Below are 122,292 nucleotides of genomic sequence, written 5' to 3'. Positions count from 1 at the left end.
CTGCCTTTTTAGTTTTGCTGAAATAAGAGGTACCTTTGAACCTCTGGAGCTCTTTGCAGAGGAATCTGTTTAATATCTGACAGGTTTCAGAGTAGCAGCCGTGTTAGTCTGTATTCACAAAAAGAAAAGGAGGACTTGTGGCACCTTAGAGACTAACCAATTTATTTGAGCATGAGCTTTCGTGAGCTACAGCTCACTTCATCCGATGCATTCAGTGAAGTGAGCTGTAGCTCACAAAAGCTTATGCTCAAATAAATTTGTTCGTCTCTGAGGTGCCACAAGTCCTTCTGTTCTTTTTAATATCTGAGTTATAATTAGAAGATGACAATGGAATGACTCACTATCACAGGTGCTGCGGCTGCTAAGTGTGATGGGGAAGCTAAAATCTTTATAGTCAAAGTGGGAATAATGACAGGTTTCAGAGTAGCAGCCGTCTGTATCCGCAAAAAGAAAAGGAGGACTTGTGGCACCTTAGAGACTAACAAATTTATTTGAGCATAAAATTTGTTAGTCTCTAAGGTGCCACAAGTCCTCCTTTTCTTTTTGGGAATAATTACAGTTAGTTATATTATTTCTATCATATGAAATGATCAGTCCTTTAATCTGTGAGATTTAATAGCCTGCAGGCTGTGATCTTATTAACTCTTACAAAGCTACGAAGGGGGATACTGCTAAGGAAAACCCAGGGTATGGCAGAAAGTGGTGTTGGCAGTCAAATAGCTGGCATGCTTTCCTCTGAGTCAGTCAGGATTCAATACCCCAATATGGTGACAAAGGGGATTTTTTGGACAAAACTTAAAACAGAAGTCCTGATCGCTCTGTCATTAAATATCTCCTGACAACACTTTTTACAAGAATTAAGGGTGTCAAATCATTCTGCTCCCCTAAAATTCCTCTTGAGATTAGTTGGACTCAGGATTCTCCTTCACTTTCTGGCCTAATCTGGTGTGTTTGTGCACTTTTACACCCCTTTTATGCTCCAACCCAGAGATGGTTTCTCCATATTGGGACCTCACTTTGATAAGCTTGGACCATACTTTGGGATCCTTTCGGATCAAAGGAACTGTAACAAGATCTACACTGATTACATTCCAAAGCTTTGTTATGTTAGAAGCATAGAAGAAAAAATATAGAAAGAACAGAGGACACGCCTAGCTAAGTGCTCCAGGTGAAAACTCACAGTTCCAACCCAGCCCCCAAAATCCCCAATCTTAGAGGAGCATTCCTTTCCAACATGACTGATCGTTTATGGAGTGATTCCTTCTTTATCAGGGAAACAGGTGAGTGAAGTATGAAGTAGAGTAAAAAAGGGTATCTTGTGGATCATTTACTAACAACAAAAGAGGGTTTTTTTAATCCCTTTTCCCCCAATCCCCTGAGGGCATGTAAGAAAATAATAGTGAAGAGGAGGTTCTCAGAAAAGAATGAGAATGTCATGCAACTCCCTGATCTTATGTACATCCTTTTACCATGCACTTTGCACTAGATGCTGTGTAAACAGGAAGAGAAGTCATCATCATACTGAAAGAAACTGGTGCACCCAAAGTTAATACACCTTTAGGAAAAATATTAAAACTGATGTGACCATGAGACCTGAGGCAGAATTAGTCAGCTATAATAGATCCAAGTGTAGTCACTCATACTGGCCTAGTAGTATTATTAATATTTATTTATAACAGCAGCCAAAGGCCCCAATCAGGGTTGAGGCCCCACTTCAGGAGCTGAAGTAATTCTGTTATGAAGTGGGACATCTGAGTTTAGGTGACAGTTTTGAGGGCTACCAGGAGTTGAGAGAATTATAGAGGCATTAGGCTTTGCCATTATGTGGAGAGAATGAAATTAAATGTCTCATCTGAATTAGAAGTAGTAGGGAGGAAACTAGACTATGTGCAAGTCTGCATCTTGTGGTTGTAGTTATCTTTGTAAGGCACTCAGGTATTGCAGTAATGCACGTGACATACATGTACAGACGGATAAAGTAGAACACTGAATTCTGCCCACAGGAAACTGTATTGACAAGCTCTGAAAGGAGCGATGCTCCAGCCCTCCTCCATCAAAGGGAAGATTGCTGATGAGGTTTAGGAGGAAAAGGAGAAGAGGAATATTAAAAAGGGTACATCTGTGAGATCCCTCTTCAAACTCCAAGAGGGGCTGACAGGGCTACAGCTATCCTAAGGAAAACAATTAAACAAATATAGAAACTGATTTTGCTCTCATGATTTAAGTCTAGTCCAAGGGACAGAATTTGCATGTGATACTATAGACAGGCGAGCATGTTTGCAAAAATTTCAGCATCCTGGACTAGAACACAAAGCATTTCATAAATGAGGTATTATTCATACACCTAAATACAGTGTGTCCGTTGTCATATATTTACCATCAATTTCCAGATGTGGCACTTTATCACTGGGATGATAGGCAGGTATGGCTATCTTCCAGGTATGATGGACCTAACCTGGGAATAACACTGTTTGGCTACTGACATCTCTGTGTATTGTAATACAGTGTCTGTGAAGGTGATTTTACTGACTCTCCTGGATTTGGGAAGTGCATAAAGTAGCCATGTCTTGGTAAGCTTTTATCCTTTCACTTCTTAGTCACTAGCTCAAAAGCAGGTAAGGCCAGTTACTACTTCTGAAATGGAAAAGGGATCACACATACACTGCTCTCCTTGCCTGCCTACACCCTTCCATCCTCTGGAAAAACATCCGCTGTGATCTGAAGGGAGGAGGTTGATGCTCAGGTGCACAAAGGGTAGAATATGGAGTGCCTTTAATAATGTTTAATGATGGCGGTAATGATTTTAAACTGTTGTGGTGTTGATTGCTGCAGGATTTGGGGCAGAGGGAAATTAAGGGCTGGCTTACTCAGGTCAAAACGTTCCCCTCAACCCTCAGCTATATTCAGCCAGAGGGAACACAAACCTAGTCCTTTAGGGCCAGATTTCAAAAGTATTTAGCTGTCTAAAGACACTGGCAGGCACCTGATGATTCAAAAGCACCTAAGCATGTTAAGCACCTGCATCATTGATGTTAGGTGCCTAACCTACTTAGGTCCTTCTGTAAATCCCAGTAAGTGCCTATCTCCCTATTTAGGCTTTTTAAATATCTTTGAAAATCTGGCTCATAATCCTTACTCATGGCCATAATTACTTGGTTGAGTAAGAACCTACTCCCATGAGTCAGGGCTGCAGGACTGGGCCTCACATGGCCTTTGTGAGTGATTTGAATTCTTTCATTCTCTCCTTTGTCATCTTACATTATTTCTCAAAGACAATATTCCTTGTGAGCGAGAAATGATTAATAGTCTCATGGGTGAAATTCATCCCTTTACAGAAGGCCACCACAAAAGAAGGCACTATAGTCTAGTGGACAGGGCATTTGACTAGGACTTGGGAGACTCCTAGTCAATTCTTGGCTTGGCCACTGGCCTGCTAGGTAACCTTGGGCAAGTCACTTCCCTCCCTATGCCTGTTTCTCCAGGTGTAAAATGGGGATAATGATACTTACCTCCTTTGTCAAGCACTTTGAAATCTAAAAATGAAAAGTGCTATATCAGAGCTAGGTGGTGTTACCATTATTAAATCCTATTTACACCCTATTTTCAGGACATAAGGGAAATTCTAACTGAAACATAGGCCTTGTATTGCCCCTCTGCACAAAGGTGAATTTAATCTCTTATGAACAAGTGATTTTTGACCTACTTTGCTGTTTATATCACTGGCTTTTAGAAAAATGAAACAGAATTCATTCACAACTTTTTGGAGCTAATGGAAGATGTGTTATTAGCAAACGAATCGCAAAAGAAAGAAGAAGAAAAGGAAAGAGGAGAAAAAGAAACAGACTTCTAGCTGCAAATTTCACTTTTTCCTCTGGTGAATAAGATGAGCCAATTCAGTCAAACAAAACCAGCTTTTTATTTTAATTAATAATTTGAGAACAGATCATTTATTATAAAAAACCATCCACATTTGCAAACTACAACAAATAAGTACAGGTTTTGTACACAAAGCATCACTGCATGATTGAAGCCCAAACATTGAATCTCTTGTGGATCTGAAAAGGAAAACAAACCACCCCATTGCTCTAGAGTTTTGTGGTGAGGCTCTCATCATTTAGGGTTCTAATCCAGAGCACTTGCAAAAAAGAATTTTCTCTCCCACTCCCAGGATTTGTGGAATCATAGCAAATGTCAGTTGGGACCATTTTGACTTGGGACACTGAAGGAAGCTAAGGCATGATGTAGAGGCTTGTTTCCACCCAAGGCAAGCACTGTCAACTTGGGGTTGGGGGTGGGGAAGAAACATTCCACAAACTGGGAGTGGAAACTTTTCACCCAGGATCCACAGTGAGGGCACTGACAGAAACTTGAAACAGCAGCCCTGAGCCAAGTGCTTTCTATTCCAGAGCTGAGTGCTTTCTGTTTGTCCAGAGGTGGACAAAAGCTGTAAATACAGCCCCAGGTTTAAAGGTTTGAACAGGAGTAAAAAGTATTCAGTTCAGCCCTGGCTGCTCTGGGTAGAAAGAAGGCATGAAGCCTGCATTCACTGTCCTGCTTGCAGAGAAAATGGGGTCACTGAAAATGATCTAAGTGTTTTCTAGGTTAAGCCAGTGAAGGAAAACAAACAAAGCACCAAGAAAACCGTGTGAGAAAATAATGCCAATGGCTCCAATTAAACCAACAAATGCAAGAAAATTCAGCTGAAACTCTATCCTTAACCCAACTTGCTTGTGCTCTGGTATGTATGGAAGTTGGAACCTACTACTAAACTGGTGTCCTGGAGAGAGATTCTAAGGGGAGCAGCACAGAATTCACAACCCAGGGGGAAGTGAAGCTAAGATGGCTTAAAGTGAACTTCGCACCATCCTGGTCCTGAGCTGCTCTGAGGGCTGGAGGGGCCCCCCCAAACATAATTTAGCCCTAGAGGCCTGTCTAACTTTTGGCACCCTCCCATGTCTGCAATCTGTACTCCCAATACACCTCTCCTGCCCCCAAACCCACTCCACTATGCTCCCTATGCCAGGACTTACAAGAGGGCCACCCGTGGGCAGCCTTACGACTGTCTGTCTCAGTTTCTGCACCAGACAAATTCTTCCTAGACAGAACCAGGGCTTTTAGGTCCCCTTTACAACACACTGGCCCTTTACTTGGTATAAAGGAACCAGAGCTAGAACCAGGCTCTCATTTATGGTGTATAGAGAGTGAATAAACAATAGATCAATTTTATCAAGTTGTTATTCCATGGTCCATTATTTCAGCATGAACTCTGAACATGCCTGGTATTGTAATCTTATTTTACCTTAGACCCTTAAAGCTACACAGGGCAGGGGAGCTTAGTTCCTTCTTTACGGCAGCGTTAGCGATAGATGAACCGAGTAAGGAAGAAATTAGATGCCTCATTCCATCCCCAGTTCATACACACCTGTCCAGTTCCACAACTAAGCTCAATGTGAACTATTTTTTTCAGAATCTGCTTAAATCTCTTCACTTAAAGCTAAGCAAATGTTTACATACCTTCCTGAATCAAGGCCTAAACGAGATCAGAATTTGGCCTTTTTACTGGAAGAAATAATACATTTTATTTTGAGCAATCCAAAAGAAACAAACTGCTAAAATACGTACAAAAATATATATGGTTTTTAACTTCACAATTCTATCTTAAAATTGCTAAAACATTATTTTCCTCTCAAAAGCTTGTGGGGGAATAAGCAGAACTTCTAATTGTCTCTGGATTTCTTTTCAGCAAGTTTCTGTCCAGAACAAATTTTTATGGTTGAGCTAGAAATAGGGATTAGTGAACATTATGGAGGGTAGTTTTGTGAAATTTTTAAACAGTTGTACTGAGCTTTACAAGGTACTCAAAACCTATTTTAATTCACAAGTCTTATTTCCCTGAAAGTTAAAATACATGCTGTTTTCCAGAGATGCTGCAATTATTTGAAACTATTTGTTTCCTAGGTAGAGGAAAGCCTGTGCTATGTATAAGGAATAGAGGAACTTTCCAAAAATATAGTCTGGTACAATGAGCTTCCTATATATGACATTAAAACTATGTCTACTTTTTATGAGAATTTTTTTTCATTCCCCTCTTCGTTCATTATGTCAGTCTCTCTGCCTTTGGTTTTCATTCTGCTCTCTCGTCAATTTTTCACTTTCATTTTATCATTGGATTTTCTTCTCTGTTCATTTTTTCCTAAGCAGAACTCAGTGATTTTTAAGTCAAACTTTCAAACCTCCATATTCCAGTGGGTTCAAAATTAGATAAAAGGGATTCACTTGTCCACAGAATATTTGAAAAGAGGGGAAAAGGTTAGAATATAAAATGGTGACTTCCCTTTAAGCAGTGCAAATACCACTGGTTAGACATTCTCCAGGTCACCATGGAACACACGCTGACTGTAAGGGCAAAAGTAGAACTTCATTGACTTCAGTTGCCCTTCCCCTTGAAAAAACAATCAGCATTCTTGAGGACAGAAGGCCACCTCTGACTGAGGACACTTTTGATAAAAAGCAACTTTTTATCATCACTACTTTCCAAAAATCGCAGTACCGGAAAATATTCAATATTCACAGCTGACTTGAAAGCGAGCAATGTACCTGCATACAAAAGTGGATTTTCATTCCATGTTAACTGGTAAAATCCATAATTCCTCCATGAAAAGGGAAAAACCAACAACCACAAACCTGCTTAGCCTGCGTAATCTTTAAAAACATAATAATAGGTGCCAATAGGACAGTTCCAGAAGCCTCGTGTTAAGCACTGGGAAAGTACATCTTTAACAATAGCTTTAAATAGAGATAATGAAGACAAAAGTATAATCTGAACCATATTTAACGGGCATCATTGTTCCTCTTTGCCAAATTCACACTCTGGTTTTCTTTACTTTCAGTAGGGAAAGCAGTTCTTAACAGCAGACATGTGCACTGGGTATGTACTACTTGCCACCTGCCATAGTAATAACTAGATGAGCTGTGAGTGGGAGAGATCTCACATTCAGCTTACAAACAGTGGGAGGAAAGCTCATTGGGAAAGATCAGTTCAGGTTTTTTTGCCTAGAATTACAACATGTTCAAATGTCAGATGCTAAGTACCAGTTCTGGGGAAGGGACTTTCCTAGTGAGTAACACAGAGATTTCACTCTCACTGCACCCCTTCTCTTAACTCTCTCACAAACTTCTTGCTGCCTAAAGCATTCTCTCTCCCATCCTCATCATGTTAAGCTCTGTTCCCCAAAACACCTTACTCCATTAAAGTGAATGGGAGACTTGTCACTGACTTCAATGGAGGCATGATTTCACCCTGGGCAACTTCAGGTTTCAACATCTTCTTCCCTACATCAGAAAGCTAATCAATATCCAGATCTATCTCCTGTGTCTATATTTAGATAAATATAAAGTATCAAATCTAATTCAATCTAATCGCCTTCAACTAGAGTAGTAGGAGCGATGAGTAGCTTACTAAGATGAAGTAAAAGCTTTTGGCTGCAATATTGAATAACTTCCTCCAAGAAGCCAATCTAAATCAAAATAGTCCCCACAACCGCTGGCTCAATTAAGTTCTTTGAGGCTGTCTACACTATGGGGGAAAGACGATCTAAGCTACGCAATTTGAGTTATGTTAGTAGAGTAACTCAAGTCGACAAAGCTTTAGATACCGCTGGGTCCACACTACACTATGTCGACGGGAGAGCATCCCCTTACTCTTCTTCTTCCAATGGAGTACTGGCATCAATGGGAGAACGATCTGTGGTTGATTTAACAGGTCTTCACTATGAACACCACAGCATTGATCCCCGGTAAGTGTAGACAAGTCCTAAGTCTCCTGGGTCCAACAGCTAATTCTGAGAGGGAAATAGGTACTTTCCTGGAGCCATAGAAAGGATAATTAGGCACTCCCCTAACCAAGGGGCAAGACTCTGTCTTGCACAGCTCCATTACTCTCTAGTAATCAGGTCCCTGGTAATGATCTCCTTGGAAGTCTCCATCAGCATGCTAAATCCTTCCAAACTACTTAATACAGGGGTAGGTTCGTGTTACTGTCAAATTACACACACAGAACATCCCTGAGATGCCAGAAAAAAAACATAGAAATATCATACTGGAATTCCAATTCCCACTGACTTTGTGGAAAATATTAAAACACTCTCTTGCCATAAAGCTTTTTAACATAATGTAACCCTTCTCACTTCTCTGCTTCAATAAACCATTCTTTATAAATCATCCAGAAAACAGGGGTGAAGTCATTGATCAGAAAGAGAGAGATTACAGCCACGTCTCACTCTTAATACACTTGGTGCTTTAGATATTTCCATGTAACTTCAAGTATTGGCTATATTTCTTATTTTCAGCATTGTCTGAGGTAATTTAACACCATATGCTACTTACAAGGCTGCCCTACCTTTGCTTTTTCTGAGTTAAACCTGTCCCACTGGAAAATTAAGTAGAGCCAGCAAAAAATATCAGGTCCATGCACACACCAAATCTGTCTAAGTTAGTGGAATTTCACTGGTGAGACAAAGATGTAAGGGCTTGATTCCATTAGGTGCTGAGCCCCCTCAATTGCCACTGACTTCAATGGGAGGTCAGTATCTTACAGGATTCAGCTCTAGGTGAGATGAGAATTAGACTCATCATCCAATTTCTAGAGAAGCCAAACCACCCATTTCAAACTGCCAAGCTGACTTTTTTCGCCCAGACGAATGAATGCTTGGAAACCGCACACACAATGTTAGTAAAGCATTCAAGAGTACAGGGAGTTTCTGCTGGGTGTAGCCTAGTGTTTACAACCAGGTAAATAGATCTGTGGCTCATTGGGACAAAACAAAAAACAAAAAAAACCCCTAGCTAATAATAATACCAGTCTTATCTTTTCCCTTAATTTAGAATTAAATTTATTTTTGGAAGCTCAATTTACAATTTACTTTTCCCCCCAGGTTTCTGGTTACAATTTAGAGATGATTCTTTCTTCCTTCTAATTAATCTGTTAATAAATATACAAATATACCAAGGGTGCTCTGTAATAAACAAAGTCCCCAAACAATAAAACCCCACCTCAGTACAAACGATTGTTATATGCATGAAACTATAATGCAAATTAATTACACATGTGGCACATGGCATCTAATATAGAATCACTTTTGCAGATATAAAATAATGGCACGGCTTCTGTAGGAGAGATTGCATGCCACCCTATCAAAAAACAAAAACAAAACCAAAAACCCCTCCAAAGAAGTCAAGTCATGATATCCTTGCCATACTAGATACTGAAATTGAGTAATCTGGGAAGGAGATGGCAGATTTCCCCATTAAATATCTGAATAGGTATACTCCTGTTTAGAGTAAGAATTCTAATGTGTAACATGCCAAAGCCTGTACTTAAAGAGGTCTTTTCAGAGACCCTATGTTCAGCTAGGACTCAAGAGGTGAAGAGGCCTTGTTCTGAACCTCTGCTTTGATCAAATTTTATGCACAGTGCCCATTTCAATGCATCCTTCAAGAGACCAACCATTCTGATTTACAATGGAAAACATTGTCAAAAACTACTTCAGGAATGAAAAATGCCTGAAGGAAACAGATCTCCCACAGCATAACTGAGTTATGTATGTTCATGACAGGATGAGAATGTTGACATTGGACCATATTTACTGATGATGTAAACAGGTATAACTCCATTGACTTCAAAGCATATGATCATATTCAGCCCACGAACGTGTGACTTTCTATGTGTGAAACATCCCTGTTCAGTGGGCCAGCACATATGCCACTTAAGCAGTCAAAATAAGTCACATATGCCACTTAAGCAGTCAAAATAAGTCATGCTTTGCTGGCCCTCTTGCACAAGGGTGAATTTCATCAATGTCAATCTGCCTGAGAAAACTTACCATGTTACAGTATGTCATTAAAACAAACATTTATGGTGAGCTGCTAAAGATCTACATTGAGAAACACAACCTCAGCAATCTCATGCATAGTGGTATGAATAAAGCAAAATATTAGACAATTCTAGCTGAAATTTTAACTGCTGAAGTTTCTTTAAAAATGAATTAAAATAAATGACTTTAGCGGGCTCGTCTCAGTTCATTAAGGATCTATGGTCAGTGAATGGGACTATTTTGCTTAACTGACTAACCATTTAACAATTCCCATCCCCTGGTGCATAGGGTCCTCATTGATCATAATTACATAATGAATTGTTTTTACTTAGATTTTTCCTTAAAGTGAAGTTGGATAGACTATTGCTGGTAATTCAATTTCTTGCTGATAATATGTACAATCAATTCAGTGTACCTTACTGCACGCCATCTTAGTTTACACAGATACTTTACATAAATGGGGTGTACAAAGGGGAGGGAAACATGAGGCAATGCAGCTGCAGCTATTTTATGTTGTTTGAATAGTTTTCTTTGATCTTTATATAGTTTTCCAACTTCTTGTTTCAACAAGTGAACAACATTTCTCTTGGCATTTTTAAGAAGCAGAGATTAAACAAAAAGATGGATGAAATGGAATCCAAAAGAGAACATCACATAATTTTAATTTGACTGTTAAAATATCAGCAAGATAATGTAACATGCAACAAGTATGGGGAAAAACAGGTTGTGCTAAGCTCAACATCTTATGATAATATCTGAGAGCAGGGATAGATAGAGCCCTATTCTGTAAGAAACAAAATATTGCCATCTTGTTTGATCATTTCCTACTGCTAGGTTTTGAAATATGTGTTTGAGTTGTGGTCACTGCATTTATTTGTCAACTTAACTAACAAGGTTCACTAGGGAACTTACTCAAAATATGATTGATCGGGGAACAGCAACAGACAGTTTTGAAACTGAAGGATAACTGCACAGATTAAGATAATAAAGAACAGACATTTATTATGTATCAGCTCAAGTTTTTGTGTCTTTTCCCACTCACTCCAATAAAAATTATTGGCATTATATATCCATGGGCATTTAAAAAAACAGAGATAAATAGTTTTGTCCTTTTGGGGTTTCTCATTGTAACCCTAGTTGTAATCATTCTAAAATGTCACAGTTTGCCTATACCTGCAGATCCTGAATGCACCTGACAAACTCCTCAGGGCTGGAAGGGGATTTTAAAAGATTCTGGTGTAATACAGACTCTACCAAAGCCCTTTTTTTCTTTAACTCTATTTTTCTCTAGACATTTATTACCATAAATGCCTTTGAGATGCAGTGACTAGATATTTCTGTATTTTCACTTAGTGAAGGTGCTGCAACTGGGGAAAATATGATTTCAACTAGCATCCCTCCTTACATATAAGTGTCTTCCAGGTAGGAAATGGGAACTGCCAAATTTATGCAAGTCTCAGGCACTTATATCAGAAAGCAATGTCAATTTTTAAAAATCTGGACCTGACTTTTAAAAATATTAAAAAGAAGAATAAAATGTACGCTTAATTATGCTCAAAAGACATCAGTAGCACATTGCATCTGTGAGTTCCAGGCCCAGTTCCATGTGATTTTGATTTCCCCAACTCTCGATCTACAAGATGGCCCAACACTACTACATCCCAGTCTTCATGTTAGCTTCTTGCTGATTTTGCGTTTCATCTGTGGTTAGGAATTCATCACATGGTCCTGTTCGATTATCTGGCTGTTCTTTATGTACCAAGTGCACCATTTCTTGAGATTTGCTGGCTTCTCCATTCAGTCCACCCATCTTCTTGTCTGACACTGACCCTTTGCCATTGTTAATCACTAGCTTTTTCTTCTGCCCACATCTAGAAAAAATAAGCAACACAAATGGAGATTATGGAACTGGGAAGCACAACATACAGAGTAGATTTTCTAGAAAGGGGGCAAAGGAAATAAAACTTGAGTCTGTCAATGGAGAAAAGCTAAAATATAATACATAAAGCTTTTGTCTTTAATGGATATATTAAGTTTTTCAGGTGGGATATCCAAAAGTATCCACCACTGCTCTTATTCTACTCCCATTGACTTAAGTGGGAACACAGTTCTTTTGACAATCCCTTCCTTCATATATTGCTCAATTATTTTTAGAACTAGGTCTGAAGGTTCAATGTTTGGAACTAGTAATATTTCAATCCAGGGTTCCAACCTATCTACAGTTATCTCAGAGGATCATTTTTTCTCTTCTGTTCTCTTTTTCATGTGTCTGGACTAGAACCATGCTGACCATGCTATGGAAGGGGTCACAATGCTATCATCAACAGTTTAGCTTGTTAAAGGCTATATTGAGGATGGAAAATAAAGACTGGGCTTAGAGATTATGCCTCAGATTCTTAGCTGCATCCTGGATGCAGCTACGGGTGAGGTCACAAGTAAGTCATCTGAGGCTTTCTGATCCTGGGACTGGTTCTATGCTGACCAATCCCTCATGTAGTTCTGAGCAGCCTTAGTACAGCTACAAACTATACCTGCAGACTATGGCCCCAAGGGGTTGATATGTCAGCTGACATTCATTATAATGCATCAGAACTCTGGAAAAAGGGGGTGGGAACAGTCACTGCTTCCCCCTAACACACCCCTGTGTTATGCTGTAGGAGGAGTGGCATAGAAGCGAGCTGTGCTGGTTCTATACCATTCAGGGATATCTCATGGAGCTGGTTAAACTGGCTTTCTGGTTATGATGCACAGTTAAGTATAAGATGTGCACAGCTAAATATAATTAATTAAAGACATACACACGCAGCACTATTCTTTGAAAACAACTACAATGTTTCTGCAAACATCTTTTAAAATGCTTCCTGCTTTGGCTAAGTGAATTCCATTTGAACTACTAATTTGGCAGTTAAATTATTTCTCCATCTTTAGTTTGAATCAAGTATATATATATATTTTTGCCAGACAGACATACGACAGCTGTTTTAGCCAAGGTGACAGAGAGCAGATCCGCCTTGTCTCAGTTTCACTATGTTTACTTTATGCAACACATGTGAGCAAATTCAGCCCTGAATTACACCCACACAACACCAATACAGAAAATAGTACACAGTAATGGGATTCCATGGGATGTAAGGCAGAGCATAATTTCTTTCCAAAATGATATCTAAACTGTGCTGCATCCCATCATGGATTGTGGAGGGAAGGACCCTCCACAATCCATGAATATTGTGGAGGGGTTATTCGGACTAGAAAGGTGGATTCTTTACATAAAATATTCATTCATTTTGTTGGGGCTCCACAAGCCATGCTGGGCCTTGGGTCACACTGTTTCAAAATATAACCCAGGTAGGAATTGTGAAAAAAGGAAAATTTAAATAAGATCAAGCTATTCCCTATTCGCCAAAATGATCTACTTCTTTGGTTAGAATTTCTAAGACATTCTGTGTCACATAAACCTCCCAACTAGAGAGGCTCAGTCTCTTGAGCAATGAATCAAACATTTCGGTGCTTTAGGCAAGTCAAAGATTTCTTGTGAAAATTGGATTCTGAAGCATTACAATATATACTTCCTGGGCCCATCCTGACCAGTGTGTATGAGGAGGAGACTGAAAATATATGTGATTGGTTGGTTAAAAGTTCAATTAAGTATTGGAAACACATCATAATTTAGCTGGTCATTTAAAAATATATGTGTGAAAGCCTTCCAAATTCTACTTTCTAACTCTCTAACAACCCACTCATGAAACCCTCAGTTTACTTCATCCTGCTTTTCAGCAAAGATCTCACAACAAAGTTGCTATTGTGAGATCATAAATTACTATTTTCATATTTCTAAGACTTATAATTTTTGGAAAATAGTCTACAGTATACTTATCAGGTAGTATAAATGACTAAGTAATTAAAACTAATTTACACTTGTCAAATAGATGAGCAAAAAGTTACTCATGGTTTTTTTTTTGTTTTTTTCTTTTTTAAAACCCTGTATTTATTAACGTAAGGCCTGATCCAGTGTCCCTTAAAGTCAATGGAAAGATTCCCCTTCACTTCAATGTGTGTTGGAGCAGACCCCTACTTTCTATTTCACAAAATTTTCCTCCCAGTCAGTACAAATTAGCAGGGGGCTGTGTGTGTGTGTACCCACCTAGTGTTATGCTGTACAGATCATTTAAGTCCCTGAATTTCATAGTTAAAAATATGTTTTTAATAAAAAAAAGTAGTTCATAATTTATAGCTTTCTGATAGAATCTGTCCAGAAATGAAACAAACAATCTGTATTTGATCATGGATGGACCTGTCTGTTTCTATGGTGATTTGCGGGGGGGGGGTGGGGGGTGGAGGGGAGAAGGCAGTCTCAGCTTTGTAGACATAGCAGAGTGACACAAATCAATAAACCATAACATTCACACTATAATTTCTAGATCAACGAACAAGAGGGAGGTTGTAGATTCTTGTGTGTTTTACCATGTGACATAGTCTAGAGAAATTGCTACTCTAAACTATTCAAGGAGCACATTTAATGTGGATATAGTCATAGGACCATAACCTCAACTGATGTAAATCGGCACCACCTCTGTTGACTTGAACAGAACTATATCATTTTACACCAGCTGAGGACCTGACCCTCAGATCACAATCTGAGTTCACCCAATTTGTACTTCCCTGCCTCACATAAGCCTGCTTTAGTCTGGTGCAGGATCTAACCAAAGGTTCCCTCCCTCCAGCTTTAATTTACACTATGGTATACTGCTAGTGGAGACCACATTTCAATGGCCAATCTGGCTATATCTCCTCCCTATTAAGCATCACTCACTTTCTTGGGCATACAGGCCCCAGAGGCGAGGTAATCAGTGCTTTCGAGGAGGGCCAGTGTAAACCAGGAACTAATTTAGCTCACTGTGTACTATGACAAAAGTGTATGGGAATATTTGCACTGATGAAAAGTTCAGGTTTAAAATAAAAGTCGCAATTTGTTACTAACAAATATTAGTAACTGTTCTGTGGTTTACTAAGATAAGAAAGACAGTCTTGTGTTTAGGACTTAGAATAGGGAGACCTGGTTTCCACAGACTTCCTGGTTAAACTTGGGTAAGTCATGTCACCTTTCTGTGCCCCAGTTTCCCCATCTGTAAAATGGGGGCAAATAGCATTTATCTATCTCACAGTGGTGTTGTGAGGATATTTTCACTAATGTTTGTAAAAGCATTCTGAGATCCTCATATGGAAGGTGCTGTAGAAATGACAGTATAAGCTAAAAGAACAAGGAAGAAAAGTAGTGAACTTGACACTGCCAAGGAATATTCTGAATACTTAAAAGATTTCTCCTAAATTATTAGACCCTTTGCTTACTACAGGGTTTCCCTCAACCACTCCTAAAACAAAGGTCAAAACCGTGGCTCATGTCAGCCAAGATCCAAAGGACCTCCTTCTCCCTCCTCCCATTCAATTCTTCTCCCAGTTCCAGCTTTCTAACTAAAGAACCTTTCCTTCAGCACCAGCTTCAAATTCCCCACAGCAGAACCCCTTTATAGTCTGCTGGAGGGCCTAGGGAATTGATTCTCTGCAGCTGATCCAGCCAGGCTCACGGCAAACTCCTGCAATCAGGATTGGCAGCTGTGACCCTTCCTTTAGCTAGTGGGAGCAGGTGAATCCTGTCTCTACAGTCCTCTGGATGGGGTGTATACAGCTTATCACACAGAGTAACTGTACTCTTGTGGCCTATACAATGCACATCATCAGCTTATATTTAGTTAACCTGGGGACCAGCTTGTTATTTACTGTACATGCTTCTGTTCACATCCATCTAGCATATTATTAACTTTCATTAACTTCAGAAGAAGCAGGATCAGGCCATTAGTATGTAAGACACAGAGAGAAATTATTCCCTTACTCTGCCATGCATAAGTTCAGTTTTTGTCACTGTGAAAATGAACAATAATGACCCACTGATTTCAATAGGGCTCCACCTAAGTGCAAGGGTTCACTTCACAGTGCTCAGCACAGGACCAGAGCCTCAAACTTCAGCAATGTCTAATAACTACTGTTTATTACAAAAGAAGAGGTGTGCTGTTCACAGAGATTGCCATTTTGGCAGAAACTCTTCTCTGTACTTTTCCAAAGCTACCAGAAGCTTCACAGATGTCCCAACAATAAAGACAGCAAGGCAGCATGCTCTCCAACAATGACCTCCTCTAACCAAAGCTAGAAATGGGCTTCCTTACCTTCTCCGACTGTTGACAGCAATGCAGACTGCCAGAATCAATGTCAGTGCCAGAAGAGAAGCCACTATGATCAACCATTCTGTGGGTAGAATTGGGAAATAATTTATCTTCTATTCTAATTTGCAATTTGACACAATAGCAGGAACTTGGACACTTTTGCATTCGTTTACAATACACCTCTCCTGTTATTGTCAGGGTTTTTTCTAATATGCAAGGATGTAAATATAATACGGTACTAACACAAGAGTGTAAGTAATACTGTGCTAAGATATTACCGATAGTTACCGAGCATGTGAATGAGAAATACATTTAATGATGCGCATGTCAAATTAAATGAAACTGTCGCTGACTGTTAACATCTGGAAACTCTATACTGTGAGACAGTGATTGGGCCTATAGCGAAGGAAAGGATTTACATTAGTTGTTTGCTTCTTCAGTGGGAGAGAGGGGCCTGGTTTTGAGATATCTGAAACAATATGCAGAGATGACTTAAAAGCAGAGTGGAGGGTCTACACTTTTCTTCATTTTGCCATTTAAAGTGAGATCCTAAACTTTGCCCTCCGTTTTTGGTTTCAGAAAAAATGGATCATACCAGCAGCAATATGGAAATATGGAAACAGCATATTTTGGCTTTTTTTGTTTGTTTGTTTGTTTCCAGTAAATAAATTCCCCTACACTGTTTACAATCCAAACATTGCATCATAGAGCTAGTACATGAGAACCTGACATTGACTGTAAATTCTGAGCCTTATTCTGAATCCATTTACCCCAGTGTAAATTGAGAATAAATCCACTCCATCAATGGAGATGTAAGTGAGATCAAAATTAGGCCCAGCAGTGAAGCTACTTTTATGGGATCACTTCCATTGATATTGTGTTAGGCATGATACAATGGGAGTAGAATCTGGTATGATATCTTTCTAACACATAATCATACACATTGTAGACAATACATTAGAAAAAGCATCTGTGGCATATGCAGAACCTCCCAGTGCTCTAGATCTCTATTTTCACCTTTCCAGCTGTCCTGAATATTTTGCTTCAGAGCTGACGAACTGAATGCATTGACAGGAGTGTGGATTAGCTATGATCTCCCGTAATAACCTCTTCATTTCCATTTCTTTAATTCTGTGATCAGCCTGCCAAAGGCAATCGCTTCAGATACCAACCTGGTATTTGGGCTGATCTCGGCTGTGAAGCTATTTTTGGTGATGTGACCTGTCCAGATGGATTTGCTCTTCTGCCACCGTGTTTGTTAGTTATAGAACCTAGACAACAAAAACATCCATTATGACCAACAAGCCTAGAGGATACTTAACAGGAAGCTATACACTACAGACTTGCCCTTTCACAATTAAAAGGATGATATGACTACAAAGTTCACCTTGAGTCCAGAAACAAAGAGTTTACCCTGCAAAATCTCAGACTAAAGTAGCATAGAAAAACATTGCACAGCCCACAGCTCATCAAAATACGTTCATAATCAGTATAACTAGGGCTGGCCTCATTATCTTGAATAATATGATTCATTTTTCTCAACAATAGCATGTTGTTGTTTTTGGGCGGTTTTCACTTTTCATTTTGCTACTGTTTCATGGGTTAAAATATGAAGCTGGTCAGGAAATTTCCATGGAAAAAATGCTGTTTCATTGACATAAAAATGTTTTGCAGAAATGTATTGATTTTGATGAAATTTCTGACAGTAAGGTTTCTGAGGTCCAGGAAGGACTGTCTGGTCAATTCGAGAGAGAGAGAGACAGAGACAGAGACAGAGAGAAATTGAAATCCTGACCTTTTTGATCCAAAAATGGAGGTTTCAACACAAATCTGTTCCATGAAAACTTTCTAAAGGTTTTGTTTTCATTCCAATATGCAACAAAAACACATTTGAAAACCTCAAATGTTCATGAAACAGAATTGTCATTTACTGGCCAGCTCTAAATCTGATAGCTACTATCATGAAGAGGTCTCAAACATCAGAATGTTGTTTCTAATGAAAGGATTGTCTTCTGCCACGTGCAGATAGATCCCTTTGTCTTTTTATCACCATCATGCAGCTACAACTATTTTCTGGCCTTATATTGGATGGGTCTCTGCCCTTAAACAACCAGTTGATATGCTGTTGGACAAGGTGTTAGGTACTCTCTCCAATCAGGCCAAGCACGCGGTCCTCTCAGCATTCTCAAAGCCTTCTGTCTGGGGAGCAAAAGAAGAACTGGATGTACTTGGACCCAAGTGATTCCATGATTTCATGAATCAAGTAGAGTCAGCCACACAGCAATTTACTGACCAGAATAAGTTTATAATCCATGCTACATGTGGATTTTACATTGGTATGGGTTAGCCAAATCAATCTGTAAGGTCACAAACATTGCTATATTGACATCAACTGATCACACTATAGAGATAGGTCCAGTGGGCTAAGCTTGGAGCAGGTATCTCTTTCGTGCTGAACCACGACATCACCGTGTTGGTTGGTGTTGGTTTTATGAATGGTCCTTCTAGACCCTAGGGACTCTGTTTAGGTATCAATATGGATACAGTTCTCAGAATTTTCATGTTCCAGAAGTGAAGCCCTCTGGAAGACAAGTTGTCTTGACATTGAGTTGTGAAGTTGGATTAGGTCTGCAATTCAACCATATACCCTCACTCTGACCTATTTCTCATAAAAAAACATTTGCTGGGCCATGCACCGATCAACTTAATTCTTGAGTATGGTAACATCTTGGCCATCTCTATCCCCACGTTGGTGCCAATTTCCAGTCAAGCCACCCCGCCACATACACCTATAAACCCTTTGAATGCCTCATAGATTCTCCCTTGTCCTGTTTAAACTTTCCCTCACCTTCAAGGCACTTCACGACTCCTCTCTGACCAGAATCTCTGACCTCATTAATAATAGCTGGCAAACACAGAGCTAAGAAGCACATTTTTTTCTTGCTGTTAACAGGCTCTTCGTGAAACATCCAGATGTTTTTACTTATGTCTGATGGGCTACTTCATGCTATCTCATGGGAAATTCATAGCTCAGCACCAAGAACTGAGCACTGAATTTAGCAACTGGGAGAGCTGACCTGATCTCCAAGAAAACAGACAAAGATGGTTAGACTATTATGGTGGATTGTGTACCCACAGACTTCAAGAGACATAGTTACCTGATCAGGGGCCCTAGCATGATACTCCAACCCCTTTGAACTAAACAGCTAACTTTTGTTTAGCAATAAAGCCCAGTTAGTAACTAAAGATTTTAGCTGTCTAGAACTATATTATCAACACCACAGAAATATTCACAATATCTAGGATTCAACTATGCAACTTAACATCACAGGCCCAGATTATCCACTCCATAGGAGACACTTGCAGTAAGTAGACAGACAGGGGCTCTAGGGACCTCTGTGAGGTTCAACTTATGACTTCTTAACCACATTCTTTCTTTGTGAAGAATCAAATATGTAGTTGGATTTCTTCAGTGCATGGTTTCACTATCCCACTGTGGCTTTTGGGCAAAAGATCAGTCATATGTATGATGTCAGACCACAGCTGAACATGACTATAGAGGGAAAGCAAGTCAAAACATGAGGCATAGCAGACTGAACAAAGAATTTCTTCAGAATGAGCCTTTAAATATGTTCTATTAACACGTGAAGTGAACTTTCTTTGTCATCCCATTCATGCTTCGCAGGGCCCATCTTATGAAAAAAGGACCTTCCTTCCCTCCCTCAATGTGTGCACACATTTTCCACTGTGGTAGAGTTGTGACCTAGCATTCGCTCTGCTTTGCTATGATGCCACAGCACTAAAAGAAACAGACACACAGCATGCCATGCCGGAAAAATGTTGGGAAAATTTGGGTCTCATGAACTCCGTTGCTCCGTTAACGTCACATCTTTGATTCTGCTAAGAATCTAAGCAGATGATCCCAGAAAGTCACCTCAGCACCAGCTCTGTCAGATTTTACATATTCAAAAAAGGAAAGGAACCAAACCCTTCTACACAGCGTCGAATGTACACACAGTAAATTACGGAGACGGCCTAATAAAATGGGGGACTGGAAGTCAGGACACATGAGTTCTCCTTTGCAAGTTACACATTTAAATATTACAAATAGAAAAATAAAATAGCAGTTTTCAAAATATATTTGTTAAATTTATAATACTTGAGGCATCTAGACTCTACAAAATTTGGCTTCTAAAGGCAGTTTTTTGATCTGGTTTATTTTGCTGAGTTTGTATCATGTTGTTCATTAAGATCTGAAAAGATGAGGGCTGGGTTCTGATCTCACTTAAACCAATGTAAATAACACTGCCTCCACCAAAGCCAATGGAATTATGCCAGTGTAAAACTGGTGTGAGATGAGAGTAACATCCAGAACCTTTAATATAACCCAGCTAGAGTCCAGAAACTATAGAAACCAAATCAGTGTGTCTCCGCTATAGAACCAACTCATTTTTCATATTCAAAGCTCCTTTCAAAATCAAATTAAAGAGTTCATTTGATGCAAATTCTAACTCTTTTAAACTATTAATGTTTCATGACTCTCTTCTAAAATACTTTGATGACAGATGTGGTATTAATACAAGTTCATATTCTTGGTTGTGTGCAACAAATGGCTGTAGATTGTTGGACAGAGTCTCTGCTGGCATGTCTGTATTGACTTCTATGGAGTTATACCAGCAGGTAATTTGATACAGCATGAATAAGAAGGTGTACCATTTAGGAAAACCTTAGCCTCTGGGTTGATAATTTAAATGAAAAGTACATTTGGGCACAAGGAAAGCCTCTTAATTTTCAAAAATAATTACTTGCATGTTGCAACATGGAACAACAAAATTCACACTGTGATCAGTGCATGTTATTTCTTTATGCAAACTAGCTCTATCAGAAACAAGCTTTTAAAACTGAAGCAGCTGAGAAATGAAAAGCCTGTTGCTTCCTAGCACCCGTAGATGTCAATAATCACTGATGGATTACTTAACAGCAAAAATTACTGGGGAGGGTAGAAGCCATACTGGAAATTATCTTCCATGGTACATGTCCATAATATCAGGAGGGTGGGGTGAGGGCTGGCTGGACTAAGTGTTACTTTGCTAGCATTCAAAATAACTGCCATTGGATGACAGAGAATAAAATAAATAAAATGATCAGGAAGATGGAACAAAATGTTCTGTGGTTTGAGTCTTTAGTATAGAAAATACTATCTCCACAGCTTGACAATGGAACACTAGCAATTGCAATCAGATGTTTTCTTATGCATTTATTTCTCTGATGTTCTAGAGAGGTTCCCCAGAGTTGGTGAAAAGAAGAAATGCTACTCATCTTCTCTGAGAAGAAAGATTGCTGGAAACAGTTGAGTTAAATCATCCCACTCCACATAGTTAATTAAATTAAAACACTTAAATTAAAACAATTAAAACACTTTCTCTTTCATGCACATTGGTAGGAGGCTATTTTCTAGCTTTCAAAACTCCAATTAAAAGAAAAAACTTTTGGATCATAACATGTCCCCCAATACTTTACAAATTTACCTTTATATCCAGAGACATTAAAAAAGGGGTGAAGGATAAGATACAATTATTGTAATTCATTGTTCTTACTGGTGGCTGTAGAAGCTGGTCCTCTGCCATGTCCACTTTCAATGTCAGAAAAAACTCCAGGTATCAAATTATCAATGGGATTGTTTGTGGGATATTTGTCTTCATTATCCCCTCCAGGTTGAATGCTCGGTGCCAGTGGATCTTTAGTTGAGTCTTCATGTTTGATACCATCATTGGAGACCACTGCTGTTATAATGATGCTTGAATCAATTTTAAACTTAATATTTGTAGAACCACCACCATTATTTTCCTCTACAACAGGCCTTGATCTTTTACATTTTTATTGTGTTTAGAGCATAAGAAGAGCATAAGAAGAGAAGGTATTCTGCTTTCTTTCACATTGTCACTGGTTTATCAACTTTTTAACTGACACCCTCTTGCTGTTCCTCAGGGTTATGATTTAATTTAGAAGAGTCTCAGTGACAATGGACACAGAAGCAAGACCACCAAAAAAATACAACCCAAAAAAAAAACAAACCCAAGAGCAAGAAGCAGCCAGGAGTGATCGGGAGTGATTACAGATGCTGAGCACTGGAACTATGTCCAATAAATATGGCAATTATTTTTTCTTTAGAAATTTCACTAATTTCTTTTATGTTCTTGTCCTTAAGTGATACTGCTTAGAACAGGCTTCAGTGACATAAAAGACGCATGCAACATAAGAAGGTCTGATGGAATGGCATGGAGCATTTATGATATTGCAATTATTTTGTAAAATCCTGTCCCTGATCCTCTAGACAGTGCTCTTCTATAAAGAGGTTACTGGTGAGCCACAGGAGCAAGCCAACAGAAAATCTCACCAAAAACATCACCACCGCACCAGATTTATATCCCACAATTACAAGCGCACCAGAATATAAACTCAGAGATGATAATCTAAAGGTTAACAGGAATGCAAGATCAAAAATGAGAGCGCTTGGCATAACCAAGCTGTACAACTTGCAAAATGATAGAGTGCTAAGAAGAATGATTATTAGAACACCTAGCATTACCTAAGGAGACAAGAATAGCCCTCATGTAAGCTCATTATGTACCAATCCAACAACACAAAGAGGAAACTCTTAACACAAAAAGAAACAAGTCAAGAATAAACTAAAACAAAAAATAATTTCACAGTATTACAGAAATTTTTGATTAACTGATTTCCTGTAATCAGGTACAACAACATGCCACAACTTATTAAGAGTTATCAATAGACTTTTAGCATATTATAAATGGTGAAATAACAATTAAAACGATCTCATCCAAAAAAGAAGTAACAAGACTATAATTTATTATTCTTACTGGTACCTGTATGAGAAGATTCATTTTTATGTTCAGTTTCACTTAGAGGAATGATTCCAGGTAGCACATCATCCCTAGAGGTAGCTGTGAGATACTTGTCTTCATTGCCCCAGCCAGGATGAACACTGTGCAACAATGGATCTTGGGTTGAGCCTTCATGTGTGGCACCATCATTGGAGACCACAGCTGTTGTAACGATGGTGAAGCAATTGGGAACTTAATATTTGCAAAAGCACTAGCCACGTTAGTCTCATCTTCAGTGTTTGCCTCTATGCCTGGCCTTGCTCTAAAATTTCTGCTGTATTTAGAGTAGCAGAGGAGAGACGCACAGAATGCTTTTGATCCACATTTCTCACCTTTTCAACCAATACTGTTGGATTACTGTGGTTTAACAGAACCCTAATGACAATGGACATGGAAGCCTGAGCAGGGAAAGCAGAAGTATCTACTTGTCTCTGGAACTCAGGTCTGATCTCAGCCAATGGGAGAAGCAGTCAGATAAGCTCACAAATACAGCAGCACCTCACCAAATTTATCTCCGTAAATCAGAATGTCGTTAAAGCACAACGAGACAGAAAATATTTAGGCTGCTGGTAGTATAAGATTAAAAAAATGGGATTTTGGAATTACCAGGCTCTATGTTCAACATATGTCTAGCAACCTGACCTGCCAAGACATTTAGGGATTTCCCCGGTTTAGGTGAATCCCTAGTCATCACAGAATAAGGAGAAAGCAAAATATATGATCAAATTCAATTCAAGTCTCAGATTCACAAATACATTTTTGAATCTTATTTTCACTATTCAATATGGTCTAGTCAGCACACAGAAAAAGCTAGAGGAAAGTTCAATATACAGACCCAGAAAAAAACAGAGAGAAGAACATTTAAAAAATAAAAATTTTTGTTCACCTGTTTCCATGCAATAAGGTCAAAAAGATATACCAATGCACCTCTTTGCTGAGAATTTAGATTTCCAACAAAGTATGAGAGTGAATAAATCGTATGCAGAAGAAATAATGTCTCATTACACACAAGGTGGTAAAATGAATATAATTCATTATTCTTACTGGTTCCTGTATAAGACTCATTTTCATTTTCAGGTATGACATAATCCCTGGAGGTATTTATAGGATATTTGTCCTCACTGCCCAATCCTGGTTGATTATCTGGAGGCAGGATTCAGTTTTATATTTCTACTGTATTAAGTTTGTAGGAGAAGGAAAGCAGAGACCTTCTATTTTGCTCCACATTATCATTGGTTTTCTCAACTTTTAACCAACACCATCTTGCTGTTTGGGCACTATGATGTGGCTGAACTTATCCATGCTGATAACACAGATAGATGTCATGGCAAGAAAAGATATAGCAGCCGCTATATCTTGGACTTTGTAATCCAAGTCTTAGCTCAGTTACTGAATTTGAGGACTGACCATTAATATGACAGTGACCAATAATTTTCTCATTTGGGATTTCGCGTTTACCTATAAGTTATGTGTGAATCTTATTTTTCATTATTCAGCAAGCTTTAATCAGCATAGTCAGAAAAAACCCCAATCCATCACCTCAGAAAAATGCAAACAAGAAATCACAACCTAGGAAATTTCAGACAGCTGATTCTATGCTAATGATTATCACAGTACCACTCTAAACCAAATTTTATCAATAGACTTTCAATAGAGTATCATAATGAAATTACACAGATGTAGAAGTAGTGTTATTCCTTCCAAATAGGGAGTAAATGGACTATAGGGTGGGATTTTGAAAAGAATTCAGCATTGGTCAAACTCTTCTCTTGTCAAATAGTAAAATAGTAAACTCTTCTCTAGTCAAATAGTAAAACTCCTACTTATTTCAATGAGAGCAGATTTAGGTCAATGCAGAGTGCTTTTGAAATTCTCATGCATAATTAATTATTCTTTTTGGTACCTGTATGAGAAGATTCCTTTTCCTGATCATTTTCACTTGGAGGAATAATTCCATGCAGCACATCATCCCTAGTGACATTCGTGGGATACTTGTCTGCATTGCCCCAACCAGGATGAACAGTACGCAGTAGTGGATCTTGGGTTGAGTCTTCATGTTTGGTCCCGCCATTGGAGACCACAGCTATTACGATGATGGTGAAGCAATTGTGAAATTAATACACACAGAACCACACTATATTATTCTCCTCTTCAGTTCTTCTCTGTAAAACAGGCCTCGTCCTTTTATATATCTACTACACTTAGTAGTAAAGAAGGAGTATAAAGGTTTTGCTCCTCTTTATTATCTCAGTTCAGAAAACTGTCCCACTGACATCAACAGGACTTAAATTCACACTTAAATGCTCTTCTGACTCAAGATACATCAATAGTTTTCTAAACCTTTTTACCAGCACCATGCTAATTTTCAAGACTGTGTCCTGGCTGACCATACACGCAGTGGAAATGGGCACAGAAGCAAGAACAACAAAGAAGAAGTAGCTCCAAGAATTTGGTCCCATAATTCAGGTTTGATCAGACACTCAGAATGAGGACTATGTCTCATTAACAACAACTATTAATTTTCTCTTTCAAGATTTCACTGTTTTATTTAGTTACACTCCCTCCAGACAAGTAGAGTCTGACCACGGGTGGGAGAAAACCTGCTTCTGTAACATAAAGGGCACATAACAACATGTAAGAAAATGATGGAACGAAATGGCCAATATTTAATTTGATATTCCTGCTGTATTTAGGTGGTGTTGCAGCAAACATGTCATCATGTGCTTATTTGACTTCAGTGAGAGACTACTCACATATTCAAAGTTAAGAATTTTCTTAAGTGTTTGCTGAATGGGGCTTTAGAGCATAAGAACAGAAAAGCAGAGAGGACTTTTTATTTTTGATAACATTATCACCATCCCTGGCCATGCTCCTGTTCAGGGGCAATGTTTTCAACAGAAATCCTCTGACAACAGAGGTAAAAGCAACAGCGAGAAGAGAAGAAATAGCAGCATCAGCTTGCCTTTGTAACTCAGGTTTGAGCTCAGTTACATGGCATGAAGACTGAATCACAAATATGGCAGGGAAGAATAATTTTTCTTTTTTGGGGATTTCAGTGCTTTATATATATTACAGTGCTTGTCTCCAGACAGGCAGATTCTGACAATTGAGACAAGCCATTTCATTTCAATTTTCTCAAATAAATACATCCGATGAAGTGAGCTGTAGCTCACTTCAGCTTATGCTCAAATAAATGTGTTAGTCTCTAAGGTGCCACAAGTACTCCTTTTCTTTTTGCAAATATAGACTAACACAACTGCTACTCTGAAACCTGTCAAATATATGAGTTATTTTAAGTATTAATTGAATTGTTTGAACTAATCCTATTCTGATTACAGTTTGTCTCGTTGATATGCTCAGGGTTTAACTGATCACCATATTTGGAGTCAGGAAGAAATTTCCCCCCAGATCAGTTTGGCAGAGACTCTGAGGGTTTTTCACCTTCCTCTGCAGCATGGGGCACGGGTCACTTTTGGTTTAAACTAGAGTAAACAGTGTATTCTCTATAACTTTAAGTCTTTAAATCATGATCTGAGGACTTCAATAATTTAGCCAGAGGTTATGGGTCTATTACAGGATTGGGTGAGTGAGGTTCTGTGGCTTGAGATATCCAGGAGGTCAGACAAGATGATCATGATGGTCTTTTCTGGCCTTAAAGTCTATGAATCTATGAAATGTTTGTGAATATCAAACCACATGACACAAAAAATAGTCAATAATCAATGGCTATAAGTCACATGGTGTTCTTTCTGTTTCCAGGGTGGATCACAGAAACTTTCAAATGGTGGGTCAAATGAATAGCAAATAATAAATGTCCTGTGGGAATTTTCAGGTGAATAATTATTTTTGCTAACATTTGTTAATCCTGGTTTATTCTATTCAGCAAGCACGGAGAAGCCAAAGAAAATACCAACACCTTCAAAAACCCAAAAGAAAACACAACAAAATAATAAACTGAATAATCAAAATAAGCCAAAAAACTGGAAGTTTTGACCTGATGATTCCATGCAACCAGGTCATATTGACATGCTAAACTGAGCTTTATCAATAGATTTTAAACTAGGTATTCTAGTACTTATAGGGCCAATCTCTGGAGGGATTGGGGGCTCTAAGTGCTACAACAATACAAGTAACAAGCTTTAAGTCTGCTGGAGATTGTCCCAATGAAAGTTGGCAACAGCAGAAAAGGTCAGAGTTGCAGCAGTGGCAGAACAAGTAACAACAACAACTTGTACCTCTCTCACTCATCTTTGATAGATGCCAATTAATATGCAGAGTCTGTGGCTTCTGGATTCATATAAGTGGAAATTATTTTTTTTAGATAGTATCTCATAGACTCCAAGGCCAGAAGGAACCATCATGATGCCCTCCTGCACATCATAGCCAACAGGACCTCACCCACCCGTAATAGGCCCATAAACTCTGGTTGAGTTACTGAAGTCCTCAAATCTTGGTTTAAAGACTTCAAGTTACAGAGAATCCACCATTAACTCTACTTCTCTGAATAATTATAGATTTGGCTCCAGTTGCCTTTGTTTGTGAGAATGGTATAGGATACTATGGTTGGATATTTGGAGTACTTGTGTATATACATTTGAAGTTGAAAATATATTCGTATTGGTATTCTGTGCTGTATTAAAATGTCAGCTGACACAGTAAATGAATTGTCTTGTTCGCTATTCAAGGTGCTGTTGTTTAGACATAGGAGATGCAGTCAGAAATGTCTTGAAACACCGCCACCACACCAGATTTACCCTTCAAAGTTAAAAGCCTTTCAGAAAACACACTGGCAAACATGATGTATGTAAGATTAGGATGATTTAGAACACAGTCTAAGAATATTGCCTTCGATATCGGTGCATTCCATGAGTGAAACGCTCATGGTTAAATAAGGGCCCATATCCAGAGGATGAAAAAATTATAGACAACCCTTTGCAATAAGCAATGACCATCAGCACAAAGCGACAGCAAGAGCAAAGTACACCAACTAAACCCAAGAAAGTGTGGATTTTATTTATTTATTTAGAGAAGGTGGCATTTATTCTTTCAATTCTTAAACAAGCTCCACATTGCAAGCAATACAATGCTCATAGAGAAGGCCGTTTTACACTTACACAACCTGCACTGACTAATGCTCTAGTTTACCCTGATATTATGGGATTGATGCAGGAATTACTGAGCTAAATTCTATGTCCTCTGTTATGCCAAAGGAAGGAGAAGATGCTCATAACAGTCTTTTCTGGCCTTAAAATCTAAGAATAAAACAGCTTTAAAATATTTACAAAATAAACCTTGACACACTAATCCTCACTGAAACGTTTATTGTTCTAGTAGTTGTCCGACCTGATGCCACTCACATAATACTTCACTTCCAGAAAAAAGCAACTTTACTATCTCACAACCAAAAAGGAAGCTATCAGGATGTTAGACTCATCTCATGTACATCTAAACGGATGGTGCAGCAGGCACAGTCTCTCTGTATGCCACTTTGTATGAGTTACAATTAATCCCCAAACTTCCAGTAGGGAAGCTGGGGGAAGAGAGAGAAGGAGATGGCTCTCCACAAGCCCCATAAAAAAGTACTGCTTATCTGGTATCATCTGTCCCTAAAACAGACAATAAATAGAAACAGAAAGTTGGTTCTGGATCCAGACTTTGTGGATTTGGGTGTCTCTCTTTAATGGAAAGAAATGGAACAATGTATCTGAAATATTCCAAACTCTACAGTTCAGACCCAGCTGTACTTTAAACCTAATTATAACTCAGACCTGTTTAATCACCATGCAGCGACACCTGAACAATGCTTCCTGTTCACGCAGAAGTATCCACACCTAATAAACTTATTGGCCTTTAGCCTCTGAGTTCAGAAAGCAAAAATAATGTTCAATGCCAAAGAAAAACTCTCAAGTTCTCACTTAATTACTGATACCTGTAGTTGAATGTTCACTTCCACGTGAAGGAATAACTCCAGGTAGTACATCATCCCTAGTAGCATTTGTGGAATACTTGACTTTATCACTCCATCCAGAATGAGCCCCATTCAGCAGTGGATCTTGGGTCAGGTCTTCATTTTTGGCACCTTCATTGGAAACCACAACTGCTAAAAAAATGGTTGAATCAATTTTGAACTTAATATCTGCAGAACCACTTACACCATTACCATTACTTTCAGTTCTTGTCTCCTTAATGCACCTTTTAGGAGTAAAGCCCTATTTATTGCTCTGCCACATCACCGCCATCTCAATCATCCATTTCCAGGACCCTGATAAGGATTGGTAAAAGTGGATGTGCCAACAACTTTTTGATTTTTTGTTGTATCGGTTTCACTATCGTACAGCTGCTCATATTTGTGCTACGCAGAGAGGTTATTTTGCTGAGGCATTGTGGGAAAAGAGGGAAGATTTGAAAATCTACATCATAGTTTTATTCATAGTTGATGATATAGACAAATAAACCAATCATTGAGGCAATATAGAAAGTGTCCTACCCCTTATTAAACATACCACAGAGAAAAGCAGCCAGAAAAGTCCATGAGTACCACCACCATGTCAAAAGTATAAACCACCAACCATTTCACCAGAAAACACGATTGCAAGGGCAAGTTAAATGTGATTGCAGAGTAAAGGGAGAAGGCACTTTACAAAGCCATTTTGTAAATCATTTCCACTGAAAAATAAAAGTCCACTGCACCGGATGCAGTTAGGTACCCACGCAGCAGCAGAAAGAAATAAGCAGGAAAATCACACCAGAGAAATTCAGACAACAAAAGATCCCACCAAACATAACCTTGAGTCAAGAAAGCAGCACACAAACAAATCACACAGTAAAGTGTGTATTTTTGGTTATTTTAGATTTTTTTTCTCCCTTCACTCTCTAAGCCGGCACAATGTTGTCAGCAATCATGACACCATAGAGGAGGCATTTTCCAAACACACAACCTTCACTAAAAAAATAACTGTAATAATACAGTAAAAATATATCACACAACTCCATATTTAAAGTATTATCAAATGCACTGTTTCACTTGATGCCATCCATATGATGCCGGCCATTTCACAGCCTAGAACAACCTATCAGATGACAGACATTTCATGTATAATTAGCCAAAGAAACTGTTTCTGAGGAAGAGGAAAATGTGGATAGATGCAGAAAGTCCTCCTTTTTGCTGATCTTTGAGATTCATTTGGTTACTGCTTCCAAGCTAACAGTAGCGGTGATAGAATAAGGGACTAGGTATACGCTCACAACATAGGACCTTGTGGTTACTTTTCTATTCAGACTGCAACTGGGATTTTGATTCTGAATTATCTTGAGAATTAGCTTTTTGAAATTCATCAATCAAATTTTTCAAAAAGTGTACAAAAGCCACAAATAGGTTCAGTTGTATCTAAGAACACCGAACGTGGAGTTTTTTCAGACTCTCAGGTAGTAACATTTCCCTCTACTCTCCTTTCTGAACACCTGTAAGAATGCTCAGATTCTGAAGTTTCTGTTACTGAAAGACATATGCCAAGGGTTGGCATAGCACCATCACTAACACCAAATAGGCCAATTCAGAATACGATTCTAGAGGTCGTAACTCTACAAATGAAATCTGAGTACTTCCCTGTCATAAATATAAAGGGAAGGGTAAACCCCTTTGAAGTCCCTCCTGGCCAGGGGAAAGCTCCTCTCACCTGTAAAGGGTTAAGAAGCTAAAGGTAACCTCGCTGGCACCTGACCAAAATGACCAATGAGGAGACAAGATACTTTCAAAAGCTGGGAGGAGGGAGAGAAACAAAGGGTCTGTGTCTGTCTGTAGTCGTCTTGGCCAGGGACAGAACAGGAATGGAGTCTTAGAACTTTTAGTAAGTAATCTAGCTAGGTATGTGTTAGATTATGATTTCTTTAAATGGCTGAGAAAAGAATTGTGCTGAATAGAATAACTATTTCTGTCTGTGTATCTTTTTTGTAACTTAAGGTTTTGCCTAGAGGGGTTCTCTATGTTTTTGAATCTAATTACCCTGTAAGATATCTACCATCCTGATTTTACAGGGGGGATTTCTTTATTTCTATTTACTTCTATTTTTTATTAAAAGTCTTCTTGTAAAACACTGAATGCTTTTTCATTGTTCTCAGATCCAAGGGTTTGGGTCTGTGGTCACCTATGCAAATTGGTGAGGCTTTTTATCCAACATTTTCCAGGAAAGCGGGGGTGCAAGTGTTGGGAGGATTGTTCATTATTCTTAAGATCCAAGGGTCTGGGTCTGTAGTCACCTAGGCAAATTGGTGAGGCTTTTTACCAAACCTTGTCCAGGAAGTGGGGTGCAAGGTTTTGGGAAGTATTTTGGGGGGAAGGACGCGTCCAAACAGCTCTTCCCCAGTAACCAGTATTAGTTTGGTGGTGGTAGCGGCCAGTCCAAGGATAACGGGGGTAATATTTTGTACCTTGGGGAAGTTTTGACCTAAGCTGGTAAAGATAAGCTTAGGAGGTTTTTCATGCAGGTCCCCACATCTGTACCCTAGAGTTCAGAGTGGGGGAGGAACCGTGACATTCCCTCACCCAAATATAGCAATAAGCTTTAAATAACATCTTATAGCATAATGACTTGGATGTGAAAGTAACAGGATCTCTGCTACTACTGGACGAAAGTCCTAAAGTCTTTATTCTGTTGATAGTCAGTCCTTAGTCTGGCAAAAGTCTCTTTCACAAAAAAGTTCACTTTGCAATAATGGATATTAGAGACTAGACCCTCAACTGGTGTAAACTTGCATAACTCTGTCATGGTCAATGAAGCTATGCCAAATAGCACAGAGAGAGAATCTGGGCCAAGAGTTTGGACTACAAGGAGATAAAATGATTACAGTTCATTATTCTGACTGATACCTGTAGGAGTATATGTGTTGCGTCCTATTTCATTATTCACCGTCACACTTGAAGAAGAATGATCTCTTTCCTTTGCAGGGAAAAGTTCAGGCTTCACACTATCCAGAGTAGTGTTTGTGGCATATTTGTCCTCATCTTTGTCCCCTCCAAGATAAACATTATGCAAGAAAGGATCTTCGGTTGCATCTTCATTTTTGGCACCTTCATTGGAAACCACAACTGCTATAAAAATGGTTGAATCAATTTTGAATTTAATATCTGCAGAACCACTTACACTGTTATCTTTACTTTCAGTTCTTGTCTCTTTAATGTACCTCATAGAGTAAACCCCTATTTATAGTTCTACCATATCACAATCATCTCAATCATCCATTTACTGGACCCTGATATGGATCCATAAAAGTGGATGCGGCCAACAACTTTCTGATTTTTTGTTGTACCGGTTTAACTATTGTACAGGTGCTCATATTTGTGCTACACACAGAGATTACTTTCCTGAGGCATTGTGGGAAAAGAGGGAAGACTTGAAAATCTACATCATAGTTTTATTCGTAGTTAATGATACAGACAAATAAACCAATCCTTGAGGCAATACAGAATGTATCCTACACGTTATTAAACATGCCATTCTTGAACTACAGAGAAAAGTAGCCAGAAAAGTCCATGAGTACCACCACCATATCAACTTCATCCTCCAAAAGTATAAACCACCAACCATTTCACCAGAAAACACGATTGCAAGGGCAAGTTAAATGTGATTGCAGAGTAAAGGGAGAAGGCACTTTACAAAGCCATTTTGTAAATCATTTCCACTGAAAAATAAATGTCCGCTGCACCGGATGCAGTTAGGTAGAAAGCAGCACGCAGCAGCAGAAAGAAATAAGCAGAAAATCACACCAAAGAAATTCAGACAACAAAAGATCCCACCAAGCATAACCTTGAGTCAAGAAAGCAGCACACAAACTAATCACACAGTAAAGTGTGTATTTTTGGTTATTTTAGATTTTTTTTCTCCCTTCACTCTCTAAGCCGGCACAATGTTGTCAGCAATCAAGACACCACAGAGGAGGCATTTTCCAAACACACAACCTTCACTAATTAAAATTAACGGTAATAATAAAGTAAAAATATTTCATACAACTCCATATTTAAACTACTTTCAAATGCACACTGTTTCACTTGATGCCATCCATATGATGCTGCCTTTTCACAACCTAGAACAAACTATCAGATGACAGGCATTTCATGTATAATTAGCCAAAGAAACTGTTTCTAAGGAACAGGAACATGTGGATAGATGCAGGAAGTGCCTCCATTTTGCTGATCTTTGAGATTCATTTGGTTATTGCTTCCAAGCTAATAGTAGTGGTGATAGAATAAGGGACTAGGTATACGCTCACAACATTGGACCTGGTGGATACTTTTCTGTTCAGAGTGCAGCTGGGATTTTGAGAATGAATGATCTTGAGAATTAGCTTTTTGAAATTCATCTATCAAATTTTTGAAAAAGTGTACAAAAGCCACAACCCAAATAGGTTCAGTTGTATCTAAGAACACAGAACGTGGAGTTTTTTCAGACTCTCAGGTAGTAACATTTCCCTCTACTCTCCTTTCTGAACACCTGTAAGAATGCTCAGATTCTGAAGTTACTCTTACTGAAAGACATATGCCAAAGGTTGGCATAGCACCATCACTAACACCAAATAGACCAATTCAAAATATGATTCCAGAGGCCGAAACTCTGCATATAAAATCTGAGTACTTCCTTCACCCAAATTTAGTAATAAACTTTAATTAACATCTTGTAGTATAATGACTTGGATGTGAAAAAACAGGATCTCTGCTACTACTGGACGAGAGTCCTAAAGTCTTTATTCTGTTGATAGTCAGTCCTTAGTCTGGCAAAAGTCTCTTTCACAAAAAAGTCCACTTTGCAATTATGGACATTAGGGACTAGACCCTCAACTGGTTTAAACCTGCATGACTTCATCATGGTCAATGAAGCTATCCCAAATAGCACAGACTGAGAATCTGGGCCAAGAGTTTGGACTACAAGGAGATAAAATGATTACAGTTCATTATTCTGACTGATACCTGTAGGAGTATATGTGTTGCGTTCTATTTCATTATTCACTGTCTCACTTGAAGAAGAATGATCTCTTTCCTTTGCAGGTAAAAGTTCAGACTTCACACTATCCTCAGTAGTGTTTGTGGGATACTTGTCCTCATCTTTGTCCACTCCAAGATAATCATTATGCAAGAAAGGATCTTGGGTTGCATCTTCATTTTTGGCACCTTCATTGGAGACCACAGCTGCTATAAAAATGGTTGAATCAATTTTGAATTTAATATCTGCAGAACCACTTACACTGTTATTTTTACTTTCAGTTCTTGTCTCTTTAATGCACCTTATAGGAGTAAAGCGCTATTTATTGTTCTACCATATCACCGTCATCTCAATCATCCATTTCCAGGACTCTGATACGTTGTTGGATGTGGCCAACAACTTTCTGATTTTTCGTTGTACTGGTTTCACTATCGTACAAGTGCTCATATTTGTGCTACGCAGAGAGGTTATTTTGATGAGGCATTGTGGGAAAAGGGGGAAGATTTGAAAATCTACATCATAGCTTTATTCGTAGTTGATGATACAGACAAATAAACCAATCATTGAGGTAATATAGAAAGTGTCCTACACCTTATTAAACATACCACAGAGAAAAGCAGCCAGAAAAGTTTCATGAGTACCACCACCATATTAAAAGTATAAACCACCAACCATTTCACCAGAAAACACGATTACTAGGGCAAGTTAAATGTGATTGCAGAGTAAAGGGAGAAGGCACTTTACAAAGCCATTTTGTAAATCATTTCCTCTGAAAAATAAAAGTCCGCTGCACCGGATGTAGTTAGGTACCCACACAGCAGCAGAAATAAATAAGCAGGAAAATCACACCAGAGAAATTCAGACCACAAAAGATCCCACCAAACATAACCTTGAGTCAAGAAAGCAGCACACAAACTAATCACACAGTAAAGTGTGTATTTTGGTTATTTTAGATTTTTTTTCTCCCTTCACTCTCTAAGCCGGCACAATTTGCCTCCTTTTTGCTGATCTTTGAGATTCATTTGGTTATTGCTTCCAAACTAATAGCAGTGGTGATAGAATAAGGGACTAGGTATACGCTCACAACATATGACCTGGTGGTTACTTTTCTATTCAGACTGCAGCTGGGATTTTGACACTGAATGATCTTGATAATTAGCTTTTTAAAATTCATCAATCAAATTTTTGAAAAAAATGTACAAAAGCCACAACCCAAATAGGTTCAGTCATATCTAAGAACACAGAATGCAGAGATGTTTCAGACTCTCAAGTAGTAACATTTCCCTCAACTCTCCTTTCTGAACACCTGTAAGAATGCTCAGATTCTGAAAGGTTTCAGAGTAACAGCCGTGTTAGTCTGTATTCGCAAAAAGAAAAGGAGGACTTGTGGCACCTTAGAGACTAACCAATTTATTAGAGCATAAGCTTTCGTGAGCTACAGCTCACTTCCTCAGATGCATATCGTGGAAACTGCAGCAGGCTTTATATATACACAGAGAATATGAAACAATACCTTTTCCCACCCCACTGTCCTGCTGGTAATAGCTTATCTAAAGTGATTTCCAGCACAAATCCAGGTTTTCTCACCCTCCACCCCCCCAGATTCTGAAGTTACTGTTACTGAAAGACATATGCCAAGGGTTGGCATAGCACCATCACTAACATCAACTAGGCCAATTCAAATGTGATTCTAGAGGCCAAAACTCCGCAAATGAAATCTGAGTACTTCCCTCACCCAAATTTAGGAATAAACTTTAAATACCATCGTACAGTATAATGATTTGGATGTGAAAGTAACAGTATCTCTGCTACTACTGGACGAAAGTCGTAGGTCTTTATTCTGTTGATAGTCAGTCCTTACTCTGGCAAAAATCTCTTTCACAAAAAAGTCCACTTTGCAGTAATGGACATTCGGGACTAGACCAGAGGTGGGAAACTACGGCCCGTGGGCCACATCCAGACCGTGGAATCCTCCTTCCCTGCCCCTGAGCTCCTGGCCCAGGAGGCTCACTCCTGGCCTCTCTCCCGCTGTCCCCCTACCCCCACAACCCCCACGCACTGATCCGCCGGCACAATTTTATGGGTGGCCGGGCAGCGCAGTTGCAGAGCCGTGGTCTGACCCAGTGCTCTGGGCGGCGTGGCTGTAGTACCGCCAGCCACTGATGCTCCCGGTAAAGCGGTAAGGGGGCAGGGAGCATAGGGGATGGATAGAGGGCAGAGGAGTTGGAGAGGGGGTTGGTCAGGGGGCGGGGGTGTGAATAGGGGTTGGGGCGGTCAGAGAGCAGGGAACAGGGGGGTTGGATGGGGACAGGGAGTAGGGGTGGTTGGATGGGGTAGCAGTACCAGGGGGCCATAAGCGGAAAGGGGAGTATTGGATGGGGCAGGAGTCCCGGAGGAGCTGTCAGGGGGCAAGAAGCAGGGGAGGTCAGATAGGAGGCGGGAGCTGGGCCACACCTGAAAATCTGGGGAAACACTGCCTCCCCTAGTCGGCCGTCCATACAATTTTGGAAACCCAATGGGGCCCTCAGGCCAAAAAGTTTTCCCGCCTATAGACTAGACCCTCAACTGGTGTAAACTTGCATAACTCCATCATGGTCAATGAAGCTACGCCAATTAGCACAGGCTGAGAAGCTGGGCCAAGAGTTTGACCTACAAGGAGATAAAATGATTACAGTTCATTATTCTGACTGATACCTGTAGGAGTATATGTGTTGCGTCCTATTTCATTGTTCACTGTCACACTTGAAGAAGAATGATCTCTTTCCTTTGCAGGGAAAAGTTCAGGCTGCACACTATCCACAGAAGTGTTTGTGGCATATTTGTCCTCATCTTTGTCCCCTCCAAGATAAACATTATGCAAGAAAGGATCTTCGGTTGCATCTTCATTTTTGGCACCTTCATTGGAGACCACAACTGCTGTAAAAATGGTTGAATCAATTTTGAATTTAATATCTGCAGAACCACTTACACCATTACCATTACTTTCAGTTCTTGTCTCCTTAATGCACCTTTTAGGAGTAAAGCCCTATTTATTGCTCTGCCACATCACCGCCATCTCAATCATCCATTTCCAGGACCCTGATAAGGATTGGTAAAAGTGGATGTGCCAACAACTTTTTGATTTTTTGTTGTATCGGTTTCACTATCGTACAGCTGCTCATATTTGTGCTACGCAGAGAGGTTATTTTGCTGAGGCATTGTGGGAAAAGAGGGAAGATTTGAAAATCTACATCATAGTTTTATTCATAGTTGATGATATAGACAAATAAACCAATCATTGAGGCAATATAGAAAGTGTCCTACCCCTTATTAAACATACCACAGAGAAAAGCAGCCAGAAAAGTCCATGAGTACCACCACCATGTCAAAAGTATAAACCACCAACCATTTCACCAGAAAACACGATTGCAAGGGCAAGTTAAATGTGATTGCAGAGTAAAGGGAGAAGGCACTTTACAAAGCCATTTTGTAAATCATTTCCACTGAAAAATAAAAGTCCACTGCACCGGATGCAGTTAGGTACCCACGCAGCAGCAGAAAGAAATAAGCAGGAAAATCACACCAGAGAAATTCAGACAACAAAAGATCCCACCAAACATAACCTTGAGTCAAGAAAGCAGCACACAAACAAATCACACAGTAAAGTGTGTATTTTTGGTTATTTTAGATTTTTTTTCTCCCTTCACTCTCTAAGCCGGCACAATGTTGTCAGCAATCATGACACCATAGAGGAGGCATTTTCCAAACACACAACCTTCACTAAAAGAAAGTAACTGTAATAATACAGTAAAAATATATCACACAACTTCATATTTAAAGTATTATCAAATGCACACTGTTTCCACTTGATGCCATCCATATGATGCCGACCATCTCACAGCCTAGAACAACCTATCAGATGACAGACATTTCATGTATAATTAGCCAAAGAAACTGTTTCTGAGGAAGAGGAACATGTGGATAGATGCAGAAAGTCCTCCTTTTTGCTGATCTTTGAGATTCATTTGGTTACTGCTTCCAAGCTAATAGTAGTGGTGATAGAATAAGGGACTAGGTATACGCTCACAACATAGGACCTTGTGGTTACTTTTCTATTCAGAGTGCAGCTGGGATTTTGATAATGAATGATCTTGAGAATTAGCTTTTTGAAATTCATCAATCAAATTTTTCAAAAAGTGTACAAAAGCCACAACCCAAATAGGTTCAGTTGTATCTAAGAACACAGAACGTGGAGTTTTTTCAGACTCTCAGGTAGTAACATTTCCCTCTACTCTCCTTTCTGAACACCTGTAAGAATGCTCAGATTCTGAAGTTACTCTTACTGAAAGACATATGCCAAAGGTTGGCATAGCACCATCACTAACACCAAATAGGCCAATTCAAAATACAATTCTAGAGGCCGAAACTCTGCAAATGAAATCTGAGTACTTCCCTCACCCAAATTTAGTAATAAACTTAATTAACATCTTGTAGTATAATGACTTGGATGTGAAAGTAACAGGATCTCTGCTACTACTGGACGAGAGTCCTAAAGTCTTTATTCTGTTGATAGTCAGTCCTTAGTCTGGCAAAAGTCTCTTTCACAAAAAAGTCCACTTTGCAATTATGGACATTAGGGACTAGACCCTCAACTGGTTTAAACTTGCATAACTCCATCATGGTCAATGAAGCTATGCCAATTAGCACCAGCTGAGAATCTGGGCCCAGAGTTTGGCCTACAAGGAGATAAAATGATTACAGTTCATTATTCTGACTGATACCTGTAGGAGTAGATGTGTTGAGTCCTATTTCATTATTCACCATCTCACTTGAAGAGGAATGATCTCTTTCCTTTGTAGGGAAAAGTTCAGGCTTCACATTATCCACAGTAGTGTTTGTGGGATACTTGTCCTCATCTTTGTCCCCTCCATGATAAACATTATGCAACAAAGGCTCTTGGGTTGATTCTATACGCTTGGGATCACCATGGGAATCCACATCTGTTTAGGGTATGTTTGAAATAGATTGTGAACTTAAAATTTGCTGAGCTGCCACTCACATTATTCTCAACTCCTGTCCCAGTTATTTCTGCAAGAAGCTGTGTAGTTATATATGTGTAATGTGCAATGGATAGGAGAAAAGAGTAAAAGGTGCCCTCTGGTTTAATCCTAACCAACAAGATCTTCTTTTGTTCAGGAAGTATGATTTGGCTGAGAAGAATATCAATGGTAATGGACAACCCAAATTTGTTTGGATAATTGCAAATATTTTGTTTTCTGAGCCACCAACCACATTTGCTCACCATTTGTTTATATTGATCTTATAACAGACATTTAATAATGGAAATGTACGAGGATTTTTTTCAATAGGGTAGCTGGAGGTTTCCAGGACTGCAGCATGTCAGGAATCCACAGGTGCTAGGACAATGGATGTCTCAAAGGGGATATGTATATTTGCTGAGCCACCACCCACACTCAATTAGCCATTTGCTTTTCTTTCCTATGCATCAGTAATATATTATTAATATACATAGTGTAGAAGAAGAGCATTGAAGATGGATGCATAGTTTTTACTGTAGTATCACTAGTTTTCTCATCCATCCATTTGCATCACACCACTGTTCAGGAGCTGTTTTCTTTCTATGAAGTTTCCCAGTGATATTGGGAAAAACAATAGCAACAGAAGAATAAACTACAGCAGAAACAGTGACAAAACTAATGCAGTTGTTGTAACAACTTGCCCCTCTAACTCAACTTTGAAGGATAATGCTGCAACAAATAACATGAAGGATTTGGATTTGAATAATGCATCCTTGCCAAGTGCTAATACTGAGCTCAGAGATTAGTGTGAAACGTTCTGTTGTTGAGCCAGAGAGCTATGCAGTCAACAAAAAGTCCGTAAGTAACATTCCACCACCAACTTTAGCCAAAAGAGTTAAAATCTACCAATAGCTCAATACCAAAATTAGGAGGAATCTGAGCACAAGATAAGGACAGAGACCTCTGGCATTAATGCAGTTTATAAATGGTCAATGCAAGGTGATCAGAGACTAAATACAGCTCTTAGTTGCAATGGGACACAATTTTTCAACCATCACTGAAATCACAGAAGGCAGAAGGCGTAGTAAGGATATAATAAATAGTCAGCACAGAGAGAGATGAAGCAAAAAATAAATAAATAAATAACACCAGAAACTCCCAAAACTCAGGCCAATGAAGACAACAAAAATCCCAAAGCAAACTGAGTTTTTCATTAGGCATTCTTTATTGAATTCCTAATGAAATCCCCTGCTGAAAAAAGAACCCACTGAAAGTCTCTCCACACACCTAAACCAAGTTCAGAAACACAAATATTGATAAGATCTTTAAAATAAACAACAAAACTCTTTACTGATAACCATAACTGAGCTTTTTATTTTCAACACCTATACTTTCCTGTCTTCTCCCAGTAAAATATAAGCTTCATCTCCTAGTTCATGGCATAAAGTACGGACAGTACAGGAGAACTAATTATGTGATAGATGATCATTACACTGTTTTAAATATTGCACAGTAGATAACTGAATACACAGATTTACAGCAGGGATGTTTCATCCCTTTATTCCATAAACACTGATAGACTATAGCTGCATTTCTGGTGGCACCTGACAGATTTCTGAGCTGTCTGGTCTATGTGACATATTAGCTTACTTGTGCAAATGGCACCAGATGCCACTCTTTACTGAGGTATGTCATTTTGCTTTAAATATAGTAAGTTAGATAAAACTATTAGAATTCATTACCCTTATTGGTAACTGGAGGGTGCTGTTCCGTGTCATCATTTGTGTCCCATCCAGAGTGTAATGGATCTTGCAGTGAATCTTCATCATCTGTTTCATTTTCTTGTGAATCCTCATCTGTTGCAATGATGTTAAACCACCTGTAAACTTTTCATTTGCTGACCCACCACCATCATCACTCAAATAATTCTCATCTTTATTCTTTCTTGCCTTTATAATAGGCTGTGCTTTTTTAGAGATTTATTTAGCAAAGAAGAAAGAATGTGATAGAGGTGCATTCTTTGTAGAAGAAAATCTGTTGCTGTTTGTGATGATGATTATTATTATTGTTTATCTTATTTATAGCATTTATGATTAAGCACCCCAAAATGTGCCAAAAACTCATAAAGCAATTAGAGACATGCTCCCTTCCCTGAAGAACCCACAATGTAATTCTGACATGACACAATAAGTGAAAGTCATCTCACCCTCAGCCAGCTCTGGGTTTTCAGGTCATTATGACATCTGTTGACATCATGATTCTATTTAGCAGGCATGAGATTTCTGTAATTTTTTCCATCTATAACGGACCAAGGGGCCATTAAGGCAAAAAATATTGTGTGCTGCTAACAATGGGGGTCAAAATAAAAAGGAGCATAGAATCAGGGTTAACTGAACACATAAACCTTGCAGAGTTTCTGGGAGTGAACAAGTGATGTGCCAAAGAGAGATTTCTAAATCAAGAGCACGGGAATAGCAGTGGGTATGTGCCTCATCAGGAAGGGTCTACTCAGGTGTTCTCATTGGGGAGTGTCACTTCACTTTTTCCCAGTGTGGACTTGTGCATTCCAGACACAGTCCTGCTCTAAGAGAGTAGACTCTGAAGGAAAATATATTATTCTCCCTTATGGAGCATTAAGAAGGCTGTTTAACAGCCACCAGACATCAATAGGTCATTATTTGAATTGTAAAGTGGCTTATTACTTAATTTATTGGATGATCTTAATCAAACACTAGTAGTTAAAAAGACATATGATTTACCCTTAGTTGCTGTGGTTGGATGCTGCTCCTTGTGATCTGTATTGGACCACCACCAAATGTCAGGGGACGGATTCCCCTCATGTTGGCTGGAGGTTTCCTCATGTGCACCATGATCCGGGTTCACAGCTGTTAGGACAATGGTTCAATCATTTGTGATTTTTTTACTGGCTCAGCCACTAACCTAAATATATTCAGCTTCTGTTCTTCTCTTTTCTATATCCAATATATCTCTTTTACAAATATACAGATTGCAAGGAAACTGGAGCAGAGTCAAGTGGGAACTCTGGTTTGTTGACAGGTTAATCAATTTTCTAATCCACTTCTTCCACATCATCCTGGTATTGGAAGGTAGGTTCTTGCTACAGAATACCACAGTCTTCATGGCAAAGCAGCAGCAGTAACTGAACAGGCAGAAGCAACAACTTGCACTTTTAATTGAGGTTTGACTGTAGCCAGTGAACTTACAGAATTTTCTTACACTGATCCATCTAACTGTAGGTGGGGACATTAATTTAATTTTGTAATTGTATCCTTTTTTTGCTATATTAGAGAATTAGGTAGTTAGCCAATTCAGGAACATAGAGAGGGAAAATGTAATTTGATCTCATTCCAGTGCTTAGTAAAATACTTTGTAAGTATGGCACATCCCACGTTTCCTGTTAAAGGTGCAGTTATTGAACCACAAAGAGATAATGCTCAAAAAATCCAACTAGTAACAGCACCAAAACCATACCACAAAGCTGAAAGCTTTGAAACACCTTCACCTGAAAGTAGAATCATGCCAATAATAACATGAATGTGTGTGCAGAATTGGCATCAATTCATGTGTAAAGACTAGTACAAGAAAACAAAATAGTCTGTCCAGAAAAAGACATCATGACCTAAATTTTCAAAAGTGTCTAGTGAGTTTGGGTATCAATTTACAGGGGTCTGATCTGCATGGGCAAGTGCTCAGCACTTTCTAAAAATCAGGTTGCTTTAAGGTATCTGAAATCGGGCACCGAAAAATGGAGAAACCTCCCATCACCAGTCACTTTTGAAATTTAAGGCCAAAATGCTCAATTCCAATAGCCCAGATTACTTACATGCCTGTGAAATCACCACAGAACACCAAAGAAGTCCACACAAATTGCATGGGTAAGAGCAGAGTTGGCCAAGCATGTGGAATGTACACTAAACATGGGAACAGAGAGATATGAAGCAAAAGGAAATTCCAGACCTTAAGGAAAGAAAAATCCCAAAGGAAACTGAGTTTGTGTTAGTTTAGAATTTTTCCCTTCATGGGACAGAAGTTCACCATACTAAACTTCAAGAGGGTGACTACTCCCATTGAATTCCATGGGACTTAAGCACATATTAAAAGTTAAGCATGTGCATATAAATGCTTTGCTGATTTGTGGTCTAAATTCGTGATATTATTTCATTATCCTTACTGCTACTTGGAGGGTGCTGTTCCTTGTCATCACTGTTGTCCCCTCCGAGGGAAATTACTGGTATTAACGGATCCTGTGTTGAGTCTTCACCATCTGCACCATCATCATGTGAGCTGAGATCTGTTATAATGATGTTAAATGTACTATGAAGTTTCCATTTGCTGAGCAACCATCCACATCATTTTCAAATTTATTTTTTCCTGTCTTTACTAATGTCAGCTCTTTCATCTTAAAGAAATGTAGCAAAGGGGACAGGGTTTTCTTTCTCATGCACAAAACATCCATTTTTCAATCTGGCAAACTGCTCAGTAACATCAGACTTTCCCTTAGCAGCTACAATGTTCTGAATGTAGATTATTACCCCCTACAATTGGCCAAACAGCCACAACAGCAGAAGGAAATGTGTTCTACAAGAAATGGGATTATGGGAGTAAAAACTAATCAAGAGCATTTAAATGCTCCCCTAAAATCAGGGATAATTGATGACATAAAACCAACACAACCAGTTGTTTCTGGAGCTATGAACAAATATTCCAAGATGTCAATAAAAGTTAAAGGGATGTATATAGTCTTGTTTTTAGGAAGGCCTAATTCTCTTGGGTTACAGTGGAGGTGATAGGACAAAAGAGTTTTATCTTGAATAACAAAGGGTCGCAGAAAAGTACAGTTTCAAGTTCATTTAGTTTAGTATAAATGCTCTCTTCTTTCCAAATCATCTTCACGGTGAAAGTCGACATATAAAAACAGATTAAATCCTTTACTGCAATGTACATTTTAAAAAAGACTATTTCTGTTTCTTTGTTCATGCAATGAACAAAATATTTATCCTGTCAGCTAGAAATAAGCTAAAAAAAATCATCACAGGCATGTCACAAACAATGAAAAGAAGAGAACTTCTGAAGTCCAAATATCACTTTAATTTATACAGAATTTCTTCTTTTTAAGATATGACTACTTCATAGCCAAGACCAAGTCTTCCAGGGTCATCTGGGTAATATTACAGGTTATAGGCAAGGGTGGGGTGTATATTTTCCCATTCAAAATACAATTTAAGATTAAAGATGGAACTCATATGGCATCAGAAATACAAATTCATGGTGACTGGATATTTTTGTGGAGCTGGTATTTCTGTGCTGCTATTTATTCAGACTGTAGACAAAGTACATGATTTAATATTTAAAATCTTTACCCCCTGTTGCCTGAGTAGGCTGCTGTTCCTTGTGGTCAGGATGGGACCACCACCACCACGAGTCAGCAAATTGATTCCAGTGAGGTTGGGTAGAGGTTTCCTCATAAATGGGCTTCACAGCTGCTAAGACTATGGTTAAATCACTGGTGATCTTTTTTATGTGCTGAGCCACCTTTTCCTTGCAAAGTTAAAATCCATCAACACTTTCACCCATAAATATGCTCATGCCAATAAGCTGAATATGAGTGCACGTTAAAGACATAAAACTCTGGTATCAGTGCGTTTGCTAACTGATTAGTTGCAAGAAAAAACAATAGTCCCAGTCCCAACAATATACACAGTGCTCAGCTACAGTGGCCCAGATCAATTACATGTCCTTGCAAACACCACAGAAGTCCATGTAGTCTGCATTGGGCTGCATAAGTGTGACTAAAAGCACAGTTGGAACCAGCACCCAAACACCGGCACAAGAACAGATGAAGCAACAGAGACAAAAACAAAAAAACCCAACCAACCAACCAAGCAAACAAAAAACCATCCAGATAAGAGAAAGGGAAAAAATGTCCCACAAGAAAACTGAGTGTTAATTTAGCTTTTTTGTCCATGGAGATCCTGATTAAGCTGATGTTACCAAAGACCAGGCCTATAGCAAGAGCCACGTTGCACACAAACAAGCACCAGCAAAATCCACTTCAGAAACAAACGCTTTTTAGTAAAAGTTATTGAACTTTTCCTCTGGCTGATGCAATGCATAAAATGTTGTCCTCCAATAGCAAGACATAAACTATTATTATTCCATACAGATCTCATGAACATTTTAAAAAGGAAATACGTTTTCAAACAGAGCATCATGTAAATTACTGGAACTCACTCCTCTCCCATTTGATCTATAATGCCAGTCAAGTATGCACATCTGTAGAAATCATATAATTCTACAGTAACTGTGCAGACTTCAGGACCTTTTCAGAATATTTGTACTTCTCTGGACACAGTATTATTTTTATGAAATCCATATGTAGAATGCAGATGTTCCATCTTGTTCCCAATTCCGAGCAACGATGGCTACTATTCATTCTACAGATAGTCATTTGTCCTGAATATGCAGCACTAGAAATTCTTTTCAGGTGGATTCCTTCCAAAGGACAACTTTCCAGAGTTGGATTCTACTGAAAACATTACCACTCTTTCTTCAATATAGCTATAAAGAATAGGGCACATAGAGCAAAACAGATATATATTTCAGTTTCCTTACTAGTACTTGTAGGATACTCGTTCTTGACATCATTTATGTCCCATCCAGGAAGTACCATTGGTTTTAAAGTCTCTTCAGTTGAATCTTCATCATCTGCACCACCGTCATGTGAGTTCACATCTGTTGTGATGATGTTAAATGTACTGTGAACTTTTCATCTGCCAAACTACTACCCATTATCAGTTTCATTTGTATTTCTCCTGCCATTTACAATGGTCTCATTTTTAATGGTACATGTCTAATAAGAGGAGAAGAAAAGTTGGGGACCTTTCTTTTTATGCACAGAAATAGCTTCTGCACACATAACTTTTTTATAAAACATCCATTAACATCACAGTTTTGTTCACCAGGCATAAAATCACTACAAACTCCTCCACCAATAAACCACAATAAGAGAAAGCATCCTGCTAACAGTGGAAGTCAACGTAGGTAGAAGCCTATCACTCTAAGAGATGGCTGATGTCATTCAACCATAAAAGTTTCTCTATCAGTATACACTCTCGGGTGTCACTGAGAGCCCTACTTGTTCTGCGTGTGGCCCTTTGTTAACAAAGCCTAATAGATCTTGGCTTATGCTAAAAACTAGTTGTGATTGATCAAGGATTTTTTCTTCGTAAAACCCATATATTCTTCCTTGAATTTAATCCTGCTCTGACTTTGATGTAACAAGTATAGGATTATGGTGACTTCAGTGTAGGATCAAGCCAATGGAGAATCCAGGCTTAGAGGAAGAATACCGTCATTTAAAAAATTAACTTAGGAAACCAAGGAAAATAATGGCCAAGTACATTTAATATATATATTCTCTATTTCAATGTGACAGTTCCAATTAAGAAATCTTAAGAAATCCCTTTCACATAATTTGTAGTTGTAAACATAATCATATTTGTTATTCTATTCCTGTGATGCTACCAACAAAATATATTCTTTCTCAGTAAGAAACAAGGGTTTATGTTGCTACAGATATGCCACATATGCATTTAAAATAAGTTACGTTCTAAAGCCAAGATATTTATTATTATGCACATTTTAAATGTTTTTATCACTCCAGCAGCTAGCTATCTAGTATGCACATTTTCACTTGTGTTTTTCCAATAAACTTTGCCCTTTGCACATGCTATATAAAAGTGCACTAGATTAGGACCTCAAGACGCAACAGATTAGTTCCAGTGAATACATAGTGAATATAAAAGAATGAGTTATTCTTATTGGAAACAGAAACAGGAAAAACACATAAGAAGCCAACACAGTATCAGAAAGGCTGTTTGGCTGCCACTTCATATATACTTCCATGCTGCCTTCTACTCAGCTTTATCAACAGACTTTAAGCAAAGCTGCTTAGGTGAAATTATATAAATTCTTTGCCGTTACTGGCAGTTGTCAGGTGCTGTTCCTTGGAACTTACAGAATGCCACCATGGGGAAAAAAAAGGTTTTGCGTGGGTGGTGGTTTCATGATGTGTGTAATGGTGGCGATCCACAGCTGTTAGGACAATAGTGAAATCAATGTAGAGCACTTCACTGATGAGTCTTAACTTACATGATTCCCATTCGTTGTTGTTCTCTACACCTGGGCTTTGTTTTTTACTCATGTATATAGTGGAGAAAGAAGAGGTAAATAGAGATGACCCTCTGCTTTGTTCAGCTGTATCACTGGTTTTCCCATCCATCCACTTCTGGTATCAGGAAATGTGAATTTTCTGGAATTTCTTCCAGTAATACAGAGCAAAGTAGCAAGAACAAAGGAAGTTACAGAAGCAGCAGTGGCAGACCACATAGCAGCAACCTTTCTGTTATTTGATTGTTCCTCTAACTCATCTTTTGTTAATGACACTGAAACTGTATTGCTTTCAAAAACTAAATCGCTATAAGTCACAGTGGTATTTCACTTATTGTTTTGTAATTACAACTAACCAATTCTAACAAGCAGACAGAAGAGTGTTTATTCTGCAATGCAAAAAAATTCAAAAGATTCAAAAAACCATATTTTTTCCAGCTAGTTTGTCACCTAATGAAATGAAAACCTTCCAAGGATAGCAGAAACACTGCACCATCACTACTGGATGACAGAGATATGCTTATCAGGAAGAAGTACAAAAGTACTACCAATATATCAGCCTTACATATAGAAGCTAAAAATTTGTGCACACTTCCATCAAAAAACAAAGGGTTTAATCCTGCTCCCTTTGAAATCAATAGAAATCAATACAAGTTCAGCCACTGAATTAAATGGTAAGAGGAACTGGCCAATAAATATGACAATATTGAAATGAATATGAGTACAAGATACAGGTTGGAGCATCTGGCATCAATGCATGTTGTAAAAGATTAGTGCAAGGAAACCCAGAGAATATACAGTATGTGCGAAGAGTGCTGTACGCAAACCCATCAGCTCAAAGATAGATGAAGACACAAAGATTCCCACCACAAAACAGCAAGAAACCAAGAAAAAAACCCCAAAGTTACACTTTAAAGCCAAATACTGCAGTCTTTATGTAAGCGAGATGCCCCTGACTTTGGTAAGGACTGCAAGATCTGGCCTTTAGTTCTTTTAGATAATTTTCTCCCTTCAAGTTATGTTGTCAAAGACCAGACTGCAAAATTGGACACCCACATCTCCATACACATAACTCTATGCCAGTAAAATCAAACTCAGTATTTTAAAAACAATTTTAAAAAAAGTTTGAACAGCATCTGACTTTAAACATTACAGATTTTTTTATGCATTCCATCCCACTCATAACATGAAGCAGTGGACTCATGGCATTCCCACCTCTGCTATGTAAACCTGACCTATATCATGTGACTGAGGCCAGCAAATAAAACCAGTCTCTTACGAAGATACTTGTGTGCTAGACACTTATTACACCCTTCATCTGCTATTGCCCCTCTCACAGCTAGAAATGAGTTAAACACAGTGTCACGGACTTTCTCAGCAACACTCAGCAAAAGACATAGCTTCTGAAGCAGGGCGTGTCACTGATTTCAGTCGAGAGACGCACCTTCCTCATACACCATTTAATTACAGTTGAGATTTATACCACTAAGCTAAAAATATGGCACTAATAAAGATCAACTGTTAAGATAAATACCTCCGGCATCTGTGGAGATGTGGCAAATTTAACTCTCTTCTACAGAATTACTCTCTCAAAAATGGTGACAATGTTTTACACAAAAAATCATTTTATAGTTCCATCTTTAAAATGTTACAAATGGTGCATGTCGGAGATGGACGAAACAAGTTCAGAAAAGCTATGGAACTCTGAACACAGGGCTTTTAAAATGTCAACCCAGGTAAAAAGCAGAGAAGTTTACTCCCTGCTTGCCAATATAAATAACCCTAATTGTCACTGTGTTGCCATTGATACTTCTGGACTAAGCACAGCACAAAGTCATCTCTCTAGGAATGACACTTCTGCACCAGAAGTACTTTGCAAGAGGCCTTTGACATCTTGTCAAGGGTGGGGACTTATAAAATCAGTCAATTTTTGCCCAAGTAAGGTCTGAGAAAAAATAGACTAAGATCCTTCGGATTTAGTCCTATGCTTATTATAGACAAATGTGGTGCTTAGTGCTATTTTTATGAGTTTAAAGCTGATTTGGTCCATAAGAGTTATATAAAATCAATTAACCAAGTGGATTATAATTCAATATCCTTACAGGTGCTTGTGGGATGTCCTTCCTTCGCCTCATTGTTGTCTCCTTCAGGAAGAGAGCCATGGTTTAGGGGACTTTGCCTAGAATCTTCACCACGTGTAATATTCTTCTGTGAGTCCTCATCTGCTGTGATGATGTTAAACCTGATATGAACTTTTGGATAATGAGCCAGCACGCAGACAATTATATCTTCATCTCTTCTTGTTTTTACAACAGATTTTACGCTTTTACTGGAAGAAATTGTGATTTGCTGGAAATTATCCCTGAATAATGGTGAAGCATTCACAGTAACAGAAATTACTGTATTCTACTAGCAAAGAAAGTCAAAATAATGCCTCCTTCTCTGAAATAAAGATGAATTTGTGGCATAATTATGATTTTTATGTCAAGAGATAGTCATGACAGTTGTCATATGTACAGGATTATGAAGATTTAATTGTAGGATCAAGAAGGAGGAGAGAATAGCTTGGAAGGGACAAATACATGACTAAAATATCTTCAATGACAGAGAATTAAAAAAAAAACCCCACTGTGCAGACCAAGTACAAATTTTCCTCTCTTTTTGTCTGTATGATTCAGCAGGATAAATATAATAAATACCTTACTATAACTTACAATTTTTTAAAATGACTAAATCTGTTCACTTATTCAAGTCATCCACTAACAAAATATTTCTTCACTCATCCAGAAACAAACTAATAAAGAAAATTGCTTATGGTACCGAGATACCACTTTTGTCTATGAGTCATCCCCTTTTGAGTAATCCCTTTAATGATGAATTTACCATATTAATTCGAATGGGTGATAGCATAAAATTATAGATAAAGTTTGCGTTGCTTGTACTCGGCTAAATCCTGAGAGACGCTGAGGACCTACATTAAGGAGTTACAAGTGTTCAGCATCCTCTCAGGATCTGGCCATAGAATATAGAATCACACAATCATAAAAATATAGGGTTGGAAGGGACCTCAAGAGGTCATCTAGTCCAGTGCTTCTCAAGCTATCTGATGTGGTGGACCGGCAATTTTTTTTTCCAATGTGCACGCAGACCGGCAGCCGATGGCTTGTGGACAGGCACCGATCCGTGGACCACCACTTTGAGTAGCACTGATCTAGTCCATCCCTATGTGCTTAGGCAAGACTAAGTACATCTAGCCCATCCCTGACAGGTGTTTGTCTAGGCTGTTCTTAAAAACTTCCAACAAGAGGGGATTCCATATAGAGTTAGTAATAAATAAAAAACACAAATAGGATGAGAAAAGCTGATTAATTGCCATTTGCCATCAAGGAGTTTGCCGTTTGGAGTTCCTCTTTTGCTCAGGTTTCTCAACAGGCAGTAGATGGAGCACATAAGATAACATTATTATAATGGATTACCCTGGCCAGCAGTGGAGGTGTAGAGATGCTCTCCCTTGTGATCTGCAGAGTGCTGCCGTGAAGGAATAAATCCAGGCATCTGTTGGCCTTGAGTAGAGTTTCCATTATGAGAGTCCTCGTATGCTGCGATGTTGGATGAATCAATCATTGAACATCTTATTTACTGACCCACCACCTCCAATAGTTTTTTCACCTTTTGATCTTCTTATACATCTTTGTCTTTTCCCTTTCTATATAGTAGAGAAAGAGGATGACAGCCAGAAGCACCTTCTGTTCTGTTCATTTTTTTTCTCATCAATTCAGTCACATCATCCTGAGATCAGGAGGAGTGAGATTGATGGAGCACAACCCAGCACTAATGGGCAAAGCAGCTGCAGCAACAGAAAAGGAAGTCGATGCAGCAAAAGGACTAGCAGTAATAATGGAAGATCAAGTAGCAAGAGTAACATGCCATATCTATGAGAGCAGGATGAAGACATGAGCTAGGGTACAATGGACTACCAGTGCAAGGAAAACAAAAGTCCCTGCCCAGAGAATATATACCATGCTGAACTAGAGTATAGGCAATGGGCATAAAGCCATCTGCTAGAACTGAAGTTTAGCCAGAGAAAATATCACCACAAACACCAATAAATTCAAGAAAACAAAAATATCGGAAATACCCTAATGTATTTAAAATATATTTTCCATCTTCTAATCCTAAACATTTGTGTTGCCAGAGATCTGTACACAGAGCGAGAGTTTACAGTTTCCACAAAACCCTACCTCAGCAAAAGCCACATTGTTAATGTATTAACATAACAATAAAGAAAAATCACGTTTGCCTTACCTGATATGTTACTGAGTTTTTGCTCCAAGAGTATATTGCTCCTCTCAGAGCAGAAAATCTAATATGGTATCATAGTCTGTTCATGGATATTGAGTCAAAATGTGCTTGATTTCAGATCTGACCTCCAGTAAAGTCTGGGGAAGTTTGGAACACAGCTTCTGGGTAAGCTGATGATACAGATAAAAGTCAGCCATGAAGCTCAGATTTAAAACCCACTCTGAAATCAAATTTCACCAAACAGAGGTGTTCAGATTTGAGGGTTTGGATGGTTCCCACCTCTCTTAACTACATTAGTCATGAAATCAAGTGGTCATAAACTCAGAGATAAAGGAAATGCCTGCTGTGTCTGTAGAAGTCTAGTGAACACCCTGTCTCCCACTTCAGGTCACACTAAGGAACCACAATGAGGTTTTATGAGAAATATTTTTGAGAGTTTCTTTAAAATGTCGTTAATGGTGCACCAGTAAAGCTAGATGCTGCAAGTTCTGAAAACTTTTGGAACTCTGAATACAGGGTTTTTCCAAAATGAAAACCCTACAGTAGAGCAGAGAAATCTCTTCCCTGTTCCCTATTCCGAGCAACCATATAGGTTATCATGCTGCTTAATCCATTTCTGGAATCAATGGCAAACATAATCACCTGATCCAGAATGACAAACCATCAGTTGAAAGGCTGACCAGCTGGCATACGTCATCCTTCCAAGGATAGTGTCGTAATTCCAGTGTGGCTCTTTACTTAGCTATATCTATAGACTTAAAATAAAACTCATTATATAGAAGGATTATCCATTATTATCCTTACTACTATGAGGCGGTTGCTGTTCCTTATCATCTAGTTCTCCCCTGCAGGAAAAAATCCAGGTTTTAATAAATCGTGCACTGAGTCTTCACCAGCTGCACCATCTTTGTGTGACTCTATATCTGTCACAGTGAAGTTAAATACACTAAGAACTTTTTATTTATTGAGCCACCAAAGGTTTAATTCTTATCTATTGTTTTTACAGTAAGCCTAGCTGTCCTGCTGGGACTTATTTAATTTAGGTGTGAGAAAGTGGGACTAACAGAGTATGGAGGGACAAAAATGATGAAGAATGTATTCAGTGGGACATTACATGTGCTCAGCACCTCTCAGGATCTCACCTATTGGAAACAGAATTTGGGAATAAATGGACAATTCAGATAACATGAGAAAAGGTGATTAGCTGCCAGATCCTATCAGTGGAGAGTTTATTCTTATGTGCTGCTGTTTATCAGTGTTAGCAAGTTACTCTGTATGAAGGACATTAGTTATAATTGTTGTAAGGTTTTACCCTTGCTGGCAGAGGTGGGACGCTCTTCCTTGTGATCTGCAGAGTGCCATGTCCAAGGAATAAATCCAAGAATCCAATGATCTTGAGTTGAGTTTTCACGATTTGCCCCATCGTGTGAATCTTCATCTGCTGTGATGATGGGTTAATGAATTATTTGCTATGAGACCACCCCATTATTATTTTCAACTTTTGCTCTTTTGACACTCAGAGCTTCTCTACATGGGGGAGACTTGGGAAAATTGAGACAAATTGATTAAAGGTGTGAATTTAAGGTGAATTAAGTACATTGCATTAAACTGCTGTGCAGACACTCATTCAGAATTAAATAAATTAAACTAAACCAAATTAAGGCCACATTAATTCTGAATGGGAGTATCCACACAGGGGTTTAATGCAATTTAACTAATCCATTTTCAATTCACTCCTTTAGTTAACTTGGATTAACCTTCCTGATTGTCCCCCTACGGTCAAACCCACAGTCTTTGTCCTTCTTTGGTGAATATTGTGAAGAAAGAGGAGGATAGTAGAGAAGACCATCAGTTTTGTTTACCATTACCACTGTTCTTTTCTCATTCATCCAGACACATCGTCTTGGGATGAGAAGATGTAAATTTGATGGAGAGCATTCCAGTGATAATAAGCAAAGCAGCAGTAGTAACAGAAGAGGAAGTAGATTCAGCAATAGACCAACCAGCAGCATAAACTTGTCATTTCCATCACTTGTAAAGAGTCACTTGGGAGCGCAGGAGGGTAATTGTTTATTCTACATATCACAAGGGGCAAATTAGTGAAGTGCATATATTGTTATTGTGGAGTTCCCTATCCATGTGTCTTTAAGCTTTCTAGCCATGTGTGTCTTTCTTATGCACTTGCAAAGGAACATGTGCTATCCAGGTACAAGTTCCATAATCCCTATCTCAAAGATGTGTGCTGGAAATAAAAGTCTCTGTGTGAGCTTCTAAAGGGAAAATACTCTGAGCACTGTGACTGACTTGCTTATGGTTCCAAATCATAGTTAAGGAATGACATTGAATCTGCAGAGATTGCATGATCTGGTTGCAATGTAATGGTATGTGACCACTAGTTTACTCACTTGTGACATTCTCTCTCTACATCACATAATTATCTGGGAAAAGATCATTCAGAACAATTTGGAATTGGGGTCAACTTCTTTATCTAGTTTATGATGCAGCAAAATAAAATATCTCATCTGATGTAAAAAAGACAGAACCCTGCTCTACATTAAAGGAACCATTGTTGTTACTTCTTGTTTTCATTCTCCATTTGTTGTTTCTTCTTGTTCTTTCCTTCTTTTTGAACTGCAGACATGTTCTAAAACAAAGTCACAAGAAGCACCACCACAGCTTTTCAACTGAAGTTTTGATTTTATGTATTGGCCTATAATAATGTCAGTAGTGCACTGAACGTTAAAAGGACATGAGCCTTTGGTATTAATTTATTATATAAACAATAAGTGTAAGGAGAACAAAAGCCCCTGGCCAGAGGATGATTTAGAGGTTGACTAGGATATTGGCAATGGGCATAAAGTCAATTGCCAAAAGAGAGATGAAGCAGGGGAATTCCCACCAGAAACACCCAGCTGTTATGCAAACAAACTGCCAAAGCAAAGTAAGATTTTAGGGTCAAATCCTGCGTTCATTTCCTCAGGGAAAAATATATCAGCGGACTTGTTAATAACTGAGAAAGGAGAGCGGAATTTGGTCTCTAGTAATATTAGATGTTTGTCTCCTATCATGTCCTGATTAAGTCTTATGATGCCAATGACAGAGAGAAAAACTTTCTGCACATGCACACCCCTAATCCAGCAAAATCAACTTTAATAATGCAATCAACATTAAAAAACCCCCCACAATTCTTATTTTATAAGTTATTGGCCTTCCTTTGATGTGATGCTACCCACACGGACACTTAGCAACCGATAGTCTCTTAAGTAAGAGATCACATTAATTCATATAGAAATGCTTATCTTTTCAGATGCTCTTCATTATCAGTGCGAAGGATTATCACCCAAATAGCCATGAGTTACAGGCTGGAGTGGCAATGTTTAGCTACAGATCCCTACTTCCTCAAATTGCAGGGTTGTTGAGGTATGCAGCGTTTGGTTCATCCCAGTACTGAGAGAGGGGAAAACCAGGGCATTCATATTTGGATATGTTCTTGGAGTCATGTGTCACCAATGTACAGGGAGTTGCGATCTGGAGTTTGTCCTGAGGCCCATTTCTACTAATTACTAACTCTATTCAGAAAAGGAGTACTTGTGGCACCTTAGAGACTAACCCATTTATTTGAGCATAAGCTTTCATGAGCTACAGCTCACTTCATCGAATGCAATGTTGTAGCTCATGAAAGCTTATGCTCAAATAAATTGGTTAGTCTCTTAGGTGCCACAAGTACTCCTTTTCTTTTTGCAAATACAGACTAACACGGCTGTTACTCTGAAACCTAACTCTATTCATCGGACTTCTGTTTATCATGGTTTAATTATTTTCTTTTTGGGGCCCTTTTTAGAAAATTTTTGAGTTTCATGTAGATGTCCAAAAATTAGGATGTTTTGGGGCTCTTTCTTTGTATATACTGTAAGGAGTAATCTCTTTGTAAGCTTTTCCCTAGTGCGCTTTAATGTGGTACTATTTCAAACAGCACTATGTTAAAGCACCTAGGGAACCTTTACTGAGCACCAGTAGGGTCTACATGGACCAATTAATGCGCAACACTTCGTGCACTTTAGAAATCAGACCCCTGTAGGATGCATTACAGCTCCGTCTAGATAAGCCCTGAGATTCAAGTTACCATTTCTGGTGTTTTTCCCATGTTCATTGGATAAACACCTATTGATTGATTGCATTGGGCATGTTTTATCAGCATTTATCAGTGAAATCCTAAAATCATAAGCCCTAATTATTCATTAAATCTGGTGTCCATAACGTCAGACAATAAGAAAATATAAGAAAATATATAAAGCTCTGTAGAGATCTATTGAACACCCCATCTCCCATTTCAAGTTCAGGTGAGGAACACATAATTTCACAGAGGAGATAATTACTTGATATATTTCTTTTAAAATGATGTAAATGGCTCACTATAGTAGGGGACCCAGCAAATTCAGGAAAATTACAGAACTCTGAATATAATGCTTTTTAAAACCTGAAAACCAGGTGTAGAGCAGGGATGTTCATTCCCTGTTCCCATTCGTGAGCGATCATAGGGGTCAATATGTTGCTAATGCCATTCCTGAAATTAGTGCCACACAAAGTCATGGTCTTGCAATGGCACAGCATCACCAGACATGCCATCATCCATCACATGTCATCTTTCCAAATATGGTAAATTTTGTGAATGGCATCCCAATGCTACTCTTCACTAAGCTATATCTATAGGGCTTAAATGAAGTATAGGAGATAAATGGGCAATTAATCACTATCCTCAATAATAATCATCGTTCTCATTGTTGTCCCACTCAGGAAAGAGCCTAGGTTTTAGTAGCTCTTGTACTGAGTGTTCAGCAGCAGCATCGTTGTCATATGAGTCTCATCTGTTGTAATATGCTAATTTCCTTTGAACTTTTCCTCTGAGTTAGTACCAACACAAAGCATAATTCTCACCTTTACTCTTTGTTTTAACAACAGACCTCAATGATTTATTTAGCTTAGCAATTAGTCGATATATAGGGGTTTCTTTTATATACAAGAGAGCCTACCATCATACCAGCACTTGATAAGCTGCTTTTATTCGGTGACATGATTTTGTGGGAAATATTGTGAACAAAGAAAAAGGAAGAAGCTACAAGAGCACAAAATGGTCTACTTAAAGTGGAAGCAAAAAATCAGTAGCAGCAATCAATGGATTCTCTAACTCGGAGATCAGTGAAGGCACTGAACCTGCAGAGCCGGGCTATCCTGATACCCTGGCACATCCACAGGGAGAGTATGACTTCCCTAAAGGATCCAGCAAAAGGCCTAGTTGGGCTTGGAGAGAGAAAATGATGGGAGAATGTCTTCAGTAGAGTGCTGTGGATGCTTTGTTCCTTTCAGAATCTGGTCAATGGGAAATAAAACCTGGGAATAGATGGTAAACTCAGTGAGCAAGAGAAAAGCTGGTTGTCTGCCAGGTTCCTTTCCACCGGTTACTTAACAGATCTTACAGAAGTACATTAGATAAAAGGATTATAATGTATTACCCTTGATAGCAGTGGTGGGATGCTCTTCTTTGTGATCTGTCGAGTGCCACTGCAAAGGAATAAATCCAGGAATTTCTTGACCTTGAGTAGAGTTTTCATGATGTGCCCCACGTAGGGAGTCCTCATCTGCTGTGATGATGGCTGGATGAATTATCGACATTTTATTTAATGAGCCACTATTCACAATATGTTCACCTCTTTGTTCCTCTTACACCAGGTCGTTTTCTTTCTCTAGTGCAAAGGGCAAAGAAAGGGGACAGCAGACAGAGCCCTCTGCTCTATTCAACACTATCACTGTTTTTTCCCTCATCCATTCATTCACGACATCCTGAGGTTAGGGTTGTGAAACTGATGGAGGACATCCCAGTGATAATGTGCAATGCAGCTGCAGCAACAGACGAGGAAATAGCAGCAATAATGGCAGGCCATTTCAAATGCATTGTAAAGATCCACTTGGAAGAGCTAGAGTGTGACTTGTTACCCATATATAACTGTATGGGTTTGAGCCTTCAGATTAGCTAAACTGATGCAGTATTGTTGGCTAGCCCTGCGATGTTCTCGGTCTCTCTTTCTCGTGTATCTATACAGCTACTGTGATATCTAGGCTACGATTTTCCCATCCTACCTAAGAACTATATTTTGGCTCTCTCTGGGGCTTAACTCCTAATGGGAATAAAGCTGATCCCATTTTGTTTACCCTAAGCCATGTGATTTACTTACCAATCAGTGAGATCCTGCCCTGGGACCCTAATCGTGGTTATGGAATAAGCCTCAGTGTCTGCGTGATCTGAATACTACATAATGGGAGCCAATCCTTAGATTTCTCTTCTGTAACTGTCATTTTTCCCATGTCACAGAATTATCTGGGAGAAGATTGTTCAGGGAGATAGATAGCATAAATGTAACAATTTATTTTGAAATTGGTTTTGCTAGTTTGTAATGCAGTAAAATGAAATCCCTGCTGGTATAATTCGCACAATGCCTTGCTCTCAGTTAAAGAAGATGCTGTTGAACAATGGATGATAGTTCCTGTCAGGAAAATCCACAAGTGGCATCCCCACAGCAGATTTAACTGAAGAGTTACTGCATCACCATATATTACTAAGCAATCCTGCCAATATTTTCACACTACAACTGATCAAGAAATAGCAACATATTTTCACACACATGTGCACAAAATTGTTGAATTTTTTTTATCATTTTTTTCATTGAAACTTCACTCCACTCTAACTTTCACCCCAAAACTTTGTCATGCCAGTGAAGGAGGAGTGTGAGAACACGAGCAAGACATCAGCCTTAAGTGTCAATGCATTTCATAAACAATTAAGGAAAAGAAAACCAAACGTTCATCACGAAGCCCCTGTCCAAGATTATACACAGATTTTGCAACAGCACAAAACTATTCATGCAAAGAAAGAGGAAACCAAGAAGAAAAAAATCCCAGTAGAAACAACCAGACAACAAAATTGCAAAACAAGTCAAGATTTTATGCCATTTTGGAACTGTTTTTTCCCTACTAGGCCCTAGCAAGACTAAGGTTTCCAGAAGCCATGCTGTAGAGAAAGTCTTGCTCCACATCCAAACCTACAACTAGAAAATTAACTGTCATGTTTCTTATTTTGAATATTATTGATCTTTTATGTCTCCATCTGAGGATGTCCATAAGGTGTGAACCTCTTTCACATTTTCTCAGGCAGAAGGTCACATTTGTTTACATAAGAAGCCTCCCCATCTTCATAAAGCTTTTAATACCACTGTAAGGAATCCTATTCTTCTAACTCTGCTATATTACCTGTGTGATTGGGGAAATATCTGCCATACCTATGGTGATCAGGGCCTCCTTCATCCGTTTATCTCTGTCCAGAAAAGCTCTTAAGCATATGCTTAACTTTAGATACATGCTTACGTTCCGTTGGCATCAATGTGAAGCAAGAGATGGTAGAAAGAAATCATTCTATTATTTTCTTTCTCCACCAGTCCCAGTGTTTACCACAAAAAGCCATTAGAAATGTAGGCCTTGCATGAACAATGCAAGAAGGAATGAAGAAAGAGAGGTAAGGAAACAGAGGTTAACAATGGACAAAGCATAAGTTCACAAGTGGCCTTGTCAATAATATATAGGTAGTTGATAAAGAAATTGTAAGAATTGTCACATGTGATAAGCTTGTAGCTGCAGCTTTGCTTACTAGCATACTTTGTAGCTCTTGGACAATTCATGATCTGTACCAGGATCAATTATAAAAATTAGTGCATCAATCATAAAATATATGATATAATGTATTAACAAATAGTATTTAGTGTAAGTATGTCGATAAGCTAATTCATGATTATGTATCTTGGGTTTGTGGTATACCCTGTACCCGCCCTCTACTCTCGAGCTTGATCAACTGAAGTGTAGTTTAACTGTATGCGAATAAAGAAACCTTAGTGATGAGTCCAGAGTTGAACTGATTTCTTCTATTCCATAAAACTGGATAATGTGTTCTCCCAGAACTGGACACAGTGTTCTGGTTGAGCCAAGTGGAAAAAGTCTTTGGGAATTTCAACAAGAACTCCTATACTGCATTCGTTTCCCCTTCCAGAAACATCTATGTCCTTCCAAGGACACATAAGACAATACAAATGGCCATACTTGGTCAGACCAATGGTCCATTAAGCCCAGCATCCTGTCTTCTGACAGTGGCCAATGTCAGATGCTTCAGAGGGAATGAACAGCACAGGCCAATTATCGAATATCCATCCCCAATTATCGAGTCATCCAGTCCCAACATCTGGCAGTCAGACATTTATGAACACCCAGAGCATGGGGTTGCAACCCTGACCATCTTGGCTACTAGCCATTGATGGACCTATCCTCCATGAATTTATTCTTTTCTGAACCCACATATACTTCTGGCATTCAGAGCATCTTCTGGCAATGAGTTCCAGAGGTGTAGGGTGACTCGATCGCAAGAATAAAATATCAGGACACATGGGTGGGCATGGGTGGTGGGTGGACTCCCCCCTTCGGGAAGGCTACCCCCATGGCCTTGCCCCTGCCTACACAAGGTCCTGCCTCCCGTGGCAGGAGCCCTGAGCTCCCCTACCTTCTCCGTGGCTGGAACCCCAAACCACCCAACCCCCAGTACCAGAGGAACCCCAGGCCGGCTGGCCCGAGCAGCTCCAGCCCCGTGTCAGGGGTGTACAGCCCCAGCTCCAGCCCTCAGCGGGAGGGGGTGCAGGCTCCAGGTGTGCTTACCTCGGGTGGCTCCCCGGAAGTGGTGACATCTCTCTCTGGGTCCTAGGCGGAGGCAAGGCCAAGCAGCTCCATGCGCTACTGTTGCCTCCATCTGCAGGTACCGCCCCCGCAGCTCCCATTGGCCACAGATCCTGGCCAATGGGAGTTACAGAGCCTGTGCTCATGGTGGGGGCAGCATCCAGAGCCCCCCAGGCCTTCCCTCTAACTAGGAGCCAGAGGGAGATGTCGCCGCTTCCAGGGAGCTGCGCAGAGCCAGGTAGGGAGCCTGCCATCCCTGCACCAACCGGATGCCTGGCAACCCTACAATATCGGGACAAATGGCATCCCAATCATACATTGGTCGGGATGTAGGACAAAGAGTTAAATATTGGGACAGTCCCAAGTTTATCAGGACATCTAGTCACCCTACATAGGTTTGATCATGCGTTGTGTGAAGTAGTACTTCCTTTTGTTGATTTTAAACCTGCTGCCTTTCATTTCATTGGGTTCTTGTGTTATGCGAAGGGGTAAATAACACTTCCCTATTCACTTTCTCCACACCTTTTTTGATTTTATAGACCTCTGTCATATCCCCCCTGAGTCATCTCTTTTCCAAGCTGAACAGTCCCAGTCTATTTAATCTCTCCTCAAACGGAAGCTGTTTCATGCCTCTCATCATTTCTGTTACCCTTCTCTGTGCCTTTTCCCATTCTAATATATCTTTTTTGAGAAGGGGCAACCAAAACTGCATGCAGTATTCAAGATGTGGGCGTACCATGGCTTTATATAGTGGCATTGTGGCATCCCTTTCCTAATCATAGAATCATAGAATATCAGGGTTGGAAGGGACCCCAGAAGGTCATCTAGTCCAACCCCCTGCTCGAAGCAGGACCAATTCCCAGTTAAATCATAATGGTTCCTAACTTTCTAAACACAAAAGAAAAATCCCAAAACGTTAAAATGAAGAATTCCATCAAATATATTTAAAGACCCATTTTAAAAAAATTAAGTTGATTTTACTTAATGTTGCTGTCCCACTACTCATAAGATCCTACCCCATGGTGCACAGGTGCACTGGATGCTGGAGGAAGATATCACAGGGAGTTGCTTTTTACACACCTTAGCACAGTTATTCAGGAAGAGGGCAGGAAACAGTGCTAGAGTTCTACTGAATACTAGAGGAAAGGTCACCACCTAATGTCTCTTCAAGTATCCCAAAGCCCAAGAAGCCTGGTAAGCACAGTACCATTGTGGTCATGCTGCAAATGACAACAAGCACTTGGAAATACAATCTATTCCTATATGCAGTGCACAAGCAGGATGGCATCTCCAACCTTAACTCTGTCACTCCCTCAAAGTACCTCCTTAGTGAGTTAAGTCAGGATTTTGATCTGTGCTACCTACTTCACAGCCATGAATGAGTTAAAACCACACACTGATGAATCAAGTATCAAAGCACACATATGCTGCATAAAGGGGCAGAAATTGCACTTCTAATTCTCATATACAGTGTCTGCAAGTGATGATGCACAGAGGTACCTGTAGCCCAAAACAAATTAAATTATGTTGCTTGGTATAGGGTGAATAGGTGTGATGAAATGGAACATGAGAGATATGCACCAAAGAGTCCACGAATCACTTCTTAACTTTAAACGCAGGTTACAAGGCAACCCTTGTCTCCACTTGTCCCTTCTGATCACCAGTGACTGCCGTAGATCTCATTTCTGATTTAACTACCCCAGAAAGCTCTGTTCTGAAATGTTGTTCCAATGCTGAAGATAAGTACTTGGCTACTTATCATAATATCCTGCCAGAATAAGAGAGTAGGTTAAATACAGTCTGCAGTTGGCAAAGTTATTACAATTCATTAGCCTTACTAGTACTTGTGGGATGTTGTCCTTTGCTAGGATGATCACTGTCTTTTCCAGGAACACCATCAGTTATCAGTGAAATCATGGTTGAATCTTCACCCCGCTTGTCATCGAAAGGTATTGCAATATCATCTGTGTGATGAAGGGTGAATCAACTGTAACTTTTCATTTGCTGAGCCACCACTCCTGCTGTTCTCATTGTTAGAGCTTTCACACTATAGGAAGCCTAGGTCTTTCATTTGTTGGTCCAGTGGAAGGATAAAAGGAGAGGAGACTGGGGTCCTTGTTTAGTTCGTCATTAAATATAATTGATTTTCTAATCTTGGTATCTAATCACTAACACTGGTTGTTCACGGGAGTGTGAATTTGCAGCAGCCCAATGATAATGAGCATGGCAGCTAAGGTGGCAAAGACAACAACTTGCTCACCGAAGCCTGGATTTATGTTCTTGTAGCTGTGGCAACTCTGGATCTGGAACCTACAAAAGTGCTTGAGGCCGTTTGTAATGCTGCCATTATTTTTACATATTATGAGCTTTGGTCCAGGCAAAGACTACAATTGTAAGCAGAAAAGAGGAGAATTTCCTCTTGGAAAGACAATTCACGAAATTTGAGAAGAGTGTTGTTCCAACATTAATTCCCATTACCCTGCCATAGTATTTTGATGTCACTGGTAAGCCATGTGGAGAAGCAGGCCCAAAGTCCCACAAGTACAGTACCACCAGCAAATCAAATTTATCCTCTGCTAACACTTCCACTCAACAAACAATTAACTAAACATTTTAACTAAACATCGATGGGTAGGACAATGGCATGATCTCTTGGTATCCTCTACTTGTAAATGGTTAGTGAACGGTTAAATAAAACCTTGTGTCCACAGCCCAGAGGAATGCTCTCTGCTACAGAGGAAGGATGGCTGATCTTGTGGTTAAGTTGCTGAAACAGGACTAAGGAAACCTAGGCTTAATCCACACTTCCTGCGGGATCTTGGGCAAGTCACTTAGTTTTCCTGTATCTCAGTTCCTCTTCTCTAAAATGGAGATCATACAGCACTTCCCAATTTGTGAGGGCAAATTTATTAATATTTGTGAGACCCGCACATACTCTGAGGATGTGGGCCATGTAAGTGCTTACAAATATGAAAGCTAATAGGTACTTAACCATCAACATAAAGAGATTAAATAGAAAATCTTCTACCACATGTGCCCTGAAGTCAAAAGAAAAAGAAAACCAAGAAAATGAAACAATTTAATTCTCTTCTATTCACCTACACAAATTTTGCCCTAGGTCACACCTATACAACTCCATGGTTAACCCAGACCCAATTTTGTCTCCTCTAGGGCTTCCCGGATGTAGCTCAGGGCAGAATATGGTTTTTGGTCTATACAGAAAGCCCTTCCCTATCTCCTGGAAAAAGAAAAGCCATAAACGGAAGGCTGACAGCACCAACATTTTTACTGTTTTTGCATATTGTGATATGCTTATCAAATACAGTTTACAACATACGGTTTGCAAAGAAGGGATTCAACTGCATTTGTACTGTAACTCTCTTCTTATGCATGTATTATTTAATATGGACTCCACAAATATGATCATACCGGAGACTATTAGGTAGGTAAGACTATTCCAGCTTGATCTCTAGGTACTGACATCCTATCTTTCTGCACTTACTTTTCCAGATTCTTCTGGTAAAATACTTAATTATGTTCATCCTTTGCACCTGTGATATTTCTTTGTTATAGAAATAATGTTTTGCTAGATTTCATTGAGCCTGATCCTTCTGCCAGTGAAATCAACCATAATATTCCCATTGATTGCAGTAGGCACAACACCAGGCTCTTAGAAAGATCTATCATCACACATACTGTGAAATTATTCCTGGAGGAAGAAAAGCAGAACTTTTTTGGTTTGTGATTGCTTTACACTCTCATGTTATTATGAAATGTCTCTGGAAAGTGAAAAAAAAAGTTTCTATGATCACAAAGACACACAACTTTTTTCCGTCCAATTCTTTCTCAAGAGCACCAGGAATATGGGGCAGAGATTGTGCTCTCTCTTTTCCATGGCTACAGTGGTTACAAAGCCATTACAGATTTTGATGCCCTAAGACACACTGTGTCCACCAGTGATGCCCCTTAGCATTCTAAGAATTGAATCACAGTGCAATGTTTTCATACAGTTATTTTAAGAGGACAAGTTAAGCTACAATAGTATATAATCCATTATTCTTACTGGTACTTGTGGAATGATATTCCTTTCTGCCCGACACAGAAGAATAATCTGTTGCATCTGGGGTTGTATCTTCATAATATGGGGCACCAGCCGTGTGAATTCTGATGATGGTGGGGTTTGTTGTATCTCCGTCATATGTTGAACCACTACCCACATGATTATCATCTGTAACTGGAGTTGGGTCAGGCTGTTTCACACCATCAGCGTAACGTGAGCCATCTGCATTATCTATGACTGTTGGAAGGAGAAAGAGATCAATTGAAATAGCTGAGGCATCATGAATGTTGGAGTTGTGGGGTGAGGTTAAAGGGCTATGGCCACAGTTGTAGTCAGACCTGATATCAAGCAATTTGTTTTCTGTCTGTCTGTTTTATCCTTCACTGATCTATCTATTGTAGTTCTAATTTGTGTATGCATCATCATAATGGGCCCAGTCTGGTAAGTGGGCCAAAGTCTGGATTAACTTTCAGGGTGAAATCCTGGTACCATTGAAGTCAAGGATAAAACTCCCATTTACTCCAATGAGGCCAGGATTTCATCCTGAGAGCCCGGTTCCATCCCTAGTTCCTTGCCTGGCTAGCAGGCTTCGGCATGATGTGGAAGGTACATAATAACTGTAGGACATAGAAGGCTTCAACAAAGCTCTCTCATCAAAGAAGCAACATCAGTCCTCTATTTATCAAAAACAATCTAGTGTCAATATGGAAAATTTACTACGCTAGAACCACCTCAAGATAAATGCTGTCACATATAGCCTAATTCTAGGTGGCAGATGGAGGTCTGATTGCTTCACTTTCAGTATATTACCATCTCTGGACTTGCTTTTCTTATGTGTAGCATGATATTGAACATTTGCATTACTCACATACAGAAGAGAAACCTGGTAGCTGAAAATGGAATCAATGCTAAATCATTCACTTATGCAATACATTACCTATTCGGCTTTGATTATCATGCCAAGAATCATTTAGTTTTATGATTGGTTCACATGCCATATCCCTAGTTTCTGAAAGGAGAAGAAAATAATTAGTTAATTTGACAAAGGGTGGTGAGAAAAATTCACTCTTTTCTGCCCTATTTATTAGATTCATAGTGTTATCAACAACTTCTTAGAAAAGTTTCTTGGGGTCTCGTCTGAAAGTGGCTTTGAGAAAACTAAGAATTTTATAAACATTTTTAAAGGGACAAAATTGGTGCATTTTAATCAAATTTCACAAAGTTATTCTCAGTGTTCTCAATTTGAGTCAGATCCTCAACCCAGGACAAGTCCCCATTTTGCCAAAGGGATGGACTGTATGATTCCTCTGCACTGAGGGCATTCCGGGGTAGAGCACTTAGGCAACACTGGAAATCTATTACGGAATACAAAGCTAATCCTGGGCTGGCGGAACAGTCCTTTAGGGATCATTCCAATCAATATAAATTAGAATTCCTCTATGGTCCAGTTTGACTCCCTCCGACAGCTCCAGTATCAGAGCTGGTAGCTCAGAGCCCTTTGCCTCTCTCTACCCCAACCCAGGATTAAGCCCTTTGAGTTCCAGAGAGTGGAATAAAGCTTCAGATATTTTATGTCAAAGCAAATTGTAATTTCAAAATGTCACTTCTATTTAAATCACCGTTGAATTTGGCCTAAGGATTTTTGTGGGGTTGCCTCTATCTATACCAGCTCTGAATATGACCAATTAATTTAACAAAATCTAGGCAACTCAATCAAGCCAGTCTCTTACTCTTAACACATTTCCTGTGCCCAGTTATTGCAGCACAAACACTGAGCAAAATTATCCACGGCTCCCTGACAATTTGACTCTGAAAATTTTAATTTTGCAGGGGTCCTCATGTGGCATAGAAAAATAAACAAAATCAGAAACATTTAAAATTATTATTAAGAACTGTAACTCCATATAATGGAAGAATTCCACAAAAGAAGTGGCCTGCCTTTGAACCTACAATATTAATGTAGCTAAGCAACACCTGAATTTGTGCTTGCCAGGGGCCTCATGCAAGCAGAGAAAGCAAGCTAAGAGTCTTCAGGGTCCCTGATCTTTCAGCGCTTGTAACTTCACTATTATTAGCTCTAAAAACATGTGAGTAAAAGAATGTGAGGAGTAGAAATCATCACATTCAACAATTCTGTGTTCTTTGGATCCATACTTGTGGTACTTCCCTACTAAAATGACAATTCTTGAGGTTAGAATCATAAGTTAAATATGAACTCAGATTTTTTTTTAGTTCAAAATACAATGGGCCAAAGTCACTGATAGCATCAGCAGGTGCAGCTCCAGTGACTGGCAAAATGTGTTCTATCTTCAAATGCGAAAACAAGACCACAATACACATACAATTTAATATGGAAGCTCTGGTTCGAGTAATCTAAAGGAGAGAGAGCATATGTTATTGTTAAATATCTTAATTCTCACTTACACAGTACAGCAAATACCTACCTGATGCATTATAACAATATGTATCATACCGGTCTGTTATATTTGAAGTGAGTATGTAAATTCCAGTGTTATTTGCTGCACAAACAGAATATGGCTTGATTCGTGGGATTACAATTTTGTCTTCTATGTAACCATATCTGTGAAGAATACAGAGTGAACAACACTGTCAGGAAGGAAGGCATGCAGCTGAGCCTGCTAGCTCGGTCTCCAGGCTGACTAATGACCACAGCTAAAGCAGAACTGGCTGATTGATCAACCTGCCTGACTAGCTGAGGGGAACCAGCGGGCATGTTCTTAAACCCAGCTACATCAGAAGATTGCTGGCTGCTCAACAGCTTGTGTCCACAGCTGCAATCGCTCCTGTGCCAGCCTTGTTCCTCCTTGCTCTGGCCCTGCTCCCCTGCTTGTTTCCTGACTCTGGCTTTGACCCTTGGCATGTCCACCACCAGATCTGACCCCCATGTTATGTAACACAGCATACAACAGATACTTTCCTCAGGACTTTCAATACCGCCAAATAGGCCAAATAGGAGACAGAGTATTTCATATCATGAAATAAGAATAATCCCAAATCTGGTCATGGAGATTACTCCTTTTTTACATCCACATTAACATCACCAGCAACCACCTCCAAAATCATTCTGCATGTAATCTCTGAACTAATAACCATTGCAATGCAGTGTGAATTATTCGATAAGACAACTGCTCTGCATGGGGATGCAATGAAAATGAAGGATAAAAAGGGTAAACACTTCTCGTTCAGTTGGGTTGTGTATTATAGAACACAGAGGATCAAGGCTCTGATTTTCTTTCATTGAGCTACATTTTCACTACTTCTAGCCTAATAAATTGCACAGTACCATTTTGCACTGGAATTGCATGCCACAAATCTGAAGAATGGATGGAGATCGTGAGCAAAGATGTGCAGCGATGATTGATAACATGCCAGTCTCTGCGAAGTGCAAAACTTTAATAAAGTGTTCAAATGTAGCAATATTTCGCCTACAGAATGTTAGCTAAAATACTTAATATCCCCCTGGATAATATGTGTTGCAAATAATGCAGCTATTTGAGTATGGGGCACATAAATCAGGCTGAAATTTCAAGTGAGCTTGTGATTAACAAAATTACGTAACAAGTTATTACTATTTTGCAATCTCATATCAAATGACTAATTCCTGTGAAGGTACTGGTTTCCCTGAAATCTATTTAGATGAGAGTGGTGATTAAATGTTAAAAAGCCCTAGGGTTTGGGGATTGTTTTAAGAGCTGCTACTTGTCAGGGAGGGGCAGGCGTGGTATGTTAGCTGCTTGGACTCTGTCTCAGTTGTGGTTCCCCAAGCCCTGTTACAGTCCACATCCATGATTCACGTCCACCTGGATCAAATCATGGCAATGATATTTGCAATTCTAAATCTCTAATATGGGTGGAACAATAGATTACTTCACTGGCACAGCCATATTTTTTATTAGTCCTAGATCCGGTATCCTATTGCTAAGACTATCATATTGGCGGCGTTATAATAAAAATCTTTCTTGTTTTATGGCCTGCTGACTCATTCATATTCACTCTCTACTCCTTGTGTGCTTTGACTATTATATATAACGTACTAGTTCTTCTTTTTGTCTCCCACTCAAGCCCATACAGTTGGATTTATGGTACTGTGCCAGAGGAATACAAATACACAGCACCCACAAATTATTAAAAAATATCTCAAATTCCACATCTGTCCTCTTCTAGGTTCATGGATAAGGGGAGAAAGTGCAGTGAAAGCAAAACCACAGCTCTCCTCCAATGTGAAAAATAGTTCCCTCTATTTCTTTTACCCTTTAAGTTCTTTTCCATTTTCTTCTCATCTTACCTATAAGAGACTCTGTCCAGTGCATGAGACTCAAAAGTTAGAGATAGAAAATGCCTATTTGGTCTTTCAATACTTTCCCCACCACTGCAGGACTGTCCCAGTCTAGTCTTCCATTTGGCAGCATTTTAAATCATCCCTCCACTTCACTTGGGAGACTGTTATGTAACGCTCACCATCGGGAATTTTTGCCTGATATTCCCTGGGAATATGGTGAGCATCATTCTCCCACTGCAGAGGCACACATATTATTCTGATTTATACCAGTGAATGAGCACAGGGCACAGTCCTGGTGTAAGGGCAACTAGGGCTGCAGGAGATCTTTAAAGATTATCTGCCCACGCATTTGCAATTAATATTAGCAGTGCGTGACATTTATACAGCATCACACTAAACATTTTCAAAGCACTGCACAAACATGAACTAATTTAATTACTTTGATACTAATTAAACTAATCACTTTCCATAGATATGATTTTGCCAATACTACACTAACATGAAAGCAATTTTACCGATTTCTCATGAATTTGCAGACTAATGCAAAGGGAAGGAAATTAAAACAGTTAAAAGACTGAGAAAAACAAGTTTCAGAGTAGCAGCCAAGTTAGTCTGTATCCGCAAAAAGAAAAGGAGGACTTGTGGCACCTTAGAGACTAACAAATTTATTTGAGCATAAGCTTTCGTGAGCTACAGCTCACTTCATCGGATGCATACAGTGGAAAATACAGTGAGGAGATTTATATACACAGAGAACATGAAACAATGGGTGTTACCATACAGACTGTGACAAGAGTGATCAGAAAAGGTGAACTATTACCAGCAGGAGGGGGGGGGGGGCAGGGTGACTTTTGTAGTGATAATCAATGTGGGCCATTTCCAGTAGTTGACAAGAACCGGGGGGGGGGGGGAATAAACAGGGAGAAATAGTTTTACTTTGTGTAATGACACATCCACTCCCAGTCTTTATTGAAGCCTAAGTTAATTATATCCAGTTTGCAAATTAGTTCCAATTCAGCAGTCTCTCATTGGAGTCTGTTTTTGAAGATTTTTGTTGAAGAATTGCCACTTTTAGGTCTGTAATCGAGTGACCAAAGAGATTGAAGTGTTCTCTGACTGGTTTTTGAAAAACAAAACAGCCTTGAGTCAAATTTACAACAGACAATTCCACCTTCGCATATAATAACTTTAAACAGTGTCATTTGGTTTAATTTTTCTGGTGGTAAATATTAGGACTCTCTTTAGAGGACTGATAAAAAGTACAAGCTGGCAAAATTTAAAGAGTTGAAGAGATGCCCACCGAGCTTTCTACCCCAATAAACTTCAGGATGAATTCTGAAATCCCTACTCACTTCCTACTAAAGCTGAAATCCCACTGAAGTTAGTTGATCCATTTGACTTAAATAAGAGTTTTATTGCTATGAGTCTATACTGCTTGACAATGAATCCCCTCTGCGCCTGCTGCACTTGAATCTTGTCTCCTTTCTACAGCTGCATGTTTGGGATAACCTGGATAATTCATAGAGTCATAGATTATATGGCCAGGAAGAACAACTGTGTTCAGCTAGTCAGTCCTCCTGCATAACACAGACCATACATAGGACTTCCCTGAATTAATTCCTGTTTGAACTAGAGCATATCTTTTAGAAAAGCATCCAATCTTGATTTTTAAATTTCCAGTGATGGAGAATCCACCACAACTGTTGATCCATTGTCCCAATGGTTAATTACCTTCAGTGTTAAGACCTTGTACCTTATTTCCCATCTGAATTTGTCTAGATTCAACATCCAGCCATTTCCTATTGTTATATCTTTGTCTGCTAGACTGAAGAGTCCTGTATTATCAAATATTTGTTCCCCATGTAGGTACTTATAGACTAATCAATTCACCCCTTATCCTTCTCACAATAAGCTAAATAGATCGAGTTCCTAGTGTCTATCACTATAAGGCATGTTTTCCAATCCTTTAATCATTCATGCAATTTTTCACTGAACACTCTCCAATTCTTCAACATCCTTCTTGAATTGTCCACATCAGAACTGGACAGTGTATTCTAGTTGCAGTCACACCAGTGTCAAATACAGAGGTAATATCATCTATTACTCAATATCTCACCCCTTTATATGCTCAAGGATCACATTAGCCCTTTTCACCACAGTGCCACACTTGGAGATCATGTTCAACTGATTATCCACTATGATCCACTGCTTCCCAAAACAGAGTCCCCCATCCTATAAGTATGGCCTGCTTTCTTTATTTCTAGATGTAGGACTTTACATTTGGCTGTATTGAAACACGTATTGTTTGCTTGCACCCAGCTTACGAAGTAATCCATATCACTCTGAATCAATGACTTGCCCACTTCATTATTTACTACTTCCCAAATCCTTGTGTCATCTGCAAATTTTATCAATAATGATTTTATGTTTTCTTCCAGGACATTGAAAAAATTTAATTAGTGTAGGGCCAAGAGCCAGTCCCTGCAGGATCCCACTAGAAATACACCTGCTTGATTATGATACTTCATTTACAACTACAATTCAGTTATCCTTTTCTACTCATAGACCATCTAATTAATAGCCACTTAAAAGTAATTGCAATTGGCACACCACATCGTCACAGATGGACAGACAGATAGCTATACATATTCACTATATATTATCTTCTTTAGAGTTTCCTTACCTGCAAGTTTCAAATCCTAATTCATGAGCTTTCTTCATCTGGTCCATTGTTGGCAGGGTACTATTGAGAGCTCTGCAGAGTTCAACTGCCTCACTTCGTGTGAGATTGTAGCGACGATTTTTCTCAACATGGAAAACCCCTGCATATCTGCAACTTATATTAAATTCTGTTGATTGAAAAAAAACCCAGAAATTATTACAATGATAATACATGCTGTTTCACTGAAACACTAGCAAGATTTCATTTCCAAGTACAATGAAGTTACAGAGAACCATCAACATCCGCCAGTTCATTAGGGGAGAAGGCTTGCACAAGAAATCTGGTTTTCCAAACTACACTCAGATCCTTTTTGCTCAAACATCACATTAATGTCCAAGAACAGTAGCATAGTGTTTCTGTGAAGTGCCTAGCACTTTTGGGAACATGCAAAAAAACCCCATCATCAACAACAACAACAATTTGGTGCAGAAGATCTAATGGGACAAGATTGCCAAGATATTTTAGAAACACATCTGTCTGGAAAAGTTTTGGCTTCACTGTAAACATTTGTCAATGAAATTTTCCAAACTGCTGTAGTTAGCAAATAACCTGTTAATAAATATGTACCACATTCAAAACTGCAGTCTTGCAGATTTCCCTAGTTTTTATACAATGTGTGCCAGATTCACATAAATAAGTGGCGCTCCACTGACATTGGTATAAAGTATATAGAAAGTACACTGTTTGAGTCTTTGCAGCCATAGTCCTATATCTAAGGAAACAGTGTCCAACCATCCAGGTCCATCTAAGTACCTCATTCATAAAGGGAATAAACAAGAAAAGGTGAAAATGGTTATAATCTAACCATTTCTGAAATATACAGTCCCTGTATTAAATGACCTCATTCTGTTTGTTTCAGGGTTTAACATTTTTCATGAAAACATACATCAAAGCAGAACTAACATCTGAAACTATTTTAGCATCAGCACAAGGAATAGGTTCCTTTTGGCATCTATTAGGTCAGGGCAGACTAGTTAGACTAGTTTGATATCATATGCCACAGCTGATGTAGACAGCCAGTAAGCAGTGTGCAACAGTATTTCTAACTATAAAAGTGCTGAGCTGCTAAATATACCCTGGCAGGCAAGCTCTAAGGAACCATACAGCCAGCTAGGAATGGTTGGAATACACCTAACTCACTTTCATTTGGAAGCACATTATGGACATTGGTTTCAGAGATATGGTCAACATCTCTGTGGTTTTCTACTGTGAACCACTATATCAATGTCAGCATACAACACAAGAATGTAACTAATATTGTAAAGAATGCTGGATGTTAAAAATTTAATAATATCATAAACCGCTTTGCCCATGAAAAGCACTATATTTCGCTAGAACTAAGTAATTTTATCAACAACAATTATGTATTATTGAAAAATCTAGGTGCCACTGTTATGTGACAACTCAAATGGGCCAAAGTCAGGAGTGAGTTCTGGTGCAATGTAAGTCTTCTTCCAGATTCTCAGCACTTAAGTTATATCAACCTAGTCTGAAGGGAGGGTCATTTAGGGCTTGTCTAGACAGGAAAAAGGCTGCAATAGCCAGTGTAAGCCTAGCGACTCCTTACTAGCTCCCCATGTGGACCCTCTCACTGCTCACTAAGAGTACCGTTGTGCAGTTTAGTTAATGAACTTTGGCCATGTGTTAAGCTCAAAAGCACTCCTAGGCTATGTCTACACTTGGAGCTGGGGTCTGATTCCCAGAGCATGTATACATATCGCACTAGCTCTCATCAAGTTAACATGCTAAAAATAGTAGTGTGGTTACAGTGTCTCATGCAGGGGTAGCGTTGGCATAGGCTAGCTGCCCTGAATACGTATCCAGGTGGTCCAGGCGGGTTTCTGTTCAGGGAGGCTAGCCAGCACCACCACTTATCATTGCCCATGCCACTGTGACTACGCTACTATTTTTAGCGCACTGTCTCAGCTGGAGCTAGAGTGAGTGTGTCTACATGATCTGGGAATCGCAACCCTAGCTCCAAGTATAGACATCCCTTTAATGCACCGCGAGAGTGTCCACACGGGGACTTAGTGTGGAGTAGCTAGTGCACTTAAAAGTCACAATTTAGCGTGCTGCACGCAAACTTTCTCATGTAGGCAAACCCTTAGACTCACCTCTGAATTTGATCTAAATGTCTGAAAGCCTAATGGCACAACAAACAACAAAAATAAAAAAATTCAAACAAACATAAATCTCTCCTGTGGGCACTCAGTCGCCCCTACTGTTGACTTCCCACTGGCTTCAGAGGTACTGTAGGACTTTTGAAAATGAGGACACTTATTTAGGTCCCTAAATATGGATGTAAGACCCTAACTTTAGGTATCCGTTTCTAAAAGCCTCGATCATTCCTCTGGCCTGGGACCACTGAACAAGTAGCACATTCAGTTCCTAAGGGAGGAAAGTGCCTCAAATTGTGCTGTAGAGGCTGCATGAGATGGCGAAAGGCGTAAAACTAGAGCGGCTCTAAAGAGAACACCTCTCCCTTCCTCTTCGGCCTGGCAAGTTAGAGCCTTCGCGGTATGGATGGTAAAGCGCGGAAAAGACTGTATGATCCGAAGAATGCCCACAGACAACAACAAAAGGAGCGAGGGGAAGAACAAAGCAAACATACACAATGAACTGCTTTTTTGACAGCGTGGAAAAAAAATAACAGCTCTGGAAGGTGGGGAAAGACTCGATATACTTCAAAGCAAAAAATAATTAACTCAGCTCCGACCCCACCCTTCCTTCAAGAGGAAACTTGACTGCAGCCCCAGACTAAAATGACAATCCCAGATCATGCAAAAACTCAGTTTATTCTTCCCAGTGAAGTGCAGGGCATGATTCATATTAACATTAGTGGGAGTTCCAACATGCATAGGGAGAAAACAGATCCAATCTCCTGCACACATTGCAATGTTGTTTCTCTCTGGTGCCTACAAAACTAAAAGGTACCACATAATAATCTCTCCCCTATGAGCTCCAGAATGCAAGCCCTAAACATTTGTATAGACACCTCTTCTGGATATATTGACAATCACTCTCCTTTAACTCCTGTCTTTTGCCATGAGCTAGACAGCCCATGTTATTCTATAAACACACACATCAAAATAAATGATAGTAATCAAAGGGTACTGCATAATCACCACTGTTGTAAACCACATGGAATATTTCTTCCCATATGGAAGTTGGAAACAAATAAGCAAATGGAACAGTAAATCAGACTCAGACTGTATGTATGTAAAAGGATTTTTATTATTTATACAAGAGTAACTGCACCATAAAGGTACGTGACACTGACAATGTCCCTGACCTGAAGAGTTTAGAATCTATGGGCTCAATCCTGCAGACACTTACTACCAAGGCAGCGGGACTAAATTATGGTAGCAGACATTGCACCAGGTAGTACATGTTTCATCTCATGTATAAATTTAGGACCAAATCCTGGAGATAGGAGGGGTGGAGAAAGGGAGGATGTGGTTTTTAACAAGAAGGCATTGTGGTTTCTTCAGTTAGACCTGAAGCGGTCTAAAGGAAGGGGTGACTGGAGGAATGGCAGACTAGTCAGGAAAAAGCTGATTTCAGGGGCCTACCCAGAAAGAGGCACAACGATCAGAGTGGGAGAAGCAAACAAAGATGGTGGTTTGCTATTCAGCTTGGCTAGAGCAGAAGGACTTGAAAGGAGATGAGATCAGAGCAAAATGGCAGCTAGAGCTGTGTGGAGAACTGCAATTCCATTTGGTGAAGGATTTTGAGATTTTGATACCTGTCTTGGTTCCAATTCCCCCCAACAGAAAATTCCGAAAAAAATGTATTTCAGTTCAATCTCAGTATTTTATTTCAATTCTCCCTTTTTTAATTTTCATATTATATATGATTCAAAGTTGTAAACATTCAAAACCAAAAGTTGTTTGAAAACAAAAATTCAAAAATTTTTTACTGAAAACATCAAAACAAGAGATTTCGACACTGTCGGAACATTTTGATCAGTTTTTCTCATAAATGAAATAATGACAAAAATAGACATGATTTTGCATTGTTTCAACTTTGACAGACTGCATTCTCTGACAGAAAATGATTCCATGTAAGTTTTTGTAACCAGCTTTAATGGTAGCCATGATGTGTGGGCCTTTGATGGCAAGAATGAGCGCTTGTATATGATGCAGACTGGGAGAAGAAGCAAAGACGTTTTCCCAGTATGGCTCAAGGCACCTGAATTGTGCTGGGAGGGGAGAAGCTGGGGGGCTGCCTTAGAAGTGGCAGTCAGAGGCATTACTCCTACAGAGTGCAGAAACAGGCATAAAGCCTCCCCAGGTGCTCTGCAGCGCTGATTCCTGAGGCTAGCTGAAAACAAGAGATGTGGCCATAGCCATTCACTCCACTCAGATGAAAAATGCCTCTTTCAGCGTGATCAGGGGAAATGGCATTGCTTGCTACTCTACCCCTTGAGCTCTTAGGATGTAGGCGTAACACAAAGTGTGTGTTACATCTCCCTTTAGTGACTGGCCCACATAGAGGGCAACAGCCTACGATTGCAATCAGCTAATGGAGCTTTGGATCTGAGGGCTCCTGATTCAAAACTTGATAAAGCATTTGGGGAGTTGTCGCACAAGCTGCCGAATTATAGTTGTTTCCTCCACAAATGAGCTAGCTAAATCTGTGAATAATATACATTCCATCAACTCTAAGATTCATTAATAAATTGGGCTATTATATCCTACAGAACTATTAGGGAGATTAAGAACAACAAACCTGGAGATTTTGGAACTAGTTATTAATTTTGGATTCATTTCTGGGGCTATAGGAAACTTTCACTAAGAAATCAGAAATCACATAAAACTTGCCTGGTTTTGGGTTGTGCTACAAACCTGAAACTCAGCTTAGCCTCACGGAAATGTTGGGTAAAGTCACAGCTCTTTGGTGTGAACCTTGGCCCAGATGTGAGCAAATTTGGGCTAATTTATTGTTTCAGATCATTATTATTTACATTATAGTAGCACCCAGAAGCCCCCGTTATGTTTGGAACCTCATTTTGCTAAACACTCTACTCATTTCATTCCGATTGGAAACCCTTTGACCCTAATCCTGCAAACAACTACCCAGTTCAACTTAGCGGGACTATTCACATGCCTAAAGTTACTCATGTGGGTATTTGCAGGACTGTTTTCATCCCTATTAACTTCTAAAGAACTTTCCCATAATGGAATCCATATTACTTTTGCTGTATCTCTTCTATATGCTGTTACAGCAGCTGGGAAGACCAACTTTACTTAGCATTGCAGACATCTCTCCCCAGGAGACACTATGCATGAAACAAACAATATTTAGCACTCACATAATGCTTTACATTTGCAGTGTTGTACAAGCATTAATTTATCTTAACACCTTTGTGAAGTCAATATTATTAGCCCCATTTTACAAATGGGAAAATGGAGACACCAAAGGTTGCCCAAAGCTTCACAGAAAGTCAGTGGCTGGATCAGAAATAGAGCTCAGCAGGTCCTGTTCTACAATCCTAAACCCTAATCTCTAGATAATGCTGCCCTTTATGTAGCGAATAATTGATTTAATAAAAATGCTTCTATTCGTACTAGCCTATGTAAAACCCTATTGAAAATAAAATGTAGGCTCCTAACTAAACCAACACAGTGGCCTTATCTTTCTTTAATGGTGAGAAAGATTCCAGTCTACTTGTGAACTAAAGAAGAGTCTGGAATGCCAAGTCCAGACCCAAATCTAGAGATTCCACCTTCTCCAAAGTTCAGGGCTGTTCAGATCCAGAGTTTTGGGGTCAAATTCTTTGTTAGTAAAACTCTATTGACTTTACCAGTGTTGCGCCAAGAGAGAATTTTGCCCTCAGTTCTAGCCCACTTCCACCCAACCAACATGTAACTCATGCTGTGCATCAAACTACTTTTAACACTTTCAACTTGCCTGAAGTCTCAAAGGGTCTGATTCTAAACCCACTTACATTAGGATCAGAATCAATACCAAAATATTTCCTTTCACTCTGCCCTTCAGAGCTGGCATGACCACGTTCTTTCCGTGACAGCCATGTGATGTGCTATAGCTGAAAGACAATATTGTTTAATAATCATTCTTAAAAGAGGCAAAAATTACACAACATGCCTTAATTGTCATCATCATTAATCTTACCCAGACCACGAGACTTTGGTGACTCAACTTGAAGACATGGAATGCCCCAAGGATGTTTCTGATTTAATGAGCATGGAAAACATTAACACACACACACACACACTCTTGGAAGTGGGTATTCACCCACGAAAGCTCATGCTCCAATACGTTTGTTAAGCCACAGGACTCTTTGCCACTTTTACAGATCCAGATTAACACAACTACCTCTCAGATACTCTTCTCCTTGCCTTTCCTGGGAGCCTTTGTCTTCTGCTTGTCATCCACAGGCATTGAGAAAGCAGCTGCAAATTCTTCCCTGATCAGCCCTCCTCTCCTAATCTTACCCCCCATCCCAATCTAAACCACTCCTGTCACTCCATATGTCAGCATACCCTGTCAAGAAGACTTATATCTGATTCAGCCTTGTTCCTTTCACTTAGCAGTTGCCTTGCTTGCTTATCTCTGGAACCAATTGCCCATAGTGAGAGCTGAACCTCTTTAGCCAAAGCCATAAACACACACTGTTATCCAGTGCCCACCACAGTGATCTAATGGGCTGAGCTAGGCTAAGGAGCTCTGCCTTTTCATGGTTTGATATACCTCCAAGTCATTCGTACCACAGGCTTTTTAGCTGCAGTCAACCACCAAACCAAGTTCAATCTTACATCTGAGCCTGTTTTCACAACCTTTACTGACCGTGAGTAGCACTTCCTCATGCAAGTGAGCTGATGTAGTCTCTTTTCCATAAGGCCTATTGATAATCCTGTAGAAGTTTTATTTTTTCTCTGCTTTTACTGTTCAAGATGCACTTCCTGTCAGTGTAATAGTCAGCTGGGATATTGTTTAATACTGTAAAACATCATGCTGATAATTGCAGACACATGGAAGCAACTAGGAGCAGCAACCCATTTGCAGGAACTTTGCCTCATTTCACAGAAAACCTTGAAGTAAAACGGTGTTTAGACACTCAAGGTCTTCAGGAAGTCTGCTCAGTAAAACCACAATGTTTATTGCCATGGAGAATCAGGAAGTGCTCAGCTCACTGTTCTCTTGGGGATTTTCTTTTTTGGGTTTGTGGTTCAAGATGATTGACAGGTAACCAGGACGTGATGAATGAAGACTGTGAGAAGACATGAAGCAAGGGTTTTGATGGCACAAATTATTTTCTTTCTACACACTTCAAGAGGATTCAGGTTCTATGGCTACAAATGTTGTCCTTAGTTATTAAACAGGCCTTGTGTTGATTGTGTTATTTCATTGCATGCAGCTCTGCACATGTTCAAATATCATCTCTTTATTTAAAAAAATACAAAATTCTTATGAGAATAATTGTTTTCATTTCTGTCATAGTACCCTACATCATTTTGTTTTGTTCTCATATACTAGAAGGAAGATGCACGGGGTCAGCTTTCACATTTGTATTTCAAGTATTTGTGTTTATTTGCACTAGTGGAGGACTTAAAGTGCAAAATGGGGTGTTGGATCCATATTCAGACTTCCTCGAATGTCAATTTTTTTGTAACCAGGGTTTCTCTCCAGCCAATTATAGAAATGGGGCCAGACAAGATTCAAACTTCCCCAGAGTTTTCAGGATTCAGAGCGGAGCTCCCAGTTCAAGCCCATCTCTAATTTGTGTTTATATTTTTCAAGGGTATATACAATGTCAGAATACACCAGGGAATCAGTTATGGAACCAAATTAAAATGGTTATTTCACACCTACCTGGTGGAAATGCCATTGGAAGTCGAGATCTCATGTTATTTGGATGTATTAGATGTTTAAGGAAAAAAATCAAAGAATTATTAGAACACAAACACTAAGAGATTCTAAAGTCAGCTAGTTTTGTCTTCCTGCAGAATCTGAACAAACAACTCCATCAGTCAGTGATTATTAATACACTAAGATCAGAAAGACTGAGATGTGGAGTTAAGGCAAGGTCACATCATGACATTTCACTACCTTTTACCTTATTATTTCCTGAGTAACACAGTATTTCTTTAAATTATATTATCAAAACATATGCACTAGAGGAATGTATGGCTCAGCCAACTGGTAATAGAATACAGAGGCTTCCACCTCTATGTCAGAGGCTAGAATAAAGCCCAGGTCAGCAGTGCCCAAAAAATAACTGATGACTGTCAGGTTGTGCAAAATGAGTCATTAGTCTAAGTAGTTAGTAGTAGACAAGAGTCCATGTTTTTAAACCACATCAACACGGACACTCTTTGAGGCTTTGTGGCCAAAGAAAGTTGGAACACTACAGTCTATAGTGGGATGAATGAAATAATTTACTAGGATGAATAAATTCTGATCAACATTAAAAAGTCAAATTCTGCAGAACCCACAATAATTTAACAAGGACATGTCAAAGAAGCAGATTTCCTTTGTCAGCCACTAAAAATGTAACAAATATAATCTGCTTTGTTTGCGTGAACAGTTTGGCATTCATATCTATGATCAGTAATTAAACTGTCGTTCGGGACAGCAACAGAAAAAAACCCAGTGTTTCCCAGTATCCCAATTGCCAATCTACAATGTGGCAGAGCAGAATTAAAAGGGAACAAATTCAAAGAACTTTTTTTATAGAGAAACCCTTCATAGATTCAGTACCTGACTTCAGTTCAACTAATTAAAGGTGCCTTGGGGTAGGCCTAAGGAGGCTTTAATCTCTAGGTCACTGGTTCAGTTCATTGTAGGACTCAGAGGGGCCTATATGAAGTGAGTTGGCATTCTACATCTAGCGACTGATGGACTGGTGTCCAGGTAAGAATTCAGCTTCACCACAAGTGACACCTTTCTCATTACTCACTACAAGGCTGATTCAATATTGAAACACCAGCTGACTCCGAGAGATGCCTTCGAGAAGACAACACAGGCACACTAGTAGGGTAATATGTGGGAAGCTTCACTGTTGTTATCTATGCTGCACCTAGCCTGTAGCTATTCTGTTCTGTTTAGATCTTTATATTGCTCCCATCACTGTGATATCTGAAGAGAAACAGAGATCTTCAACTCTAGGACCGTACATCTGTCAACTTTCACCAGCATTACACTCACTTAAAAAACCCCATGAAAAGTAATAATAATATTTACATATTATTGCCAAAAACAAAATGTACCTAGAGGACAGTGAAGATGACTTGGAGGTAGGAGATGTGTGTTCTATTCCCATACCTCTGCCATTAACTTACTGTGTGTTTGATAAGGCATTTAACTTCTCTCCCAGTTTTCCCATCCAAAAATCGGGGATAATAATATTAACATAATTCAAAGGAATGTTGTAAGGCTTAATGTTAATAAAGGGACTATATCAGTGCAGTGTTGTTATTATGATGAAATACACCTTTCACAAATATTTGTGACTCAGTTAATGACTGGCATAGTACAGTACTGGTATCACCAAAATAGTACAAGAGTGTCAAATTTACCTAAAACCATGGGGCTGAGTTAGGACCTGATCAAAGCACTTAAAGCACATGGTTAAACCACTTGCATAAATCCTAATAAATTTTAAGCACGCACTAAAATGCATTGCTGAAGAGGGATGAGAAAGGATTACTTGTCTGTTTAAAGTTAAGTAGGTGCATAAGTGCTTTGCTAAATCAGCACTTTAAAGTGGTGAAATATGTGCACCAAGACACAAGAAGTTCTGTCCTTTGTGTGATCAGAAAGACCATCTTTTAACAACACTATCAGTGATATACTAGCCCAAGAAGACAGCAAGATTACACTTAAATTGCAACTCATTAGGGCAGGGACCATGTCTTCATACTTGCCTGTAGAGCAAAAGCGTGGGAGCTACCTAGGTAAAGTCAAAATACTAAAATAAAAATATTATGGAAAAATAATAAATAGGAAAAAGCTGGGCAGAAGGTCAGACAATAGAGAATGGGAGACAGAGAGAAATACCAGTCTGATATCATAGAGCAACATAAAAGATTCTTTCAAAGAAGCAGAAGTTATATGATTTTCAAGCTCTAAAGGGAGCCCAGCAGAGTTTAGCTTTTTCCTTAGGGAGTGACCCCACTAAAGTACTGTTAAGCAGTCCAAGCGCTCCCTGCAAAGATTTTGTACAGTAGGTGCCAATTCAGCCATATTTTACTCATGAGATGCTCTCCATTTGTTGGACTTCTAAGAGGTACCAGATTTACTGGGTTTCAGTACGTTGTTCCGTGCTAGATATACAGCCAAGATGAGATGATGCACGGAAATCTTTGAAAAGCATGCAACCCACATTCAAAAGAAAATGAAAAACTCCTAAGCTTTAAAAATAACAACAAAAAATAAGCCTGTGAATTTTCCACTCTCAGATAGACACATAGAGTAGCTTCCTTAGATGGCTGAGGGATTATATAAGTTTGATATTTTTGTTCTGAATGATTGGTTCAAATCCAAACCAAGTCAGTATTAAGGACTGAGTGTTGTTAGGCATGTTGATGACAACTTGCATAGCTACTACGTAAATCATACGTATAAACCTGGGGAGCCAACTCTAGAACTCTGTCCCTTTAGTTCCAAAATCACTGAATTCTACCGCTTAGACTTAAGGAGATCTCCTTTAGCAGATAACAAATGTAGGTCCCTTATCGTCTCCATGGATCTAGAAACAGATAGGCAACATCAGTTAGACAATCTAGCGTATTACATAGTGATTCAGCGTAATGAGTTGGTAGGTTTCAGTTTAGTACCTACTAGAAAAAAACACCACAACAGTCTTGCCAGAAGCATCCAGGCTTAATAAGCCTGTAAAATGATCTACCTTTTTACCCTGAAGATGGTCTCACCAGGACAGAGTTGGGTCCACTAGTGTGATGAGTTTAAGGAAGTCTATATTAGACCTGGTCACGGATTTTTCAGCAGAAAATGCTGATTTGTCAAAACTGAAACTGTGGGAAAGGGTCAATTCAAAACATTTTGGAAAAAAAGTTCCAAAATTGAAAAAACATCCTGTTCTGACATTTCAGAAGTAAACAGTTAAGTTTTTCAGTTCGAAACTACTTTTCAATTAGAAATTTTTGTTAATGTATACTAACAAAAGGTTTAAAAATAAAGGTTGAACATCAAAACAAAAACATTGTAATTGACCTGAGCTGAAATTGTTATCAGATAATTGTTTTGTGAAATTTTTTACATTTCAACTTTTTGTCCCATTTGTGATGGGAAAATGTTTCAATATCTCAAAAATTCTCCAGGGACAGGAAAACCATTTCCCATGCAACCCTGCATGTACCAGGGTACTAACCCTGGAGCACATGCATGCATGCGACTGTAAGTGGAGCATGGGGTCTGGTCCAAGAGGTGAATACAGCTGAACCACTCTATAACAGGGACTATAGTGTAGTTAAATTTAACATCCTTTAGCAGGGGAGGGGAATACCAAAGAAACCCAACACAATACCATTTAACTACACAAAAATGAGGAAATTGGTTAAATGGAAATTAAAAGGAAACAGTCACAAGAGTGAAATGCTTGTAAGCTGAATGGAAACTATTTAAAAATACCATAATAGAGCCTCAAACTATATGTATACACCAAATAAAAAAAAAGTTAGTAAAAGGACCAAAAAATGCCAGCATGGCTAAACAGAAGCGTAAAAGAGGCAGTTAGAGACAAAAAAGGCCTCCTTTAAAAATTGCAAGTCAAATCCTAGTGAGGAAAATAGAAAGGAGCATAAACTCTGGTCAACTCAAGTGTAAAAGTATAATTAGGCAGACCAAAAAAGAATATGAAGCGCAAGTAGTAAAAGATGCAAAAACAGCAAATTATTTATCAAAAGCTTGCCAAACCATCAGTGGGTTCACAGTACTGGACAATCAATGTGCTAAAGGAGCACTCAAGGAAAACAAAGCCACTGCAAAGAAACTAAATTAATTCTTGCATTTGAAGATGTGAGGGAGAGTCCCACACCTGAGCCATTCTTTTTAGGTGACAGATCTGAGGAATTGAGGTGTCAATACAGGAGGTTTTGGAATAAATTGATAAATTAAACAGTAAATAACTCACCAGGACCAGATGATATTCACTCAAGAGTTCGGAAGGAACTCATATATGAAATTGCAGAACTACTAACTGTGGTATGCAACCTATCACTTAAATCAGCCTCTGTACCAGATGACTGAAGAACAGCTAATGTAATGTTAATTTTTTGAAAAAGCTCCAGAACGATCCTGGTACTTACAGACCAGTAAGCCTTCAGTACCAGGCAAATTAGTGAAATTGTAGTAAAGGACAGAATTATCAGAGACATAGACAAACACAATATGTTGGGGAAAAGTGAACATGGCTTTTGCAAAGGGAAATTATTCCTCACCAATCTATTAGAATTCTCTGAAGGAGTCAACAACATGTGGACAAGCATGATCCAGTTGATATAATCTACCTGGACTTTCAGAAAGCCTTTGATAGGGTACCACACCTAAGGCTCTTAAGAAAATAGGCAGTCATGGAACAAGAGGGAAGGTTCTCTCATGGATCAGAAACTGGTTCAAAGATAGGAAACAAAGGGTAGGAATAAATTGTCAATTTTCACACTAGAAAGAGGTAAATAGGGGGTTCCCCAAAGATTTGTACTGGGACCTATGTTGTTCAACATAATCAGAAGTGATCTGGAAGGGGTAAGTGAAATGGCAAAGTTCACAGATTATACTAAATTATTCAAGATAGTGAAGTCCAAAGCTGACTGCAAAGAGTTACTAAGGGTTCTCTCAGAATGGGGAACTAAGGAACAAAATGGCAGATGAAATTCACTGTTGAGAAGTGCAAAGTAATGCACATTAGAAAAAATAATCCCAACTGTACTTACAAAACGATGGGATCAAGAAGCAGATCTTGGAGTCAGAGTGGATAGTTTTCTGATAACATCTGCTCAGTGTGCACCGGCAGTCAAAAAAAGTTAACAGAATGTTAGGAGCCATTGGGAAAGTGCTAGATAGTAAGACAGAAAGTATAATAATGCCACTATATAAATCCATGGTATATGCCCACACCTTGAATATTGCATGCAATTCTGGTAGTCCCATCTCAAAAACAATATATTAGAATTGGAAAAGGTACAGAGAAGGGCAACAAAAATGATTGGAGTATGCAAGAGCTTCCATATGAGGAGAGATTAAAAGACTGGCAAAGGTCATCTTAGAAAAGAGACGACGAAGGGGAGATATGATCGAGATCTATAAAATCATGAATGTTGTGGAGCAAGTGAATAGGGAAGTGTTATTTACCCCTTCACATAACGCAAGAACCAGTGGTCGCCCAATTTAATTAAAGGCAGCAGGCTTAAAACAAACATAAGGAAGTACTTCTTCATACAATGTACAGTCAGCCTGTGGAATTCATTGCCAGGGGATGTTGTGAAGGCCAAAACTATAACAGGGTTCAAAAAAGAATTAGATACGTTCATGGAGGATAGGTCCATCAGTGGCTATTAACCAAGATGGACAGGGACTCTACCCTACCCTCCAGGTGTCCTAAACCTGCAAATGCCAAAAGCTGGGACTGAATGACAGTGGATGGATCATTAAATAATTGCCCTATTCTGTTCATTCCATCTGAAGGATCTGGCACAGGCCACTGTCAGAAGACAGGATACTGTGTTAGATGGACCACTGGTGTGACCAAGTATGGCAGTGGTTCCCAAACTAGGGGTGCCACTTGTTCAGGGAAAGCTCCTGGTGGGCTGGGCTGGTTTGTTTACCTGCCACGTCCGCAGGTTCGGCCGATAGCAGCTCCCACTGGCCGCAGTTCACCGCTCCAGGCCAATGGGGGCTGCAGGAAGGGCAGCCAGCATGTCCCTCGGCCTGAGCTGCTTCCCGCAGCCCCCATTGGCCAAGAATGGTGAACCGCAGCCACTGGAAGCTGCAATCAGCTCAACCTGAGGACATAGCAGGTAAACAAACCAGCCCGGCCCACCAGGGGCTTTCCCTGAACAAGCGGCGCCCCTAGTTTGGGAACCCACTGCAGTATGTCCATTCTCATGTTCTTATCTCTGCACCCTGGCCTGACCCTTTAAAACTGAGGGGACTGAATTCAGGGAGCATGTGATATTGGCCATGTGACTGAATGTTGCAAGCAGCACCTGCAACAAATAGAGCTGTCTTTTAAATAGTAGCAGGGGAAGGCAGGAGCAGGAATGGTCCTAGATGGGGTGTTAGCGAGGAAGGTCTATGTAGTAGGGGAAGGATTTGTCCAGCTGAAAGAAAGCAAAAAAGTATTTCTCATTGTTTTGCATTATTTTGAGCCTTTTGTCTATTCTGTTTTTTAATAAGCCCACCTCGAGGAAGGGAACGTGGAGTGAGACTTGAGCATGTGACTATATGGTCTGCCCTCTTTAGGGAATCTGCCCACCAGCTTCCAAAGCCATTGTTGTGCACCTGTTCTGCAGGTAGACAGAAAGCTTCAACCTCTTAGTTTGGCAACTTTCAAGATGAGTAAATTAGTTTTATTAAAAATAGGAATAAATTGAATAGCGTTGAACCGAGCAGGCTAGACTCGCTGTGAAAGTACAAGTCAGAACAAGCCATTTATTTCACTCCTCAGCAGCTGCTGCAGCAAAAAAAGCTGCAAATGGAACTTCCAACCATCGTTTATCTGCTTGGCAACAGTTGTTGTGGTAAACATCCGGAGATAGTCTGTACACTGTCATAACTCATGTTTAACTTCCTTACTCTCTACATTAAATATTATCTTATTTTCAGTTGCTTCACCCAAAAGCAGAATGACAGTCTTCAGCCTGCACCAGAATGTGGTACAGCTGTGCAGCAGAGCCAAATACTTCAATAGAAAACCAAAAAGCTCAGGCAGAGAAATCATTGTTCTGGAATTAGACAACCATGCCATACGCCACCTTGAGGTGAGCAAAACATAATCACGAATGTTGACACTAGAATAACTCAACGGCGTGAGGAAAGAAACATAATTGTAATCCCAAAGGTAGAATAAGGGAGGTCACATTTGTTGCTGTTAATTACATGCAGTCCTGGTGAAGATATTTACAGGAAACTAGAGTGGGGTGAATAACTGGGAGGGAATGGCAGGGGGATGCAAAACATGTCAATGTCTGTTTGAACTTTAAAACAAATCCTCTTTTATTGTGTTCTCCCCACTTTCCATGCAAATCATAAGTTGATCACATGAGAAACCAAAGAGTTATGCTCATTCAGTCAGATAAGAGAATCATGCCATGTGAGATATGTGATCCACATGTCCAATTAAAATGGCACAGATTATGAATTCCAAATACTTGCAGTGTGCTTCCAGTTGATGAGACTGAGAATTATTTCCACTAATTTGACACAATAAATTTAAAATAATCATGATCTGTTAATGGATAATTTCCAAACTAGAATCAATAAAATACATTAGTTACTACATTTTTTCTCCCAGTATTACATGAAACTCTCATAACCATTCTCCCTGTTTTAAACTGGCTTAAGTGGAAAGTTTATTAAAAAAACCCAGCTTTATTAAAAAGTTTATTAAGAAAACTCAACAGTAAAAAAAAAAAAAGTTGAATACAAAAGCGTCTGTTGACTTTAACGGTAGAGCCATTGTACCACAAATAACAACAGAAAAAGGAAACCACAAGAAGCTTTTTAAACATTCTGAAAACCAGCAAATTAACATAGACTCACACAACATTAAGGTAACAACTATACTAAGCATAGGCGCCGACTCCATGCGATGGAAACAAATTAATGGGTTCTCAGCATCCACCAGCAGCCCCACCGATCAACCCTCCTCCCCACCAGCGCCTTCCGCCTGCTGATGATCAGCTGTTCAGCAGCATGCAGGAGGCACTGGGGTGGGGAGAGGGAGGAGTAGGCCAGCATGGGCAGGATGAGGAGGGGAGGGGATGGAACAGAGCGGGAAGAAGTGGGGCAAGCAGGGATGGGAAGAGGTGAGGTGGAGCAGGGGCAGAAAGAGGTGGAGGTGGGGGTCTGGGTGAGGGGTGGAGTGGGGGTGGGGCCTGGGGCTGAGCGAAGGTCAATCACGCCCCAGGAACTCAGGAAGTTGGTGCCTCTGATACTAAGTAGAGCAAGACTGCTTAGACTACGCCCAACAAAGGAAGACATGCCAAAAGACAAGCAACCCATTCCGACCTCCTACCAACAAGTAATGGCAGGAAGAGAGATAATCCCCCAAAACAACAGATCTATTTTAAAATTTTTCATTCCAAACACAGTTTGTCCACCATGGACAGACTAATTCTCTCTCTCTCCTATTTTCAAGTGTCTGGAAAATAAAGACATGAAATCAAAACCCATTTTGTACTATTTTCTTGCAATCTACTACAGAATTATCCACTGAAATTAAGAATCTGGTACTTCATCTGTGTGCTCATCTGAGCACATAGGTGCCCAGTGATCTAATTTAGTTGCCAAAGGATCAATCGGAGCTCCCAAGTTCACAACTGGAAGCCCTGACTTAGGACCTGCTACAGCTCTCATAGAAGTCATCAAATGATTTCATTGGGAGCGGGATTGAACTGCCAAGTTTAATAATTAGATTCAACATTATATTTGTTGGGTGTGAGAGATACAGTCTAGATTCCGATCCAAACATTCCTGAAGTTGAAGTGCATTGGGGTCTGGAGGTCTTGTGAATTTTCACCCTTATTTTTTTTAATATGAGAGAAAAAATTCACTTGAGAATCAAATAATCATTTATCATTCAAAAATATTAAATTGTATACTAAACTATCTATGCCATTAGGGTTTATGCTGATCACCTACTAGGGCCAAAAAAAAATTAATCTTCTCTGTTGTATAATATTGTACAACTGGCCTGCTGAATATGTGTAGTGGTCAGGAGATTCAGAGGTGTCAGAGGCAAAATACTAGGTTGAATGTGCCATTGATATAGGTATGGCAACATTTGCATTCCTGTCTCGTACAGAATACACAGGAGGAATAAGCATGGCTCTATTTGTGTACTTGAGAAGCTACAAGTCCAATAAATTACTGGATCGATTTATGGCCAGGCACCTCAGCACTACAACCTTTAATGGTTTAAACCCTGGCTTCCCAGAAATGAATGTTATCAAAACCTGAGGAAGGGAAGAAAATATTATCTTGATACCATGTCTTAAAATGAGACACAAGCAAGTTATCAGCAAGTCTTTAAAAGACATTTTCCGCCTCACTGTTACTTTTGCTCCTTCAAAGCTTGAAATGTAAAACCACTACGTTTCTTCTTACCAAAACATTTACCCTTCTTTCCATGCATGCACAGATTTGTTACTGTAAGGTTGCTCATGGCCACAGATCTTTGCAAGCTTGTTTATTACCCCACAGATACTCAAGACTGCTGGGCTGCACAAACTGGTTTGTTATTGTGAGGATACTGCCTTGTGACTGAGCTCTGGGCGACATACGCTGGCTGCTTGTGAACAATGGTATACGCACCCTGATTTGTTATTGTAGGTTTTCTCATACTTGCTGGTTTGTTATTAAAGGCGACTTGTGAATGCTGGGCTGGGCATACTGTGTTGTTGTTGTAGGGACTCTCATGAGTGTTATGTGGCTATGGGGTGCAGGATTCAGCTTGCATCAGCTCAGTTCTGATCTGGAACTAAAGGGACCTGCCTATCAGCAGCAGGCAGTTAGCTGTCTGTGTAGCGTAATGCTGAGAAGCTCTGCTTACTTTGAGTCCTTTGATTTTGGGAAATAAATTCTGCTAATAATTTAGCAGTCTGGTTGTTGTTAACAACACATGTTACCAGGAATGGCAACTTTGCAGAGATCAGGAATGCTGGACATAGAAGAGAAAATAAGCAAACGGGATACTGTAGCTGTAGCTTACGAAAGCTTATGCTCAAATAAATTGGTTAGTCTCTAAGGTGCCACTAGTCCTCCTTTTCTCTTTGCGAATACAGACTAACACGGCTGCTACTCTGAAACCAAGCTCACAGACAGTCTTAAAGGAATCTGGGGAAAAGCTAAGATTGATTTCCAGATGTACCTACAAGCCATTGCAGTCACAAAAACGAAGCCTGGGCTGAAAGTCAAGCTGCTTCTCACCACAGCAAGCCAAGATATTTGAGGTGCTGAGTCATGTGAACATTTCCAATTTGGGGAAGGAAACAATGATGTTTCTTTAGGACAACTGGAAGCACACCGCATACCACTTAAAATTGAAACGTGAAATACACGTGTCAGTGTTGGCTGCTGATGGAGCATAAACTAACTATAGAAGTGCTTAAAGACAAACTTGGTTTTCAGCAGCTTAAAAGTCTTGATTTGAATTCAGCTGGTGTTGATGGACCTAAAAGTATAGAAAGTCACAGAAAAAGGCATTGCGGAGTAAACAAATAATGTATCACATAATGTGTAGTAGCTCAATTTGATGAATAAAGGCCTCATCCAGAGTTCACTGAGGTCAATGGAAAAATTCTTGTGGGACCCTACACCAGTACAGGTTTGCTGTAGTAGTACAGAGCCCCATCTCACCCTCTGCCCATCTACAATATGCCGGCATAATTATACAATGCTGGGTTGTTGATTATTTCAGGGGTTTTTTTTCATTTTTTAAACTTTATTAGTTTTTCCAATATTTTTAAGTTAAATTGACTTCTTGACAACTGAAGGGGAAATTAAGTCAAGATTCTCAGCTAATGTGGAAGTGAACTAAGTGAAAAAGAGAACTAAGACTGCTGCAATCCATGTTTTAAACATGGATCAAAGTAATCAGGAATTGCTGTAGAAAAAAAGTGCTAACCTCCCTGACTCTTCATATTCTGAAGAATTATCTAGGATGACAATATTCTGCTTAAATGTTGGGAAATGCTTGTCCATGAAGGACGTTGGGATTAAAATATCCGGGAGAGCACAGAAATTTTGTTTTGGCCATGTACAAATGGAAACAAACACTGAAACTATTGCAAGAGTATGTACTATTTGCTTCAGATATAGGAATCGGCAAACGGAGAACCACTGTTGTCCCTTGGAAATGCTAGGATCAACCAATTTCATCTAAAAACAACGAGGAGTCCTTGTGGCATGTTAAAGACTAACAAATTTATTTGGGCATAAGCTTTCATGGGCTATAACTTACTTCATCAGATGCATGGAGTGGAAAATATAGAAGGAAGGAATAAATATACAGGAAGGAATAATATAAATGAAAAGATGGGAGTTGCCTTACCAAATGGGGGCGTCAGTGCTAACGAGGCCAAGTCAATTAGGGTGGATTTTAGCCATTCCCAACAGTTGACAAGTCTCTGAGTATCTGTTGAGAATGGGCCACGGTTGGGCATGTACCACATCCCATGACTGAATTGGCCTCGTTAGCACTACAAAAAGTAATTTTCCCTCTGTTGATATTCATCCCTTCTTGTCAACTGTTGGGAATGGGCCACATCCACCCACATCCACCAGAAGTAAAGGAGGATGAAATAGGAAAAAAGCATGAAGTTAAAAGTAAGTCGGAGAAGGGAGTTGTTAGGCGAGAGGTTTAGACGGACTCAAGAGATTTTGGGGGGAAGGAGGAACTGAGCAGAGACGCAGTCAAGCACAGTTATAAAGAGCTTCAAAGGTGAGGACAAGAAGTTTCATGTTGATGCTGAAGGGGAGAAGAAGTCAGTGAAAGAGTTTTAAAAGAAAAGTGACAAGATCCTGTCAGGTTCTTGCAAAGCAAGGGCAAGTTCTTCACAGAAACCAGAGACATCTTGTCGGGCCTACAGAAACAGCTGATTCAGAGTACAACAATCAATCCAGAGGATCCAAGATCAGTAACTGTAGATGGGAAAGATTTGCCTATCCACCAGGAAATGACACATGTTGAAAGTCTGTCTCAGACAATTGCTTATTAGTGAAGATGCATGAAAAAATTCCTAATCAAGGTGACTAACTCTATTCTGCAAGGTTGGAAGATACTAAATGGGCATTCATCAACTTCATGCACCAAACCAGTAAGTTAAAGAGTGAAGGAAGAACTTTGTGTAAGCTTGAAAGCTTGTCTCTTTCGCCCACAGAAGTTGGTCCAAGAAAAGACATATTACTTCACGCACCCCACCTTGTCTCACCTTGGCATAGTCATGTGTTACCATGGTTATTGTTGTTTGTAGGGGGTTGTTTGTCTTGAGTATATTCCTTTCTCTTGGGAAAAAACAGTGTGTTTCAGGGGTTAATGAGTCATCTTGCAGAAGTTCAACCTGAACTTCCTGTGTGAGTCAGTGGGTAGATGATAGTGTGCTGTAATGCTGATAAATTGAGTTTAATCTGAACTCCCACAGTGTAAGTGATAAAGTCTGTTAATAACTTAGCTGGCTGATATTGCTAACACTTAAAGTGCTGGTCTACAACCAGTAGCTTGTTATTGTAGAGTTGCTTCTGAATGTCGGCTTGCACTTCCCTTGCTTTTGAAAAAAAAATTACTTACATTGGTGGACAACTTACTCACCCGAATAGTCCCACTGAAATCAGCAAGGGTTGCATAATCAAGCCAATGAAAAAGGTTATAAAGATCTATTTAATATAGATCTTTTTCCTGGATTCCTTCCTAGTTTGAATTTTTTTAAGACACCACATTCCAGAAAACATCCCTGGCCCTATGCGCTATTGTTGACTTTGAGAGCATTAGGAGGAAGTTTCCTCACAGCCTTCTCATATTTCTGAAACAGCTGCTATATGAATTCATAACTGTTGTCCTCTGTGAAAACAGGCAAAAGAAATAGGTCAAGTGGATAAAGCACTCGACTGGGATTTCAGGAGACCTGGGTTCTATTCCTGGCTCTGATACTTGCCTGCTGGGTGAACTTGGGCAAGTCACTTCCCCCTCTGTGCCTCTGTGTCCCCACCTGTAAAACAGGGATCATGATACTGATCTGCTTTGTGAAGTATTTTGAGTTCTACTGATGGAAAGCCATTAGAGAGAGAGAGAGAGGTATTATGATGTGCCATCCTTTAACAGTTTAATTCATTTGCTTCTCATTGTCTAGGCTCATCTGTGTTGTGTTACATAATGATATGTGTATACTTAAGTGATGAAATTCCAAGCTCCTTGGTACTTTATTCACCTACAACCTGGTCCCAACCCTGCTATTGTGTCAGAGTTTCCCTTCTAGCTCAAATGATGTAACAGTTACACAGAATCACTTATAGTGCTAGAAAAAAAGAGGAAATATCCAAATGCTGACTTCAGATTGGATCATATCAGCAAAATTGCATCCTATACTCCAGCCATTTCTGAGGAGATATCATATTGTGTCCATTAAGAAAGTACAGGCATCTGCGTTTTTCCTTCAGATGTATGGTTCCAGGGAGGATCAAGACAGGTGAGGCTAAGTACATATCATGCCCGATGTAGTGTAGTGTACAGTTTACATTTTCTGGATGTAATAGGATACACTGAGGGTGTGTTACTTCACCATCAGCTCTGTTATTAGCACACTGCTAGAGCTCTCCGGCCCATTTACCTTGGGAGATATGGTTAGATGACATCTATTTGGCAATATCAGCAAATATTGTTGTATGAAGTAAATATTAACTTATCCCTTCTTGAGCCCAAAGCATCCCCATATCAACACAACAGTGTCTTGGATCTTGGATTGTGTGTGGCCATTCTATATGTTTGAAGCAAGTGTGTGCCCACTTAGCAGCAGCTGGGAAAGCCTAGCTTATATTCTATATTAACAGGCACTGTAATAATGTATAAGTAGACAGAAAGATGGATTCCAGTTTCCAAGTTTACTAATTGCTTGCACAGTGAGGGAAGGTTGCTGTGAGATGCAATGGTTTGCTCAACTGTAGTATATGTATTTACGGTACACTTTCATCGACAATTACCACTACAGTGCTGACTCCAAGTGAATACTCATTGAATGTAATAAAGACTTTGTTCAACCCAGCCCCCTGAGGTATGAACTGTACAGGTAAAACTGTACTCTCAGTCAAAGGTTAATAGAGAACAAAACCACTAATGTGCTGCAAACTGGACACAGTCTCTCTCACTCTGTTATAGACATATTGAATGTGGATAACCTCTAAGTTGTGGAGCATGCCTCTTTATGAAAGGAAAGGGACCAGGCCATCTGCCTCAATCCATATACTGAATAGTTTCAGACTAGAAAAAGAGAATGGCCTGCTACATTCAGTAGCCCTGGGATGCTATAAAGAGACTTAATAGCAGTGATACTCAACCTGTGCCCAACAGCTGCGTGAGTCTCGGTAGGGCCCTCCATGCAGCTCTCCTAGAATCCTTAGATCTGTGCGGCATTCCTCTGAGTCTGCCTGATCTCATGGAGAACACTACTCATATTACTGCTACACAACACGTCTGAAGCTTGTTGAGTGGGGAACACACTAAGAAAATAGATTAGCGATGCTAAGGTTATCTCCCATCCCACCAAGCACAGAGGGAATGGGGCTACAGGGAAAAGAGAGAACTGCAGTGAGATACAAAAATCAGCATGGTGCAACATGCTGACAAAGGATTCCACTATTGTCATCATGATGCTGGATTCAGTGTAGGATGATGCTGTCACAACACACACATCACAAAAGCACAAAGGATGTTCTGCTGTAATTGTTTCTCCATTCAGTGAGAAAGTGGCTCTCCAGCTCATTAAGTCTGAGCATCACCGCTCTAGAGGTGAAGAAGGATTTCTTCTTCAACAGCATTGGATGTCTTTTCACCTGAAAGGTCACTGCACTCCTCTGGTGGTTAATTGTAACTTCCAGAAAGTTATTCCCTGCAGGTTAGAAAATGAAATGTCTGCATCCTGGCTATGAAGAGAGGCACCATTACAGGTTGGTAGCACATATGAAGTCAGAGACTGAAGAATTTATTTCACACAAGGATCTTTTTTCCTGCACTAAAAACTGAAAGTGTTCAGATTTCACTTATCTCCAAAGGTGTCCAAAACGACTCTGATCTTTCTTGCCCTGGCAGACAGAGACATTTCATTAGTACCATTCTCATGACAGCACTGGGAGCCAGGATCCCAGAATGACATCAGTATGGTTAAAAACACAGGGACGCAAGTCAGAGCTACATGGACAGGATGGCTGAAATTAAAAGGAACAGAAATATTTGTTGTGAGGGACAAAAATATAGTCCAGAACCAGAACATATTTGCTCCTGTAAACTTTCCTTTCATTCAAGTGTCCCCCAAGGCCCATTTCTTGAGAGCAATTGGTGGGGTAGATTTTTATTTCTTCTGAAGATGACGAGAGTACTGACCAAATTTAGACAAATTGGATTTAACCTTCTGTTACCTATTTAGACAGATAGGAACCTACAGAGACTGTCAGATTGCTTCAGCCAGATACCAGAGAGAGGGAAAATGAACAAAGGAGGAAAACATAATGACAATGATGGAAATAAGAAATGTAAAGGAAGCAGACTTCTGGGATCATCATATACAAAGGAATTAGTTAAACGGAATACCAACAGCAGCTGCAAGTTACTCTGAAGAAGCACAGAAAATTAAAGATAGATGTTTCTGCATACTGAGAATAATGAGGCCCATGTAATGGTGGTCTGCAGTCTAGGAGGGACAAGGTTTGCAATTTTTAATCTGCTTGGGGAGGCATGATATTTTAATGTCATTTAGCCATGAAAATCCATGAGTACCAAACAATATAAGTAGCTGCTACATTTGTAACATTCTAGGAATTGTCATCTGGACTAGAAAATGAAAAATAAAAAAAAAATACATGATTTTAAAATTAATTTAAATCAATTTTAAGACTGATTTTTTTAACATCAATTTGGGGCAAAGGTTTGGGTCAGCTCTTATTTTGTTCAAATAGTTTTGAACATCCCTAATTAAAAAAAAATGACAAATCTGAATCAAAACCTTGGATTTGAACACTTTTAAATAGGAAACTGCAACCTGTGTCCACTTCTACTTAAGAAAAATCGAATGACAGCGAATGGTAAGAGCTGAAAGGTTTTAGGATTATGTGCAGGTAGCATTTATGCAATGAAACAGGAAATTGGACAGCAATGTCAACAAAAGGGACAAACGCTTCATTCAAAGTGTGTTTTTTTACAAATTTGCTGCAGAGGAAATTAATCTGAATTGACTTCACAATATATATAGTTTCTCTTTCCCTGTTAAAAATAAATTCTTTATTCCTATCATTACATTTTATGCATAAAAACATTAATGAAGGGTGAATAACAAAAACGGTTACTGAAAATTTGAAGAAGCTTCAGCAAAACAGAGGAACATTAAAGTACTCTATACATTCTATAACTGGTCAGATAAACCATGAGAAAGGGAAGGGACAGAAAAATTAACAGTAGCTATCTAATGGGAAGAGGATGAGGAGGAACAGGAAAGTGAGTGAAAGTGAAATGGGAAAGGAAGATGAAAGGGAGAGGCAACCAGGCCACACCTTAGCTGTTTTCAGTATTAATGAATCATTTCCCTCTACAGTTTGCATAATGACACTCTTTCTTGAACCCTCCCTGCTAACTATTCATATTCCCAATATGGCAACTTCATCTAGTAGGTGGAGGCCTGGAATGTGAGTAAGGAGACTTGGGATCTGTTCCTGTCTGACACTGAGTTGCCATGTCACTTCACATCTCTGTAATCACAATGTTCCCAATGGCAAATGATGGCTATTAAGTCTTACCCATCTGTGTAAAGTGGTTTGAGATCAGATGAAAAGCCCTAAACGTTATTATTGTTAAATTCACAGAAAGGATAACAGGGTTCTATTCAAATACAGGTCACATTCTAAGCATCCCCAAGTGCCTGGAAATAGCTCACTGCTGAATGTGAATACGCTGAAAGAACATACTTAGCACATCTACCCACATATGCCACACCCTATTGATTTAAAGGCACCCATCCAATAACACAAAAATACTCCATGGAAATCCAGTACCAAGAATGCATTTCCCATTGGGGCCCACTCAGTTCAGCAGCTCCCCAAAGTGAAACATATACCAGTCTCCAAAAACAATGTTATAACAGGCACTTGACTGTAATTTATTCTGCGGCAATTTAAATATTTACAAAACCAGACATTAATGGTGTAGTTCAGTGTTTCTCAACCTTTCCAGACTACTGTAAACCTTTACTGAAGCCCGAGCCCTGCCACCCAGGGTTGAAGCATGTATCTTAGCTTCACAGGGCCCCCGGAGGCATGGGGCCACACACAATTGCCCTGCTTTCCACCCCCCAACGCCAGCCTGCACTTGCAACCCCTCCCCCTCCCCAACCAGTCCCACAACCTTCCCAGGTTGAGAAACACTGGTCTAGATGAGTTGACATACCCCCTGGAAGACCTCTGCATACCAACCAGGGTACACACACCTCTGGTTGAGAACCACTGGTGTAGTTGACTATCACTGCTTACTAGCTGCTTTTCAAACAGCTTTATTTGCAGCAACAGAGATGGAAGTTTTACCACAGTCTGATATTATTTTTGCAAACACACAGCACAGCGTATCAGTGTGCAACCGTAGTTTGATAGTGCATGGAGTTCCAACGATCACAGAGATTCCAAGCCTACTGAGATGACTTCAGTCATGAGTAAAAAAAGCCAACCTACATACTTTCCAGCTGTGGATATATTTAAAATTCAGGTCTTCCCTGTGAGTTTTACTTTGAATTGGTGTGATTGCTTCAGCTTCAGAGTGAATAATAAAATTACAGCCTGCCCTTTAACTTGTTTTAATTCTGTCTTTTTTGCTTTGTGACACAGTGGATAAAGGATGTTGTACACAAAGAAGTTAAACTGCATTGTACAACATAACCGGCATTGTAACGAAGACTGACTGGAAAACCCCAGAGACATGATCTGTATCTCTTTGGTGCATAAGAGAGTTCAATTCCCTTGTTAATACTACCCACAGACCCTAAATACTGATGCAGACATCATTAGAAAGGAAACCAAGTCATGGAACTACTCATCAACCAAATGCACTGGAATTAGCTGGAGTTTCAATTTGAGAGAAGCTCCTCTAAGAAACCTCCTTCTCTGTGTCATTTCTTGTTACTCTTCTCCAATTCATTCATATGCGGAAATTCCCCTTTCATGCTTTGGGTGGGGTCTGCTTCAGCAGGCACAGGAAAATCACAGCCAGCTGCTACTGTTCTAGCTGATACCACTGCAAGGGAGACTGTGGTTTGAAGGGTAAGGAAGTGACAAGAAATCAAATCTGACCCTCACTGCCTTGTGTAAAGGGACTGTTGTCCCCTTACTGACATTCAGTGGGGCTGTTTTGGTTGGCTAGCTACCAGTACTAAAAGGGGAAGGGTCTATGGGAAATCAGGACCCTGAGACTGACAGTCCCCAGGAACAATGGGGAGAGGCCAACGCTCCAGGTCAGCCTCATTGACAGGGCGGGCAGGCTAATCAGGGAGTCAGGAGGCCAGGGTGGGTCCCGTCCTCCATGTGAGCTGGATTTGCCTGAGTCAGACAGGGTGGGGCTGAGCTAAGGAGAAAGCAGGGGCCTGAGCTTAGCTGGGGAGCAGAGCTGTACCAGATCCAGAGGGGCCAGAAAAGCAGCCCAGAGAGAGCAGACCCTGTGCTGGGAGCAGGGCTGCAGCCACAGAGCAAGAGACAGAGCCCAGAGAGAGCAGACCTGCCCTGGGAGCAGAGCTGTAGCAACCAGAGCCAGAGGGGCCAGAGAAGCAGCAGTGCTGAGTTAGAGTGGAGCTGGAGCTGAGACGGAGTGGTGGAACTGGGGCTGGAGCAATCTGGAGCCAGGTGCTGTGAGCAGCTGGGGAGAGCTAAGGAGGGACCCTGGGCAAAGGGCCCAGCGCAGAAAGACACCCCCAGCCAAAGGTCCTTGCATGCCAGACTGTGAGAGGGATCTTAACCGAATGGGGGGCTGACGCTGGGAAGAAGGGTCCCACCACCCAAAGCCCGGAGGTATGTGGCCACCACCAGAGCAAGTGTCCAACCTGCAGCATCCCTGCTACACAGCCAGGGCCTGAGAAGAAGGCCTGGGACCTACAAGGAACAGACTGTAAACTGCCCTGACGTTACAGAGACACTGTTTGTGATGTTCCCTGCCACAGAGCGGGGTGATGTGTTTCCTTTAACCTTTCCAATTTTTCTTATTCCTTTTTAAACTAATTGCTGATTAAATAAATTGTATTTGCTTTAAATCATATGTAATGATCAGTGGGTCAGAGAAGTGTCCACTGCAGAGAGAGTACACCGGAGTGGGGACACACTAGCCCCTGTCCTAGGTGACCACAGCAAGGTTGTGGGTCGAGCCCCCCAGGAATCCTGGGCCCAGCCTTGGTGGGGTTACAAGGACTCTCCCAGACAGAAGAGTAGAAGGGGAGTCCTCGAGGGCAAGGAGGCCTCTGGGTAAAGGAAGTGGGAGTAAGGACTCAGATCCTTCTGCTAGCCCATTTCACCGGGGTAGTGCAGAAGTCAGAAAGTTCCCCACAATAGCGCGACCATTCCCCCACTTACATTTGCTACTAGGATTGTAACAACAGCCATAGTGGCCATTATAAATTACATACCAACTTACTGGAGGTGGTAAGGCTTGCTTTGGAGGGATTATTGCTTCTTTATGGGTGATGGACAATTGTGATTTCTCGGGCCAATGCACTGTTGCATTCTTTTTAAATTTAGGAAAGAATATTACAGTGGGCAGTGCCTGTTCCATTATTATCCTCTCTGTGAAATTACATTACACAGTAGGTAATTATGCAAATTCAATTATGGACATGTATAAAGCAATTAAAATGGAAGTCTAGGTTAAATATAGATAGATAGATATATACATATTGATATAGGAAATGGAAACGCAAGTGTTTAAGGTATAGATTTCCTTTCCCCAATTCTGATTCTGTATTTTGAAAGGATCACTCACTATCACAGCCAGAAACACAGAATATACAAGAGAACAGTAGTTGGAATGGGAAAGGGCTGCTAAAAAACTGTCAGAATCCCCCAGAGTCTTGTCCCTGTAGATTCCATCTTTTTCAAAGCTATGGGCATCACTTCTCTGCTGATGATTACTTTTCTCCACTCGGTTTAGTCTGCCACTTTCTCTGATGTTTTCTGAAGCTTAACATGCTCAAAATTAACTATGTTTCCATGAAACCATCTCTTCTCTGGCAACAACACGAACATTTTCTACTACCTAGTTTTTGCCTGTGAATCTGCTCATATCCGGACCTTCACCAAATCCAGTGTCTACAAAAAATATTTTTCTCTTTAACCCAACTGTCAAATCTGTAGACTATGCTCTAGCTATATCCCAGCTGTATTACTGCAACCTCTCTTCTCTCTGGACTCTGCTTCTCATCCCTCTTATCCATCTTATTTTACTGCTAAGGACAACAACCTACTTCCCTTTGCTCCTTGAAAATAGGCCTGAGAACTGATCGGTTCCACAAAGCAAACTTGCTGGAATGGCCGTATGTTGGTCTACACCTTATTGTTCCGTATGGTCTCGAAGCTCTTCTGCACAAGGATTCTGAGCATTTTTTGGCACACTCTAACGACTGAAGAACCCTGTGTCCATTTGTGGTGCAATATAAATAGCAGCAGCAATAATAATAATAATTAATAATAATAATGTTTCAAGTCCAGGTCCTTAAGAGTGCAGGGCGTAGTCCCACAGAGGAGGACATATCTCAGATATGGTTCTGATCCTTCACTTAATCTTAACTGAAATGATGAGTTGCTTCAACAACACTACACACAACAACACACCATGTGTATAAGAGAGCTTAGCTTAAAGGGTTTTCAGCACTGTGATGCCATTTCCCTCTCCTTCATTTAAGCCTCACTCCCGCTCCCTCTGTATATGCTGCCACTGCGGAAGCCACCACTGACCAAAGAACTAACAGCACCCACTCCAGACAATGCAATACCACCCCCAACTGCAGTCTGTTGGCTTGGCACAGAGAGCCTAAGGGCAGATTTGTACCTTTCCATTAAACGACTACAGCAGTTCAAGCCAATCGTTATTAAAATCTAGTTACTGAGAGCTTTGGGAGAATAGCCAACGTATACAATGGTATATCCTTTCTGAAATAAACTAGCACAAAAGGCTTATTCAAATTGTTTTACGTACAGGTTTGCATAAGAGATATGTAGCCTAAATGGCAGGTAGGATCCCTTTCTCTCGTTGACTGATTGATAAATTATAGTATCCCTTTCTTTTCACCTCCTCTTGTGGTGCAACTTTGGCCACCACTTCTACGCCGATGGGCACTCTGCCTCTCTCTCTCAATGACATTCCCAGCTCTCCTTTTTCTTTGCATCTTAGATCTCTGACACCACTCCATCAATTGGAGCCATGTACTGGTGCTTGAGTAAACAAGAGGTAAACATAAAAGCACTGAGGTGACAGTGTCCATGACAAATGGATTTTGTTAGATTCCCAAGAACTGGCTAGTAGAAAACTGAGGTGGAAGGATAAATCGTTTCCCTCCAAAGCAACTCAAGGCAATTGCTGTTACAATGAGACTCTGTTACAGGCGCAGCTAGTTTCCCCAAACACTGTTGTGCCTGCGCCACATCAAATTTTAAGGTCATTTTGTCATCCTGGGCATCTGGTTTTCCGATTTTGAAAAATTTAGTGCTTTTATTTCTGAAAATAAGTTATTTATTCTGGTATTGGTAGTCACACTATACAAGTATAAAAAGCAGGTTGCTCATCTCCAAACTCCTTTGTTTGTTCTAAAACCTCACCAGTTAACCCCAAAAGAAAGCTTTAAAGATAGGTCAGAAAAATGCACCATTGCCATAAAGCTCTTCCAGATTTCAGTCACAGTTCATAGCAGTTAAGTTTCTTTTCAGCATGCCTGTCCTAGTTTTTGCATCTCAACCCTGTATTCATTAGCCTTTAGTTCAGCTTGTGTGAACCTAATAATACAGCTATTGTACGCCAGGAGGGTTGGGTCCCTCCCCACCACCACCAACTGTCTGTTTTACAGCATTGGTATAGCAAAATAAATAAATAGCTGTTTCTACAGTTTAATTTAGAACAGCTCTGCTGAAGCTCAGTTGCCTATTGTACTTCAGTTCTTAGTTTAAACTTAACTTTGACGATCTACAGTTAACCTCTCGAGTATTTGTAGCTGTACTTAACATGCACTTTTTTTCCTTGCATGTTAAAAAGAAAAACAGCACAAGTATATTTTGGTATGATTTTCACTGGAAAAAAAACATAGAGATAATAAAACTTTCCTCAAAAATGCGCTGGTGTGACAAGCAGGCTGCTAGCTGGCTGGCTGGATAGCAGCTGCTGTTTGAAGCATAAACTTATTAGCAAACATTAGACTTTTCATTCATACACTACTTACGTGTCTCTGCTAAACAAAGCTGCAGCAAGCATAATCCAAAAGTTGCACACAACAAAAAGTTGCTCATTGTTTCTTAGAGTTACTTTGCCAAAACTAAGGAGATCCTTGAAGGGTGCACAAATCAAAAAAGCCTTGTTCAGCCTGCAGTCAATGAGCTCTGAAGTTTGCTGCAGTTTTTATTCCGATTCTAAAGAAATTGAAACAGTGACATAACAGGGAGGGGGAGCTGAATCAAAAGTCACACCCATGTAGAAACAAAAGTAGAGGGCGCAAGGGGCGGGGGTGGGGGGAAGCTACTACTTCTGAGTAAGCAGCTACAGCAGGGTTTTAAAGAGGCACCAAGACTCTTTTACTCATGAGTGTAATATTACTGCTTCTTCGCTGGAAAGTTTCTGCAACGGCTCACAAGTTAGCTTAGAAAGGGACTGACTGTTATCAGCATCCACTCCCTTAGCCTGTTTAAAAGCCTCTTTATTATAAGAGACAGAAGAACATAAAATATCTGAGTTTTAGAAACCCACCAAAGCATCCGCAACTCTCCAAAAACATTTCTAAATGATATTTTTCTCTTTCCATTTTCTCTCCCTCATTTTCCAATGAATTAAGCGCTGGCGAAAAAGCACTACAGTGACAGCACAGGGATACGATGTCCAGGTGAAGCACAGGTAGATTAGATTTCCTTCACACTTACCTTCTGGCAACATGCCTCTGTTCTGATCTGGAGAGACCACCACTGCAGTAAGTATGAGGGTACAGCTCAGTCTCCATGGCCCATTGAATTCGTGGCCTCTCTGCAGACATCACCAACAAGAGAGGTAAATAGCACCAGTTATAATGGTGGGTTGTTTTGTGTCAGAGACATCAGATGCTCACTGGGAGCTGGGTTGAAACCAATGATTCCTTATTTTTATGGTGTAAGAGGGGAAGGACTTATTTACTTTATTCCAAAAAGACAATGTAAGAGTCAGTGAAAGTTTGACATTTTTTGTTTTCTATATGTACATATATTCATTGCAGTGTTGGGTTTTATGTTAATTTAATGCTGTTGAAAGGTGCCAGTGAAAAGACTTGGACACTGCTTATGCATGGGCGGGTACAACATGGGCACTAAAAGTGTAAACTCCCGCCATCCTGCCCTGTCCTGTTCATGCTTCACGGTCCATCCATACCTCGACATCCCAGCTGATGTCAGTTATAGTGGTAGTTTACATGAAGTAGACATCGCTTCACTTGGCACTGGACAGAGACCACAGTGCCCATTACACATCAACCTTTAACAACGAGGAGATGGCAATGGCTTTCAGTCACTATTGATAATATTTAGTCCTGCCTTGAGTGCAGGGGACTGGACTAGAAGACCTCCCGGGGTCCCTTCCTGTCCTACGATTCTATGATTGATCAGGGCTAGATTTCAATGAGCAACCTACAGATTAAAGTTTCTATATCATTTTACTATTGATACTGTTGAACCATCCGTTCCACACATTAAAGATCTTTTATATACATTTTTAGTTTTGCATAAGATAAACAATGGAAAAGTATAGAGCACAGGTTCTCCCAGCCACAGGCACTAAATCTTTACACAACTAAGGAAATTTCAGGACTTTCACTTTTGAATGTGATTTGGGAAATAACACACAGTGTTTCAGGATGTGCCTGTAAAACTTAGCAGGAGACCCAGTGCTTTCACATACAGGGGAACAGTAAGTTTTCAACTGGCGAATAGAGGCGGGTTCAAGGACACTCTTAGTCTCTAAAGGAAAGTGATGGAAGGTCCCAACCTGGGGCACCTTTCAAACTTGATTGGACAAATCTCTAGGAAATGTATTATAAAGCACTGGATTAGGCCAGGATGGTGAGAGACAGTGGATGAACTGGATCATCTAATAGGTCTTTCCAGTATCTAATTTCATTATATGAAATAGAAAATCCAGAGTGAAGTTAGGTTCTGGGAGTATTTACAATGCAAACATAATGAATCTACTGAGAGCAGTGACTGCTTTTGTAAACATTTCTAATAAATCATACTTAAAGATGGTTGGCTCCCCCTTCCTCGGCTAGCCCCAATTTTAGCAGCAGCTCTAGAATATCTAATGGGACATGGTCAAAGTGGAAGCCTTTCCTCAAATCATGCAGAGTTTTGTTTCTTATGTAGCTTACAACTTCAAAGTCACACTTAAAACATATTCACTGAGTGGATATAATGATTTCTCTTCGTTTAGGCATGTTTTCTAATCTTTTAATCATTCCCATGGCTCTTTTCTAAGCACTCTCCAGTTTATCAACATCCTTTTTGAATGGGGACACCAGAACTGGTCACAGTATTCCAGCAGTGGTTGCACTAGTATCAAATGCAGAGGTAAAATAACCTCTCTACTCCTTATTGTTTCAAAAGAAAATTTGTATTGTTCATAGGCTTATAGCCTATTGTGAGTGTATTATAGCCTATATTTCTCCACTTGTAAAGCTAACTACCTTTGGACTATGGGCCAGATTATGAAAGGTTTAGGTGTTCTAGGATGTGTATAGGCACCTACTGGGATTTTCAAAAATCTGGCCATATGTGTCTATTGGACTTCACTCATTGGAAGGAAAACATGTAACCAGTGTTGTAAAACTCTAAAAAACTACATGAAACAGCTGTTTTTACACATAAGACATCACTGTTTTAAGGCCCAACCAGCTTTAGAAACAAAAAGCCAGCTCTTCAGCTGATGTAAATTGGAGAGTTTCATTGACTTAAAAGAAACTATGCCCATTTACAGCGGTTGAGGATCTTTCTCAAAAGCCTTTCCCCTCTGGAAATGGGAATTCTTGGCTTTCTACTGGAATAAAGCTTCCACTTCTAGCCTCTGTGGGTCCCAAGGCAACAGATCATAAACCCGTCACTCATCCAGGACTGAATATAATCCTGCACCTCAAAATAGTGTAATTTTGGGGAAAATTCCACATTGGGGTGGGGTTAGAAAATATTTCTTTGGTAGATTGTTGTATGGGACTGTACAGGGATTTGGAATGTTAGTAGTAGTCCAGGTGCATAGATGGATTAGTGCATAGTTCAAGAAAGGCAGTCAGAGGTACATGATAAACGCAATTTATCACATGGATGTCACCCCATGTGATAAACTGCAGAGCCAGGTGATAAATTGCGTTTAGTATGTACTTTTTTCCACCTCACCTGCCCTCTGCCCACTAATTCATCTCCCTAGGACTTATTCTAACATTCCAAACTATTAAGCAGCTTCAAACAGTTGTCTTTAAACAATGCCTGACACAAAACTATTTCCTCCTTTTCCACCCAAATGTGGAATTTCTCCCCCCAAAATACATTGGCCTGAGGGGTAGGTTGATCATAATTTAGCTCAGATTTAGGGTCCACAATGCTAGATGGCTAGAAAAGGGAGCTTTATGACATTGGAGAAAGGAATTGCCTATCGTTTTAGTGGAACATGCAGCACTTATGTTTAACCTGAGACAACACCATGACATAGGCACATAAAAACCCTCGGCCAGATCCTCAACTGAAGTAAATCAGCACAATGCCATTGATTTACCAGAACTGAGGATTTGGACCCATGAAATTATTAGGTACCAAAAGGATATTTTTATAGGAAAATATTAGAAGTTTCTAAAATATATTTCTTAGAGTTTTTTTACTCCCTCAGTCCTCTGTACAGTTGGATTCATGGAATTAAAAGAACTTGGCTACAAAGTCAGAAAAACATCAAAAATAACACAACTAAAAATGTTAAACTCTCTCAAACTTTTTCTAAAATGGCTTTTCTGTAAAACATCTGGAATATGGTATAGATAGAAGTTTTACCATTCATTCGAGCACCTGAATAACTCATTCTTTGTTTCATCATTCATGGTTAATCTGTTTTGCTCCTCTGTTCCCACTCTGAAATCTTGTTTGCTAAATTTCAGCCTAGCTTTAATTGTCATGGCTAATCCTGAAACAAGGTTTTATAATGGAAATGGTCCTAAAGTTTCCTTGTAGCAAACACTGCTTGAGTGCACCTTTCCTTGGGCTCCAGGAGCTGACAGGGAGGGGATAACAGAGTCTGTGCTGAGTAGTTGGAGAAGCTGCTTCTTTGGCTTGAGGGCAAAGCACTCCCTTGGGAAGTTGGGCACCTGATTCTATTCCCATCAACCTTTTGTTCCCAGATGTAATTTACAGCCTGAGTCCTGCACAGCATTAGGAAGATGAACAATGGCCCCCAGCCGTTTACTTCTAAAAAGAAAAGCAACCCAGAACGGTACCTTCATGTTCAGCCTCCTCAGCTCTCAGTCTGTGTTGCTGCTTTGCCTCAGTTCTCCCGAACACAAGTTAGACCAATACAGAGCAAAAACCACAATGGCTTCAGATATTCAAATTTATTGTCAAGGACACTTTACAAACGCCCTTCTACTTTAGAACACGTGCCTCCACCAGTTTCCTTAAGCTAATGTTTAATCAAAGCATTTGGTCCCTGGCCAGCCCATAGAGCTTGCAGCACTGCACAGAGTAGTCAGATTGCCCATCCCACTTTATAATCTCCCCACCATCTACCACTTCCTACATGTGTGTTTGAGACAGGGAGGCATAGTGGGAGATCTACACAGAGCACACTAGAGATGCAGTCACAAGCCAGAAGTGTGTGCTAGCATGCAGCAGAGTCATACTGAATGCATTAGTTATTAACCAAGTCAACATTATGTGGAGTTTCGGGGGAAGGGGGGAAATAAGCTCTCTCTGTAGGTGGTTGGAATCATTCCCTCTGCCACCTCGGGAAAGCCTGATGTGGAGTAATGAGAACCTGAAAATGTATGTCTCACGGTATAAACTGCCATAATCCTCTTTTCAGAGTAGCAGCCATGTTAGTCTGTATTTGCAAAAAGAAAGGGAGTACTTGTGGCACCTTAGAGACTAACCAATTTATTTGAGCTCACGAAAGCTTATGCTCAAATAAATTTGTTAGTCTCTAAGGTTCCACAAGTACTCCTTTTCTTTTTGCATAATCCTCTTGTCCCTCTTTCCTTTCCAGCTTAGTAATAGGTGGAACATGCACATTTGGGTCTCTCTCTCAATGTGTCTTATTCTGTCCCTTGTCTCTCTCTCTCCTTCCCTCTCTGCCTTTTCTTCCCTTTCTATTCCTCTCCTCTGAGACCCTCCTCTCTCCCTCACCCATAGTCTCTCCAGCCCTCACCCATTTACCTCCTCTTCTCTTTCTTCCCCCCATCTCATACTCTTTCCCCTCTCCCAGACCTCTCTGTCCTGTCTCTCATCTACCCTTCCTCCTTTGTACACTGTGTATTTGAATGGTTGGGCCAAAATTATACAGTCCTAGCACAACGGATGAACCAAACAAAATGCACACATTCCTGCTGCCTGAGTAAAACTCTACATTTGCATATGCAAAATGTTAGCTGCATGTGCAAATAGGTGTTTTTTGTCCTCAGTTGCCTAGTATGGGCCTGATCCAAAGCCCTTGGAAGTCAAAGGGAATCTTTCCATTGATTTAAATGGGATTTAGATCAGGCCATATGTTCATCCAGGTTTTGGCACAAATGTGGGTTTTTGTCCAGTCACATGCATTGTGCGTGGCTCACCTGTTGCATGAACATTTTTCTCTGTCTGTGTGGAGAGTAGAGGTGGCATTGCATGGTCAGATTCACAGCCAGTGATAAACACAAAATACGTTACTACTTTAAAAAAACAGAAGCCAAAATCATGTTGGATTCATCTGTGTGACAGTTACTGTTTGCACAGTAACACTGCTGGATGTGTGCCGCCCCTGTTACTTATACAGCAACATTTATGTTGTGTACCAAATACAAACATGCAGGAATGAATTTTCAAGTCTTTCCTTTCCATTAACAAACAACCTACTAAACCAGGTGTCGGCAACCTTTCAGAAGTGGTGTGCCGAGTCTTCATTTATTCACTCTAATTTAAGGTTTTGAGTGCCATAATACATTTTAACGTTTTTTAGAAGGTCTCTTTCTATCAGTCTATATATTATATAACTAAACTATTGTCGTATGTAAAGTAAACAAGGTTTTCAAAATGTTTAAGAAGCTTCATTTAAAATTAAATTAAAATGCTGATCTTATGCCGCCGGCCTGCTCAGCCCACTGCCAGCCTGGGGTTCCGTTCACTTAGGCCAGCAGCAGGCTGAGCAGGGCCTGCGGCCGGGACCCCGGCTAGCAAGGGGCCGGGCAGCCAGAACCCCAGACCGGCAGTGGGCTGAGTGGGGCCAGTGGCCAGGACCCCAGATCAGCAGTGGGCTGAGTGGGGCCAGTGGCCAGGACCCCAGCTCAGCTGTGGGCTGAGCGGCTCAGCCCGCTGCCACTCAGCCCGTTGCCGGTCAGGGGTTCCATCCGCTGGCTCCTGCCAGCCGGGGTCCCGGCTGCCGGCCGTGCTCAGCCCACTGCCGGTCTGGGATCCCAGCCCTGCCCACATAGAGTGGGTCCCTACCGTCTACCTGATTCTAGCCCATTCTCGTCCTCTCTGTCTGCACTGAGCTGAGGGTGGGAGTGCACTGAGCACAGGGCTGGGGGTGAAGGAGCAGGCTGGGGGTTGGGGTGTAGGGTCTGGCCAGGAGCTAGAATGAGGGAGGGGGGGTCAGGGTTGGGGCAGGAGGTTTAGGTGTGGAGTGCTTACCTAGGCAGCTCTCATTTGGTGCAAGGGGTGCAAGAGCTCCCATTTGGTGCTCAGAGTGCGGGTGAGAATGTGGGAGGTGCAAGAGTCAGGGCATGGGGTGTGGGGGGGCTAGGTATGTGTGGGGGGTGCCGGGGTCAGGGCAGAGGGCTCGGGGCATGTGAGGGGGTGCAGGATTCAGGGCATGGGGTGTGGGGGGTCCTGGAGTCAAAGCTGGGGTTGTGGCAGGGTGCAGGGGTCAGGGACGAGGTCTGGGAGTTGGGGGGGTGCAGGAGTCAGGGCAGGAGGCTGAGGTGTGGGGGGGTGTAGGGGTCAGGGCAGAGGGCTGGAGGTGTGGGCTAGGGTCATGGGGGTGCTGCCAGCCCCCTGCCCAGAGCGGCTCACAGCAGGGGCCTGGAGGGCATATTCCACACCCTTCCCCAAGGCCCCATCCCCACCTCGTCTCTGCCTCCTCCCTGGAGCAGTGAGTGTGCTGCAGCTCCGCTTGTCCCCCTCCCTCGCAAGGGCCATCAGCTGATGGGTGGCAGGGAGGGAGAGGAGGAGGGGCAGGAACCCAGCACGCTGGGGGAAGAGGTGGGGGAGGGGAGAGCTTGCCTGCCCTTGAGCAGCAGCCAGCAGGACCAAGCTTCTTCACCCTGCCCCTGCGATGGGGGTGGGGGGTGCAGAAGAGCAGGCTGGGGCGGGCAGGATTTTGAATGGCATGCTCCTGCCTGCCGGGGTCCCGGCCTGGTTTCGGCAGCGGGCTGAGTGGGGCCGGCGGCTGGGACCCGGCAGGCAGCAGCGTGCCATTAAAAATCGGCTAGCGTGCCATCTTTGGTTGCCAACCCCTGTCCTAAACCATACATACTCTGTATATAAACAGGCACAATAGCAGTTTGGCTGCCAACCTGTATTTAACCATCAGTACGTGATCCCAGTGCAGAGTAAATATGAATGAAAAGCATGATATTTTTATAGACCATAATAGGCATGTGTTTGTTTTCAGTGACTAAGGTAATAGCTGGTTCCATGTGGGAATTGGGAGGGAAGGTGCAGGCGTGTGCATTGCATATGAGAGACAGCATCCGCGGGAAGCATAGTCATTGACTGCTGGTTTGGAACAGTTATGTTTTGCCAAGTAAGTTAATGTGAGGAAATATGCCTGTCTTCTTACATTCAGTCTGGTTCTCCTCTGAGAATAATAATAATCCGTAGCTCTTATATAGCACTTTTCCTCAGGAGATCTCTCAGTGCTTTATAAAGAAGAGCAGTATCATTATCCTTGTTTTACAGATGGGGCAACTGATGAAGAAGATGAAGTAATTTGCCTGTGGTCACCCAGCAGGCCAGCAGCAATTTTGTCTCTTGTGTCCTAATCCATTTTGCTGTCCACTAGAAGAGTGCATTTCTGCTTCTTCCTCACCAGAACAGCTCCTTTTTCATTTTCAGAGTCAGATCTGATGACTCTAGTGACAATAGGGTTGTCCAGATTTTTATTCCTATTAGCCCTGCAGAGTTAACACAGCTAAGATTGAGTGAGCAAGATTCTATTCCTTCTTGTGGAACAATGAGAGATTATTTACTTAGCTTTAATCATTTACACCCCTGAAAACCCACTGAGGGCAATGGGACTGCACTGGTGTCTCCAAAAGTCCAACTAGAAGGCAGTGAGCCTGCAGAGATGTTGCAGGGGGCCCATCCCTTATTATTGGAGATGATGCACAAAATGGAAAGAACCCAACCTGGTTCTTATAGCCAAGTCTGAGTTTGCAACTCAGAAAATCATCTTTTTATTTGTAACCTTCACACATTTGTAACCTTCATTTGATACGGAAATTGCTGGGAGGAAATAAATATGGTTGACGAGTGAATTTTTTTCACTGTGTAAACAGACAAAACTGCATAATTGTGGATGTCTCTAAAGACAGTGTTTTGTTAAATTGGGTGGGTGGGCAGAAAAACAAGTGGCATGAAATTATGCGAGTGGAGGGAATTTCCACAGTTTTGCACATAATTTTGCAGACGGGTAGAGAAATAGGTGTGGGGACAGTGAGAGTTGAATACTATCATAAGATGGTGAACTAATCTTAGAAACAGGAATTGCCACATCAGAACACATCAATCATATCTCTAGTCCAAGGTTCTGCCTTAAACAATAGCCAGTGCCAGATACTTCAGAGAGAGAAGAAAACACTCATATTGCACCTCATTGTGCAATATGATACCATGATGGGAAAGAGTTCAGCCACATACTATACCTCATTCATTTTCAATGCACTGTTATAGTAAGTGTCCTTCTCAATAGAAGCTGAAGCTTATATTTTACCTGTCTTATCTTTTTCTTAGTTCTCTGGGACAGCAGAACCCTTTTAAATTTTAGTTTGAATTTGAGGGGCAAGTTCCAGATCCACAATGGACTGCACAAGAATAGGAGCCAGGAATGCTGGAGTTCCAGTTTCTGCTTTGGCACCAACTCTCTGTAGCCTTGGATAAGTCAGCCTCAGTTCCCCACATGTAAACAGAGATAATAATTATAGCAGAGCAAAGAGTGAAAATATTTCCTATGAATATTAATTTAAATTTGGAAATGCATCTCTAGTCAATTGTGGATGCAACCTTTAGGTTTGCTTTTTACAGACATTTGAGCTTACAGGCATTATCAGCAGATATACACACAGAAAGGAAACTCTATGCTCCAATAACCATCAAGTGAATTTCATTTTTTATTGAGTTGTAAAAAACAAACAAACAAACAAAAAAACCCTGTTGGTTAATTATGTAAATCATCCAATCAGGGAACAGAAACAGTATCATGTGACCTGGATAGCTAAGCAATACAACAAGGGGAACAGGGATGTTTGCATATCCCCCTTTTTTTTTTCCAACCCATTACTTTGAGCTATTAGTATGGAGGAAAATATATGCTAAGAAATTTACAAATGAATAGTGAGTGCCCGAAAAAATTTACAATTTGCTTATGAACATTTCATTTGCAGAAAAAGAGGTGGAACGTGGCAATTAATAAGTTACTGTTATTTGTTCGACTTTAATAATGCTACTTACCTATTGTAACTATTTCACTGAGGTGTTGGAAGGATAAAATAGTTCAAGTTTGTACAGCATTTTGAACATGTCAAATCTAGTATTATTAAAACTCCTCAGGAAATTAAAGCTGCAGCCTATCCATGCTGAATGTACAAGAAATGATCCAGGCCTGAGTCATCAACTTTTCCAAAAATATTGTGTGAGAACCACTTCAGTGATCTCTGTAAAATACTAAGGGGGTTGAGAAGAGTAATCAAGGATATCTCTGAAATTTATCTGCAGTCACTGTCTTTTAGAAAACCTCTCTCCCTACCTTGAGGAAGACATTAGAATAAAGACCTTTATACATATAGAGAGATTAAGCTGGCATATCATACTCCACCCAGACTGCTTTATTTAACCACGTTGCCACCCTGATTGCTTTATGTAATTACAGTATGAATTTAACAAAAAATCTCCCTGAGGGGAAAAAAACAGTCCTCTTAGTCTATCAGTTCAGGTGCTACAATGAACTCTGTATGCCATAGTCTAGATAATGGAAGATGCTCTCTAATAGCATGAAAAACAGATCATACAAAATGGATTAAGGACCCTTGGAACAAACCAGGATAGGATTAAACCATTTATTCATAGGGCCCTTTCTGAGAGAGGAGGCGAGTCATTGTTTGGCACTAGTTAGCTACAGTTAGCAGCACTGTCTAATGCCCACAAGCCTGTCTCAGCCAGGAAGCCCAGAGCTAGCCAACACAGCTTCAAAATATGGAAATTGTGCAGCAAATTCTGTTAGCAGGAGTCCAGTGACACTCTGTAACTTCCTTGTCGGAACACATGGAAAGCATGACAGTGCAGGAATGAACTCCCCCAAGGGTACAAAATCCCACATGACAGATGGCATGCCTTAACCCTTTGGCTATCATTTAGGTGAGAAGCAGGGTGGGATGAGTTTTAAGATGATGGGAAGAGAGTCTTTCAGGAAGTCTGTGGAGTTGGTACAAGTGCCTGTAACATACATCCAGAAACACAATTATGTCACATTTCAGGTTTCAGAGTAACAGCCGTGTTAGTCTGTCTTTGCAAAAAGAAAAGGAGGACTTGTGGCACCTTAGAGACTAACCAATTTATTTGAGCATGAGCTTTCGTGAGCTACAGATGCATCCGATGAAGTGAGCTGTAGCTCACGAGAGCTCATGCTCAAATAAATTGGTTAGTCTCTAAGGTGCCACAAGTACTCCTTTTCATTATGTCACAATTATGCTGTGGCTATTCCAGGTTTCAAGCCAGTGAATTCCATTCTTACTATCAGGTATTCCAGGTAGCCATTGTGCTACATTTTCTTTCCATTTTACCTATTTTGCAGTGCCATGTACATCTAAAGAAATAAGAATAATATAGGTTTGTTCATCCTAAAGAATCCCAGATTCTGCGTAAAGCGAGATTACTCATCTACTACTGACATGCAGCCACATCTAGCATGGAGTGTGGGGATTTTTTAGAGACTCATAAAAGGTTTAGGAGATGAAATTCAAAAAGGAAAAATCTAGGTTGATCATCAGGAAGATCTTCCTACCAATGAGGTCAATTAAATTGTGGGACAGCCACTCAATGCACTAGAAAACATACTTCAGGGAATAACCCTACACCTACAGAAGTATGGACAAGATGATCTAATAGGTCTTTCCAGCTGTAATGTCTGTGATGCTATGATTCACTTAAGAGTATGCCACACCTCAAATGCCACCAGAGCTGAAACCTGCCAAACCTGAGCAGTAATTGCACCAGCTCTTCAAAACTCTTACTACAGACAATGAGAATTTCCAGTCCCACAGTGTTGAGGCTGAAACACAATGAAAGCAATTAGAATACAGCCCAGCTGAATCTGAAGGCTTGTCTACACTTGAAGTTAATGCAGATTAAGGTAGGGTATGAATTTGAAGTTCAATAGCTGGAGCTGACCAGCTCTATGTGTAGTCACTCTTTAATTTAAAAAGGTTTCGTTTAATTTAATCAGAGGAGGTTAAGCCAAATAGGAATAAGGCACTCCTTTTTTCCAGAATAAGAGTGTTCCCACATTGAGCTGGTCAGAACCAGCTGATCAGGAATATCACTGTATGTAGACAAGTACTGAGGCAGCCTGTAGATTGCTTGTTTTCCTTGGAAGGATGGATGGCCAAATAGGTCTTTGGGAAAAGAGGACTTTGTTTTTATCATGCCTTGCCTCTGAAATGGACACCTGTCACATCATGTACCATCTCATGGATATGGCTTCCTTCACATTCCTACAGATTTTGTTTTATGGTCCCTGAAGAGCAAGGGATTATTGGCATTTGGCCAAGTACTAGGGCAAAAATGAAAAATATTTGAAACTGGATTTGCATTTACTGGATTTGCTATTGATGCTCTTTCTTCTTTTTTGTGCTCAAAAATGGAAAAGTGAATTGCTAATTGATCCACACCCTCCTTTCTCCAGTTCCTTTCCCTTAACGGGCTGACAGCACACAGGCGCTGGCTTCCAATTTTCCTTGGGCGTGCTCAACCCCTGCTCAGTCCCAGGCCCCACCCTCACTCCACCCCTTCCTCCAAATCTCCACCCCGCCCCGCCTCCAGCCCCACCCCCACTCCACCACTTCCCCCAAGGCTCCGCACTCCACTCCACCTCTTTCTGCTCTCTCCCCCAAGCACGCCCCATCCCTGCTCCTCCCCCTCCCTCCCAGCACCTCCTGCACACTGCAGAACTGCTGAGCTCCAGTGGGAGGTAGAGGAATTGGTCAGGGAGTCACCAGCAGACTGGAGGCCCTGGGTGCCAGGGGGAGCTTGGCTGCCGGTGGGTGCTAAGAACGCACTGATTTTTTTCCATGGGTGCTCCAGCCCTGGAGCACCCATGGAGTCGGCGCCTATGTGACAGGATTCGCAGAGCTGTGCCGTGCAATTAGCACCTTGCCGGATCAGGCACTTTGACAAACATTTTCCACTTTCTAGCCATACACTGATTCAGTGCTTGTTTGTAACAAGACTAAGAGAAAGCAGCAGGTCTGGAGTCTGTCACAGGCCTTGTAAAGAACAGAAGCTGGCATAAAACAGATTCTCATACTACAGCATGTTCAGTCAAAGGCATGCAGTTGTCCCTAGCCTCAGTACATCTCACTGTCACACTAACTTTACGTTTTCTTCATTACTCTCAGTGCAGACAGCACATTTTGGAAGCAAAGGCCAAACTTTTCTGATGCCATGCATATGCTGGGTAACAATAATTTTAGAGCCTGAAGTCACATGGGTGGGATGGTACATTTCCTAAAACATTTAATAGAAGAACATGCCCCAGGATTTAAAAAACTTTAATCCAATACATCAGAACTCCTGTGGTCCTCCATTTCCAAATATTAAGACTATGAAAATTTCTTTCTCGCTGGCAGTATTTTAATGGGACCAAAGAATCTTTCGGTGCCTCCCTATGCTGACAAACTCAGACTGACTATACAATGCCCCCTTCTCTATCTTCTCCCTTGTCAGAAATGTTGGTGTATAGGAAGGATCATTGCTAGGTATGGAGACATACCTAGCCTGCTCTCTGCTTCTCAAAACCTAATTCTAGGTAGACAAGACTAATCCCTTACAATGCTGGTGCTTTGCAGATTGCCCTTCAAATGAATGCTGAGAATGCCTTTCTATGTTCACAGCTTTCCAAGGCTTAGCCATGCCACACTGTATACAGCATTTTTTTGGCCTCCCACCCTTGAAATGTGAAAAATTGGGGCCCTGTTCTTCTTTCACAGGATAAAAGTAATTCCCATTGACCTTGGGAAGAGATATTCCTTTCCAGTGATAGGAAAAATAGGCTCCTTGTTGCAGGGCTCGGTGTAAAAAGAGTGGGGGGAAATGACATACTATTCATGGCTAATGTGAACTACGGAAGCACACATAATGCATGCATTTCAGTCAGGTTAGCTAACCCTGCTATTTCTAGAAGGGTTGATTCATGAGTGATTGGGTATGAATAACACTTGATGTATGAGTAATTGTGAGTGTTTGTATGAGAGAAAATATGGATTCAAACATTCAAATGGGTATCTTTCTCCCAGGTTTGAGGATAATTCTGGTCAGAATATAATAGGTCTGCAACCCTAAGACTGGTTTTGCAAAGAATTCAGATTTCACAGTGGAACAAAGGAGCTCAAGCTACAATATTAGATCTAGAAATGGACCTACTCAACATTTGGGGTATACAAACCCAGGATTTTGCTTTGGCCCCATTATAGAGATGGTCATAACGTTCAGATCCCAATAAGAACATAAGAATGGCCATACTGAGTCAGACCAAAGCTCCAACTAGCCCAGAATCCTGTCTTCCAATAGTGGCCAATGCCAGGTGCTTCAGAGGGAATAAACAGAACAGGTAATCATCAAGTAATCCATCCCCTGTTGCCCATTCAAATTCTGGCAATCAGAGGCTAGGGACACCATCCCTTCCCACCCTGGCTAACAGCCATTGTTGGACCTATCCTCCATGAACTTATCTAGTTCTTTTTTTAACCCTGTTATAGTCTTGGCCTTTGCAACATCCTCTGGCAAGGAGTTCCACGGGTTGGCTGTGCATTGTGTGAAGAAATACTTCCTTTTGTTTGCTTGTTTTAAACCTGCTGCCTACTTATGTCATCAGGTGACCCCTGGTTCTTGTGTTATGTGAAGGGGGTAAATAATGCTTTCTTATTCATTTTCTCCACACCATTCATGATTTTATAGATCTCTGTCATATACCTTCTCAGTCATCTCTTTTCCAAGCTGAAAAGTCCCAATCTAATTAATCTCACCTCATATGGAAGCTGTTCCATACCCCTAATCATTTTTTGTTGCCCCTTTCTGTACCTTTTCCAATTCCAGTATATCTTTTTTGAGATGGGGCAACCAGATCTGCACACAGTATTCAAGATGTGGGCATACCATGAATTTATATACAGGCAATGTAATATTTTCTGTCCCAATCTAGATTTAGAGCCAAACTTTCCCAAATACTGAGAGTGTACAAATCTAGGGTTGTCATTAAATATACACAGAAACCAATATACTACACTGGTCAAAATCCTCTCTTGACTTTCACTGCTCCATAGCTGTATTTTTATTTATTATCATTTGATTTATTTCATTATACACCTAAAACAAGCATATACAAAAGGTTTAGGCCTCTTTGAGAGATCTTAGGAAATACACATCAATGAAGGAAAATATGCTAACACAGTAATTTTCTCACCCAGCAAAGGAGAAAACAAACCTTCCTGACAGCCACTACCCAGTCTCTCAGACTCCCCCATCCATCCACGCCAGCCCTAAGCTACGCACTTCCTCTCTGAAAGTTTTGTAGCATGCCCTAAAGACCAACAGACTTAGACTGGGAGCACATTCCAAAGTCTCAGACACCTCACGAAAAAAACCCAGCCTGTCATCTCTGTTAAATCAAGAATGCTCCAACTTGTGCACCCCGGATGAACATTACTGTGGCTGTAAAGAATAAGGGAGGAAATGTTTTCCCTCAAACTGAACATGAGGGAGAGGGTAAATCAAAATAGAATGTAATTTCCTGATTTCATTCACGGTCCCAATTCAGATACAAGGCTGACAGACGAGCCTTGATGAGACAGACATAGCACACATTTAAACTCAATGATTAGGAGTAGTCACATCAATCCATAAGCTTCTGCAAACAATTTCACCACCTACTTATTTGGATAAAGAGTGCTAATTAGTTTCTTTTAATGTTATTTAAATAACGAACCTGTTTGCCTAAATATATTTTCAAAAGCTTTTGAAATAGAACCAAAATCCAACTGTAGGGTTTAAAAATAAACCCTCCAGTTTCCAGATGAACAAACACATTTTCACAACCTCTACCCTAGCCTAATCGTGTCTTTTCTCTGCATGTAGCTACATGACAAGTGAAAGAAAGGAATAAATAACTCTGCCAAGCATTTGACAGGCCAATCATTCTATTATAGTCAAGAAATTTCACCTCAGATGAGAGGCAGCAGAGCTTAATTACAAGGAAACAAAGTTACATAGTTTTTTAGGATTGGTTTTTTGTTTGTTTGTTTTTGTTTTTGTGTTTAGACATGACTTAGTTTGGAACTTATAGACATTCCAAAAAATCCTCTTAAGGGAAATGTGAGGTCCAGCAAAGTGAAAGGACTTGGAGTACAGTAAACAGCAAATTGTTTTTTAGGGGAGTTGTTTTTAAATATCCCCTAAGGAAGTGTTGCTCCATTGTTATTCTGCAGCCTGGAATTGTCACCCAATTAGTGCTGGATGATTGTTGTACCCTTAAGGGTAGAGACGATGCTGAAAATATGATTTCCGTTTTGGTTTTAAACTGCCATGAAGTCAGGTTCTATAAAGAACACTAATTACAAAAAACAACCAAAGACATTGATCTTTGTCATTGATCTCAGGTTTCTTTTTCTGCATCTGGTTCTATTTTTATGTACAAAGAAAGGAAGAATGAAGCCACACAAGAAGACTTAGATGCCTTGAGTTCTGATATATATGTATATCACTAGCAACTTTACAAAACACCTACCATTTATTAAAAACAAACAAAACCCCAACTTTGTGTGAGCAAGGGATTCTTGGAAGATTTCCAACAGGACTCAGTCATTATCACCCAAATTCAGACCTACTGTAAGTGGGCATGACTTCTTGGCATCTCTCTGTGGTAACTTGGTTCTGAATTTGATCTAGTGGTTTACTATAGAGTCTTGCATCCTAAATGAGCCCAAAACGCCATATTTACCTTTGAAGCTATAAGGAGGGAATGCTTTAGTTTGCTGTTAAATTGAACCACCTTTAGGGTAAATGGAAATAAGTGGTTAGTGTTATGTAGTGACAGAGAGTGAGGATGGGGTACTAGACTGGGATTTGGGAGACTGGAGTTCAATTTCCTACTCTGCCACAGACTTCCTGGGTGACCCTGGGCAAGTCATTTAGTTTCTCTGGAGTGGTGAGTATGCTTATAAAATTTGCAGATGGAACCAAGCTTGGAGGGGTTGCTAGCACTTTGGAGGACAGGATTAGAATTCAAAACAACCTTGATAAATTGGAGAATTGGTTTGAAATCAACAAGACAAAATTCAATAAAGACAGCTGCAAAGTACTACACTCACGATGGAAAAATCAAATGCACACTACAAAATAGGTAATAACTGCCTAGATGGTAGTACTGTCGAAAAGGATCTGGTGGTTCTAGTGGCTCATAAATTGAATGAGAGTCAATAGTGTGATGCAGGATGCATTAACAGGAGTGTGGTATGCAAGCCATGCAAGATAATTATCCCTCTCCACTCAGTACTGGTGCGGGCCCCAGCTAGAGTACTGTGTCCAGGTCTGGGTACCACATTTTAGGAAAGATGTGGACAAATTGGAGACAGTCCAGAGGAGAACAACCAAAGTGATAAAAGGTTTAGAAAACCCAATCCTTGAGGAAAGGTTAAAAAAAACTGGGCATGTTTTGTCTTGAGAAAAGAAGACTGAGGGGGGACCTGATAACAGTCTGAAAATATGTTAAGACCTGATATAAAAAGGATGGTGATCAATTGTTCTCCATGTCCACTGAAGGACAAAAAGGAATGGGCATAATCTGGAGCAAGGAATGTTTAGTTTAGATATTAGGGAAAATGTTCTAACTGGAAGGGTAGTCAAGCTCTGGAACAGGCTTCCAAGGGAATGTTGTGGAATCCCCATCACTAGATGTGGAATCCCCATCACTAGAGGTTTTTAAGAACAAGTTGGACAAACACCTCTTGGGGATGGTCTAGGTTTACTTCATCCTGCTTCAGCGCAGGGGACTAGACTTGACTCCTTCCCAAGGTCCCTTCCAGACATACATTTCTATTATTCTATGATTAAAAGGTTAGAGGTGCTCTGATATTACAGTAATGGGACCACACAAGTACCTAAGGTAGGTGGGTAGACAGACAGAAAAGTAAACAACACCATCTCCGTTTGAAGCTATTGAAGATACATATCGGTGGCCTGCTTTTCCAAAATGCTGAGCTTCCCGCAGCTCCTATTGACCTCAGTGAGTGCTGCTGATTGTTCAGCCTTTATGAAAATCAGGTCATTTCTTTAGATGCCTTAATGAAGATTCAAAAGCCTAACTTTTGGCATCTGTTTTTTAAAACCTTAGCCATAATAAAACGGAGTTCGACCAGGACACTAGGGCTAACAGCCCTATGCTTGCAAAAAGTGCCATCAAATCTTTAATGGGCCAAACCATTTAGGATCTTGTTTTCACTCTAGTGAGAGAACTTCCAGCAGCACAGTGCCCCAGAAACCAAACTCAGGCATCACTGACTGAGGCCCCAATTTAGCAAGTTACTTAAACACATGCCTTGCTTTAAGTATGTTAGCAGGTTCCATTGATTTCAGTGGGGGTGTTTAAAGTTGTTTACATATTTCAGAATTTTGCTGAAACAGGGACCATAGTGCTGCGTTCTGAATGACCAGTACCATTTTTTACAATGCTCCAGGCCTGACGATTTTCTACAATCTCGTGTAACCGTTTACACTTGTGCAAAATGAGGACAAAGATCATGTGAAGCCGCTTTGAACTACTGTAAATGACGACACAAAGTGCAAGGCAGTAGAGACTGGACACCTATATTTTCCCCTCTCAGTTCTCCCATCCACTTTCTGTTCAAGTCCCACTAGGATTAAGTGAAGAGACTATATGCAAGATGGTAACATGACGAGTTAAAGAACATTTCTTTAATGGCCTGTTGGGTACTCTTCCATTCTTTTTTTCCATGCATGTCCAAAAAAGGCATTAACTTGTATTGCAAGAAACAGCCAGCAAGAAGCATAAATCCCCAGGTATGAGCAATGAAAGAAATTAGGGTTGTTATTATATTTAATGGGTATTTCATTTTGCTTTACATAATCCCTGAGGTTGTCTGCTGTCTGATGTTTTGAGATGCAGAGAATTATTTGACCAGGCCATTAAAATATTCCTTGATTCCCACCATCTTATAAATGGAATGAAGAGTTGATCCCTGAAGCAGGTGATAATAGACTCATTTTTAGAAATACATCTCAGAAATTGTGGCCAAGAAATGAGGCCCTTTAACCCTACATATGACTTGGAGTCAGAACCATAACACAAGATGTTCCTTGACTCTTACAACACCACATACTAGCATTTCCCTGTAGTAGTACCCAGAAACCAAGGGCTAGAGCCAGAAAGAGGACTGAGGCTCAACACTGCAACACCTAACTTGAGGCTTCCTGCTGCCTGCTGGAATCCAATAGGGCAGCCAGGCTCCGCGTACAATGCATGGGGAGAATTAGTCACCAGCAAATGGGATTCACAGAAGCCAGCATGCTGAGTGGGGAGCGGCCTAAGATAGCCAGTAGGGAATGCTAAGGAGAGGGGTGTGACCTAGGCTCCACCTCTCAAAGGGAGCTAGGTGCCTAGGTCCATTTGGGGTTCATAGCTGAGACCCCACTCCTGGATTTAGGTACCTAAGGCAGGTCATCCCTGTCTCACAAAAAACAAATAAAATAAGGAAGCAGCAGTAACAACCTTCTTCTATCCAATAGCCTGGTGGTTACAGTACTCACCCACTTTCAAATCTTGACTCTAAGAGGAACAGGGACTTGAATCTATGTCTCCCACTTCACAGGGGAGTACCCAAACCACTGTGCTATGGGGTGTACTATAATGAGCTGTTCTCAGTGTCTCCTCTTGCAGCTATTCAAGTTTGTATAAACTATTCATTGGAGCAGGGACTTGAACCTGAATCTCCCATATCCCCAGAAAGTGCCCTCACAACGGGGCTATAGAGACAGTCTCGCATGCTCTTGCACTCTAATAGCCCAATGAATATTTAAGTATTTCATTCAAAATACAGCTTCAGCAGGAGTGATTGAGAAATCCATCCCAAAATACCTGAGTGCCCATTGGTTAGATGGGTTCATGTGGGAGATAAGGGTTCAAGTCCTTGCACCTCTCAAAGAGAGTGAGGGTTAGAAGCCAAATCTTCCACAGCCTGGGTGCATGCTCTAACCAGTGGACTACAGGATATAAGAAGTGCACCACTGCCACCATGTTTTGTGCAGGGGGCAATCCAGTAAGTGAGTTCTAAGGCTGCCTCAGAGCCTGTCTTTTGGGTCAGGGCCCCTCAGGCAGGATAGGTGAGGTAATGCCTCGTCTGAGGATCCTGCCAGGGTTTTGGCATGAGCTGGGCATCAGAACTTAGATGGCTGTGTGCAGATTCTTAGGCACCTAAGAGACTTTATCAGTGGAAACTTAGGCACCTGGGGCCTTTAGGTGCCTACAGGGTTAGGCAGCTGCTGAGTGGGGCTTTTAGCATCTAAATTTTGGACTTAGGCCCCTAAAATGGCAGTTAAGCACCTAAATCCCTTTGTGGATTTAGCTCCAAGTGTTCTGAAGTCTGGAAGTTGGGGTCAGTCAGGATTTGTTTGGGGAGTAAGAGGAAGACCCTAGCAACTAGGAGGTGGGACAGAGCACTTAACCAGGAGGGTTCAGAAGAAGGGAATTGGCACTAGTGAATGGAAAAGTATTTGCGAATGGGAGGGGGAAGTCAAGTTGATGTGATTTCAGGATTACCAGGGAGTTTAACCACTAAAGAGGATAGCTTATTAAATTCTCACAGTAGAGTGGAGACTGGAGAGCTAAATAACTGAGGGTGGGATTCTGTCCCTCTAAAATCTATGGTAAAACTGCCACTGACTCCAGTAGAAGCAGAATTTGGCTTTCCTGGGGAAAGTCTAGAAGCTGTACCCGCCTGCAGGATCATTATACTTTTCCTCAGTCCCTCAGTACACTTTACTGAGGATGAATATACACTTTGGATCTCAAGACATTTTAGAGTCTCAAATTCCCTGCCCTGCCCAAAGCCCCCTTAACAGCTTAATAGTCATCGATTTCACACCAACGCCATATG

At 40.2% G+C, this 122,292-nt stretch overlaps 1 protein-coding gene across 4 annotated transcripts; it reads right to left on the bottom strand.

The window, feature by feature from the left end:
- Nucleotides 1–3,892: 3,892 nt before the first annotated feature.
- Nucleotides 3,893–106,097, bottom strand: CD44 (CD44 molecule (IN blood group)). 4 transcript variants are annotated; one of them, XM_084632297.1, is made up of 26 exons: nt 105,943–106,097; nt 102,371–102,470; nt 71,285–71,450; nt 66,746–66,882; nt 65,239–65,310; nt 64,305–64,538; nt 62,080–62,205; nt 56,986–57,126; nt 52,788–52,916; nt 50,650–50,772; nt 49,276–49,398; nt 45,617–45,736; nt 43,176–43,295; nt 41,743–41,868; nt 40,726–40,839; nt 38,726–38,944; nt 36,660–36,881; nt 33,953–34,174; nt 31,859–32,080; nt 28,922–29,092; nt 24,896–25,075; nt 22,975–23,154; nt 21,685–21,870; nt 17,260–17,358; nt 16,091–16,169; nt 3,893–11,743 (listed from the first exon to the last, which is right to left on the bottom strand). In XM_084632297.1, exons 1-26 carry the CDS (start codon nt 105,946–105,948, stop codon nt 11,527–11,529), a joined length of 3,834 nt encoding a protein of 1,277 aa, XP_084488423.1. In that variant the 5' UTR covers nt 105,949–106,097; the 3' UTR covers nt 3,893–11,526. The 4 variants fall into 4 exon arrangements, with proteins under 4 accessions (XP_084488423.1, XP_084488424.1, XP_084488425.1 ...); XM_084632298.1 differs by lacking the exons at nt 49,276–49,398; nt 50,650–50,772; nt 52,788–52,916; nt 56,986–57,126; XM_084632299.1 differs by lacking the exons at nt 45,617–45,736; nt 49,276–49,398; nt 50,650–50,772; nt 52,788–52,916; nt 56,986–57,126 and having other exon boundaries at nt 105,943–106,096.
- Between the last annotated feature and the right edge of the window lie 16,195 nt (nt 106,098–122,292).

This window comes from Lepidochelys olivacea, assembly GCF_965140295.1.
Source record: "Lepidochelys olivacea isolate rLepOli2 genome assembly, chromosome: 6".
Lineage (NCBI taxonomy): Eukaryota > Metazoa > Chordata > Testudines > Cheloniidae > Lepidochelys > Lepidochelys olivacea.
Note: the sequence above shows the minus strand (reverse complement) of the source record. Positions and strands in the feature narration are given on the sequence as shown.

What these genes read in the sequence shown, in the direction of transcription:
- CD44 (XM_084632297.1), bottom strand. An exon ending in CGAGTATCCTACAAGTACTA is followed by an intron (nt 43,296 to 45,616) that starts GTAAGGAAACTG and finishes TCATTATAACAG; the next exon opens with ATCTCAGCTCACATGATGAT. An exon ending in GCTGTCAACAGTCGGAGAAG is followed by an intron (nt 11,744 to 16,090) that starts GTAAGGAAGCCC and finishes TATTTTTTCTAG; the next exon opens with ATGTGGGCAGAAGAAAAAGC.